This window comes from Acanthochromis polyacanthus, chromosome 10 (genome assembly GCF_021347895.1).
Source record: "Acanthochromis polyacanthus isolate Apoly-LR-REF ecotype Palm Island chromosome 10, KAUST_Apoly_ChrSc, whole genome shotgun sequence".
Lineage (NCBI taxonomy): Eukaryota > Metazoa > Chordata > Actinopteri > Pomacentridae > Acanthochromis > Acanthochromis polyacanthus.
The window spans coordinates 38,218,594-38,362,772 of record NC_067122.1 but is presented as its reverse complement, the minus strand read 5'-3'; the positions used below and the strand labels follow the sequence as shown (position 1 = coordinate 38,362,772).

General features: G+C 39.8%; 5 protein-coding genes and 1 long non-coding RNA gene across 7 annotated transcripts; all 6 read right to left on the bottom strand.

The window, feature by feature from the left end:
* Positions 1 to 22,953: 22,953 nt before the first annotated feature.
* Positions 22,954 to 24,032, bottom strand: LOC127535941 (uncharacterized). The gene is made up of 2 exons (XR_007944873.1): positions 23,827 to 24,032; positions 22,954 to 23,724 (listed from the first exon to the last, which is right to left on the bottom strand). It is a non-coding gene; the product is annotated as an uncharacterized LOC127535941 (long non-coding RNA).
* Positions 24,033 to 50,700: 26,668 nt separating this feature from the next.
* irf2b (interferon regulatory factor 2b) lies at positions 50,701 to 59,867 on the bottom strand. The gene is made up of 9 exons (XM_022212804.2): positions 59,622 to 59,867; positions 57,909 to 58,001; positions 57,736 to 57,835; positions 56,691 to 56,867; positions 56,514 to 56,560; positions 55,187 to 55,307; positions 54,702 to 54,854; positions 53,030 to 53,067; positions 50,701 to 51,323 (listed from the first exon to the last, which is right to left on the bottom strand). The coding sequence occupies exons 2-9, from the start codon at positions 57,993 to 57,995 to the stop codon at positions 51,054 to 51,056; spliced, it is 993 nt and encodes a 330-aa protein (XP_022068496.1). The 5' UTR covers positions 57,996 to 58,001; positions 59,622 to 59,867; the 3' UTR covers positions 50,701 to 51,053.
* A 7,962-nt stretch (positions 59,868 to 67,829) lies between these two features.
* casp3b (caspase 3, apoptosis-related cysteine peptidase b) lies at positions 67,830 to 77,524 on the bottom strand. The gene is made up of 7 exons (XM_022212802.2): positions 77,412 to 77,524; positions 75,949 to 76,032; positions 74,052 to 74,215; positions 71,812 to 71,940; positions 69,799 to 69,974; positions 69,371 to 69,491; positions 67,830 to 68,574 (listed from the first exon to the last, which is right to left on the bottom strand). The coding sequence occupies exons 2-7, from the start codon at positions 76,026 to 76,028 to the stop codon at positions 68,336 to 68,338; spliced, it is 909 nt and encodes a 302-aa protein (XP_022068494.1). The 5' UTR covers positions 76,029 to 76,032; positions 77,412 to 77,524; the 3' UTR covers positions 67,830 to 68,335.
* Positions 77,525 to 78,091: 567 nt separating this feature from the next.
* cenpu (centromere protein U) lies at positions 78,092 to 87,568 on the bottom strand. The gene is made up of 12 exons (XM_022212803.2): positions 87,456 to 87,568; positions 86,067 to 86,154; positions 85,648 to 85,879; positions 83,824 to 83,905; positions 83,615 to 83,698; positions 83,440 to 83,530; positions 81,683 to 81,803; positions 81,481 to 81,559; positions 81,016 to 81,063; positions 79,555 to 79,616; positions 78,641 to 78,797; positions 78,092 to 78,428 (listed from the first exon to the last, which is right to left on the bottom strand). The coding sequence occupies exons 2-12, from the start codon at positions 86,149 to 86,151 to the stop codon at positions 78,306 to 78,308; spliced, it is 1,164 nt and encodes a 387-aa protein (XP_022068495.1). The 5' UTR covers positions 86,152 to 86,154; positions 87,456 to 87,568; the 3' UTR covers positions 78,092 to 78,305.
* A 443-nt stretch (positions 87,569 to 88,011) lies between these two features.
* LOC110964167 (long-chain-fatty-acid--CoA ligase 1-like) lies at positions 88,012 to 115,489 on the bottom strand. Of its 2 annotated transcripts, none has more exons than XM_022212801.2 (21): positions 115,417 to 115,489; positions 101,660 to 102,014; positions 101,234 to 101,348; positions 100,664 to 100,728; positions 100,170 to 100,271; positions 99,926 to 100,025; positions 99,647 to 99,822; positions 99,307 to 99,339; positions 99,161 to 99,212; positions 99,000 to 99,073; positions 98,409 to 98,486; positions 98,151 to 98,285; positions 97,879 to 98,013; positions 91,711 to 91,806; positions 91,457 to 91,529; positions 91,259 to 91,347; positions 91,062 to 91,178; positions 90,760 to 90,903; positions 90,484 to 90,588; positions 89,386 to 89,457; positions 88,012 to 89,139 (listed from the first exon to the last, which is right to left on the bottom strand). In XM_022212801.2, exons 2-21 carry the CDS (start codon positions 101,852 to 101,854, stop codon positions 88,999 to 89,001), a joined length of 2,097 nt encoding a protein of 698 aa, XP_022068493.1. In that variant the 5' UTR covers positions 101,855 to 102,014; positions 115,417 to 115,489; the 3' UTR covers positions 88,012 to 88,998. The 2 variants fall into 2 exon arrangements, with proteins under 2 accessions (XP_022068493.1, XP_022068492.1); XM_022212800.2 differs by lacking the exon at positions 115,417 to 115,489 and adding an exon at positions 106,152 to 106,279.
* A 6,661-nt stretch (positions 115,490 to 122,150) lies between these two features.
* On the bottom strand, positions 122,151 to 143,910 carry st3gal5 (ST3 beta-galactoside alpha-2,3-sialyltransferase 5). Its single transcript, XM_051954967.1, has 8 exons — positions 143,730 to 143,910; positions 140,713 to 140,829; positions 129,889 to 130,009; positions 127,618 to 127,827; positions 126,421 to 126,545; positions 125,985 to 126,171; positions 125,024 to 125,182; positions 122,151 to 123,925 (listed from the first exon to the last, which is right to left on the bottom strand). The coding sequence occupies exons 1-8, from the start codon at positions 143,735 to 143,737 to the stop codon at positions 123,668 to 123,670; spliced, it is 1,185 nt and encodes a 394-aa protein (XP_051810927.1). The 5' UTR covers positions 143,738 to 143,910; the 3' UTR covers positions 122,151 to 123,667.
* Between the last annotated feature and the right edge of the window lie 269 nt (positions 143,911 to 144,179).

Below are 144,179 nucleotides of genomic sequence, written 5' to 3'. Positions count from 1 at the left end.
ACACTAGTTGCATTTGCTGAAGTGATTTCTGATCAAGAACATATAAACATACAAAATAACTGTATAAAAATATTAAATGAAAATAGGGGCGTGGGGTCCATAATTCTGCATACCATTGCCGCTAGTCCTACATCTGTCTCATTTGAATGACAAAGTTTTTTCCTTCTTGTATTTGAAAATTGTGTTGTTTTCAGTCCATTCATCTCCATATCTAGCAGCCCGGTCTCACGGGGATTCGTGAAACTGTCACGTCAGTTTTTGTTTCGGTTTTGTGCGCACCAACACGATGTCGTCATGTTTTTCGTGCCGCTCACCACGAGCGAAACCCGCTGTGGTAATCACATCTGAAAGTGGTTTATACCGGCGGATTCATGATGATCTAAGCTGTCCATCGGCGTTTGCGGCCGCCGCCGCGGCCGCCGCTTCGGCCACCGGACATTCTTTAAGTTCCTATGCAAATTCGGCGGATTCATGACGATTTAAGCTGTCCATCGGCGTTTGCGGCTGCCGCCGCAGCAGCCATTGCAGGTAGACAATTAAGCAGAATTGTCATTAAATAACTTCACCTGGACTTCATTAATCACTTCCTCATTGAGTGATACATACCCAGTTAGCTGTGGCGCAGCGTAGAAGCAATGCAGGCGGAGGAGATCCAATGACAGCAGCAGCAAATAAACTGCAGCAACCACACAAAATCAGGGACCAGTTAACACATCAGATCACATAATGCGGACCGCATAGCTTACCCCGTCGTCACAGAAGCACCCACGGCACGCTGAACGGAGCGACCCGTCTCCCAGCATCACTAAACAAAGTAAAGCAGGGTGTCACTAAATGCGCTGCACATCACATAAAAGGGAAGGGGGAAAAGCCCATTACCTGTACCAATGATATTATGTGCGTCCCGATTGATCACGCCGGATCCAGCCCGCTCGGCTGCAGTTACCACCAATAAGCAAAGTTTGATAAGATACTAGATGATGATTTGTTCTCACTACAGCTAAAAAGTAGAAACACTATGACAGAAAAAGTAGGTACTGTGGATCTAAAATGCCATGTTTTCTAAGTCTGGTCATCTTAAAATACTGAAACTGAGCAAAGAGCACCCCATTCTTTCAGGGGATTCTTTCAATCAGATGCAGAAAGTTTGTGTTCATGTGGACACACCTGTAGATCTATATGTTTGGCAGATTACAAAGAAATGCTGTAATAGAAAGTATAGTAAGCCAATGCAAGACAAAAAATAATCAGTTGCTTTAGATCTAATTGGCTTTTTTTTCTAATCAAAATGTACTGTGAAAGTTGATAGAAGAGTTCATGGGGGGGTTTTAGAATGTGAGCAGCCTAAAGTCATATGCATCACGCTGAGTTTAATTAGAGTGAATTATATGTTTACCTTTACAAGCTGCTATCAAATCCAAATAACATTATGCTAAGTATGAAAATATCACAAATCAAATCAGCTCTGAGGAGAAACTTTCCATCTTGATCTACTGAAGGTCATCACAGACCTAAACTAAAGTTTCCTCAGTCTGCTGAAGGTGCGTCCCTTCTGTTAAACATCTCCTCAGCTAAACAGCTGATGCAGACAGGTTCAGCTGTGAGTCATTACAATTACTAACCATCAGCCGGCTGCAGGCTGCCTCACTTGCGAGATAAAGCTGAGGTGCTTCTGTTTGCTAAAGTGTCTTTTAACATCATCTAGTATCATCATCTAGATAAAGCCACAGAAACAGTTGCTCACACACAGGTGGTCTTCCTCCCTGTAATCCGCTGCCTCGTGTCAGATGAACGCTTCCCTCCATCTCTTCTTGCTCTGTCTTAGTCAATATTTGACACGCTTCAAATCCCTGTTTGGTGTTTCAACAAAAGTGATGTTTCTGTCAACAATGAGAAAGAGAATTCGATGGTTTACAAATGTAGAGCCAAGATGCTTTTTGGAGCGACACCGACTTGAACCGCTGAGAGAGCAGCCGGTGACACACAACTGAGCCAAGAGTCTGCTGCTGCTGTGGGTTTGAGTTTGTGGGTTTTTGTGTGTATGTACACCATCATTTAAAAGTTAGGACACACCTTCACAGTCAATGGCTTTTCTTCATTGTAAATTCTTACTAAAGGCATTCAATTCAATTCAATTCAATTCAATTTTATTTATATAGCGTCAATTACAGTCAAATCATCTCAAGACGCTTTACAGAACCCATATGCCTGACCCCCAGAGCAAGCCCAAAGGCGACAGTGGCAAGGAAAACACCCTTTTAACAGGGAAGAAACCTCGAGCAGAACCCGGCTCTATATAGGGGCGACCCATCTGCCTGCTGGCCGGGCGGGTTGAGAGGGACAGAGGAGGGCAAGGGGGAGGGATGGGAGAAGAGGGAGGGGTGGGAAAGCAAGGAAAACACAACACACATTTGGATACATGCATGACAGGATATGTGACACAGACAAAGTATAAGCTAACATTGAAAACTGACTCATAGTTTACTCTTATGATGTACGGCTCTGACATTAAACATACTCCATATATAACTAGCAGTAAAATTCAAACAGTATGTAAGTTAGCATAACAAGTATAGTGAAGGCAATGCAGAGTTGACTGGTGGAAAAGGGGAGTTGGAAGCAGAGGGGTGGAGGAAGGTCAGCAGCAGCATCCCACAGTGGACATGATGGAGACTGGACCAGTTGGTGGAACATCGACCGCAGATCTGAAGCATCCAGCTCTGGGACCAGGGACACTCGGAGAAATAGCACAGGGGGAAACAGAGTGAATGTACTGCAATAACGGTATACATATTAAATGTAAAGGTAGATAGAGAAGGGCTCAGTGCATCAAGAGAAGTCCCCCAGCAGCCTAGGCCTATAGCAGCATGACTAGAGGCAGAACGAAGGGACGACCAAGAGGGAGTCAGCTGTGCAAATGAAGACACAAGCCGAACCCCTGTGGGTCACCCAGTCAGCCCCAACTATAAGATTTGTCAAAAAGGAACGTTTTAAGCCTGTTCTTAAAAATAGAGAGGGTGTCTGCCTCCCAAACCCAAACTGGGAGCAGGTTCCACAGGAGAGGCGCTGATAACTGAAGGCTCTGCCTCCCATTCTACTTTTAGAAATTCTAGGAACAACAAGTAAGCCTGCAGTTTGAGAGCGAAGAGTTCTACTAGGATAATATGGTACTATCAGATCTTTAAGATATGATGGAGATTGGTTATTAAGAGCTTTATATGTCAGAAGAAGGATTTTAAATTCTATTCTGGATTTAACAGGAAGCCAGTGAAGAGAAGCAAATATAGGGGAAATATGATCTCTTTTGCTAACTCCTGTCAGTACTCTCGCAGCAGCGTTTTGGATCAACTGTAGATGTTTGAGAGAGCTATTTGGACAACCCGATAATAAGGAATTGCAATAGTCAAGCCTGGAAGTAACAAAAGCATGAACTAATTTTTCTGCATCACTCTGAGACAGAATGTTCCTGATTTTTACAATATTACGCAGGTGAAAAAAGGAAGTCCTACAGACTTGCTTTATGTGCGAGTTAAAGGACATGTCCTGGTCAAAAATAACTCCAAGATTCCTCACAGTAGTACTGGAGGCCAATGTGATGCCATCCAGAGTAACTATTTGCTTTGAAAGCGAGTTTCTAAGATGTTTGGGGCCAAATACAATGACTTCAGTTTTGTCTTAATTTAGCAGTAGGAAGTTAAAAGTCATCCAGGTTTTAATGTCCTTAAGACAATCTTGCAGTCTAGCTAACTGATCAGTTTCATCTGGCTTCATAGATAAATACAATTGTGTGTCATCTGCATAACAATGGAAGTTAATACAATGCTTCCTAATAATATTGCCTAAAGGAAGCATGTATAACGTGAAAAGTATCGGTCCTAAGACAGAACCCTGAGGAACTCCATGATTAACTTTAGTATGCTCAGAAGAGTTATTGTTGACATGCACAAACTGGAACCTATCTGATAAGTAGGATTTAAACCAGTCCAGTGCTGTCCCTTTAATGCCAATTGAATGTTCTAGATGCTGTAATAAAATTATGTGGTCGATTGTGTCAAACGCTGCACTAAGATCTAACAAAACAAGTATAGAGACTAGTCCATTATCTGATGCTATGAGAAGGTCATTAGTAACTTTCACCAGAGCTGTTTCTGTGCTATGATGCACTCTGAAGCCTGACTGAAACATTTCAAACAAATTATTCCTTTGTAAGTGTTCACATAATTGATTTACAACTGTTCTTTCCAGAATTTTAGAGAGAAATGGTAGGTTGGATATTGGTCTATAGTTAGCTAACACATCTGGATCTAAAGTGGACTTTTTAAGCAAAGGTTTGATGACAGCAACCTTAAAAGCCTGTGGTACATAGTCTGTTACGAGAGAGAGATTAATCAGATCTAACATTGAAGAATTAATTAAAGGTAAAATCTCCTTGAAGAGTCTAGTTGGGATAGGATCTAAAAGACATGTTGATGGTTTGGATGTAGAAACTGTTGAAATTAGTTCAGAGAGACATATAGGAGTGAAGAATTCTAAATATTCATCAGGTCTAACAGCCAATTCAAAAGCATCTGTGACATTTGTAGGAAGGGCCAGATTAATTTTATCTCTAATCATAACTATTTTATGTGTAAAGAAGCTCATGAAGTCGTTACTGGTTAAAGCTAAAGGAATACAAGGTTCAACAGAGCTCTGACTCTTTGTCAGCCTGGCTACAGTGCTAAAGAGAAACCTGAGGTTGTTCTTGTTCTCCTCTATTAAAGATGAATAATAAGTTGTCCTGGCATTACGAAGAGCTTTTTTATAGATTACTAGACTATTTTTCCAAGCCACATACACTTCCTCAGAATTAGTGGAATACCACTTTCTTTCCAGCTTTCGGGATGGCTGCTTTAAAGTCCGCAGCTGGGAATTATACCAAGGAGCAAGTCTTCTCTGAGATATAACTTTCTTTATCAAAACTGTGAGTGAAAATATATGGAATTATGTAGTAAAGTGTGAAATAAGTAAAAGCATGTTTTATATTTTAGATTCTTCAAAATAGCCACTCTTTGCTTTGATTACTGCTTTGCACACTCTTGGCATTCCCTGGATGAGCTTCATGAAGTAGTCACCTGAAATGGTTCTCCAACAGTCTTGAAGGAGTTCCCAGAGATGCTGAGCACTTGTTGGCCCTTTCGCCTTCACTCTGTGGTCCATCTCATCCCAAACCAGCTGGACTGGGTTTAGGTCAGGTGACTGTGGAGGCCAGGTCATCTGAGGCAGCAGGTGGAGGTGTGTTTGGGGTCATTGTCCTGTTGAAAAATAAATGATGGTCCAACTAAACACGAACGTTTTGAAGTTGTTATTTACGGGTTGTTATGCTATGATTTTACATTCTGGCTCACTAGAGATTAAATTGGACTGTGTGTGGCCCCTAAATTAAAATGAGTTTGACACCCCTGATGAAATGATTGCAGTGTTCAGTGCTGCAGTAGAAGTACAATCTGAAATCAGTAACTCTCAGTTTGAGGTGTACCTTCACATTAATGTCCTCCTAATGGGTTTACAGTCTCAGTCCAGAGTTTGAAGACTTCAGATTCAGCATGATGTTCATTTTGAAAATGATGGCGCCATTTGAAGTGAAGGAGCATATCTTTTAGAGCGAGCCTGCCTTGTGATTGCCTTCATGTTGTTGGGTTTCCACTGCAGTAAGATCCAGAACTGAACAGAGACAAGTGGCCACAGGTCCACCCACAGGAAGAGAACCACAAACATCACACAAGTATCCCCTGTTCTGAGAGGAAAATATAATATCCTCTAGGAATCAATTAATAACACAAATACTGAATATTTGGGGCCAATATGCATCAACTGATGTGAACAGCATGTGGTTGCAGTGAACATATTTATCATAACTATGTTACTTAATGAGTAAGGATAACTATAACTGAATGTATACAATAGAAATAGAGTGAGTGTCACATGATGTTTTGATGCTCTCCTGTGTTTACTGTGAGACTGACTGAGTTTGATCAGTTTGAACCAGATCCTGTTGTGGGTCGTGCTGACCCTCAACAGGATGATGTCTTCATCCAAGGTTAACCTGACAGGGAGAGGAGTGGAAAGACTTTCCAGGAAAATTTCACAGCTGCAGTTGTTTTGATCCAGTTAGGTGAAGCACATTCAACTAACTGCATAAAAAATACTTCTACGACTGCTACTACAATAAATGAATGCAAATACTGAGCATTAATCAAATTAATTAAACATGTAAAACACATATGTGGGGAGGCTTCCGGATGGCGGAACGGAGAGCGGACGCATAATTCACCAGCTCCAAGCGGGTCAGCTTCCCCTAATGGTTTATTAGTATTTTCGTGATTAGAAAGTTGCAGAAAGGAATGCCAGGGGCAAATATAAGAAGAACGAGAAGAACAACATCAGTGAGCAACACTAAAGAAGACGTGGAATCACAGAGTGAAAGTGAGGATAACACATGTGATAGCAAGTTGCTAACTGACACCGATAGCATGGAGGCCATGAAGATTAGCATCATCGCCGAAATACAAAAAGTACGCGCTGATATTACAAAGGAGCTAACAGAAGCCACCTGCCAACTTAAACAAGAGCTCAGTGATTTTAGAGGAGAAATGAACAATCGACTCGGGATGATTGAATCCGACATCAAAAACGTGACTAGCAGGGTAGAAGAAGCCGAACTCAGAGTCACCGAAGTCGAGGCTTTCAGTGCGGATGCGAGAGAGGTGCTATCTCACACACTTGAGCTGCAGGAACATTTCCAAACACAGCTCGAAGACTTGGAGGCACGCTCAAGAAGAAACAATCTGAGGATACACGGCATTGAGGAGGGGGCCGAAAAAGACGATATATTTGGATTTGTGGAGAATTTTCTTAAAACCGAACTCGCTCTTCCCGACACCCCCCTCGGAATACAAAGATGCCACCGCTCGCTCGCCACCAAACCTCCCCAAAGCGCAAACCCAAGATCAATTGTTCTATGTTTTCTCGAATTTAAGACCAAACAGCTTGTGCTTACTTCTGCATGGAGCAAAAGGAACATTCTGTTTCGAGGACGAAGGGTTTTCTTCGAACAAGATTATACCAGTGACACCCTGGCAAAGAGAAAGGCTTACGCCCCAATCAGAAAGATACTGAAAGAGAAAACAATAAGTTTCCAGACGCTTCACCCTTCGCGGCTCCGCGTCCATTACCAAACAGGCCCGGTGGTTTACAAAGACGCCCCAGACGCTGCTGCGGATCTGAAAAGAAGAGGAATGATTGACGCCGACATTTTTGCTCAAACAACCAAGCCTCAAGAGTCTTCTGGACTGAGAATGACACAATCTGCGTGGCAAAATGAGGGCACCTTACGACGCAAAAAGGAAAGAGTCAAGCGCATTCAGGAAAAGTTAAAAGAATTCCGACGCAACGAAAATGGCAACTAATAAGGTTTGCTCATTATTGTCTTATAAATGGCTACCATAACGTGCTCAACTCGTTAACAATATGAGTAATCCCGACCCCTGCTGGGAAATGCATGTCTATATTTTCGCCCATGCACGTTGTTCTGTTTTACATAAAGCAGAGTTCACAGCTTGTACTGAGAGGAACACCTTTGTTTTCAGAGGATCACCCTCTCAACCCGGAAGTGAATAATTCACTTCACATTTGGAAGTCTCTTGTGTTATGGTTTGTTTTTCATGTTACCTGTTTTCAATGTTCATTTGATAGACCGACATTTTCCTTCTTTTTATTTTCTGGAGGTATAATTCAGATGATTATGTTATTATTTCTGGTAAAATAAATGTCAAGACAGAGATATAACTTCATTACCATAAATGTAAATGGACTACACAATCCCGTAAAAAGAAGTAAAGTTATTGCAAAGATGAGGCGCGAAAAGCAGGATGTTATATTTATTCAAGAAACACATCTCCCAAACATTGAACATGAAAATTTAAAAGATGGTATAAACATGCATTTTATTCCTCTTGCAAAACAGGAAACTCAAGAGGAGTTATAATACTAATCTCAAATCACGTGAGTTTCCAGTTAACCTCACAAATAGCTGATGCCGAAGGACGATACATTTTAGTAAAGGGCTTCATTGATCATAGGGAAGTTACATTGCTAAATGTGTATCGCCCACCTAAAAGTGATAAACAACTGACTAAAAAGATTCTTGACTTATTATGTGTTGAAATGGCAGGAGTTGTAATATGTGGGGGAGACTGGAATATTCACTTAAATCCTTCTTTAGACGCCTCAACTAATAAAAAAAGATGCAACCAGAAGCAATACATGCTAAAAAACTACTGAAAGAATTAGGTATGATAGATATATGGAGGGATTTAAATCCACATGAAAAAACATTTACCTTTTTTTCCCACTCCCACTCAATGTTTTCCAGATTAGATTACTTTTTCTTACCAAATTCTGAAAGACATAGGATAATTGATTGCAAAATAGGGGTCAGAGATATCTCAGATCATGCTGGAGTTTACCTAACAATACATTTGGATACTAAACAAAAAGAAAGGGTTTGGAGGCTCAACTGCAGTCTTCTTAATGAGACAGAATTCCATAAATATACTCAAAAGGAATTCGAAGATTATATATATCATAATGATAATGAAAACGTTTCCCCAAGTGTGCTATGGGACGCTGCAAAAGCCGTTCTGAGAGGCAAATTGATAATGTGGTCTTCAAACAGGAAAAAACAAAAAGATAAACAAATATTTGATAAAGTAATGGAACTAAAACTTTTAGAAGCAGAACATATGAAAAATAATAATCCAGAGATTTTACAACACTTAACTTCAATTAAACGAACTTTAGATGAACTATATGAAAACCAGGTCGTCAAGAAAGCTACATTCATAAAACAAAATTATTACGAGAACGGACCCAAAGCCAAGAAATTACTTGCTTGGAGGACACGTAAACAAGAAGCAAACCGTTGTATTCATAAAATAAAAAATCCACAAACTAACAAAATGCAATATAACCTGGATGATATACAAAAATCTTTTGTTTCTTACTATACCAACTTATACTCACAATCACCAGTACAAGATCACAATATCATAGAACATTTCTTAAACTCATTAGACTTACCCTCTATAGGTACAGAGCAAAATAAAACACTCACTCGACAAATAACAGAACAAGAAATTAACAAGACAATATTAAGCTTAAAAGGGAACAAAATGCCAGGTCCTGATGGTTTCCCATCAGAATGGTACAAATGTTTCATACAAATAATATCACCAATATTACAACGTTGTTTTAACTATATTCTTGAAGGTGGGGAAATACCGTCATCATGGAATCAGGCTCTAATCTCCGTAATACCCAAATCAGGGAAAGATGCAACTGAATGTAGCTCCTACAGACCCATATCAGTTTTGAATATAGACTATAGAATATTTACAACAATATTGGCCAAACGATTAGAAGATATAATTCCAGAATTAATAGACACAGATCAGACAGGTTTTGTTAAAAGTAGACAGACACATGATAACATACGTAGAACGCTTAATCTTATTCATCACATGAAAAACACAGAATCTGTTGTGCTCAGCCTTGACGCCGAAAAGGCATTTGATTCCGTCAGCTGGGATTTTCTATATCTGTGTTTAAAACGATTTGGCTTCAATAACCAAGTTATCACATGCCTAAAATCTCTTTATAGTTCACCTACGGCCAGGATAAAAATTAACGGAGATCTGTCAGACTCTGTCACATTGCGAAGAGGCTGTAGACAGGGATGTGCAATGAGCGCAACCCTGTTTGTTTTATTCATTGAACCGTTGGCGCAAGCCATCAGAGAATCACAAAATGTAATGGGGGTCACAATTCATAACGCAGAATACAAAATATGTTTATACGCTGACGATATTTTAATGACTCTGACCAAACCTGAAATTAGCCTAACATCATTATTATCTTTACTTAAAACATACGGGGAATATTCTGGTTACAAAGTAAACCTCACTAAAACCCAGATTTTGACACTCAATTATACCCCAAGTAGAAAAATACAAAAAAATTTAAAATGTAATTGGAATAAAAACATAATCAAATATTTAGGAGTTAATATCCCAAAAGATTTAACAGAAATTAGTAAACATAACTATGATCCGTTAACAAACAGCATAAAATCTGAAATGGAACGGTGGTCATTACTTCCAATGGATATGTACAACAGAATAGAACTGATAAAAATGACCATATTGCCCAAACTGCTTTACCTATTTTTGGCATTGCCAGTTGAAGTCTCCTCCAAGCAATTTAATGAATGGAACAAAATAATTTCAAAATTCATCTGGAACAAACGCAGACCAAGAATAAAATTTGAGACTTTGCAATTAACAAAAAAGAAGGTGGTAGAGCTCTTCCATGTCTTGAAAATTACTATAAATCTGCGCAGATCAGAATCTTGATTTTATGGTGTGACCCTTCATGTGATGCCAGATGGAAAGAAATTGATCAGGCTGAGGTTAAATTACCTCTCCCAGCTATTCTTGGAGATAAACGATTATTACATTCATTAATACCTAAAGTATCTCCATGGATAAGGACATCACTCAAAATTTGGTTTAAAGAAATTAAAGACAAAACAGTAGAGAGTCATGCAAAGCTTCTGAGTTGGCCAGCATATGATGAAACATTCACACCAGCAAAATTAGATAGCAGATTTAAATGCTGGTGCACTAAAGGTATTACAGCATACTGGAAAATATCTAATGACAAAGGACTTATGTCCTTCCAACAACTATCAGAAATGTATAATTTGGAGAGGGAAGACTTTTACAGATATCTTCAATTAAGACATCACTTTAATGCAGACATCATGAGGAAAAATCAGGAAAAATCTCCCTTAATTCTGTTACTCATAGATGTCTGTAGAGGGAAGCTTTCCAAAAAACAAGTTTCTTCTGTATACTCTATTTTACAATCTGAAAAGAAACTCTCTACAACTTACATTAAACAAAGATGGGAAAAAGAAGCTGGAATTAAATTAACTGAAGAGGAGTGGTTAAACATATGTAAAACTATCACAACTACTTCTTGCTCTGAGCTATGGAGGGAATTCACATGGAAGAATACATTAAGGTTTTTTAATACCCCAAAGATTAAGGCTCAACAGACAAAATTGCCAGTAAACGGTACCTGTTGGAGGAAATGTGGTCAAATGACAGCTGGGCACTTTCACATTTTTTGGGAATGTCCCAATATCGCCACCTTTTGGACAGAAGTGCATAGAAATATACAACTGATACTTGGACTACAATTGGAAGAGACATTTTCAGTATTTTATTTAGGAAATTTACCAACTGGATTAAGAAAAGGAGACCGATACCTTCTACAAATTTTACAAGCTGCAAGTAAGAAGGCCATTACACGAAAATGGTTGAATGAAGATCCACCCAATATCTCGGATTGGATCGAAATAACAAACGAAATACACACAATGGAGAGAATGACTTTTTCTTTAAGGCAAGCATCAGAAAAAGGAGAACTCTACTGGAGGAAATGGAGAAATTTTATCTCTAAATAAATGACTTTCTGCCCTCTGGAACAGCACGGGCTACAATCAGAACTGTTACACACTGATAGCTTTGAAATCTGCCTGACTGTTTTTTATTTTTTTTATTGTATGCATGTACTTATTTAGTTTTTGTCGGCCTATCAGTTCACGATAAGTTCAAGTTTAAATGTTTGCCATTACCTGTTAAAATTGCAAAAATACAAATAAAAATAAAATTTCAAAAAAAAAAAACACATATGTGGGTCACTTTTTTGACAACAATCTTTTGCATTTATGTTCTTCTCTGTTTTATGAATTTTGCCACTTTTAAAGCTCACAAAGTCCAGATCTTAAAGCAATATTTCATGTTGTTTTCCAGATTTCTTGATTTATGGTAATCTGTGGCTACCTCCTAACGTAGCCGATAGCCTGTCGCGTTGCTTTATCTACTGTCAAACTTGTTAATTTCCTGATTATTGGAAATGGCTGTTCTTGTTCAGTTTTTGCAAGAGAGATATCTGCAATGCTTTGCTTAGCTTGCTTCCACCACAGCCTGACTCTGGATAAGGAGCAGAAAAATGATGAATGGATGATTCACGTATCTCATCCAAAATGAGTTAATTCCAAAGACTATATAAAACAGATTAGCACAGCCTCCAGGTCTGAAAAGTGAAGACATGGAAGTATCTTAAACCTGCATTCTTTCTAAGAGCCAGCAGGGGGCGACTCCTCTGGTTGCAAAAAGAAGTCAGAATGTATAGAAGTCCATAACAAAAAGACTTGAGTTTTCGATGTATTACCTCAGTAAACCTTTTTCCTATTGAGATTATGGTCCCAGTCAAGAGTTTCAAGACTTTTTCAAATAGAGTATGGTGTTCATTTTGAAAATTCTAGTCGCAGCGCAGAATATGTATGATCAGGATGCCCATTCATGCTTTCCATTTTTACATATTTTTTTTACATAATATAAAGGTGTGGATGACCAACAATCTACCTTTTACAGTCTCTCCTCTAAACAAGCAGTTGTTTGGACATGTAGAGTTGGTGCGGTTGCAGTGCAGACAGTTTGCAGGATGTCTGCAGAGGGATCCACACAAAATGTGAGTCAATCTCGATGTAAAACACAGTCTAGTCTTATTCTGTGGGATATTCATTCACTTCATCTTCATCAGTTATTGTCTATGAAAGATTTCCTACAGTAAAAAGGCAATTCAGTCTCAACAAATTTGTTTCAATCCCTCTGCTGAGATTTCTCCTGTCAGTACGATGTATTTGATCTGCACATTATCATCATGAAATGACGCCATCTGGGAAGAAAACGTGGCGTAAAGGGAAAGCAAATGGCTAAGCACAAACAACAAATACTTGAGAGAAAAAAACGAACAAAATTATTTGTATTTTTATTATTTTATCTCTGTGTTGAATATCAGTTTTTTGACACATACTTTAAATTGAAAAGGCCTGTAAAAGGACAAAAATCTTCACACCTGGCCTTTTCTTTACACTGATTGCTATCATGAAAGGTGTTAACATAAAGTTGAAGATAAATTTGGGTCTTCATGTCCAGCCTAAGGCATTTAACCAAGTGTGAACTGGAGGAACCAAAAATCCAACCGTCAGCAACCCAATTAAAGCACAGCACTGTCTACTCTCTAAACCGCAGCACAACAGCAACCACAGTTTAGTCTGTAAAAAGTAGTGAAAAAGCCAGAGTAAGATAACATCTTGAAGTTGCTTGTATTGTCTCATTATAAACTAACAACATTTAGTTTGTAATGATGTAAAACTGAGGAAAAACTGTACACTTGACCAGGAAATGTTGGTATTTTAGCTAACTTGGATCCTGAAACAGATTATTTGATATAAAACTGTTTCTGTTTTTTGTCTGTTGCTAAAGTGTGTCAGAGGGATTGGAGTCACCTTTTTAAACCCACCTAAGTTTGTAGACTCACTGTGATGAGTTACTAAAACCATGTCTGAAGTCTCCAAGTTTATCTGACTTCAGTCACGAATCTCTGATATAAATACTAGATCCGACCTTGGTGCACCATTTCATAAAACATGTCCAGCTGTCTGATGTTCTGTTGCTTCTTAGATTATGTATTTTACAGCCACCAGTGAAGGTGCAGGCAGCTAGGTGGGTGCATAACACCTCCTTTATTTAGGACAGGTGCAGGACAAAAGAAGGGAGCAGGACTATTCTTTGTCGCAGCCTGGATTCATGAAACAGGTTAGATAGAGCAAGATAAAAATTAATTAAATGAGAATGGAACCTATTTACATTTGCTAAACTGCTGCAGAATCTTGGCTGAGGATGAAGGAGCAGATTATGTTTTTCCCCAGTTGTGCTTATCACCTGAATGAGTTCTTTCAAGCAGCTCTGCCAGATACCTCGGCTAAGGAGCTCACAGTGGAATATGGTGTTATCCATAATAGTGATAAGAGCTTATTAGTGTAAGGACACACAGGGCAAAGCATGCTGGGAGGGAGATGGAGGAGACAGAGGCGAAGCAGCGAGACGGAGGAAGACGACTGAGGAGACGGACATTTCCTCTCTGGTTGAATCAGTGTGTGTGTGTGTGTGTGTGTGTGTGTGTGTGTGTGTGTGTGTGTGTGTGTGTGTGTGTGATCAGGTGCTGGCTATTGTTGTGGGGACCTAATGTCCCCACAACAATAGGAAAACCAAAAGAAATGTCATTTGTGGGGACCTCATTTGGGTCCCCATGAGTCTAAACAGTGTTTTCTTGGCCATGTTGTTGTTACTGAAAAAAGTAAAAGTGCAAAAAAGTTTCTTTAGGGTTAGGTATTGTTTTGGTCTGGGTTAAGGTAAGGGTTAGGAGTTAGATATGAATGGGAGTCAATGGTAGATCCCCACAAGGATAGGAAAACACAGTGTGTGTGTGTGTGTGTGTGTGTGTGTGTGTGTGTGTGTGTGTGTGTGTGTGTGTGTGTGTGTGTGTGTGTGTGTGTGTGTGTTTTGTGCCCATGTTGCCACAGTGACATCAACAGTCAATACTTCCATTACTCAGTGAGTGGAATCACTAAACTGGTTATCCACCAATCCACCCGGTCAGAAGACTCCTAATCGGCTTCTGGCAGGAAGTGTTTCTGCTGTTGCGCAGTTCTGAGAGCTTCCTGTGTGAGTTTCTTCTGGAAACAGCGACCAGAGAATAAACTTTGAGAGCAGGTTCTTTAATGAGCAGGTGAGTCGATGACTCGAGGTGCTGTGACTCACCGCTTCTTATCGCACATCTCTGAGAGCCTTCAGACCTGATATGAAGATTTCAGCTTCATCCAGCATTTCAGCGTCTTTTTTTTCTTTTTTCTTCTTTTTCATTATTTCCCACAAGAAAAAGGGCCTGTCTTACAAAACAAACAAACGATTGTGATGAATAATGAATCATAATGAATAAACATGAGACACAGAGAAACATTAGGACACTGAAAGCTAAAAGCAAAAGGACTGCTGCAGGTAAGAGGCATGTGGAGTGAACGCTGAGTACAGCTGACGTCTCTTCATGCACACAACATTGATGTTTTTTCTTTTTAATTTCTGCGTGGTTCCATTAACAGGGTGCAAGCTGTTATCATTCACACTGATAACAGTAGTCAGCTAATGTATTCTACAGTAGCAGGTGGAATACATTATATGTTCTACCAGAAATCAATAACAGTCTGCAATGGACCAATAATGTAGACTGTTGTGAGTATTCTGGGTTCAATCCCTAGTAGCAAGTCTGATCCAGTGGTCATATGCACATTTTATAGGTATATATGTGCCAGTGTCTGAAATAGCATCTGTAGCCATCTAAATGTGACAAAAATGGAAGAATGCGACTTCTGACACTGACAAACGAATACATCTCACTCAACAGACTCTATATAAAAATGGGGGAAATCTTTGTGATGTCACCCATAGGTTTACCGTTTCAAAGCTCAGTGTGGTGGCTGCGACTTTCATCATCTTGACAGTGCCTGACTCTTCTTAACTCCCAGCTAATCCAACAGCGAGGAAAAGAAGTGGAGCAGCAGTGGAGCTGTTACTGAAAACACCTACGCCTTTAATTATATGGAACTTTAAGCTTCAATCCAATTTAAACTGGTGAGGTAGATAAAAAAAATCACCCTTCTGAAGCTGTCATGAACAAAGGAATTAGCTACAGAGACCAAAGCTGGTGTTTTAATATGCTGTTAACATGTTTATTCCTGTTGTAGAGGTGCTCATTCTTGCATTGACATTTATGGGAACTGATTAATTTTGGAGGCAACTTCAAGAGGCCATTTGAGGAACTGCAGTTTTTGGCATAAATGTTCTACTGTGGCGTTTGCTGCTTGGAGGTTTGCAGTGACTCTATTCTCTGAGTCTCATCATCTCATCATAAATTTGATTTAGCTTCTTATCTGTGTACTTCAATTATAATAAATACAGCCAACAATCAAAGTGAAAGTAGTAGGGCACTCTGAGAACACAGACCTCTGCCAAGGCTGCCTATAAATTCTCAAGAGATCCACCTCTTGATCCAAAATGTAATGGTTTGTTACTTTGCCAATGCTCCATTTCTCCACCAAGTTTCATGAAAATCAGCCTTATAGTGTTTCCATAATCCTGCTGACAAACAGAAATAATTACTTGTGACCATCTTCATAATGGTCTGTCATCGTATTTAGCTGCTGAGCTAACAGATAAATGTGCAGGTGATTAGGTTAGCAAGCAACTATTCCTTTATAGAGATCCTTGATACAGTCAGCAAAGTGGCCATTGCAGTTTACCAGCCAGACAGGACCAGGTTACCATTACCCATAGAGTCACAGCAGCTGCATTCACAGGAAATACATCAGGAAATACATTAAGGTAAATCTTATAGGACAGTACACACAATAGCTTAAATCAAGAACTGATGGAAACTGACCATAATGACAGACACAATAGGTCAAATTGTACTTCCTAGGATTCCTATTTTCACATTTTGGCAGGTTTATAAGATTTATGCAGGCAGATGTATTGGCATCCAAACATGAGACTGTGACATTTATTTATACTTAAGTTAACTATAAGTGAGGACATTGGTTCATATTTAAAAACAAAGCCATGCTGGTCAATCACGTGACAAAACAAATTCATATCAGTGATAATACATACACTCATCAGCCATTATGCACCACATCTGTCTTCAGTGTAGATTCAACAAGATGATGGAAACATTCCTCAGAGATGATGTGACAGCATCACACAATTGCCGCAGATTTGTCGGCTGCATATCCATGAAGGCAATCTTGCGTTACACAACATCCTAAAGGTTCTATTGGATTGAAATCTGGTGACTGAAGGCCGTTGGAGTTCAGTGAACTCATTGTCATGTTCAAGAAACCAGTTTGAGATGATTTGAGCTTTGTGACAAGGAGCATTATCCTGTTGGAAGCAGCATCAGAAGATGGTCCACTGTGGTCATAAAGGGATGGACATGGTTAGCAACAATATTCAGGTAGACTGTGGCGTTAAAGCAATGCTCAACTGGTATTAAGGGGCCCAAAGTGTGCCAAGAAAATACCCATACACCATCACACCACCACCAGCAGCCTGAATCACTGATACAAGGCAGGTTAGATCCTTGCTTTCATGTTGTTTACACCAAATTCTCGACCTATCATTTGAATGTTGCAGCTGAAATAGAGACTCATCAGACCAGACAATGTTTTTCCAATCTTGTATTGTCCAGTTTTGGTGAGCCTGTGCTAATTGTAGCCTCAGTTTCCTGTTCTTAGCTGGTAGAAGTGACACCCGGTGTGGTATATTGCTGCTGTAGAACATCTTCTTCAAGGCTGGATGTGTTGTGAGTTCAGAGATGGCATTCTGCTGCACCAAAATACATGAATATGCAAAACAGCAGTGTCAGCCAATTTAAAAAATGCATGCAAATGTGATAGAAAGCCAGCATCATTCAGCGGTGCTCTTTCAAAAGCAGTCATTGTCCATCAGTAGAGCTTAGCAAAGACCTGTGGTGTGGACACATGAAAATACCCTTCTGCTGTTATGAAGCTAGTTTATGATGCAGGACTGGACAATGAAATAAAATTTATTTGTGTGTAAAAGTCATAACATATACAGTTTATGACGCTACAAAACCAGTCATGATCTGTATTCACATCAGTGTCACATCCACACACACACACCTTAGTCGTTACATGCTGAGCCAATAAGACGGTATGCGAGTTAATGAGGCAACTAGGTTTACTGCCTAAGCATACAGGCTGTCTGAGTGCACACACACACACACACACACACACACACACACACACACACACACACACACACACACACACACACACACACACATACACACAGCTGGGTGTGTAATGTGCCAGATGCCATTGGCTGAACACACAGTGGGCTGAATAGGAAGGGAACCAACTTTAGCTCAGTGGCATTAGTGTAATTGATGGCACCCGTCCTGTCCAAAACTATATTTGAACAAAGGGTTTTCTGATGGCCCAGCAGGCCTGCATACACCGCAGTCCCTGGAATCACTCTGCACAGAATGTGACAAATCAATACTAAAGATCACACTGGAAAGAAAACACAGGCTGATTGTTAAAGATGAATACTGTGAGTGGGATAATCATGTTACAGGATACTTGGAAATCAAAGCACCTTCATTTCAAGTGTCTATTGTGCATTTTACTGTGATTTCAGTTAAGTGCAACTCAAAATGCTCCCAGTTTGACTTCATGATATAAAGTGTTTGTTCATTGTTACAGTCAGAAACATCATTTGCCATTTATTATAGCAATAGCTCTACAAGTAGCGAAAGCTCCCTGCAGGTATTTTCTGGGGACATCCAACTAGAAGAAGACCCCAGGAAGACCCTGATCTCACTGAGGGAAATACAAATCTCATCTGGCCTGGGAGCGCCCCAGAAGGAACTGGAAAGTGTTGCTTTTGAGAGTAACGTCTGGAGTGAATCACCTGCTGCCACCAAGAACCAACCCTGGATCAATAAAGTATTTCTGATTCTGATAAGGGCAAGAAAATGGATAAATAGTTTGATTAAAGACAATTCCTCCTTTCCCCATCTGCAAGGGTGCACGAAATGTAAATTTTGTCAACCACCTGTGGGAAGTTTGCATTAAAACCATGCTGAACGTACATGTACCAGGAAAACAAGTTGTGTAAAAAAAAGTGTTTGAGATCCTCAACCTTCTACACCATTACAATTCATCATTTTATAAGTTTTTGCTGCCAGATTCTGGAGATGCTTTCATTTTCAAATGCTTTTCATCAACAGAGCCCAAAAACAACAGGAATTTCTAAATTCTGTGCTGTGTCAGACCGCTATGCTCTGCACACCTCAGGAATATTCAGTGACAGCACTACAGCTCAATCAAGTAGCTGCTATATTCTGTAAAAATTGCTCTGTGTGTTTTTCTATGTTCGATTTGAGGGGTAATGTGACTGTCACTGGACTTAATGTAGTATAAACGGAATGATCTGCATGTGTGTGATCCACTATCAAAGCCCAGAAAGCAATAATATGCATGTATGGCCAAACTGACTGCCAAAACATAGGACAGAAAAGCTCTGTTTACAACACAAAACAGATTTTTACTTAACTTAACTTTACTTAACCTAGATCAGGCTGATCCTGGAACATCCCACAGATGCTCGATAAGATTCGGATCTGTTGAGTGTAGAACCAGGGTGAACACCTTAGCTCTGTCGTGTTCCCTAGACCACACCTGAGCAGTTTTTGTGGTGTAGACCAGGTAGACTGTAATGATTTCACCAGAACTTTAAACTCAGTCAGTGGAACAAGGGCTTGAAGTTGAAGTTGAGATTGTAGTGTATTCCAAACATCAGGTGCAGAAAACCTAAATGCTTTCTTGCCCACTACAAATCGTATTTTGGGGACGACAAATTGCTGAGCATCCATAGATTGGAGATTGTGACTTTAATGTTTCCTTGTTAAAAGACAAGACAAATAGAAAGGAACGGTCCCCAAAAATGTTCTGTAAATAAACACCAATGACTGAGACGTCGGGCACTTAAAGACGTCCAGTTAACTGTAGAATAGAGCTCACAATGGTGAGTAAGAGGGCCACATTTGATAATGAATCTCAGTGCCCCATGGTAAACAATATCCAGCATGCTAAGACAATTAGCAGAAGCCTTCATATACAACACATCTCCATAGTCAATAACAGTCAAGAAGGTTGTTTCCACCAATTTCTGTTTTACACAGTTTTCAAAATTCCCTTCTCTGTGGGAAACAAAAACAACCTGAAGGCAGCAACCTACCACACCAAAAAACGTTACCTTTTACAGACTAGAAAAGCACTCAGAGAGTGCAGACCTCTGCCAAGGATAGAGATGAAAACAGGAAACCCATGCAGTAAAGGATCATGAGCTGGAATCAAACCTGCATCTCTGACACAGTTCTGTTTACAAATCACCTTCTTAACCAGTTGAGCTATCTGGACACCTTGCTCAAATTTGTTGGACGACATACTAACCTATGATGTTTTTGTCATATTTTGGACCACATACTAAAAATAAAACATACTAAAAAATTCAAAGTGATCCAGAATCCAGGATCCTTTCCGGATTGCCACCAAAATTAAATCAGATCTTCCTCTTACCATAGTCTACATCCCCTCAAAATTTCATGTGAATCTGCCCAGGCGTTTTTGAGTTATCTTGCTAACAGACAGACAGACAGACAGACAGACACACAAACGCCGGGTGTCACATAACCTCCTTGGCGGAGGTAATAATTCATACAATGCACTAAAGGCAGCACCAGTAAGCAATTTGGTTATTTAATGATGGTTCAGCTGTTCTACCAAAACAAATTACTCATCACTATTTTCAGGAAACATCATGTTCTTTCTTAACTCCACCCAAAAATGTTCCAACAAGGCAAGTCATTTCCCCCTCTAACAGAAAGATAGCAGCTATGCAGGGACACTATATTTATACTCAAACCTTGCATATTGCAGCTTTAGGGTATTTTTCCTTTTCTAACTGAAGTGTTGTACAAGCCAGAATTCTGAACTGCATATTCATGCACTGATAAAAAGTCAGGAGATCACTACAATCATTAAGTCAGATGACCTGAGGCCCTTAAATATTTGTACTAAATTTCACAGCAAGATCTGTGATATTTGTCAAGACATTCACAGTTTGATCGTAATTGCTGAGCGTAGCTAACCGAGATCAGTCATACAAATTAATGGATATGAGCCAGTCGAAATTAAAAACCTATAAACTATCAGCTCTCAAAAATGTTGTGAAGTTAAAGAGTTTAAAATTATTTCTCTATCAGGTTTACTGGGTTTATACACATGGAAGTCTGGGAAAAGTAGTTCTTAAGGAAACACTGATAGCCCATAAACTCAAGGTCATTAAACTTCATGAAGGTTTCATCATATTGCTCGAATTAAGCAGTGAGGTCAAACTGATCTACAAGAGCAAAGAAGAATTTCATTGAAGGAACTTAGAATTCTCCTGTAATGGATATTTTCTGCATGCTTTTGTTGTTTGGAGCATTTCAGCAACTTTAGAGGTTCGTGATTTACTATTCCAGGGACTCAAAGAGGAGCTTAAAAGCAGATCACAATCAGAGAGGGGATGTCTCTTTTTGTAAGCTGCGGGATAAAAGCAAGAGCATCTAAGATGTCAGTTCGAAGCAGAGGAGCGCAAATACAGGGACAAAATGGAGGAGAGGAAAAATAAGGCTGGAGACTTGGAGGAGGAGAGGGAAAATGGAGGACATAAAGCAAAAAAAGTTTGAGAAACTGATGAGAGAAGAAGTCGGGGGCTGTAAACTGCAGGTGTGGAGGGAAACGGAGAAGACACAAGGGTATAAAGAGAGAGCAGGGCAGAAGGCTGCACGATAAAAGGAACGAAGATAAAAAGTGAATAGAAGGGATGCATAAAGGGAAAGACAGATAAGATGGATGGCTGAGCAGATAGATGGATGGATGGTAAACAACAGCCTGGGTCATAATGACACGATGCAGCTGTGGTCTCTGTCCTCCTGACCTGCCATTACCACACAAACACACACCCTCCCTCATTACAAACCAAAAAAAATGCAAACCGGCAACACCAACTGATACATCACAAACACATCACAGTCACCTATGGACCTCTGATGGGATTTCACTGACTTCTTCAAGCAGCATACTGCAGAAATACACAACAACTAATGCTTTACTATGTGGACACACAAACATAAGCATCACCAGTTTTATTGCTTTTCAGAAACTTCAAGTCATTTTCATACTAACAGAAATACATGTGTTCCTAAATTAGATTTATGCCAAGTTGTGTTATCTATAGATAGCTTCAGGACTGCAGTCAGACATTATATGTTTCATTTGGTTTCTTCTATTTGCTACTTTGTTCTCTTCAAAGACAGCCACATCCACAGAGAAACATCCAACTGTTAGAGTTGTGTGACATTTTTCTCTGTTTGAATACCAACAGTATCGTCCAGGGTTGAGGATGAGTGAAGGCTGCAAAGCTGCAGTTCCTCACTTGGCCACTTGAGGCTGCCTATCAAAATGAGTCACTCCCCATAGACCTGCATGTTAAAAACAGCCAACTTTACCACTAAAATAAAGATGTTTACAAGCTGACACAATAAAATGATTTTGATCACTCTGGCTAATTTTCCTGTTCCTGTTCAAATGTACTGAGGGTGAATTTTTATATAACGTACCTATTTAGACTATATTGACGCTTAAAGTTATGTAAAATTAAAAATCTGGAGACAGTGAGCAACACGTGAGTGGAATAAAAATTGTGTAACTTTGTTTTTTACAGTGGAGAAATGGCAGGAAATGAGGGGAGAGTGAATGAAGTCCACTGGAATTTGGTGACAAGCAGTGTAATCACAATATTCTACTATATGTGACCCACAAAAATGACCATAACATGATTCTGAAATACTTCACATACTGCAAAACAATGATCTATAATCCATCACAGTATTCCTAAAATGAAGAAGAAAAGAAGGCAGGACTTGTGTTTATTTGCCGTACTGTGGTGCCATTGTTTGTGGATTATCACCATTACTCAGTTTTAATGATGTGTCATTTAAGTTAATTAGCTCCCTGATTTGCTTTTCCCCGCAGTCCACCATTCTCTACCTTTCGTTCAGTTTACCTTCAGTCATTTGATGAAAATCACCAGGTCCTAAGAATCAATTAGTGTCTGCATTCTTTAATAAAAAAATGATGGTTGGTCGTATATCGCAAGAAGAAGATGATAATGTATAAATACAGTTTAGTAGAAATCTGTTTGTCTACATGTTTACTGCATTCATTCAGCTCTGTTAATTGTTAACCCATGTGGATATAACAATATGGATATATGAGACTCAGCTGACAATAAATATACATATTTAGAATCAGAATCAGAATCAGAATTACTTTATTCATCCCCGAAGGGAAATTCAGTTGTCAGGGTTCTTATCTGTTTAATTTTGAATTGAATAGCCTGACTGCTGATGGCAAGAAAGATTTCCTAAATCTTTCGGTCTTGCAGCACAGGGATAGGAGCCGTCCACTGATGTTTTGTTGCTCATTGAGGCAGATGTGAAGTGGATGATCCATGTTGGTCAGAATGGCCTCCATCTTGCTCAGTGCCCGTCTCTCCACCTCATCCTCCAATGTGTTCAATCTGATTCCAACCACAGAGCCAGCTTTTTTAATCAGTTTGTTCAGACGCCTTGCATCCTTCTGTTTTATGCTGCCTCCCCAGCAGACTGCAGCATAAAACAGGACACTTGCTACCACAGACTGATAAAACATCTGCAGCATCTTACTGCAGATGTCTAGTGATCATCTTACTGACATGTAAGTGTATTTTTTGCTGCAGAAATGCAAGATTCGTCACTGAGAAGCGGAGTCATGATTAAGTCACTGTTTCCTGATTCCTCAGTGTGTCCTGTCACATATCTGCAACCAACTGTAAACTTGCAAACACAATCACAAAATTGCTTCCTCTGTGCACAAAAGTTAACATTTTCAGATCTACCACGCTGAAGCGGAAGAGTGTTTTGTAAAAGTTTCTTTCTTGGTTAAGAAAATCAGTGTGCCTCACGCAGATGTAGAGCTGGAAAAGAGGAGGAGAAGTCTTTTCTGGTTTCCATCTCAGCTCAGAGATGGAAAGAGAAGAGCACCACCTGCAGACGGCAGAAGAAGACTGTTGGACTCATAAACAGCAGCAGAGATGGAGGAAAACACAAATGAAGCTTGATGAATCAACACACAGCACAGAAACTTACCGTTCATCTTTACTTTAGTGTTTTAAAAGTCTGCACCATTGTTCTCTTTGTCCATCTCTTCACTCTCCTTCCTTTTCTCATTCTTTGCTGTCTTTGCGTCTCATTTCACAGGCTGTGGTTGCCAAGGTAACTGACATTAATTCATACAGCCATGGATTCGATGCTCTACTTATTACTATTTACCTCTGCAAGCCTCTGAGTGTCTGTGTGTCCAGATCTGAGCTTTTTAGATTGCACTGAGAGAGAGAGAGAGAGAGAGAGAGAGAGAGAGAGAGTGTGCTTCCAACTTTTTGTCGACTGTTGTTAGAGTCCAGCTTCATATTTGTATCTGCAGTTGGGATTTTCCCCTTTTGTTTCGTGCGGATCGACTCAGCCGGTGAAGGTACAGTACTCAAGTTGTCGAGTTTCTGCAGACGATGAAAGAAACAGGGAGAAAGCAAGAGATGAAAAGAGGAACAGAGTGGCAGAAAATACTCGAATTGGCACACATATGCAAATGTAGATGAAGATGCGTGCACAAGCGCTTTGTGCCCTGAAGGTCACGCTATTTTCAAAGCGCGACACACACATGCGGGGTGACGTGTTGCAGCACACACACACACACGCACACACCTGACTTCATTATCTGCGCTCTGCGATCAGGATGTCAGCAGCAGCAGCAGCAGCAGCAGCCATGGTAACAAGTGGAGAGAGGGAGACTGCTGAGATTCACAGCCACTTCACACCAACGCATCATTAATGTCATTTAACTCGCCCCTTGGTGACACGTCCTTTCCCTCCGTCTGTTTTCGTCTCTCCCACTTTTCTTCTCACCCCTCCTCCCCTCTCTGTCTTCCCCTCCTCCTTCACTTCCCTCTCACCAATCCATCTCTCTCTCTGAGTCAGGTTTTTTATGTGGGGCTTTGCTGATGACTCACAATACCTGGTTACTTCCCAAAATGTGTGACCTGCTGCCTCATTACAACCCAGCTGCACTGGAGCTGCTACAGGAGCTAATCACTGACATTTATACATTTATTTGACTTTGTGCAGGAGCAACACAGGATATATGCAGTGCAACACCTCACTGCATCAGATTAGTGTTAGAAATATGCAGTGGAAGCAGCAGAGGATCCTCTCATTAGAAATGAATGAGCTCCCATTCAGCAAAGGACAAAAATCTCCGTATTAAAATATTTTATGCAGTCAGCTGTATTCCTGCTGAGCCTCTGCACATCTGACTGAATGTTTTCATACGTTCTGTCGTATTTCATTGACGTGTGGGAGAAGAAGGTGGCTGACAGAAACCGACCATCATACACACTGATGGAGGATTAAATGATGCCCTACATGTGAATTCATCCGTCAATTCTTTCCCAAACTGATCATCATGTCAAAAAAAACCACAAAACGATGAATTTTTAAACAAATACAAGAGAACTTAACGTGGTTCATTTTTGTAAAGTCAGCTGGTACACGTTTCCAAAGCACACGACAAAACTCTATCTAGTTGGAGAAAAAGAGGAGACAGAAAAAGAGAACAGATGGATGTAGCTAATAAATGGAGTAATAGTGCCATCTGCTGGTCACAAAGGTGACACTCAGCTATTCTTTATAGTTTTATCCATCCATTCTCTATACACCACTTTATCCTCATTAGGGTCGCTGGAGTCTATTCCAGCTGACTCGGGTGAAGACAGGGGACACCCTGGACAGGTCACCAGTCTGTCACAGGGCTACATATACAGACAAACAATCACACTCACATTCACACCTACGGACAATTTAGAGTAATCAATTAACCTCAGCATATTTTTGGACTGTGGGAGGAAGCCGGAGTACCCACGTATGCACAGGGAAAACATGCAAACTCCATGCAGAAAGATCCCGGGCTCAGGCCGGGACTCGAACCGGGGATCTTCTTGCTGCAAGGCGAAAGTGCTAACCACTACCACACTGTGCAGCCCATATTTTTATTCATATCCAACTAAAACAATCTGAGGCCCTGAAATTATGGAGTCCTATTTGTGTGAGAAATGTTGGTGTTTATGATTTGAAATTGTCTCACCTTACAGTAACTGCATCACCTTTAAGTTCAGCAGCAGGTACACTACCGTAGAAATGTCCATATTTTTGAAAGAAAAGCTTGTTTTTCCCAGTGAAGATTACATTAACCTCTGTGTCGTCCTGCGGGTCAACTATATTTTCACAGTGAAACTTCTGATGTCCACATTTTCAACATTTTTGAGAAATTTTTGAACATTTTCATGGAAAATAAGAAATGTAAAAAAAAATATTTCTCTAACAACATTCACAAAAAAGTCAAGCAAAATCCAACATTAGAAGTTTTACTGATATATGTGTAATCACTAGATATTTCTAGGATTTTTGGAAGATATTTACTCATTTTTTGAAAATATTTATAAGAATTTTTCAAATTTGGGGGATGTTTTGAATAAAACTTTTAAGGGAAACGTTTAAGGAATTATTGGAATTTTGTTCCTGAAGGTTTTGAAAATTTTCATAAATTTGGGGATTTTTTATTGAATTCTTGGATTTTTTTTCAGACAAAGAAACAATATTTTTTGGTGCTTGTAAGTGAAGACAATAGGAGGGTTCAGTGAATCAGAAATACAGTGTAGACATTGTTAATGTGGTAAATGACTATTCTAACTGGAAACCGCTGATTTTTAATGGAATATCTCCATAGGGGTACAGAGGAACATTTCCAGCAACCATCACTCCTGTGTTCTAATGCTACATTGTGTTAGCTAATGCTGTTGAAAGGCTAACTGATGGTTAGAAAACCCTTGTGCAGTTATGTCAGCACATGAATAAAAGTGGGAGTTTAAATGGAAAACATGAAATTATCCGGGCAACTCCAACCTTTTGAACCGAAAAATAAAAACGTAAAATTAAAAACTAGCAGTTTAATTTTACTATTTCAAAAATTCAGGCCCCACAGCAGGAAGTCAAAGCAACAAACGTCATCCAGCCTTTATTACTAAGATTGAAGTCTTTCTCTTTTTTTAAAGACAGATTCAATCACTGAGTTTATCAAGTTTCTAGTTATGTTAGAAGTTTTTCCACTCTTCAGGAATGTTTTTTTTTTGCTGTGTGGTTCGTGTTGCTCTTTCTCTTTAAAACACTCCACAGGTGTTCTTTTGGATTCAAGTCAAGCAACACACTTGTCCACACTGTAGTTTTCACTTTCTTCTTGAGAAATTCTTGTGTGATTTTGTCAGTGTGCTTTAGATTGTTATCCTGCTGGAATATTTCTCTTCTGTCGAATTTCTGCAGACTAGAGGTGTCGAGTCTGAAGCGCTTTCAAGTCTGTTTTTCAGAGCTGGAATGTGAAAGCAACACACTGTCAGTAGCACCATTTTAGAAGGACAGCACCTCTTATTAGTGGTACTATGGCTCATTTTATGTCTCCTGATTACTGCCATTGTGTCTACATTGATTTCTAGTAGGTCACCAATCTCCCGATGTCCTTTCACATCTTCGTAAAGCTTCACAAGCCTATTTTTTGGTAGACAATGCAGACATACACAGACAGACGGAGCTCAGGGATCCAAATTAAGAAATTTCTGCTCATTTTATAGCCAAGTTCATGGAGTTATTCTGATTCTAAATCACAGGAACTCTGTTTTGTTTCACTGATCCCATGTGTTTTCGCTTTTGTTGCATTAAATTTCACACTGGGGGCTGTATCTTCAATATAGTCTGTTTAAGGTTTTAGTTTTTGACTGTTAATAAGAGAAAAGCCATCTTACAAATTATGTAACTACTGAGAGTCGATGCAAATTGGAATTTAGGTGATATTGCACAGAGATGTATTCACTTCTTTTGTATACTGTACCTCACCATGTTGCATTTGGCTTTTATTTTGTCTGCATAGCCCAAAAATGTACATTTGCTGCCATCAAGATGAACACAGGAGAAGCACCAAATGTGTGCACATCCAACAAAATTTTGTAGGCGTAAGACAAAAACATTTCCAACAGGTAAGAAAGCAGTCGACACACTTTCAGGCTGCTTTCTCAGAGGCAACGTTTTTGATCTAAAAGATCTTCCTCAGGCAAGTGTCAGAGAGAAAAAAGGCTTCTCTTGTATAGACACTAATCCGCTCAAATCATTATCGCCCACCGGTCAGCCGGTAACATGGAAAAAACAAAGAATACGTCAAACTGCAAGATGCACCAGACAAACACCAGAGGAGTTTTTGAATACAATGTGACAGTAATACTATCTGATGATATATAATGATAATTTCTTTTTTTTAAAAAACAGTAGGAAAATGACAGCAGTTGAGTTTCAGACAGTTTCCACAAAAGATATGAAGTTCCCTTCTTAAATCAGGTCTATTTAGACATAACTCAATGATCTGTGTCAAAAAAAAGTACATACAGTTCATACGCACACATTCCATGTCAGTGATAGACCAAGACCTGTAAATTACAATCAGGGGGGAACATTATGGTAAATAAAGCCACAAAATATGGATATGGGTTCATGCATACATTTACTTTTAGATTGTTCTCTTTCAGCTAGATAATTAAGATGTCTGAATATCTCTGAAAGGTTCAATCTTTGTACCTTTTTGTGGTCATTTTCTCTTCATGATATATCACTGCCAGGTCAAGAGACAATTCTGACTGGAACATAAAACATAAAGCATCAAACTGGCACAACAAAAGCCACAGGAGAAAGTCCAACCTCAAAATTACAAAATTAGAAGACCCAGGTGCCGTGTTCTTTGTGCTCTTTGTTTCTTACGGGGTTGATCTGGAACCCCTGGGGGGTAGGTCAGAGGAGAAGGACAAAAGGAAGGAAGAGGGGTCAGCCGAGGTCTTTGCATCTTAAGGGGGTGGCGGGGGTTGATCTCGACCTCGCCCGGACTGGGTCGGTCCAGAGCAGAGGTGGGTAAAGTAGCCAAAAATTGTACTTAAGTAAGAGTAACGTTATTTCAAAATAGTATCACTCAAGTAGAAGTAAAAAGTAGTTATCCAAAAAATTACTCGAGTAGAAAAGTATCTGGTAAAATACTACTCAAGTACTGAGTAACTTTTTGATGGTAATGTCTGATTTATTTTTTAGAAATGATGTGATCAGACAGGAAAAAATGTAAAATAAGGTGTAAATTCTGGTATTTCCAAATAATAAAATTTAAAAAACTGAAATGACAAGTTAAGGCACAAAAAACACAAACTTCCAAATCTCAGTTTTTCACACATAAAGCTTTGAAACAAATACCTGTAGTAAGGTAGTGTTTGTATGTTTGAACAGTGGAAACTACTTCCAGTGAAAAGATATACTGCATGCTCATAGAGTCTATGACTTAGACTGTATGCGAATGCTGTATCCCCCTCCTAAATTTACTTCACTAAGCCAGCCCTCTGGACTTCCAGTAAGCTGTGTTCCTATTGGCTGTCCAGGTGGCTGCTTGGTGTTATCAGGAACACCTGAGCAGCTCAGTAGTGATGGTGAAATCGAAGCTTCATGAAGCAATGAACCACTTTGACACATCTGCTTCAACAATGACACATTGCTTCGAAGCATTTGGCACAACCAGAAGAGTGACATCTGCTGGTCCTGTGTCAGAACTGCATCTAAGTAAAAAAAAACTGAAAAAGCCTCAGGACTGCTTGTCTCACACTGCTTTGTACTTGCAATAAATGTTTTAAAATGTTACATATGTATGTTTGTGTGCATATATGTGTAGTGTGTTTCTATGAATGCATGTGTTGTGTATGTGTGAATCTATGCTTATGTATCTATGTGTGTTTAATGTATTTAATGCAACTAGATATACACACGTGGACAAAATTGTTGGTACCCCTCAGTTAAAGAAGGAAAAACTCACAATTCTCACTGAAATCATTTGAAACTCACAAAAGTAACAATAAATAAAAATTTATTGAAAATTAAATAATCAAAATCAGCCATCACTTTTGAATTGTTGATTAACATAATTATTAAAAAAACAAACTAATGAAATAGGGCTGGACAAAAATGATGGTACCCATAACTTAATATTTTGTTGCACAACCTTTTGAGGCAATCACTGCAATTAAACGATTTCTGTATTTGTCAATGAGCGTTCTGCAGCTGTCAACAGGTATTTTGGCCCACTCCTCATGAGCAAACAGCTCCAGTTGTCTCAGGTTTGATGGGTGTCTTCTCCAAATGGCATGTTTCAGCTCCTTCCACATATGTTCAATGGGATTCAGATCTGGGCTCATAGAAGGCCACTTTAGAATAGTCCAACGCTTTTCTCTCAGCCATTCTTGGGTGTTTTTGGCTGTGTGTTTTGGATCGTTGTCCTGTTGGAAGACCCATGACCTGCGACTGAGACCAAGCTTTCTGACACTAGGCAGCACATTTCTCTCCAGAATGCCTTGATAGTCTTCAGATTTCATCGTACCTTGCACACTTTCAAGACACCCTGTGCCAGATGCAGCAAAGCAGCCCCAAAACATTACTGAGCCTCCTCCATGTTTCACCGTAGGGACAGTGTTCTTTTCTTCGTATGCTTGCTTTTTGAGTCTATGAACATAGAGTTGATGTGCCTTACCAAAAAGCTCCAGTTTGGTCTCATCTGTCCAAAGGACATTCTCCCAGAAGCTTTGTGGCTTGTCAACATGCATTTTTGCAAATTCCAGTCTGGCTTTTTTATGAGTTTTTTTCAGCAGTGGTGTCCTCCTTGGTCGTCTCCCATGAAGTCCACTTTGGCTCAAACAACGACGAATGGTGCGATCTGACACTGATGTACCTTGGCCTTGGAGTTCACCTTTAATTTCTTTGGAGGTTGCTCTGGGCTCTTTGGATACAATTCCAACGATCCGTCTCTTCAATTTGTCATCAATTTTCCTCTTGCGGCCACGTCCAGGGAGGTTGGCTACTGTCCCGTGGGTCTTGAACTTCTGAATAATATGAGCCACTGTTGTCACAGGAACTTCAAGCTGTTTAGAGATGGTCTTATAGCCTTTACCTTTAAGATGTTTGTCTATCATTTTTTTTCGGATGTCCTGGGACAATTCTCTCCTTCGCTTTCTGTTGTCCATGTTCAGTGTGGTACACACCTTTTCACCAAACAGCAGGGTGACTACTTGTCTCCCTTTAAATAGGCAGACTGACTGATTATGAGTTTGGAAACACCTGTGATGTCAATTAAATGACACACCTGAGTTAATCATGTCACTCTGGTCAAATAGTTTTCAGTCTTTTATAGAGGTACCATCATTTTTGTCCAGGCCTGTTTCATTAGTTTGTTTTTTTAAATAATTATGTTAATCAGCAATTCAAAAGTAATGGCTGATTTTGATTATTTAATTTTCAATAAATTTTTATTTATTGTTACTTTTGTGAGTTTCAAGTGATTTCAGTGAGAATTGTGGGTTTTTCCTTCTTTAACTGAGGGGTACCAACAATTTTGTCCACGTGTGTATCTAAACTAAATTCTAACTAAATGTATACTCTCCTTAACTTCTCTCAAAATGACAAATGGCAAATGTGCTAGCGTAATCTCCTCCTCTTAAAAACCCACAGTTTGAGGAGTGAATCAGACCCCTATGCGTTTTAAGACTTGGACAGATTGAAATGTCCCACCCCTTCAAAGTTTGTGTGAAGCAGCGCGACACGTGATGTGATGTAACGAGGCCTCGCTCTCGATAGTCACGTGATTGTGGGCGTGCTGAAGCAGGGATTGAAACACCGTCTCGGAACACTTTCGCTTCAAAAGCTCGGCACTGTGGCGAGCAAACTGGCTCGAGCGTAACATCACTACAGCTCAGTGTTTTCCTGCTTTATGGCTGCAGTCAAACATTTTCTCTGCTTCTCTTCACTGAACCGGGTTTGGCTTCATAGCTTTAGTTTGTTCTTTAGGCGTTGGCTTGCAGCTTCCAGCAGTAAAATCCTCTTTAATGTGTTTCTTGGTGTGTTTTAGGGCTTTGTACTGGATAGTTGTCTTGGTAAATGTGGTTCTTTAGCCACAGTTACCACATGGTGCTAATGTGTGCAGTGATTAGTGGATTTGGTGCAGCTGAGTTGTGTCTTTATCTTGGCTGTAGTGAGTCTTTAGAGGTTTTTGGTCAGACACATTCTGTGTTCTTGTTTGTGAACCAGCGTTGGTTGTCCAGAAGGTAAGAGTTCCTGTCCTGATTCTCTGTTTAAAGAGCTTCTCTGGTAGGCTACAGGAGACTTTAGCTTTTGGGTTGTGCTAGTTTGGTTTTTGTACGGTTTCATTTGGACGACTATCTTGAGGCCCCTCCATGTGGTTTAGTGAGGTTTTCTGGAACAGTTCTACAAAGCAACTTGCATCAGAAGAGACTTTGAGAGTTTTTAGGAAGTTCTGGAGACTAGACTTTAGAGCAGCAGAAACACTTGTTAGCAGTTTGAGCAGGACAAGGTGAGCTTCAGAGTAGAAATGAGAAGGAAACCTTCTTGACCCATGTAGTGAGCAGTGGCGGCCCGTGACCAAAATTACCAAGGAAGCCAGTGTAAACAATGTTGTGTTTGTGTTCTTGGAGTGAAGGAAGAGGCTTGCTGTTGGTAAAGATAACCATTTTTTATTTTGCAGCTAGCTCATGCTGTTAGTGTGCCTCACATGCTGAGTTTCTCATTCTACTGCTGCAGCATACAAACACAGTGCTCAGCTAAACAGCAGCGACGCCTCGTGGTCAACACTGATCATGACAAACAACAAATTAGATTCGGTGTTTTAACTGTTATTTTCATGTAAACAAATCAGTCTACTGTTACAGTATCTTTATTCTACCAACTTCTCATTCATTTTAGTGAAAAAAAGAGATTAACGAGAGGACAGCTTGTGTGAGAGACAGTCAGCGAGTGTCACATCAGGTGTCAATATGACGCGCCGCAGTGCTGTGCCTGTGATTCAGCCAAAGCGCGAGGGAAGGCTGTGGATGCGTGCTTCAGGCTGGGCGCCTGCTTACGGCTCTGGCACACAGTATTATGTGATAAGTTAAAGCCCATGCAAAGCTTGTGAACGTCTCGTAGCTTTATTACAGTCGAACATTAAACGCATAATGGCGAACAGACAGCAATTACGACAATATCAAGATATTACAAAAGAGATTTTATCCATTGCCAGACAGCATTGATGAATTTTTGCTTCGTGAAAAATGATTTGATTTCTCTCCCTAAAGAACCTATTGTACAGAAACACACGCAAACCTCTTTCACCACTAACAATGTCATGTGTGTGACAGCCTCGCAACTGAAATGAACAAATCACAAGGATGCCCAATTTTCATACATCCAAAAATCACTCAATATGAATGCACAACCCGTGCACAACGTCTGAATTACATCAGCTAAACATAAAACACATAGTTAACAATTGTATGCCGCCCATTGATCACTCGTGAGACTTGTTCCTTGCACAGATGTTTACTTCATAACACCGTAGAACTGCAGTACAGTAAAGCAATTCACAAAAGAATACATTACTTTCACATTACTGCACCTTCTTAAATACACTGCTCTAATATGTCAACAAATAAACGTTAACTAACCACTTTGCCTGCTGTAACCAATGGGAGGGTTAGCTTGAACAGCTGCAAACTCTGGAAACCACTCTGGAAAACTCCTACACTGCCTTTGAAATACAATATTCCATCCTTAACATACAGCAATATTCAATTTCACAATTTCATGCAAACAACAAAAAACACTGACCACTCTGTCCACTTGTAGAAACAGGGAGGAAAGCTCAACTTCAGCACAAGTCATATCGTGATCGCCTGTGAATCAAAAACAACAGAAAAGCAAAAGGCAAGAGGAACCAGAGATCGGCGGAAAATAATTACAGAGCCACCAAGTGGTCAAAAATTGCAAGTGCACCAAAAACTTCATAGTTTTAACTGTGCTTTCTCAGCTCCTTGGAATTCAAAAGAAACGTCTTAATCATATATTTAAAACATGTAAACTTATTAGCCATCAACTTATTGCCTGCATTTACACTCCCACCAATCATGCAGGGCGTGATTCACATAGAAACAACCAAATTTCTTAGTATCTTGTCAACCCAATACATAAGTCTAGTTCAGTGTTGTCCATTATCTTCACTAGCAGATTAAGCCTTTACTCAGCTTCAAGCAAAAGTACCGTTTTATGTATGGACCTATCGAAATAAACAGGTTTTGTAGTGCGTACACCCTTACTGTCTAATGTTGTGTCACTAATCAGTAGTTTGAGTCTTCTAACCTTTCCATCAGCTCCGGGAAAGACCTCGACCACTTTAGCCATCTTCCACTGATTTCTTGGTGTGGTCTCATCCAGCAGCAGCACAATGTCATTCACTTTAGCATTTCTTCGATCCTTATTCCATTTGCTTCTTTGTTGCAAATTCATCAGATACTCCTTCCGCCACCTGGTCCAGAACTCATTTGACAAGAACTGAACTCTCTTCCATCTCTTCTGGACATAGAGATCTTCTCTCACAAATTCTCCAGGAGGTGGTGCAATGATTGACGATTTCATTGTCAGTATATGGTTTGGCGTTAGAGGTTCTGGTCCTACTGGATCATTGAGATGTTCTGTGGTAAATGGTCGACTATTCACTGTAGCCATAACTTCACATAAGAAGGTTCTTAATGATGAACTATCTAATCTTGTTGCAGACTGGTCTAAGATGGATGTGAGGACACTTCTCACTGTACGAATCTGCCTCTCCCAGACACCGCCCATGTGACTAGAATGAGGTGGATTCATGACAAAACTGCATCCTAGTTCTTTCACATGTTCTTGCTGCATTCCTTTCATCAATTCTTGGAATTCGTTTCGTGCACCTATGAAGTTGGTGCCTTGATCACTTTGCAGTTGACTTACGTTGCCTCTTATGGCGATGAAGCACCGCAGCGCATTGAGAAAGGCATCAGTGGTAAGGTCATCTAATACCTCAATGTGTATGGCTCTTGAGCACATGCATGTAAATAGGAGGTCATATCTTTTCTGCTCTTTCCTCCCATCCTTCACATAAAATGGTCCAAAGCAGTCCATGCCACTGTATGTGAATGGAGGGGTGGATTCCATTCTCTCTGGTGGAAGGTCGGCCATTTTTTGTTCCTGATTGCTCTTTCTGAACGTCCTGCATTTAATGCATTTGAAAATCAGAGATGACACTTCACTACTACATCCAATAATCCAAATTCCATTGGAGCGTATTTCATTAATGGTCATCCCACGACCCTGACGTTGTGCCCTTTTATGGTAGTACTTAATTAGTAGACGAGACACATGATCACCCTTTGGGAGGATAGCAGGGTGCTTGACATGGGGATGAAGTGCAGCTTGTTTCAACCTTCCTCCCACCCTCAGGGTACCATGGCTATCAATAAATGGGTTTAACTTGTACAGCTTGTTTGATTTCTTCTGCAGACCTTTTCCTACCATTAGAGACTTGATTTCCTCACTGAATGCCTTTTGCTGAGTTACATGGATTATAAACTGTTCAGCATTCTTTCTTTCATCAATCGTTGTGGCTTCATTTGATCTTGGTTCGAGACCTTTTGCTTCTCTTGCACAGCGCTTTAGTCTTGCTATGGCCCTTACAAGTCTCTTCCAATCTGAAAACTTCTGAAAGTGATCTGATAGAGTCTTCTCCTCTTTTGCTCTGGCTGTGAGGACTTGTGCTCCTTTAAGTTCAGGGTCTGCATCATCAAGCTTTCCCACCATAATATCTTCCCCTTTAGGGAGTTCTCTTTGCCATAGAAAACTAGGGCATGTAAACCAATTTGATATTACAAGCTCCTTTGCAGTGAGTCCACGAGAGGCATGGTCAGCTGGGTTATCTTCTGAGGTGACATACTGCCACTGACTTGGCTCTGTGCTTGATTTGATCTGCTGAATACGGTTGGCTACAAAAACATGGAAACGCCTTGCATCGTTGTTGATATAACCAAGGACAACCTTGGAGTCGGTCCAAAAGTATTCACGCAGACATTGCAGCTCGAGTTCTCTTTTGAGCAGGTCACTTGTTCTTGTGGCAACTACCGCTGCTGAGAGTTCCAGTCGGGGAATGGTTGTTACCTTTGTTGGAGCAACTCGTGCTTTCCCCATAACGAGAGTGCAGTGGACTTCTCCAGACTTGGAAACAACTCGCAGGTAGGAACACGCTCCGTAACCAGACGTGCTGGCATCAGCAAAATGGTGTAACTCATATAGCTGTACTTCGATGAATGATGACGGCACATAGCATCGGGCTATCTCTACTGAGGACAAATTATGGAGGTCTTTTAACCAAGCCTCCCAGTGCAGCTGGAGGTCATCAGTAAGTGGCTCATCCCAACCCATCTTATCCTGACACATCCTTTGCAGGATCTTCTTGCCTGTCAGAATAAAGGGAGCTACAAATCCAAGTGGATCAAAAATGGAGGCCACTGTTGATAATACTCCTCTTCTAGTGAAAGGTTTTTCCTTTACCATTACTCTGAATTGGAAGGTGTCTGAACTAATGCACCACTGGACCCCAAGTGCTCTTTCTATCTTAGGTTTGCCTAGGTCCATGTCCAGATCTGTTGCACCTTCAGCACATTCTTCCCTTGGGATGGTAGTGATTACTTTCTTACTGTTGCTTATGAACCTGTGTAAGTGGAGCATACCAGTGCGGCAGAGCTCTCTCGCTTCTTTAACAAGCTGGATAGCTTCAGTTTCATTGTCCACACTTGTCAGTCCATCATCAACGTAGAAATTACGTTGTATGAATTTCACTGCAGCGTCACTAAACTTGCCTGATCCTTCTGCTGCCAGGTGCTTAAGCCCAAAATTTGCGCATCCAGGTGATGATGCAGCACCAAACAAGTGGACTTTCATGCGAAACACTGATGGTGACATCTCCATATTGCCTTCTTCCCACCACAAGAATCTGAGGTAGTCTTGGTCTCTTGGTGCAACAAGAAATTGGTGGAACATTCGCTCCACGTCACACATGATAGCTACTTGCCCCTTTCTGAAATGACACAAGACCCCTACAAGGGTGTTTGTAAGATCTGGACCGGTAAGCAGATGTTCATTCAGGGATGTGTTCTGGAATTTTGCTGAGCAATCAAAGACAACACAAATTTTACCTGGTTTTTGAGGGTGGTATACCCCATGGTGAGGGATATACCATGCTGTCTGATTGTTCGTCTCCATCTTTGGAACCTTTTCAGCATCACCTCTTGCTATGATGTCTGCCATGAAAGCAATGTAATCCTTACATTACTGTTCATCCCTTTTTAGACGCTTTTCCAAACATTTCAGTCGATGTTCTGCACATGCTTTGTTGTTTGGTAAGCATGGTCTTTCTTCCTTAAAAGGCAATGGCATCTCGTAGTGCCCATTTGGCTTTAGCTTAATGCCTTCTTTCATTTTTGTCAAGAATTTGATGTCTTCTTGTGACATTTGGATGTCTTCACTCATCTTCCCAGTGAAATCTGACTCAAAGACCTGGATTATGTCTGCTGGAGTAATTGTTTCTTTCACTTGTGTTCTGCAAACAAAGTGGACTTCAGACTTGAGCTTAAAAGAGGATTTAGTATGTGGCATGACTTGCCTTGTGATGATTCGGTGGCTTACACCAAGCTCATCTTCGTAGTCAATGTAAGACTTGTTGTAGCCAACTATGCTCCAGCCCAACACAGTCCTTTGCGCAAATGGCTGGTCTGCATCACCACTGACCACATCTCTGGGAAGCAAGGCTTGTGGGCAGTTATAGCCAATTAACAATCCTACTTCACAGTCAAGCTCTGGAGACATTTCATCTGCCAGATGTTTTAAGTGAGGCCAGGATTTTGCAGTTTCGCTTGTGGGTATGTGGGATTTATTTGATGGTATGTAGTCCCTCGTGTAGGTTATTGGGAGTTTGATTTCAGCGTCGCAGTTGATGCCTCTTACTTGTAGACCATCCATCCTTTGGCTTGACACAACCTTTGTTTTTGATGTTATTGTAGACACTCTGAGCTTTACTGGCTCCTTCTTGATATCCAGTTCCTCAGCTACATCCTTTAAGAGGAAGGTGGTGTCGCTCTGAGAGTCAAGCAAAGCATAGACAAGAACTTCCTTGTCTGGTTCAGCTATCGTAGAGACATAGACTGGAACAATTGATGAGGCGTGAGTTCTATTCCTTTCTTGCACAACTCTATTAGATGTAGCCATCTCTATTGGTTCAGACTCTGTGTCTTTTACTCTCTTGGTTACATTTGGTTGTGCTTGTTTGGGCTTCACTCTTTGTTCCTGTACTTTCTTATCACGATTTTGATGCAGGCACGTTGGGTGAGGCTTCCCACACGTGTCGCATGTACTTCTGGATGGACAGGCTTTGGAGTTGTGACCAGTTTTAAGGCAGCCGAAACATAGCTTCTCCACTTGCACAAACTTAACTCTTTCTTCAATTGGCCTTTCCATTATCTTGCAACATTTATGGAGCGTATGGCCATGCTTCTTACAAAATGAGCAAATGATAGACATCTTCTCACTTGAGGAGGTATTGAATGTCTTAGCACTAATGTTGCGATTTCGTTGAAACCTTGAATTCACCCTTTCAGGGAGCTTAGAATTTTCTTGCTCAGCTGGCTTTATTGCCTGTAGTGATGTGATAGGGTTGCATGCGATTCGAGCCTCCTGACTGAGGAATTCAATGAAGAATTTGAAATCAGGGAACGTTTGCCTTTCATCTTGAAACTGTGTGACTGTTCGATTCCAACGAGAGCTCACCCAATCTGGTAATTTAGCAGCAATTCTTTGGTTTTCCACACAGTCATTGAGAGCTTGCAAACCTTGAACATAAGGCATGGCTGATTCGACACTACTCAAGAAGTCTACAAACTTATGTAAACCTTCACTGTCTTTAGTGCCAATTCTTGGCCATGAGTGGATTTTATCTCGATATGCCTTGCCAATTATAAATGGATTGCCGAATCTGTCCTCAAGCATGTTCCAAGCAGCATGGTAGGCTGCTTCTGTTCCTGCTAAGAAATGTCCTTCAATAGCTCCCTTGGCTGGGCCGTCAACATACTTGCGCAGAAAGAATAATTTTTCTTGAGTTGGCAGATTTTTGCGATTGATCAAGGTCAAGAAGGAAAGCTTCCAATCATTATATTTCAGAGGATCACCCATGAAGACAGAGGGTTCTGGTATTGGAATCCGATTGGCTGTGATTGCTTCAGCAAGTGTTCTCACAAGATCATTGGAAGTTTCATGAGAGGAGGAGGATGAAAAGGTGGACTTAAGGGGTTTAATGGTGGTGACTGGTGGAAGACTGGGGTCTTTGGTTGGAAGAAATTAACATCCTTGCTTTGCTGAGGAAGAGGAGCTAACGGTTGCTCTTCTTCATAATAGCGATCTCCCTCTGAGTACACTTGCAACCTTGCTTGTGCTGCATTGTGCTTTTTTAGTTCTTCCAGCCGTTGCACTTCTTTCCTTTTCTCTTCCAACTTCATTCTTAAAGCAGCCCTCTCTGACATAAACTGAGCTGTTTTTCTAATGCTTTCAGCTTCCAGCATTTGATCTTCAAGCTCGAGTTTCCGTATTTCCTCATCACATTGATGCTGTGTTTTCATTATCTTTATCACCTCATGTGTAGCTGCTACTTCAGCTGCTGCTTGTTGCTTCTGCTGTGCCATGTAGGAAGATTGTTTGTTTGTCTTGTTGCCGGAACTGCTGGCTGATTCACTGTGGCCCCAGAATGCCTGCTCCTGGCCTCCAAGATACAGTACAGCAGCAATCAGTCTCTTCAAAATGGCACAGTTTTTGTCCACCTGTTGGTTATGCCATGTTACACTTATTGCTGCGGCTTGATCCAGTGCTTCATTGAGCCTCACTCGTCCGAAAAGTTTGAGTTTGAGTTCAGATGTTATATGGCCTCGGGACTTTGAATGCCTCTCCATGGCCCGTGCGAGGTTGGCAAGATCCACGAATCCTGTGGTGCTCCAGGGGTTGTTCAGGGAGCCGGTAGACCGGTCAAATAGGAGACATGGCCAGCAGAAAAGCCAGTTAAGTTTGGCACTTCCCGTTAGCCACTCATTTCTGGCATAGTTAGCTTCACAAAAAGAGCGAGCTTTTCCATTAGCTCTCCACTTAGTTAGATTGAGCTTTGGAGTTGGCCTACTGTGTCACGATTGAGGGTGGTTGTAGAACCCAGGAGCAGTCACCAACAGACAGACAGCAGGTTTAAAAGACAAAAAAGGGGTTTATTGTACCAAAGAAAACCTGAATCACATCCGTCAGATAACAAGGAGCCGAAACAAAAGCTAGACCTCTCAAACCATGCTACTCAAAACCTCTGCAGAACTAAGAGTTACTCACACACGGGTAGCTGTCTCCCGTGAGTGCAGGTAACTGAGACGAGTCCATAAAAAATAACAAGAAACACAATGTAGTCCAAGAGAGAGAAATCCTCAAAAGTCCAGAGTTGATGGGAATGAGGGGAAACCGCATATGGGTCAGTCTAAGCTGTTATGCTCCCACAAACAATGAGGGGAGCAGAGGGTTTTTAAACAGAAGGGGAAAGGCAGGTGAATGGAGTTGGCTGATTACTCCTCAGCTGAGTCTCATGCCGCAATTAGCTGTCCTCCAGCGGGCGATCAGCTGGGAGAGAGAGAGGGAGATAGGGACAAAAAAAAAAAACGGACAGAAGCCAGAACGTCATCCTGACATACCGTCCCTTTTGACTTGTAGTTGAACTTCAAAAGGAAGTTTTGTGAAGTCATTTTTTACAAGAAACTGAAGGTCCCTGTCACCATCCATTCTCTGGCTAGCTTGATGGCTATACTTGCTGTGTGGGCTTGCTGGCGCCTGGTGGGACAGCTGCATTAGTGTGGGTATTGTTCATCACAGTTTGTGATTGGTTGGAAGCCAGATTTGATCTGGCCTCCATTATGTTTTCTTAATGATGCATCGACCATTAAGCGATGAGCCTTGCTTCAATCTGATTGGCTAATACGAGCTGTTTTTTTTCTCTAAGGGAGGCAAGGCGAAGCTGGCCTCTGAACAGACAGACAGCGCAGAGGACATGAGAGACGTAGTGTAATGCACAAAAAGAGCGACAAGAGGGGCGCTGTTTTGCTCCTCACAAAGCAGAAATGCCTGATGCAGTGTTTTGACAACAAGGAATGACAAAAATATAAAACATAAAATACATAGTGGTGAAGATTATTTATATTTTTTCTTTCTTGCATATTTTTGGGGAAGCCAGGCTTCCCTTGGCCTCCGTGAAAAAACGCCACTGAATGAGACTCTAATTGTTGTGAAATAGCGTGACTCTTTGTTCTCAGTGCAGAGGTTTGGAGGAAAAACGGGCTCTGCAGGCTCAAAGGGTGGAGTTCAGTAACCTCCTGGGTGTGACTAACAGGTTGTAGTGCAGAGTTAACAGGTGATCTCTGGTGTTTAAAGGTGTGATTGTAAACTTAAAACTGTGTCTGATACTCCAGAGCAGCTGATTATAATGAGGTAGGTACTTTAGAGTCGTACCTCCTTGTTACAGTTAATATTATTTTATGTAGGAATCTAACGAAGGCCTCTGGAATTCCTGAGCAGATCAAACTCAGATAAGCTCTCCTCTCCAGCACTGAACTCTCTCCCTACAGAAAGATTGGGACATATGTATGTCTGTGTGTTTTCATTCACAGAAAGATGGATCTCCCTGCTGAACCTGCACCTGGAAGAACTTTTTCTTTTGAAAGAAAATGACTTTCACTTTTATGCTATGGATGTTTTGTTTAATTCTTTTTCATGCTAAAACCCCTCCTCTCTCAGGAATGCACCCCCACAGGAGACATCTCGGCCTTCCACCAGCTCAAATAACAAGTCGTAAACTTTACGATCTGCTGGAGCACAGAGAGGCACCCTTTCTCTTTGACTGAAACAAAGAACATTTTCAAAATTAATATTTCTGAGATGTATTCTGTGTTTACAGGTTTACCCAAGCTATTGAAAGGATTTCCTCTGTAACATTTCCAAATTTGACAATTCTACCCCTTTCAGAAATCCAGATATCAAAATGCCTGTTAATTCAATTTCTTACACAGTCTCACATCCATCCATCCATTCTCTATACACCGCTTTATCCTCATTAGGGTCACGGGGGGTGCTGGAGCCTATCTCAGCTGACTCGGGTGAAGGCAGGGGACACCCAGGACAGGTCACCAGTCTGTCCAACACGGTCTCACGGGGATTCGTGAAACTGTCACGTCAGTTTTTGTTTCGGTTTCGTGTGCACCAACACGATGTCGTCATGTTTTTCGTGCTGCTCACCACGAGCGAAACCCGCTGTGGTAATCACATCTGAAAGTGGTTTATATCGGCGCCATTGCGGCCGCCGGACATCCGGTCGCAACAGCGGCCGGATCACATCTGAAAGTGGTTTATACCGGCGGATTCATGACGATTTAAGCTGTCCATTGGCGTTTGCGGCCGCCGCCGCGGCCGCTGCTGCGGCCGGATGTCTGGCAGCCGCAATGGCGGCCACAGCGGCGGCCACAAACGCCGATGGACAGCTTAGATCGTCATGAATCCGCCGGTATAAACCACTTTCAGATGTGATTACCACAGCGGGTTTCGCTCGTGGTGAGCGGCACGAAAAACATGACGACATCGTGTTGGTGCGCACGAAACCGAAACTGACGTGACAGTTTCACGAATCCCCGTGAGACCGGGCTGGTCTGTCACAGGGCTACATACACAGACGAACAATCACACTCACAGGCAATTTAGAGTACCCAGTTAACCTCAGCATATTTTTGGACTGGGAGGAAGCCAGAGTACCCGGAGAAAACCCATGCATGCTCAGGGAGAACATGCAAACTCCATGCAGAAAGATCCCAGGCCCACCCCGGGATTCGAACCAGGGATCTTCTTGCAGTAAAGCGAAAGTGCTAACCACTACACCACCACAGTCTCACAGTATTCCATTATTAATCTCTGAATTTATTTTCTGTTCAGGTTGACAGGATGAATTCTTGTGTTTGTTCATTATCAGATGTATGACATGTTATCAGATCTTCAATGTGACATATATTTTTAATGTTTAGAACCATAGACTGTATATATAATGGACGTAGCATCTGGCTCCAGAATTGAAGCCAACCCGGAAGTGTCAAAAACTTTCAATATCACGCCGTCCGCTAGGGTTGGCTCCAAAAAGCTTTTGCTCCATAGACCCCAATTCATTTTTGGAGAAAATAAAATTTGATAGACTGATTTTCTACAGCTCAGGATTTTTTTCCCGTTAGTTTTCATGGTCAAAATGAGAGATCAGGTGGCCGATCTTAAAATAAATCAATACTGAATTTTAAATAAATCGTTAAAGTTGGCGGAGCCAGGGGGCGTGGGTATACTAGATGGACAGCAAAAGAAGCCTCTGTGGTAAAACGTGGGCGGGATAAGAGAGTTCTCAGCCAATCCTGCCCCTAGTTGCTCTCCGGTCCAGTCTGTTTGATGACGCTTTTTACGTCACTGGCTCCAAAAAATCCAAAACGGCGACCAGGAAGTAGCAAAATCCGGGCTTCATTTTCTCGGCATTGAAACCAACGGGTGACGTCACGGTTAGTTTACGCCTGTTTAGAACACATTAATACATATTTCTTTGTTGAATTAAATAATTTAATATACTTGTTAACCTGCACATTTAGGAACATGTGGTCACGTCTACTTAAATGGATTATGGGGAAGGAATAGACAGATAGCGTTTTGAGCGTTTAATATCGTATTTTTAATCCATTTTGGATCATCTCCCCTCTCTGCTTCTCTGGACTCTTGGAACAAAGGAATTTTTGTTGCTAGGTAGATTTCACCTTCCTCCGCCTATAGGCACACCCCCGGGGCCTCTGACCTTTAAAAGGCCAGCCACCCCTCCTCACACTCTCTTCTCTTCTTCACTGCACGTCAGGGTCTCCCATTATTTTCTTCTAAAGCCCGTTTTTTTTTTTTTATCTTCTGAAGTTCTTCGTTTCAAAGTTTGTTGACTAGTTACCTTTTAATATTTTTGTAACTTAAGTAGACATTTTTGCTAATTTTTAAGCCAAATTTTATTTGTTTTAATCCCAAGAACTGCTTAAGAACCACTTTACCTTTTTTTTTATAATTTTTCCGGGTTTCATCAAACATCCGTTCTTTATTCTTGGCTAAAGCCTGAGAGCCATCATTTTAAATCAAGTGGCATTGACCCGAAACCGGCTCCATTTAGCTGACCACACCGGAAATCTGCTGGATCAGGTCTCCTTCAACTGAATCGATCACAACATGCAGGACGACCACCTCTCCACCGTGACACACAGCGCCTGGGAAGCAAAGCCATCCCTTCACGCTGTGAGGAGTCATCTGTCTGCGAATGCTGCGTCCCAGCATATGACGGTTGACTACAGTAAGAACCAGCTGAGTGCTCTGCCTGATCAGGGGTTTGATGTGACAAACTACTTGATTCATTTAGTCGTTTACAAATCATTACCTTTTTAATCCAAATTACCGTATACCTAGTCAAGTTAGTTATCTGGCTTCCCTCACCATATTTCTGTCTTAATATGCTAATTTGAACACACACACACACACACACACACACACACACACACACATCAGTCTCTCATACACACACACGCACACACACATACCCGTAGGCACGCATGCACACACACACACCATATATGCACTGTGCATAGGATTTCACTTGTCATTATTTTAATAGTCAATAAATGCTTCATTTTAGACCAAATTAAAGCCTTGTGTGTTTCATTGTGAAGAACGTGGGTCAATTTAACCAAGAATTCTAGACTTTAAGATATGAGACTGATCAACCGATCAAAATTTAAATTAATTAATAATTAATTAATATTAATTAATTAATTTCCTTACGAAGTAAGGTGGTGCCCCCTTTAAACGAGTGCAAATTACGTAGGTCTCCTACATTTAAGTAAACCACAGTTTATATAGTTTATGTCCTATGGCATTATTTTATATGAATACTGTTGTATTTACCTTTCAAAGTGCTCATTTTTAATCTGATTTGCTCCCTGTCCTCTCCCTCTGTGACATACCGTCTGGATCGTCCTGATCAGTTCTAGGGTTTAAGATCCAAGATTGAAAAACGTTATTGTCATAAGCACAGCAGAGACACAGTGGTTACCCTGAGTAATGATATTCTTATTTTACGAGTTCCCTTCACACAACTGAAATAACAAATGAAATAGAATAAAATAAAACAAAATAAATTAATTCTGTGTGCAAATGTTGGCATCTTGTGCAATACTGTCATATGCAAACAGGCAAAGGATATGTGCAAAATATTTCTATATATATAGAGAGAGATTTTGCAGGTGAGTCGGTTATTTAGTAGCCTTCACCTGCATCTCTTTACCATCAGTCCATGTCTGCATAGTCTCTTCTTATCTGTCCCCCGTTCAGTTGTGTCTTTACACAGCTCAAACTGACTAAAACTAAAAGTGACAAATACAGAAATACTGAAATAACTGGTGCAGAACAGACAAAGTGAGCCGGAGCAGTAAAATCACAGCATATTAACCTTTAAATAACAACAGGTCCACATTTTTCCTTTGTATTAGTGCAAAAATGTTCACATTTAAGGAATTATCTTTTTACAAAACATTATCAACAACCTGAAGTTTCTAAAGACAAATAAGCTCAATTTCAACAACATTCAGCCTCAGTTTATCATTTAAACATTACAACTTCCAGATCACAGAGTGTCTACAAAAAAACACAACATTTAGTATCAGGCATCTGGAACTGAACGATACGGTATTTTATTTTATGATCGAAATGACAAAAATCTGACAGAAAAAAGACAAAAGAAGACAAGACAAAATACTAGAAAACTGAGACACAGAAACAATGAATAAAGCAAAACACAAAATGAGAAAAATAAGACGAAAAACACAAGCGAGAATAAAGGAAACACAAAACGACAAAAACGAGAAAGAAAACAACAAAAAAGAAAAAGCAACAAAAACAAGACAAAATATTACAAAAATGAGACACAAAATGACTAAAGAGCAATAAACAATCTAGTATTTTACCTTAACATCAAAACAACTTGTTAAGATCTAGAAATTGTGAAAACTTTATAGGTTTACTAATTTACAGTCTGAGTTAATGTCCTCTCTGGAATTTTCACACTTTGAGGGCCGGATTGGACCCTCTGGAGGACCAGTTTTGGCCTGTTTGACACCCCTGCTATAGGATATACTGCCCACTGTAATGAGTTATATTAGATATATTTCATTTCTATCTCTGGTATTCAGACTGATTGTGACTTTAAAGGTGCCGTGTTTCTCTTCTGATGAATACATTTGTATGTTTCCTACTTTCTAAATGACCTGACTGTAAGCAGAGAAATAAAACTGCAATCCTGCCTTTGAACAGTAGATGGCGTCAGTGAGTCATGACTGCAGAACTGCCTGAATGATCAATTTGCAGATTTTCTTTGCTGCCTCAGTGTGAGCCAAAATACTTTAGTTTTTTTTTGTTTGACAAAAATGGAACAAATTTAAACCAGGACTGCAGCTGGACTTCACATTTTTTGTTCATTTGTTGTTTTTTTTTCTCTCTAGAACTGACGGGAGATTTGCAAAAAACAGAGGATCGATCTAAGCAGTGGTCAGTGTGGGAAGTAATTTTTGTGTTTTTTGCAATATTTGAAGAAGTGTTATGGGGAATAGAAAGTCGAGGGGGACTTCTGGAGGTCTGAGCAGCAGACAGAGCAGAGGACAGCAGACGTGTGGATACAAAAGGAGCTTGTGAAATTAAAGCAAAACACTGGGGAAAAAAATGCCCCTCTGAAAACACGAAAAGAACTTATTTCAAGGAACTTTTACCTTGAAATAAGTGAAAAAAATCTGCCAATAGAACAAGTGAAAATATCTTGGTAAGATTTCTTGAAATAAGATAAGATATTTAGAATATTGAGATCTTAAAATTAGCTGGGAAAACTTATTTTAAGCTATATTTTACCAGGATTGTTAAGCTTTCACTTGCTTTCATGTAACCTCCTAATTTGAGATGTTTTAACTCTCCTGTTGTTCTCATTTACAGGCACCAAAAATATTCTTTCCTTGTTTGGAAAAAAATCCAAAAATTCAGCAAAAAAAATTCCTCAAATTTCTGAAAATGAGCAAGAACTTCAGGAAGAAAATTCAAATGATTCCTTGAAAGTTTCCCTTAAAAATTTTATTTTTAAAAATCCCCCAAATTTGGCAAGAAAATTCTCGTAAATATTTTCAAAAAATGAGTAAAAATCTTCCAAAAAAAATCTTAAAAATATCTCAAGTGATTACATATACATCAGTAAAAGTTCTATTTTCTTTAAGAACATTCACATAAAAATCTACCAAAATCCAGCGGATTTCGCTGGATTTTGGTAGATTTTTATGTGAATGTTCTTAAAGAAACATTTTTAACATTTCTTTTTTTCAGCAAAAAATGTTCAAAGACTTACCAAAAATGAAGTTTTACTGTGAATTTTTTTTCTACATTTTCAAACTTTAAAACGGGTCAATTTGACCCGCAGGACAACATGAGGGATACATTTATTTAGAGTTTTCTTGAAGAATTCAACTCAAAACAAGATAATTTCCAGACTGTTTGATTTAACAAGATATTTAAGATGTATTGTCTTAAAACAAGTCCCGCCATCTTGCTGAAATGTCACTTGTTAAGTGAATTTATCTTACATCAAATGGGATGAGACATTTTGACTAAAAATAAGACAAACAGACTTTTTGCAGTGAATATGCTGCGTTCAAAGACGGGCTGTTTACTATTACGAATGGTGTGCGGTTAGCGGTTGTCAGAGCAACCGGTCGCCGTCCACAGAGGCCTCGGACACAAACAGGAAGCAGAGTGAGAACCGAGAACAGCAACTGAAACCGAAACAGCAGCTCTGGTTTAACTGAATGAGCTGAGGCGACATCTGCTGCTCTGACAGAAAGAAAAAACACACAAACTGTTCTCCTTTCGTTACATGCAGCAGCTCACGCGCCTCAGCAGCAAACCTTTAACTCTTATATCACACCTGACCTCTAAACCCAAACTCCAGTCCTCCAGGAGGGAAAGTGTCCTTGCTGTGGAGGACTTTGTTTTATTATCTTAATAACAGATATGAGAGCTCTTAGAAGCCATAAATCCGGACTCTGATCTCTCCGAGTGCTAAGATAAACCGGGAACAATCGAAACTTATCCTCATAAATCACCCAAAACAGCCGAGGATAAATACAAAACAGAAAAAAGAACGGTCTTTATTCAGATTTACATGTTGATTCACATGTAGGTTAATGTACAGAGAATGAACAGTGGCATGTAGCAGAAACATGATCCGTCCTGTTTGCTTTTGAGCTGAATGTTGTATTTCATGGTGAGTGCAAAGAGTGAGACACACCTCTGTTTTACCAGAATCAAATAAAACAGAAGCAACCAACTTGTATAGACATCCCTTTTATGTACAAGCAGAAATTAATGATGTAAAAGTGCACTTCAGTTATTAGTCTTTGTCATAATAACCCAGCTAGGCTTGTTTGTTTTGTCTCTTTAAGGCAATGAAACTTAGGGTTGGGTCTTGCTTATTTATGTCAACTGATGCTTCAACACTGAAAACAATTCAGTCTAAATGATTTAAAAAACCAGCTTGTATTTCTCTAATTTGGCACATTTAAACATCAACACGGTCTGTTATTGACTGTTACTTTTCATTATTACACTCAGAGAGGATGTGACCGCTGGAACAAAATGACTGAAGGATAAAAAAGGCAGGTGTTGTGTGTTATGGCTATTGGTAAAGTTATTAGAATACATTGCTTTAAATATCCCCTGCACACTGCAGTCGTTTCTACAGAGAACTATCATGAACTGTAACCACAGAGACTTTGTGAAGCAACAACAAAAGGCACGTAGAAGAAATGTTTACAGTTGAAGCAAGCCCAGACCCCTCGGATTCAGAGAGAATCACCATGAAAGTTACGTGCATCCAGTGTTAAATTCTCCAGAAGTTTGGTTTCAAAGACAATGCAGATTCCTATTTGCTCTTCCTGAAGTCTGTGCTTCAGCCTGCTAGCTGCTAACAAACCTCTTACTGATCATAAGCTGAGAGGACAGTGACTCTGGCCAGGACTGAATGAATGTGCATGGTTTCACATATTGAAGCTCAAAATTCTGTTTTTTTCTGAGGATATAATGGTATTAGGATGCATACTAGCTGTGGTTATTGTGAGATACTGCAGAGCTACAGCTATTGTGGCCATGATGGCACCAGAATGAGCTGGAAAATACACCAGTAAACTGCAAAAACAAGTGTGGGTGTGGTTAAAGCCCAGATAATTCCCTAGTGTTACTTCATGCTTCATCTTTTAAATGCACAGGATTGAGATTAAGATGTTTGGATGAACTTGGGAAGTCTGAATTCAGTCCTGCTGTCACTTCCTCTAACAACCTAAATAGGAAGCCTTGAGGTCAACGTCCTCAAAAATCGACCACTTCTTTATTTCTCTCTGCGCCTCCTACAGCGCAGTCGGACACCTCTAGCTCCGTGTGATCGACTCAAACTTCTGTTAGCTTGGTGCTAGCAGACTAAAACGCAGACAGTTTGAATCCAGTCACGCTATCAAAGGCACACATCTTCCATAAGGCTTTTCTTTCCGTCTTTCACACACAAAAACACACACACAAACACACACGAGTGCTGTCCATAAGGTGCTGTAGCGGCTTGCAGGCAAACATGAGCTATGTACATTGTTAACACCGGGAAGGCAGAAGAGACACGAGGAGATTGTTCACAGTCTGTCAGTTCTTCGATCTGCTCCACTACATTGTCCTGAGGTCTCCAGACAGGCAGACAGAAAAGAATAAAATCTGCTTTCCTCCGTGGGCCACAGCAGGGCCTAATGATTGTCATTCTTTACACTGATTAAACACACCTTTGATTCTTTTTGCAGCTTCCTAAAAACAACATAAAGTTTTGCATTCATCGCTTAAGAAGGCAGGAATCGTTTTCCATCCATGCGTCACCAGTGAAGCCCTTTATGCCAACACTTGAGCTTCCCCTGCTTTAAGATGTCACACAAATGGGTCTAAAACTGACAGGAGTGGATGAACTTTTAAAGTAGAAGTCATAAAATACTGGCTCAAAGATAACGGATTCAATGAAAATGTATTCATCTGCAGGCTCAGCAATAAAAACACAAAGAACTTCTCACAACTAAAAGCAAAAGTTGTTTTTTCCCCACTGGTAAAAGTGGAGAACAGTGTGTTTCATTTGCCTTTGTTTTTTACTGTTTACTTTTACTATCATAATTAATAATTGCAGCTTTGTCTTGCCCCTATATTCTTTTATTCTACTTGTTCTTTTTCCTTAACTTGGTGCTTTTGTTGTAGTTTATCTTTTACTATATTTAACTCTCCACTTTAGACTCTGATCTGATCAAGGATCTTCCTGAGTATCTAGTTTTTCCCTTCACTTTGAAAAGGCGTTTTATAAATAAAGTTTTTATACTAAAGTGTTGCCACAAAGCAGCAAAAAGAAATTATTTCCAGTGACAAATGGATGAGGAAAGTGTATGAAGGATGAAAACGGACATGAAGGGAAAACGGAGGAGCACACCATTCTGTTTAAGCCAAATCTTTGCATACATGCTTGTCCATTTCAGTGTTTCCCCTCCTATATGACCAGTGATGTGGGCTGCCTCGCTGGTATAGGCCACCGCCTCACTACAATTTTGCCGAAATTGCTGCCTCACAAATGACGGGAGCTGTCATTTTTCATTTTTAACTCTGCGGGTCCGCCGGCTGCTCTCCCCCGGTCTCCCCCGCGAGCTGGTCAGCTAACACCTGCCGCCGCTCGTCTGCCCGGGACAAACCACGCACCCCTCCCCCCCCCATCCCCCCCCCCCCCCCCCGTTGGCCCTTGCCTACACTCCACCGCCTCACAGCCATTTCAACCCAGGGGAAACACTGCATTTGTTTCTAAACTTCATCCTGCATGCACACAAACCTAGACATTGGAAGGAGATGGCGTTCACATCACACACCCCTGCAGAAAGTAGATTTACCTGAAGTGCTCCTCACCTGCAAGCTAAGTTAACTGACATGAGTTTCGCCAAATGAAAGCGAAAACTGAGAGAACTGACAGACGCTACAATAAATCAAAGGTTTGGAGGTTTGCCTCTTTTTAGGCCCCACGTGGCCCTGATGGAGAAAACAAACATTCTCTGTCATTCCTGGAGGCAGCGATGATGCTCGCTGGTCTGAGGTCAGGACGAGGTGACGTCAGAGGTTTTCATGATGACGCTGGCTCGCATCTCGTGGGTGTGACCGGTGGCGGGGGACATGAGCGAGTTCTGGCTGTAGGATGGCGTCCAGCCGTCAGTGTGGTAGCTGATGAGAGGCGTCGGGTCTCGTGTGCTGGTCACCCTGAAGTTGGGCTTGCTCGGACTGACGAAGGTGGCCATGCCAGGGAGAGAACATCTGGGGATCCTGAGGACTGATGTGCTGTAATCCCGCCTCCACACTGCACCGATACCCTGCCGGATCAGAGCAGAACATTTTATCAGTCGCACGACCACGGCTGCTGGAATTTGTTTTATAGTAAAGTATGTTTAAAGTTAGGGGTGTAACGGTACACGTATTCGTACCGAACCGTTTGGTACAGGCCCGTTCGGTTCGGTACAGAGGTGTACCGCAGTACGAACATTTTAAGACTATTAAGATTGTACAGAATCGTTTTAATTGCGAAACCTAAAACTTCGTAGTGCCCAGTTGCGGTGGACGTTCTCCGGCTCACAGTCGCGCAGTATTGCGGAACTAAAAGCAAGTAGGAGTTTAAAGTGAAACCCAGGATGTGACAGATCGTTATTCTCCTGCTGGCACATCATTGCTAATGCTAGCAACAATGAGAAGAAGCTAGAGCTGGAAGACGCGCCGGTATCATTAAAATCACCTGTTTGGGATCACTTAGGTTTCCCAGTGAAGTACGAAAAGTAGAAAAACAAGTGGACAAGACAAAAGCCGTGTGCAGACACTGTTTTCATAGCAGCAGATCTACAGCCATACTCTGTTGTTGAGAACCGAGGTTTTAAACTTATGATGGAGGTCAGCTTACAGTAACTTTACATTATTGCTGTGCTCTTTGCTATAGATAAATGACTATATTGTGTATTTTTTGCCTACTTGTTTATTTATGCTGGTAAACAAGAGCCTAACTAAATGGTGTTGTTTGTTTTTAAAAACGCAATTACATTAAAATATATTTCCTATTTTAAGTGATAGAACCCCGTTATGAAATTCCTTCCTATCCATAGTTCAGTCAGAACGTCATAGCAGCTCTTATATCAGCAGGTTTTTTTTCTCCATTTTTCCCCTTAACTGAGAACCGAACCAAACCGTGATTTTTGTGTACCGTTACACCCCTATTCAAAGTGAAAACATCAAAGAGGAAGACGGCTAAACTGTGGAAGCAAAAGTAAACAAAACAAAGACTGTGGCTATTTTCTGACGTATGCTGAGGTGAAGCTGTGCTGGAATGTACTGTAAACACAACACCAAACAAATCACAGCAAATATTAACACACAGCTGGATCAACAACTCCAGGACTCTGTCTTGATGTTTGAACATTAAACGCTTCTTAAGTCCAAAAGCTGCATTTCTCATATTATTCACAGTAAAGACTCACATTAAGATTTACAGCTGAATTCTGCAGTAAACACTGATGTTATCTTTGTGTTTGTAGCTAGTGTGTGTACACGGTGTGGCATAATGAACAACCTCAAATCAAACTGTTAATGTTTGACAGCAACAGTTCCTGACAAGGCCCTCCCTTTTCTCACTCTTGCAATATTACAGGAAGAGACACACACACACACACACACACACACACACACACACACACACACACACACACACACACACACACACACACACACACACACACACACACACACACACACACACACACACACACACACAGAGGTATCCTTAGCCCTGTAACAAACTCTTAACCCTCAAACAAACATCTCTTTCACGTTCACAAAGTCTACAACTCACACAGGAGCTCACAAACGCAGAAAAACATGAGCAAACACACAAACACTGTTTCTCACAGATAGTGGAACAAGTACACACACACATGGACGCTCACACACACCCTTTTTCAGCAGTACAGCTGAAACGGGTAAAAACCTGTTTAAGTGAAAATCAGACCAGTTAGTGATTCATTCATCTCCGTCTCACCTCTTTGATCTCTTCTGTATCACTGTCTGTGTCGCTGCCTGCACGAAGAAACAACACACAAGTCTGCCATTAAATCACACCTCAGACCAAGGAGAAACAATGAGAAAGAGAAAGCAGCACGTTCTACGATTCAGAGTTCAAACCATCTGCACACATTAGCACAAATACATGTCTGTCAAATCACTGAAACAAACAAAAAGAAGAAGGAGGGATGCATGGATGAGTTTTACCCTGCCTCCTTTTAGTGTGACTCAAGACAGATTAAAATGAGTAACAGAGAGGAAGTGAGACAAAGTGATAGAGCCAGCTCTGCCTGAATGACTGGTTAGGAAAGAGAAAAATGAATAATCACAAAGAGATAAGACAAACACAACTAAAGGTGGTAAATGATATGAAAAGCATCAAACAACTATGAGGTCTGAGTGTAATATTTGAGCATCAGCACTTCCACTAAGCATGTATGGTTCCAGCTCTATTGAACAGGAACAACACTTTTATTTTGCACTCACATCTGTGACTTTTATTCACCTTCTTTCCCAGGTAAACTTAGTCATGTTTATCTTTATTTTTATGCTGTAGCAGTTCAGATACAATCTGTAGAACAGACGGTGCAAACACGTCATTGGATGATGAAGTGACTGATATTAAAAGTTCATCAGGTCACCATCTGAAGCACATTTGTTTCTTTTATGCTGTCTGTTAGATTACACATTACATTCAACCTCGCTGTCATTGCACAGAGCACTAAGACAATAAAATGCAGCATCTAACTAAAAGTGCAAAAGCAGCAGTAAAGTGCATTATTTACAGGATAACCTGTATGGACAGAGCACTATGAACACATTAATATGTAGATGTGAAAACAGTATAGAATGGATAACAGAGTTAAATAGTGGTAGTAGTATAAACAGCAAACAGAAGCAAAGATAAACTGTATCAACGGGGGAGACAGCAGCATGTATACAGGTTAAACAGTAAGAACACAGAATGTTCAGAAGGAATACAGTTTAACTTCAATAAAAAAAAAAAAAACTTGACTTGAGCATGACAGTCATATGAAGCTGCTTTAACGTTCGTGTCATCTTGCAGGTCAAATTAACCCGTTTTAAAGTTTGAAAATGTGGGAAAAAAAACTATTTTCACAGTGAAACTGCTGATGTCCACATTTACAACATTTCTTTGAACATTTTTTGGTGGAAAAACTTTTTTAAAAAATGTTTCTTTAAGAACATTCACATAAAAATCAACCAAAATCCAGCGAAATTCGCTGGATTTTGGTTGATTTTTATGTGAATGTTTTTAAAGAAAATATTAGAAGTTTTACTGATACGTATGAGATTATTTTTAAATAAAACTTTTAAGGAATTATTGGAATTTCTTCCTGAAGATTTGGCAAATTTTCAGAAATTTCTTTGCTGAATTTTTGGATTTTTTAATATTTTTTGGTGACCGTAAATGAAGACAACAGGAGGGTTAATACACACAAAACATGAACTGTCCCAGAGATGAGCTCCTTTGTTTGTATTGCAACCACACTGATCTAAAAAAAGGATTTCTGCGGTCAAAAACGTTGTGAAAAGCTGAAAAGCGACTGCTCCCCTGTAGCTGCCCTAATTATGCTTCCTCTTATCACCTGACGTGTGAAGTGAGTGTGATGTGTGCGTCGTCTCACCGCAGCATGAAGACACAGGAGAGATCTGCAGCGGGTACGAGTGGGACGAGCTGACGGTCTGCTCTTCATTCTCAGTGGTCACTTCGACCGTCTGACAGACAAACGGCAGCTGCTCGCTGGTGATCACGTGGTCGTCTGCCGAACTGTGAATCACTGAACACGGACACACAGGATTCTTTATGAACAAATCAGTGCAAAAATAAAAAAAATAAACTGGACGATGGTGCATTTAGAAGTTAATCATATTACACCAAATTCTCTTCCTAATGTATTTCTGTTCAAAAAGTACACAGGTATGATCTCTTTTGCTAATTTTTCTACTTCCCCCCCTCCAATATACCTGCACACACACAACAGAAGTGATTAGAAGAAGTTCACGAAAGAAGGGAGGTTCAGTTATTGTGTTTATAAATGCTGCATTTCTTCCTCTAATGTAAATCTCTAAGTGCTGCTGTGCTACAAAAGTGAAACCTCTGGCATCGTACCTGAAGCACTGTCAGACACGGTGAGCTCCACTCCTTCCTGCTTGATCAGTTCTTGATTGGTGTAGTCAACAGGTCCAGCATGAGCGTCAAAAGGAGTTCTGTCTGGAGATGGAGAGGATCCCTGAGTGGAAAACGAGACAGAGACTTAGAATTATAAAGACTGCATATATTTATGTGAGCACGCAGGGTTTGGGTCCAATAAGGTGACTTTTATGTTGGAGGAAGAGCTCTGTTTGTTACATGGATGCTATTAAGCACAAGGTGGTTTAAATGTTGTATCACAAACACAAAAACTTTAAGAACATTTTAGTGCAATAATCAGGAATGCCAGGATGTAGTGACCCAGCTCAAGAACAATAGTGCACTGTATGTACACCCCCTGTCAAAAGTTTTGAGACACTTTCAATTTCAAATAAATTAGAAACCGTCTCAAAATTTTTTGACAGGGGGTGTATATGGAATACAGACATTTACCTCTAAGAACAAAGGTTTGTGAAAAGCTAGATAAGAAGCTACCAGCATTAAGTACTACAACACCAGCATACAACCTGATATGTGAAGCATTGCAGGCATGTAAACACACAAATGAACCTTGCCCATTTACACTAAACAAACCTGGTAAATATTAAACAAGCCTTCTTGTTTGTTTCCAATCAAATCATAAATAGATGTCTGTGAATTTACACTAAGCAGACTGAATAGCTTAAGAGACTGTTGAGATGTCTTATTTCCAGGTTCTGTTTCTAATTTGATTCTATATTACATGAAGCGCTCTTAGAAAGTTAGGGCACAATGTGTGTTATCATGTACACTATTTTTCTGCTCTTGTCTTGTAGATTTAGCTCCCAGTTCCATGTAAGCAGAACCACTGGTTTAACTTGTAAATCCCTTTGAGCGAAAGCACCACATGACAGAGAAAGGCTTGGTTAGTGTTCAGACTCTCTGCTAAATACCGTCATGTGGGGACAGGAGCCAGAGTTGATTGTTCAAGTAAGATAGTCTGGCAGTTTGCCAGCTGAAAGCTGAGTAAGATTTTCAGAAATGTTTTTCCCCGTCTTGGCAGGAACAAAGGTGGAAACATTTCTCAGTAACCTCTTTCTGTAATCCCAAACATGTAACCGAACTAGACCTGGGGGAGAAGCTGTTTATTGGCTGCCAGTTAACCATACAAGCTAACTGCAAGGCCTGAGTGAGAAATTACAAATGCAGTTTTGTGGCGTCAGTATTTCTCATCATGCTACTGTTTTTAGCAGAGTATCTGATCAGACTCAGTGTGCCAAGTGTCGTCGTCTACATGTGTGAGTGGGGCTTTTCCAAGTTTACCCACCTCTTTATTTGCTTTGGACTTTCCCTCCTTGTCCATCTTCTTCTTTCCTGAAGGGAAACACAAAAACATCCTTTAGAAAATGACTACAGCAAGTTTCAAGTACTTAAATATAAGACTGAATATGGAATGTGAGAGAATCATCACCACAGCAGCAGCAGCAGCAGCAGCAGCACTGACCTTTTTTCAAGCTCCTCTCCATGGACGACAGCATCTTATAAACTCTGAAGGCATTCGTTCCCTTTTTGATGCTTTTGTCCTTCACCTCCTCAATGTCTGGCAGACTGTTCATTGCACAGCGGAAATTAGCCTTCCATGTCTTTGGATCTGGACGGTCCACACCTGGCTGGTATTTACCTGTGCAAACACAGAAAAAATAAAATCACACAAAAATGATGATAATACAGTGATATATTAGTAGAGACTTCAACTTTTAACTGCATGAATACTACATTTCAGGCACAGCTATTATTATCCAGCTGAGGATTAGATCTGGTCACAACAGCAACAAAAGACAAGAAAATGAGACTGTGGTTCTTGATTTGTGATAGTTTTTAATGTTCAAAATGTATTTTACCTTCTGTACAGCTGTCTGAAAGGTTCTAAACAGATAAAAGTTTTAGTTATTAAATTTGACTGTAGCTTGAATTATCCAAGTTCTCCTTTCTTTAAAACTATTTAAATCAAAATTACTTTAAAAATGTGTGTAAATTTAGCTCTGTGGGCTTGATTACTACATAAAATAAGGTGTTTTTAACATACATTTAAAGGTCATTAAATTAAGCATTGCACGTGAGTATCACAGATAAAAGTGGGCTGATTTCAGCTGCTTTTCAGTGACCTAAAGAGTAAAACCGAAGCCCCACTAAAAGTTTCCACACTGAAAATGAATTGAAAACATTAAACATGTGCTATCATTTCTCTATTTCTAATCTGGAACCTTTACATGAACCTGGGGACATCCACCTGGCTAGAAATAGGCAGAATTTTCATACATTTTTCCATTTACCGAAGTGGAACAGCTGTGGGAATTCCTGCTCTTAAAGAACCTTTTGGTAATGAAAGCTGGTCTGGAGCTGATTCACTCCCACAACTAAAATCTACTAAACAAGGTGGAAATCTCAACTTTCTTTGATTGGAGACTGAAAATTGTTGTGGTAGAGTGTTATGCATGAAAATGGAAACCACTGAAAAGGAGAAGCAGCGAGATAACAGATTTTATTACCGGTATGAATGGCCCATCTCATGAAGAGTGGAGCATCTTTCTCCAGGTCCCAGCCGTGACGGGCAGCGTGCATCCACGGGATCTGGAAGATTCTCTTTTCCTGCAGACATCGTACATTTTGTCAGCTGTAGAAGAGCTACAGTGTGAGGGTGTTTGCGCAGGTGGACACTCACTTTGTTAACCCATTTCAGTCCTGGAATCTGACAGGAATTAATCTGTTCCTCCAACCATGGCCGCATCCTCATTCTTTCTACTGGCATCGCAATCTGTGAACACAGAAATTCAGACACCAACATTCAGACATGGACGTAGCACAGAGAAAGAAAGATACAGAAAATTGGATCCATATTATGACACAATACTGACAAAAATTACAAGCAGCACAGGCAAAAATGCAAATACTGAAACACGTGGCACACAGTGGAGTCTGCCACTTGCTTTTTTTTATCTGGTATTTTTCATGCAAATAATAATCTTTTGGGAGCAAAACAAAAAGAGACTGCTGAGTCCATTTTGTGTGTGGCTGTAAAGATAAAACTCTTGCCCAACTTTGCCGTTTAACGAGCGTCGTAAAGAGCAGATGTCATAAAACATTGTTCAGAAATAAAATGGTCAAGTGCCTGTGACTGCAGCCTGGTGTTGTCCATATTGGTTTGAGGAAATCAGATCTAAAATAAAACACTTTAGAACAAAGGTACACCCGGCCCAGCACACTTAGCTGGATTTAAGAGCACAGCTATGAACTCTGCAGCCTGATGTGAACAAAGTCCGGTGGGCCTGACACTCCCAGTGCAGCATGCCAACAAACTGCCTCCGGACGCGAGAATAAACCCCCCCCATAGGTCGAACTGGGTGAGATGGCACAGCGCCAAATGCAAAATATCGTCCTTTTCTGTTACAGCCTGCAGCACTGCATGCATACAGGCAGTACAAGATCTATACTAGTGTGGTTGGATGGCATAATTTTAAAAAGGCGATCAGTATATGACATTTCAATATTTCAACTTGGATGTTTGCAAAGGTGCAACAGAGAGTGCTTTGTAGGTGGTTTGGGGGATAAAAGTCAAGTCCTTCAGCCATTAACCCAATCTAAACTAATTTATTCCCAGCACTGCTATCATAATAGTATGTGGCAATGAGTTTTTTTTCTCCCCAGATTACACAACCAGAAACATTTACTGTCCTAGGTTGGAGGGAAAATGTAGATAAACTGCACTGAAAAGCAGATTCAGAAAACTTATGAGTGATTGCAACGTAGTCACGACAGCAAAAGATCTAAAGTTGCAAAAAGCTTTTTTAAATTTTACGAGTGATATAATTTTGTAGAACTAATTCTGGAGAGTTTTGTGTGTTTAGACATGATTTTTGCCCCATTTCCTCACAACCGCACACACATAGATATTTGTTCTTCAGTGTCGAGTACACATATACATCTGAAATACAACTTACAGCGCTCTCATACACGATAAATGCAGGAATACTCGTTTAAAACGTACGTGATCTCTATTCATGTGCTAAAATACAGTTAAAAACGACGAAAAGCTAGCATTACCATTATATCTGACGGTAGTTACACGTTATCAAACGTGGATAAACTCCAGGCAATAGCCGGGTTCCCTGTGACTTTGGCTGGTTAGCAACATGCTCGTTTAGCACTAAAGTTTGATTTAACGGACGAGCGTCGAGTCAAAGTCTGTTGGTCTTCCGTCTGCCGGCGAACTCACCGACAAAACATCGAAGACAAAAGTGAAAATAAACCCGCTCGGCTCGTCAACAAACGCGGAGTAAAACCCTGCAGCGCTACTTTCACTTGCGGGGACAGCAGCGGATCCGTCATGTCGTCCTGCGGGAAGTCTGAGCGTTAACATGCGGAAATAAAGTGTTACCTGCTCGGTGCGGACGGCCCGACGCCTCTCGGTGCTGCAGTCCAGAACAACGGGCTGGACGAGTTACCGTGTTCGAGCTCTGAGTGGAGAGAAGAAGTAAGAAAGAAAAAAACGGAAAACGAGTCCGTCGTTTATTTCTGTTTCTGCCTCCAACCGAAAGCAAAACAACGGCCGCTCCGGGAAGTGAGGGCTCGCGCTGGAAATCCCCCTTGTGCTCTCGCGCTCTCGCTCCGGCTCGGTCTCGAGCTCGGAAGTCCCTTGGCCGCGTGCGCGCTCCGCAGAGATAACGCGCGGAGAAGAGGTCTCACTCCGCTCTGAAATCTGGGGACCAAAGTCAACACAGGCCTCCAGCACAGTCCAACGACACATTACCCACAGGTTCTGATAATTCTTTAAAGAAATATATGAAGAGTTCATTTGCAAAAACAGATAACTCCGTTTTGATAAATTTTCAGAAAACCTTTTTTTTTTATTATTGTTTACTTGAGATAATATCAATCAAACTGAAGTTGGGTGGACTTGATTCAGTAGAAAAATATATGACAAAACAGAGAAAAAATAAATTATTATTATCCATCCATCCTCTATACACCGCTTTATCCTCATTAGGGTCGCAGGGGGTGCTGGAGCCTATCCCAGCTGACTTGAGCGAAGGCAGGGGACACCCTGGACAGGTCGCTGGTCTGTCACAGGGCTACACACGTGGACAAAATTGTTGGTACCCCTCAGTTAAAGAAGGAAAAACCCACAATTCTCACTGAAATCACTTGAAACTCACAAAAGTAACAATAAATAAAAATTTATTGAAAATTAAATAATCAAAAACAGCCATTACTTTTGAATTGTTGATTAACATAATTATTTAAAAAAACAAACTAATGAAACAGGCCTGGACAAAAATGATGGTACCTCTATAAAAGATTGAAAACTATTTGACCAGAGTGACATGATTAACTCAGGTGTGTCATTTAATTGACATCACAGGTGTTTCCAAACTCATAATCAGTCAGTCTGCCTATTTAAAGGGAGACAAGTAGTCACCCTGCTGTTTGGTGAAAAGGTGTGTACCACACTGAACATGGACAACAGAAAGCGAAGGAGAGAATTGTCCCAGGACATCCGAAAAAAAATTATAGACAAACATCTTAAAGGTAAAGGCTATAAGACCATCTCTAAACAGCTTGAAGTTCCTGTGACAACAGTGGCTCATATTATTCAGAAGTTCAAGACCCACGGGACAGTAGCCAACCTCCCTGGACGTGGCCGCAAGAGGAAAATTGATGACAAATTGAAGAGACGGATCGTTGGAATTGTATCCAAAGAGCCCAGAGCAACCTCCAAAGAAATTAAAGGTGAACTCCAAGGCCAAGGTACATCAGTGTCAGATCGCACCATTCGTCGTCGTTTGAGCCAAAGTGGACTTCATGGGAGACGACCAAGGAGGACACCACTGCTGAAAAAAACTCATAAAAAGCGAGACTGGAATTTGCAAAAATGCATGTTGACAAGCCACAAAGCTTCTGGGAGAATGTCCTTTGGACAGATGAGACCAAACTGGAGCTTTTTGGTAAGGCACATCAACTCTATGTTCATAGACTCAAAAACCAAGCATACGAAGAAAAGAACACTGTCCCTACGGTGAAACATGGAGGAGGCTCAGTAATGTTTTGGGGCTGCTTTGCTGCATCTGGCACAGGGTGTCTTGAAAGTGTGCAAGGTACGATGAAATCTGAAGACTATCAAGGCATTCTGGAGAGAAATGTGCTGCCTAGTGTCAGAAAGCTTGGTCTCAGTCGCAGGTCATGGGTCTTCCAACAGGACAACGATCCAAAACACACAGCCAAAAACACCCAAGAATGGCTGAGAGAAAAGCGTTGGACTATTCTAAAGTGGCCTTCTATGAGCCCAGATCTGAATCCCATTGAACATATGTGGAAGGAGCTGAAACATGCCATTTGGAGAAGACACCCATCAAACCTGAGACAACTGGAGCTGTTTGCTCATGAGGAGTGGGCCAAAATACCTGTTGAGAGCTGGAGAACGCTCATTGACAAATACAGAAATCGTTTAATTGCAGTGATTGCCTCAAAAGGTTGTGCAACAAAATATTAAGTTATGGGTACCATCATTTTTGTCCAGCCCTATTTCATTAGTTTGTTTTTTTAAATAATTATGTTAATCAACAATTCAAAAGTGATGGCTGATTTTGATTATTTAATTTTCAATAAATTTTTATTTATTGTTACTTTTGTGAGTTTCAAGTGATTTCAGTGAGAATTGTGGGTTTTTCCTTCTTTAACTGAGGGGTACCAACAATTTTGTCCACGTGTGTACATATACAGACAAACAATCACACTCACATTCACACCTACGGGCAATTTAGAGTAACCAATTAACCTCAGCATATTTTTGGACTGTAGGAGGAAGCCGAAGTACCCAGAGAAAACCCAGGCATGCACAGGGAGAACATGCAAACTCCATGCAGAAAGATCCCAGGCCCACCCCGGGATTCGAACCAGAATCTTCTTGCTGCAAGGCGAAAGTGCTAACCACTACTCCGCTGTGCAGCCCCTTATTATTATTATTATTATTATTATTATTATCTCAAGTAAACAATAAAAAAATGAGTTTTCTGAAAATGGAGTTACCTGTTTTTGCTAATGAACTCTTCATATCAATAAAATGCTTAAATAACATTTTAATCATATTTAAATATCCAGCAATGTCCCTGTAAAGTTCATATAATGTTTTGATGCCAACATTTAGAGGATGTTATCAGGGACACATGATGTTCTGTGATAACAAAACAGGAACAAGCCAGCATTCAAAAAATGTTTTCTCAATGTTATCAGGCACTCTGATAACAGAACGTTCTTAATAAGGTGTTCCTGTACTGTGAGATAAACAAAGGTTTATTGTATTTTGTGCTATACTAGTACTCTATTTTACTGCAAATACTAGCAATTCCGCAGCTTTTTAAAAATCTATCTATCGATCTATTTATCCATAGAACTAAAAAAAACGTGTAGGAACATTAGCAGAAAATACAAAAAAACCCTCATAATATACATAAGTACTGCTGAGAAAGTACAGATTTTTCCATATGTGGTAGTCCAGATATTACACAGATTCATTATATAACATAAAGATACTGCACATATCTATTAATTAAAAATGATGATATTCTACAGATTTTCAACTATTTATACATCACAGTGAAAGCAACAGTCCTAGTGCCACAGTTTTCCATGAATTTTATTATTCAAACTAACAAATTTAAATACTGAGGCCAGTATCCCATGAACACTTTCCTGAATATTTAAATACTGAAAAAACAGAACCTTACAAAAATGGCCAACTTTGCCGGACTGTACTGACAGTACAGCACTAACAACAGGGACTAACCGAATTTAAAAATATACATCAGCACCAAAGAAATGTGAAGATTCCTTGGATCCCCCATGAACAAACCTTGTTCGTATCTATTTTTATTTTTTAGCATTAATCACATCTGTTTTGTGTTTTATACATATATATTGTTGTTTTAGTTATGTACTGGGGCCATCCCCCAGGGTATTTTGAGCATGAAACCCATGCATCATTAGTGTCTTTTCTGCATCAATTTATGCTTTAAATGCTTTTATGTGATGGAAAACACAAAAATCAAGCACAAGGGTCTATTTGGGGCCATCAAATGATGTAAATGTTGAGAGGGGCACATCCCATGCAGATTTGGTTCAACAATACAATAAGCTACTTAATAACAAATTACATTATCAAACTGTATTTATCCTCAAGGTGAAATTTACAGCTGACCTACCAGATAAACTATACAAAGTAGTTAAATCAAGTTTCCCAGCTCTAATAATAAAGTGACAACACTTGAATGATTATAATGATGAAATCTGTCATTCTGTATAAGAAGTATCACTTTTATTTGTGGTATTTTAAGTGTGTTTTGATGCTTTTGCACTTCTATTTAACTTTCAATTAATTACTTATAACAGTGTATTTGTACACTGTGGTATTAGTACAGTCTCATCTGCAGCCAGAGGACAAATTTTATGCCTCTTATCCATCCTCTATATACCGCTTTATCCTCACCAGGGTCGCAGGGGGGTGCTGGAGCCTATCCCAGCTGACTCGGGCGAAGGCAGGGGACACCCTGGACAGGTCACCAGTCTGTCACAGGGCTACATATACAGACGAACAATCACACTTGCATTCACACCTACGGGCAATTTAGAGTCCTCAATTAACCTCAGCATATTTTTGGACTGTAGGAGGAAGCCGGAGTACCCGGAGAAAACCCAGGCATGCACAGGGAGAACATGTAAACTCCATGCAGAAAGATCCCAGGCCCACGCCGGGATTCCAACCAGGGATCTTCTTGCTGCAAGGGGAAAGTGCTAACCACTACTCCACTGACAGCCCTTTTTATGCCTCTTAGTCTTCCTAAATAATAATATTCAGTTAGAATGAATCGGCATTCTGTATTCATCTATTTCCACTGAAATATTCTGTCCTGCCAACACAAAACACTGATGCATTATCAGTCCTGTTGTATTTGAATTTGAAGAGTATGATCTAATATTTTCAGTTCTGTGTTTACCTGAAAATCCTTTGGCTGTTTGCTTTATCATTTCTGTTACTAAATTGTGGCAACACCAGCTCCCATTGTGATTTAAAAATAAAATAAAAGCACAGCTGTTTATGTGTTTGACTTGAACTTCCAGCTCTAGGAAGCTAAAAATACCAGAGCCAAACTATTGCAAACTCTGTACTTTCCCGTCAAATATAGTTCATGCAAACAACTCAGGCAAAGTTCAGGCTAAGAGGAAAAACACTGTGAAAACAAACGCCCACTTTGGAGTGTTTTTGTTGTTTGTTTTTTTTCCCCTTCATCAGATGCATAGACGATCTTTGAGCTGGATTTCATTTTCACTTCCTCTATCTCCCCCCTCCTCCTCCCTCCTCCTCCATCCTCCTCTCTCATCCTCCCCTTTTCTGCTCTGCTGCAGCTGGAAACGAAACCAGAAACTTCACACAAAGCTCGTACGAGAATCAACACAACACCTGCACTTGTGTGGAAAATGCACGTTTTCAGTTTTATTTCCCCACATACTGAAGCGATGCAGTGGCAGTTGTGGGTTCCAACATGAACCAAAGCGCATTTTACAGCGAGGAACCTCATTTAGAAAGTCTTGAGGTTTAAGTTTTATATGAAAACAAGAAATGCAACTGCACTACTATACTGCAAACACATGTATATATATATAAGCTTATGGAAAATGTCCACTTTGAAATTGATTTTAATGCATAATTAGCAGCTTTTCAAACTCTACTATGCACCAAACAAACCAACATTCTTGTAATTTCTGCTACACACTCCCACTTTCAGTTTACACTAAATAGAAAACATATTTTGGAAGATTCAGGAATAGACAACATGATGTTTGAAAAGTTGCCTGTGAGTTACATTCTGCTCACAATTTCCCCTGAAGTCAGGTAAAAACGGTGTCAGCCCTGCATGAAGTCAGTCTTATCTGTTTGTGACACACTGGAGCTCCCTGCAGCAGATAGCAGGGAGGGGTCTGATTAACTAATATGGAAAGTTTCTAAATGAACAGCAAAGACTCCTGCACCAAAAGATGCCAGAGACACATAAGAATAAATAAAGGAAATGCATATAAAGCACTGAATGAATCCAATGTGCAGTGTAGAGATTTTTTAAGATAATTTCAGCTGCCAGCAGTAGTGACAGCCATGGAGGAACCTTATTAGTGTGTGTTTTAGCTGCACAGGATGAGATTGGTGCATCGAGGGTTAAACTGAGCCACAGTTTCAGTTCCTGGAAACCTTTGAAGGACTGCTGATTCATTAAAGGCCCTCAGAGCCACTCTTACCGTTTATCTGGCTTCCTCTAGCGGCAACACACAGCCAGTAAAAGAGCAAACTGTCTGCCCAAACAGTTAATCATTCACACAAACTGTTCTTTTAAATGATATTTCCAACCAAAGTGCACAACAGGGTCAATCATTACCTCTATCAGTCTTTATAAAGGTAATGAATAACGACGAGAACACATTAACATGTTGATGTTTTAGAACCTGGTACAGAAATACAGACTGTTGGGTCTGATCTGGAATTAGATCATCTATTTTAATATTCCAAAATAAAAGATGTATGTTGAAATAACCCACTAGAGACTAAAGCCCAGGTCTCTCAGGAGAAGACTGTGCAACTAAAAACACTTTTTATCACTAGACGAGACAGTTTCTGGCCACTTAATCAGCTATTTCAGTACAGATTGGTATATTCATACAACACACATCCCTTTTAGATTTAGTTTAAATATTGTTCTAAACCTCTGCAGGTTTTAAAGGGTTTAAAGCTTTTGGGAAATGATGATGACATTTAGTGTAAATGTGTAAATTCTGAATCTTTTCCCTGCATTAGTCATATCTGCCTCGTCACCACATTCCACACAATAAACTCAAGACATTTTATCTGCTCCCTGGAAGTGAAATAATGAGGGAATAACACACACCTGGCCATGGAACAGCTGATCAGTGAAATGTCCATATACTTGGTCACTTTGGAGGCCACTTTAATAGGTACACCTGTTCAATTGCATGTGAACAGAAGCAGTGAATCAGCCAGTCACATGGTGGCAACTCTGCATTTATGTGGTCAAGACAACTTGTTGAAGTTCAAACCGAGGATCAGAATGGGGAAGAAAATGGATTTAAGTGACTTTGAACGTGACATGGTGGTTGGTGCCAACAGGCTGGTCTGAGTATTTCAGAAGCTGCTGAGCTACAGGGATTTTCACACACAACCATCTCCAGGGTTTACAGAGAATGGCCTGAAAAAGAGAAAATATCCAGTGAGCTGTGTGGACGAAAATGCTGTAAATGTTGATGTGAGAGGTCACAGGAGAATGGGCAGACTGGTTGGAGATGACAGAAAAGCAATAGTAACTCAAATAACCACTGGTTACAACCAAGGAACGCAGAATACCATCTCTGAACCACAACACATCCAACCTTGAAGATGTTCTACAACAGCAGAAGAAGACCACACCAGGTGTCACTTCTATCAGCTAAGAACAGGAAACTGAGGCTACAATTCACACAGACTCACTAAAATTGGACAACAGAAGACTGGAAAAACATTACCTGGTCTGATGAGTTTCTATTTCAGCTGCAACATTCAGATGATAGGGTGAGAATTTGGTGTAAACATGAAAGCATGGATCCATCCTGCCATGTATCTATGATTCAGGCTGCTGCTGGTGGTGTGATGGTGTGGGACATATTTTATTGTCACACTTTGGGCCTCTTAGTACCAACTGAGCATCTTTTAAATGTCACAGCCTACCTGAGCATTGCTGCTAACCATGTCCATCCCTTTATGACCACAGTGGACCACCTTCTGATGCTACTTCCAACAGGATAATGCTCCATGTCACAAAGCTCAAATCATCTCAAACTGGTTTGTTGAACATGACAATAAGTTCTCTGTACTCCAACAGTCTCCACAGTCACCAGATCTCAATCCAATAGAACCTTTACAATGTGGTGAAACAGGAGATTGGCATCCTGGATCTGTAGCCGACAAATCTGCATCAACCGTGTGATGCCGTCATGTCAATATGGACCAAAATCTCTGAGGAATGTTTCCAACACCTTGTTAAAAGCGTGCTATGAAGAACTGAGGCAGTTCTGAAGGCAAAATGAAGTCCAACCTTTTACTAGCAAGGTGTACCGAATAAAGTGACCAGTGAGTGTATAAAATGTGTCATATTTCCTACACCGGCCTTCACTTAAAGCACATCTTCACTGTTTCATTTAAAATCCACTGTGATGGTGTACAGTGATGGAATGGTGAAAATTGTGTCAGTGTTCAAATATTTATAGACCTGCCTCTGTGTGTGTGTGTTTAGATGCATTCAATCACACACTCCAGTTGACTTTTTAATTAATACACCAATCAAACTCAGGATTTTGAACACAATTAAATGTGCAAATGGCAAACTGTAGTTCACTTAGATCATAGATTGTATAATAAAATCTTTATTATACAGTCTATGACTTAGATCTAATCTGACTGCTAACAAATCAATAGGCTAATCATAAACCACCAGAGCAGGAGAAGCACACCCAGCACACACACATCACAGAATATACACTTATACAGATAAAATGGTTTTAATGAATTATTTATTTCTTATACCTCCAGTATACTTTGTGCATTTATTGCATTCAAAAACTAGTAAACACTAGACCAGTGTTGAGTGTTATAATCATTGTTTGATCCGTAAATGTACAGTACATATTTACCTACTAAAACCTAGAAGTTACATTATTATGAGTGAAGCAGTGTAAAAAGGCATCCCTGAAAATGTCCCAACAACTCTTTGTGTGTTTTCTGTAACACATCATGAAAAGTCAGACCAAAAGTTTCCCTGAAAAACCCACCATTGAAATCATAAAATAACAGACAGTACGCTCACTGATCTGTTCCCTTTTATCCTAATACTGACGGAATTAGTGCTCCTTATGGTCATGTTAAAATGAGCGCTATCCTGCTGTGTATCAAGCATGCAGTTTAAGACTTTAGCATGTGACCAGAGAACAGAAATCAGGAAAAACTGGCATCACCAGCACACCAACTTCTGACTCAGCTTCCCACACGTAGATAAAAGTGGACTAATCTTTATCTAACATGAAGTAAAACTCTTTGGTCAACATTGAGACAATGCAGGGGATTTGCTTCTTGCCACTGAATCCAGGTATGTTGGAAGCAGACTCAAAGTTCAGCGCCACCTTGCGGTTGACTCGGGTCATGAGCTGCATCAGCTCCAGCTTTCCACTGAACTCCTGCAAAACTTCACACAGCGACTGAATGAACCAGGAGCCGTTGCTGGTGTTTCTCCATGAGTAGTAGCCTGTAGGACAATTGAAAGTTAAAAATGACTCTTAGAATCTGAGAAAAGACACAACAAGTTGGAAAAAAAGCCACTGATATTATTCCTCTCAACCTTAAACCCATTTGCAGGCTTGAAAAACATTGTATTGTTTAAAATAAATAAATAAAAACAAAAAAATCACCATAATGAGACCATTAATCACAGCATAACACTATATAAACAGAAAAAATGTACAAATGTTTTACTTTGTGATGGTCCTAATCCTAATCATGTGTGACTTTTGGTTTCATCAATAAAAACAACCAAATCTAGGCCAAAAACAGAGAAAATATGATTATTATTCTCTTTATTCTGCACATCTCATTTAAAAATTTGCCATTTTTAAATTCATTAAAAACGGCAACTCTTTAAACAAATTCAAAGAAATAAAACATTTATTTCTGGCAAATAAATGCCAGAAATAAATGCATTTTATTGCAAAAATGCTTATTTTTTCTGGGACTTTGTGACTGAACTGCAGGTTGTGTTTGCACAAAAGAAAAACTACACAAGTATGGAAACAAATGTTAAACATCTATAATATGTATTTTTCGGTACTGGTAACAGGTTGGGCACTTTCCGGAAAATAAGTAATCACAGACTTAAATTTTTAAAATTACGTTTGGCATTATAACTTTGCTGTACTCCCATAAAACATTTTTGTGTTGTCTCTAGTTGAAATGCTGCAACGAAAATCAGCCCACAGTGACTAAAAAACATAACAGAGGGTTAACTGGACAGAAACTGTTTTACTAAGACTGTTATTACTGGTTACCTGGAGCGGCAGAGTAGGCATACAAGCAGTCTGCCTCCACAGGAATCTTCTCTGATGTTTGCTCTGGGACGCTGTCGGTCTCAAGAAACGCTCCATCATCCAGGGTGCTACCACGACACGCCTTAAGAGCAGGACATGCAGATTTACATATACGAACTGTGAGAGGATAGTCGTGTAGTAGTACATAGTTTAAAGCTTGTACTTTTATCACTAAGATTTCATTCATTGGTTTGAAAAGAAAAAAAATGCAACGCATGTCACAAGCTTGAAAATACACGTTGTTTGTTTTAATCGAGGTTAAAAAATGTGCAACAAAATATTGGCAAGAATTATTCAGAGAACTTAAAGCAAAATAGAAACCGTACAATAAAGTATTTTCACTGAAGCACCCATGGTGAGGAATGCCATGTTGGTGTGTATTAACTGACCTGTATAAAGAAGAGCTTTGGTTTCCCCACCAGAGTCCTACAGCGATTTCCTTTAAAGTACTTTATCATAGTGTCCAACTTTTCACAGCCGTCGGTGCCATAAATCACTCCCTCATCTCCATGGCTGAGCAGCACGCAGACAAATGATGCCTTCTGACTGTGGTCCTCCTCAGACACTGGAGACACAAGAACACAGAGTGAACAAGATGAAGTTAAGTTATATTTTTAACTCCCTGTTTCAGCTGTTGGGCAGAATAGTGTCTTAAATACGGTGCTTAATATGTTAGCAGAAGCATTAGAGACACAAATCTCTCACATCGTAACATTTAATAGCTTTCCTAGCACAAATGACATCACTTATCATTCATGTGTGTGGGAGCTCCCATGACAGATATCAAGAATACAGCTGTAGATATCCATAAAGTGAACAATAAAAGCACTCAGAGAGTAGTACTCCTCCAAGGCTGCTCAGTCGTATCATTTGACGGCTGAAATCTTAAAAAAAACATAAAAAATTGTGGCACAAAACATGGCACCATAGAATGTGTCCATTTAATATAGATGAACCCACAAACAAAATGACCTCATGCTGAGCACAGGCGTGTGTTATGTGAACCGTATGACCTAAATATGTAGCGGGCGGCGGGAATTGATGGGACTCAGAAACACCCCCACAATTTAATTATTCCTTGTATCATTTCCAATGGATAAGTCCTGATAAGTCCACAGTGGATTTCTAGCAGGATCACAGTCATGTGATCATGAGCACGCAGCTGATGTAGTGTTCACTGGTTGTCATGGTTACAGTGATGTTGTGCTGCTATCTCACAATGATACAGAAATCTGTAACAAATCTGTGGATCCAGACTATAAGCTGCATCACTGCCAAAATCTAATAAAAGGTGTCATTTTTGACTTTCCCTGAAAATTTCATCCAAATCTGTTTTTGAGTAATGTTGCGAACAGACAGACAACAAACGTATGCTGATCGTCACATAACTCAGCTGTTCCTTGGTGGAGTATTTACAGCTGAATTCTTAGTTCAAATTCACAGTTTCAGGTCTCTACAGTTTAGTCCTAACAGTCAGAATTCTAGTTCATGATAGCTTTATTTCCCATCCATTCAGGATATCAGCATCATCCTTTTTAGACAGCTTGAATTAAGTCTGAACTGGTCAAAATAATGTTGTGAATATCTTGAGCTAGAATTCTGCCAAGTCAAAATGGAGCGACTTTGAAATATGACATGATGATGCAGATATCTGTGGTAACATCAGAAGCTATGACCAGTGGGAGGCGGAGGTAGAATACTTTTCAAACCTCCTATGTCACTGCAGCTGTAACTGCACTAGAAAAGCTGCTTTAGCTCCATGTCTGAGCCACCTGAGGTTGAAGTTCTAGATGGTCTGTGATGAACAAAGCTCTCGTTCTCCATAGACTACTCACTGATGAGCTTTTTTTTAAATTTTATGGTAGCTTCTTTACCACAGCAGCTGCCATCACTTATGCTGTCAGGTGCTTTATCCGGCTTATTATTTAATGGGAAGTGTTCTACACAACAGCTCTGACCAGTCATAGTGACGCTTAGCTTTTTCTAGGTTTCTGCACCTCTTGTTTTGACGACTCCACACTGAAAGACAGAGATCTCTGTTGTTTTCACGTTATAGATATCTGTACTGTTAATTCTGGACAGCCAAACTCAGCTAATAAATATTAAAAGGATTTGCCATGGGTGTGGTATAGATAACTATTTAACAGAGTCCTGAAAACATCTGTAAAATGTATTAAACTGTTTGTTGACCAGTTTGTGCTGCTGCATTAATGCAGTCTAAATAAATGCAACAAACATAACATGATGACTGATAAAAAAGCATCAGTACTGGGCAGTTTAATTAAATGTTAACCCAAGTGTTAATATTCAGTGTAACCAGGTCATTCATGACAGAGTAGCAGGATGGAGATACTTTTCCTTTCACACAGCAGCAACACTGAATGAGTGAAAATCTCTCTTACCAAGTGACATCAGCTTTTTCATCTGAGACACAGTCTGGTCATTGGTCACTCTGACCTGATAACCCAGAGAAGTAAAGGTCTTGGCAACACAAGCAGCGTCAACATCTGTCCCACTACGATCATTCATGCCTGGAGAGACACACAAACACACAGGATGCAGCACAAAAAGAAATGTCAGCATTTACAATACAGTTGACGGAACAGACAGTGAATGCTCTAAACCAGTGGTTCCCAACCTGTCTGACTTGGAGCACACATACCACAAATAAAACAACTCTGTCCTGTCCTTCAATAAAACCAAATTTAAGGTAACTCTTGATTTATTTGTGTTACTCTGATTTTATCCAGAATGCGGACATCTAATTCTTATAGCCTCACGGCCTCAGAGCAGACAAAGCTGTGCGTCCTAACTCTGATCTCTGGCTCCCAGGTTGGGAACCACTGCTCTAAACTACTGCTTCTAACATTTTGTAATACTGGGCTTTTATTTTTGTAGTCGCAGGAAACACTGTTAACAAGCCTTTAGGGTTTATGTGTTTATGTAACTGTATTAACATGACTTCACCCCACTGCTGCAAAAGGGAAAATCAAGTTTTTGTACATTGGACTTGAGCAATTAATTAAATGTTTCTGCCCATGCAAGTTTGATTGAAAAATCTGGAAAGCATTTATACATCTGATAGACCTCTTTCACAGCATTTTGACTTGTAGGAGAAAAACAGCTGCTAATATAATTACTGGTGGCTCTGTTCTACTTAAGTGTCCTAGTAATAGTCAGACAATGAACCATGAACAGCTGTCCATTTCCACCAGTCTACTCTGCATCGCCCTCACTATAGTTGCTCATCTACACACTGTTTGAATTTTACTACCAGCTATATATGGAGTGTATTTAATACCAGAGCCATACACCATAACAGTAAACTATGAACCAGTTTACATGTTGGCTTGTACTCGTATGTATCATTATGTTACTCTGATCATGCATGTATCCCAGCATGTTTTCTGCATAGCCAGCTCTCCTCCCCTCCACCCCCTCTACCCCCTCTACCTCTTCTGTCCCTCTCAACTCACCGGCCAGCAGCAGATGGGGTATAAACTGGGTTCTACTTAAGGTTTCTTTCTCTTTTTCTTGCCACTGTTGCCTTAGAGCTTGCTCTGGTGGGTCAGGCATATGGGTTCTGTAAAGCGTCTTGAGACAATTTGACCTGTAATTGGCGCTATATAAATAAAATTCAATTCAATTCATTGAACCATATCTGATAAATGGAATTCAAACATTATCCAAATCATTACTTGTCAGTATGTCTTACATCTCAGTCTTTCCACAAAATCGTCAGTCACGCTGACATGAACACACCCGCTCTCCAGCTGGGTGTCACTTAACATGCAAAACAGTAAAAGTAGGACTTTAACACACCTGTGCACACATTAACAACTGCAGTGGAAATTGGTCCGTTTTGTAGCCTAGCCACGCTACACCCATGTTTCTGACGGCACAAGGGTCTAGGGAAGCTCGACAGGGAGGGAGGCGGGCTAAAAGGTTGTCTATCAAATCCCTCTGCAGCAATTGGGTAGGTATACAACCAATCAACGCAACGAATAGGCTGACGTGGTTCCGAGAGCACCGGCGGATTGTGGCTAAGTCCCATTAGCTTCCCAACCAGTGGAGCCGCGGAGCCAACTGGTATATTAAGGATTTGCCATATCCCGTCGGCATAAGTCCAAATACGTCTTTCTTCTCAATGAAACACTTCAGTGCCGTCCTTTGTTTATCTTTCAAGTTGAATTTTAGCTTCAAATCTTTAAGGGCTGTGGCCAAAGCCAAGTCGAAAGATAACTGTTTATTGTGCGCTGGTTGTTTCTATCAGAATCGTCGCGCCTCTGTCGTCACTTCGTTACGCCCTCCTTCTGACTCTACACTTCATGGTGATTGGTCCGGCCAGTTTTAGGAGAATCCAGCCTCGAGCCTTATGGAGGGTAACTAGACCCTCCCTGGCAGAGAATTAAATTCATTGCCGTGGGTTGTCTAGCGCGGCTAGGCTATCAGTTTTGCAAAGTTTGCTGAAACTGCAAAAATGCCCAAGTGCCAGTAGGTGGCTCTGTAAGTGCTTTGTGACTGACTGAACTTATCTGGGAATATACTGTGTGACAACAGCACAATCTGTTCAGCTGCCCATGAGACCAAGCCAACAGGTGTGAGCATGAACTCAGACGAATCACCGGACGGGTGCACTTACCGGTGCTTTTGTGGAAGTTCTTGTTGTTGATGATCAAACAGATTCCGATGCTGGGGTAGTTCATGTTGTAGCGGTACGGGTCAGAACCAGCTGTGCTGCTGCTGCTCTTGGTGGGAGGGGCTGAGTCCGTTTCCTCCGGAGTTCTACCATTTGCTGCATCGCGCCTGGAAAGTGGCACACACAAAAACATGTGAACAGATTGTAATGAAAACCTGACAAACCTGTTCAGCACCAACACACTTAAAGAGAGACTTCTAAAGCTTCATGGTGACTGAAGCTGAAGGTCTGTTTCTGACTGCTCATCTCCCACAGATGTTGTAATGATTGTTGCATCATCTCGTATGGATACTGAGTCACAGAAGGTGGTAGATTTTCCCTTGTGTTGTTTGGAGGTGTCCTGTGGTAACCAACATGTTAGCAGCAGATCCTCTAAGTGCTGGGAGCTGCGAGGCTTTCTAGAACATCACACAGACATCCAATTGGACTGAGATCTGGGGAATTTGGAGGAATTTCATTGTGTTCCTGAACGTTTGTTGCAGTGCAGCAGGAAGAATTATCCTGCTTTAAGAGACCACCAAGGAATACTGCTGCCATGAAGGGAGTTCACGGTCTGCAACAGTGTTTAGATCATTGCTGCGTGGGTCATTCCACCTCAATTCAACAAATTAAAAAATACATTCACACCTGACCATCTCATATTTGTCTGATTTGTTTTTTTTTTGGTGCATATCTATATTAGTAAGTAAAACGAGTGACATTTTTGGTCACAGGTGTCTTAAGGTGGGTTGGGATCATGTTGATTTCTGCATCATATTTTTCGTGGGAATTTGTGTAGGAGTGTTTGAAGTACCATAGTTTGAGAAATAATGTAGCCAGAGTGTTGAACCTGGCAGGCTCATTCTTATGTACATATGGCCTCCAACCCTGGCTACAACCCTGCTTTGATAGAAGAATGAAAAACGGTTTTATGATGGTGTAAATTTGGTTAAATAAATAAATACACTTCAATGTTTCTGTCTACTCTGATCATCCACCAACTATAAAACCTTTATTTTTCACCCTAAGAGGCTGAGTTTTTGAGTTTTTATCCCTTAGATTGAAAAAAATATAGAGCATGGTGACAGAGCCCTACTTTATGGGGAAAAAAAGGTATTAAAACTAGATTTTTTGCATTCATGTCCAATAGTAGGACAATCATTGAGCAGGGATGAAAGGTGAGACCACTATGAAAGTATTCCCACACGGAAAAGTTACATAAAATTGCTACTGGGATGCAAGAAAAATCATGGTTTTCCAACTCTTAGTGCTTCAGATTTCAACAGAAATGCTTTGACCAAATCCACATCATCACATAACTGGTTTGTATTGCTCTATATGGTTGTACCACTGAAGAGTACATGTACTTATCAAGGAGCCTGCAGAATTTTAGGAGTCTAGTTGCATTATTTCTCAAGTGGTGACACTTCAAGCATTGCTCCACTGCTGCCATCTTTCCCCAGAAAAACAACAAACACACACCAGGCCATCCATATGAAGTGGAAACAACAGGATTTGATGCACTGTGTTTTCCAACATCTTTCTATCACAGCAGCATTTTCTGCTATTTGTCTTAAAGTAGCTCTTGTGAGAATCGTCTCCAGTTCCTTCCTCAGACTTCTGGTTGCTACTAACCACTGCATACTAGTAACACCAAATCCTTAGGTTTTCTATTACATTACCTGTAAAAACTGGATGTTAACTTGTTGCCTTGTATCCCCCCCCATCCCATGTGTCATTATGATAAGATAATCCCTGTTATTTCCTCCACCTGACAACTGTTTTCATGCTGTGGCTGACCATGGAGGTTTAAGTTCATAAGATATGGACAGCCAGATAGTGAGCAGTGCACTGTAGTTACTTTTTGGAGAAGAATCGTCTGGCGTCCACGGAGTCCTCGCCACTCTGCACGTCATTATTATCACCACCGGCATCAGCCATTCTCCTGCAGACATGAATGGAAAAGAGATGAAGTAGAAATCAGACAAAAATAAGAAAAGTAAATACAAGGAAAAGGAGGAAAAAGGGGGGACCCTGTTAGCTTTCTCCTTTACAAAACCCAATGACGTTATTTTTACTATTACTATATATCTATCCATACAGATACCTGTTTTTTTCACCCTATTTGTCCTTGCATGTATTTCCAAACACAAAAATATAGTCTCCACTACCCCAAAGATTAAAAAAAAAAATTGTACCTAATTCAGATCATAATCATTTAAAACAATTACTCAGACTGAAAATTTTATTATCAGAATAGTTGATTGTTAATTTAATAGCTGATATGTAACCAATGAAGCAGGTCTAACTGGGTAATCTGACACAGAGATGCCAAGTTACGGAAGTATTTAAACTCAACTTCACCGCCAAAACCACTTTGCCACACTGTCTGTGTACCAAATAAAAGACCACAACAACTACACCTGCACGTCCTGTGGTTTTTTGCACCTGATCACTACTCAGATTTATTGAGTTTTGCATGATTAAGGCCATAGATGGATTAAGGTTGATTTCAGCAGATTTACAAGTCATACATCCCCCTCAATATTTAACACACATGCTGTTCTCCCCCTAATTAAAACACAAAAGATGCAGAGGATGCAGGAATACAGCTGCTAGCACAGAAAGCAGAAACTCACCAGCCACCAGGAAATGTATTACCTGGCATTCAAAAACACCAATTTGATGTGTTCAAACAAAAGCTACACCCATGATATCTTTTATGTTCTGTGTCATATCAAATATCTAAATATGTGCAAAGAAAACTAACAAGTCCTTTGTGGCTGATACTTCGGAACACGCAGTACTTTAACCCATGTTAGATCATAATGAAAACGAAAATGATTCCAACAATTTCCTGATAATGACTCTCTATTTATGTGTCAACTGGAAAATCGGTTAACAACGTATTACTTATTAGGATCTAACCCTCATAAATGCTATTTTCTGTGGAAAACTGTTGTGAAAACTCCAGGAAGCAGCATGAGCTAACCGCATTAAAGGGCTAGCTAAAGTTACACAGGAATATTTTAGCTAGAAGTCACCAGAATACGAGTATATAACATCTTTAATTAATCATATCTGTCGTAAAAAAAAAACAAGACAAGACGTTCTGACAACCTTCAGTAAGTTTTAAACACCGATTAAAGTCATATTTAAACCAGAAGTTGTATTTATCCAGCTCTGTAAGCTAACGTACAAGAGTAGCGAATTAAAACCAACTTTACCTGCCCGGTGTAAACTAACAAACACAAAAGGCTACACTGAACTCACAAGTGTAATTAGCACCATTTTACATATTTCTGCGAACCACAGCAGACCTACCTTTCGATAAGACGGTCGCAGAAACAGGTGTCAACAGGTCTCCTGCCTGAATATTACAAGGAAATGTCACAACGTTCAAAGAACAAGCCTGGAACTTTCAGCCAATCAGGAACGCTATTCCCGAGTGGGCGGGACAAAGTTCCAACTGCCAAAAGCACCTTCAGAGAAGGCTGACGTTGATTGGTTTAGATAACTGTCTGTTAGAATTAAATGCATAATATGAACACATATTAGTGAAAATGACCACTTTATAGACAAATGAGCCACATTTAAGCTACTTGCAGTGAACTGAATTGATTATCCGAATGTTCTAGTAGGAGATTATGGGTCCTTGCATTCATGTGGATGTTACTTTGACACATCACCCACCGAAAATGGCACTCGTAGCTGAGAAAAAGCTTGAGGAACACAACCAAAAGTCCAAAGTGATGACTGAGTTTTCTCAAGCATACATGATGGGATGCACCTCACAACCCACAGGATCCAAAAGAACTACTGCAAGGACACCACTTATCCTGTGTCCTTCATATCAGGTGTGTTTTTGCGACTCACACCGCATCCAGCAGGTGGTTTTAATGTCGTGGCTCAAGCGTGGAAGCTGCACAAAAGTCTTGCTCTTGACTGAAAATATTGATATTCATTCTCCCTGACCCACTTACAAAACATACAAAAAGAAAACATGCTGGTATATTTAGTTTATTTTTATATACATATTATGTTGCATTAACCTAAAAATGATGTGTATCTTACAGTTATGGTGTACAAAACCCAATCCCCAACAAGCAAAGCTTCCAGCTTATTTTTCACAGCAGCTTTAATGCTGTTGATAATATTTATTCTAGAAGAGGTTTAAAGTTTATACATGTTTGTGTGTGGGATACACATCATCCCACATTATTTCTCAGTTGTGTTTCGCTTCTGTCTTGAATTCGGTCCGTTGTTGACTCCTCTGTCTCCCTCTGCTGCATGCATAAGTTTCGCCTCCAACAGCAGAGCCGGTAAGCTGGACGCACCGTACTGGAAAAAAGACAAAGGTATGTTAGCACGAGGGTTTAAGTTAAATTTAACATGCAAAGAAGGATTCATTTTCACTAAAACACTAGGAAGACAAAGGCAGTGTGTACTTCTGAAACTGTAACCTGAGACCAAAATGCACAAATAGTCAAAGAGTATTCAATCCGTCATGTATTTCTGAAGTGGACAGTCACATCAGTTCAGTGTGTTTGTACCGTCTCTTTCTGTCTGGGGTGTTTGCGTCGGTGTTCTAGATACTGTCTGTTGAGTTCTCTGATGTCATGGAGGAAGGCACGGCCTCGTCTCAGATCAGCCAGTCTGAGTTCAAGTTCAGCTTTCTCCTTCTGCAGCAAAAACACCTGCCTCTCTGCCCTGTTGACCAAACACACACACACAATGTAGAAGGTGTCTATTATCATATGTACAATGTCAAAAAAGAGAAAGTTTTACTCTTATTTATGCTGTGATAGTCTGAACAGTTTAACAGACAGACTGTTGTGTAAATAGTACATTTAGCTGAGAGCATCAGGGATGTTTTGATTATTTACAATGCATTCTTTTAATTTATAGACAGTAAACACTACTAATAATCTGTGTTTGTTAGGGATGTCTGATATTGTTTTTTTTGCCGATAACTGATATTCCAATATTGTCCAACTCTCAATTTCTGATTCCAGTATCAAATGATACCAATACTAATGCTGATATAAGCGGGCTATTTAACTACTTTTAGGTAACATCACATATCTCCTGTTGTGGAATTAACACATCATGCCTGATTTTTTTGTGCTGCATTCTCAAATGCAACAAGGCTTTCCAAATGTAAACATTGTCTGTGCAAAATAAGAAAACTACTTCAACTTAAGTTATGAAAAAAATGCCATATCTATGCCTTTTTTAAAAAAAAATTGTCTCAAACAACAGCTCACACTCTCTCTCTCCCTCCCTCTATGAGTCCAATAAATGTCGGCAAAATCCAGGCATTCTTTTATCGGTTTTCATGATACGCAAAAACCCATGACGACACTGACCGATATTACATTTTTATGCCAATATCGGAGGGCCAATACTATCAGACATCCCTTGTTTTTCAAGATAGAAGATAACTTGTGTCTGTGTTGCTTCTCACCTCATCAGCTCATGCTTGGCGTGCAGTAGTTTCTGTGTTTTTGTACGAATCGCAGAACCCACCTGATTCACACAGACACACAAAACAATGAACACAACAAATCATCAGCGCTGACATCAACAATATTTAAAACAAGACTAAGAATCTACAGCTAAACCAGCTGCTCTGTGAGGCTTTCCAGGAACTGGAGGTTTCTGCATTTAGCTAAATGCTAGCATGGTGATGTTTACCAGCTACTGTATGCTTCCATGTTACATGTTGTAGATCGAGCTAATGCTAATGACACTACTTAAGGAACAAAAACAATCCGATATCAGCTGATCAAACTGACTTATAATGTTAGTTATACTGAAAAGGGTAAATCATAGGGTCAATGCTGAAATGTAGTAAACAACTTTCCAGGATTGTATTTCACAAACAAGGCAATGACTCACTATGAAGACACCACTTTACTCCGCACCACTGTCTGCTCAGCTATGATACATGCTCTGCTACATGTGCTGCTCTGTTGGGCAAATTATACAACACCACTTCTAAGTCACTCCAAGCATCTTTTTCTGCAATACCTTCTGTTAAAAAAAGCTTTCACATTGGCGCATATTGGACAGCACACACTGATCCTCATATATCTGTGCTCTAGTCGTAGTTTAGCCTTTTAGCTCACTTTTATTTGTTAATTAACTTTAATCACTAAGTACAGCTGTGGCTAGTGGTGAAGTCAGAAGAAATTCATACTTTTTTGCGCTAAACCTTAACCCTTTAAGCTGCAGTCAATTCCAGCCGTTTTCAGTACAAAAAAATCGCTAATATTCTATTTTTAAATTAAAAAAATTACGAAAAATACGGGGAATATTGGACGGGCATCGCGAGGTGCATTTCCTTGAAAACGACCGATTCGGGGATTTTATACCGACTTCAGGACATGTTTTGGACAAAATAGTTTACTGGCTTGTGTCATCTGGATGTAAAAGGTTGGATTATGGCCGTTTTTTGTGGAATCTTTTTTTCTGTGTGTAATAATGAACCCGGAAATGTGAGTCACGCTGTGTGCGTTGAAGCCGTGTATAGAGAACGGATGGATGAATATTCGTTTTTGTCGGACAAATGTGTTTTTCTCACCCGCTGTGGTAATCGCATCTGAAAGTGGTTTATACCGGCGGATTCATGAGAATCTAAGCTTTCCATCGGCGTATAGTGTTTGTATAAGCGCGTCTGCAGCCGTCGGACATTCTTGAAATTCCTATGCAAATTAGTAGGTGTACCGCCGGCGGTACACTGAAGCTTGTCTTTCCAAGAGCTGTTGAGACATTTATTACTGTGGCACAAGAATGAAAATCAAGGGATCACCAGGATTCATCAATAGCATCTGTGCTGTGGTTTGTTTGAATGTTTCACTCTTGTCCAAAGCCAATCAGAACTCCCATCCTTAGAGCCACATGACTTGCTGGCATCCATGGTTACCTTTGCATTTTCTCTTTTGAGGACCCGTAACTCCTTACAAGAAGAGATCTAGAAAAAAAATACATGTGATGAGAATTCTGACATTAATATCTCTGTTTAGTTTGATAACACTAAACATGTAATTTTACATTTTTGGTCTGACAGCTTGGTTATAGATTATCAATCAAATCCTGTCATTCTGAACTATAAAAGACATTGCTCACAGAAATGCACATTTTCCTCAAGGTAACCACACTTATTTCAGAGCTATTGTAATTTTTTTGTATGTGTCAGTCAAATGTTTACGGTTGAACAACTGGTTCAAATTTCAGATAGACACTAACATGCAGACACACTGCATGACAAGGTGGCAGGCGACTTAACCAGCTTCTTTGGTTAACAAAAATAAATGTAAACCTGTAAATGTCAGCTTGAAACATCCTGATTACAACACAGAGTCTGTTCTTTTGCTTGGCAATCTCTGACCTTTTCCAATAGTTGGTCCTTGACACTGTTAGAGAAAGAATCAATGGACTTTTTGACTGCTTTAGACTCCACAGTGTCTCTGAAAACAAACACACACGAACACAAAGAGTGCATCTCTGCAAATACAATGATAAAAACTGAGAGTATGAGAAAATACTATTAAATTAAAGAATTCTTAGAGATATTATGTGTTTAGATTTACCTGTACTGGTCACAAAAATCCAGGAAGTTATCCAGCACCACGTCCAGATCTGTACCTCCCTGATGCCTCTTCCTCTTCTGTTTATCTCTGTCGGCTTTTTCAGCTTCCCCTGATGCACTGCCTTCAGGTGAAAAGAGTAGATTTACATGGCTCACACATCAGTAGGACTAGAAGACAACATTTTTAGACCTCGTGAATGCCAAATTGTAATAAGAAATGACTGCTGACCTATATAATATTCTCAAAATTTCCAGAAACCAGCTAACACTTAAAAACCTTCCACTGTACTCAGAATGACAGGTTTGATTCATAGATGGTATTTTGTGCTTTAAAATGAAACAGTAAAGACAAGACAACCTGAGGAGGCCCGCTTTGCAAAGAAGCTATGAACACTCCCACTCATAATGAGGAAATGTGAACTCAACCTTTAAAGAAATGAGCTTTGTGGCAAAGCAATACATGAAAAGATCAATATTACACACAAGTCTGTCTGTGCTACAGCCAGGAGACAGGTCACTTCTCAGCATAGAGACTGGAGATGTGGGAAAAATCTGAGGTAGTATTCATTATTTTGAGATTCAAGGGCAAAATATCAGAAGTTCCAAATTATTTTAAGGTGGGTCTGTCTTGTTTCTGTCTCTACCCGACGGAGAAGGTCTTCTGCTTTACTGCACTGGAAAAAATGTCCACAACAAGAAAAAAAAACTTATTTACAGCACCAAAAAATATTGTTTCCTTGTCTGAAAAAAACAAACAAAATTTCAGCAAAAAATTCCCCAAATTTATAAAAAAATGTGCAAAATCGTCAGGAAGAAAATTCCTTAAAAGCTTCCCTTAAAAGTTTTGTTTAAAAAAATCCATAAATTTGGCAAAAACAAAAATTAAAAAATCTAAAAAATTATAAATATTTTCAAAAAGTTAATGAAATCTTCCAAAAAAATCCTAAAAATATCTAAAGTAATTTCATATTTATCAGTAAAATTTCTAATATTTTCTTTAAGAACATTCAGAAAAAAATCAAACAAAATCCATTGAAATTGGATTTTGGTGGATTTTTCTCTGAATGTTCTTAAAGAAACATTTTTTTTCCACCAAAAAATGTTCAAAAATTTCCCCAAAAAATGTTGAAAATGTGGTAGCTTTACTGTGAAAATACATATTTTTTTCCACATTTTTAAACTTTAAAATGGGTCTATTTGACCCGCAGGACGACACGAAGTTTAAAACAAGATAATTTCAAGATTGTTTGACTAAACAAGATATTTAAGATGCATTGTCTTGAAACAAGTAATAATAATAATTAAACTATAACAGTTTCTTACTGTTTTTTGAGAGCATTTCTCCTCTTTTCAGATACCATTTCAAAATATTGAGTTTCTTATTATTTCATGGTAATAAAACATTATTTTAAAATGCTCTGGCAATATTTAGAGAAAGTGTTTCATTAATGCGAGGTGTCTCATTATAATGGTGTTTATATGAGGTCATTATCAGGATTTATTTAAATCACAGTGGTGGAAACAGGTTGAAATAAGCTGACAACCTTATGGAGATAAGAGTCACGATAGCTGGCTGTTTGAAGTCTTTGTGATAAGCTAACGGTCTCCAGCTTTATAATGACATTAAATCTGCATCAATTTACTCATCTAACCATGACCTTCAAATCTGAGCTTGTATTTTGTAATGTAATAAACAGTGATGCTTAATATTTTACCTTCTCCAGAGGTCACAAGTGACACCGGCCTCTTTCCTCTTACCTGATGAAGACTTTCTGGGTTTGGAGCTGCTCAGTGAAGGCTTTCTAGTTGTGCCCAAACTATACATCCTGGGCTTCTTAGGACTTGGGTTCTGAATAAAGGTGAGGGAAAGATGACACATCAGACTGTAGACTATATTCTGCTTTGGCTGCTGACTATTTAAGTTCGTCCATACCCAGCTGGTGTCGCTGTCCAACTCCTCATCAGAGGACAGGAGTCTCCTACGGCCCTGCTGGACGCTGCCAGAGTCTGATTCCTCCTGGAAGAAAACACATTTCTCTGCATATGTAACTAACACTTTTTCCAGTGCTATAATCAGGACCTTATTACCAAAATGATGTTGTCCTATAGACACAACCATTGCTGATGTATTCACTTCCTCACCTGTAATTGGTTGTCGCTGTGCTGTCCACTTCCTGATTCACTCTTTCTCTTCTGGTCCTTCATCTGTTGATTTTTCACTGGTCTGGTGAGACACAGAGACACATTATTAAACTGACGGATTTAAGAACAGATAGATCGATGCAGACGACTGACACAGAGCATAATGTTTTACCCTTTTTCTGTGATCAGACACGCAATTTTGTCAAAATTATACCTGACAAAATTGCGTGTCTGATCACAGAAAAAAAGATTAAAACATTGTAGTAACTTTAGACACTATGAACTTCATTGGATTGACACAGAGTATAGAAGTGTTTCATCTGGATATTAACAAACAGAAATGATAAATGCAAGGTAATACTACCACGTCAGTCACATTATTATGTGTCAGATTCACATCATAAAACAGCAGCATCAGTAGGGAAAGTAACCGTAAAAATTCATTCCTTAGTCATTACCTGGGTCAGTATATAATTGGATGACTTTTTGTATCAGAGTTGACATTATTGCTGTTTTCAGGCCTAAAATCAACATGGCCGCCTGTAACCAAACACCACATGACATTTTTACAGAAAGATTCTTCTAAATATTATCTATACAACTGAGTAAACTTGAAAGTTATTTGTAAAGATATTGTGGTAAACCTGTTGACATGATAAATCCACACTTGACTCACACTATTTTTTAGTAAATAACTCAGAAAGCCTTGGAGTCTTGCCAGTCTCTTTTTCAGGAGGAAATGACATCATGTAGAGCAGGTCATGTGATCTGGAACACACTTCCTTCAGAGATGCTTTTGTAATGGATAACTTGGTTGAAAGTGATTTCTCAGACAGATATAATTTGTAGTTTTCCATGTAAAATTTGATATACTGCCAAAAAAGAAATATCTGTCATGATTATCTCAACTTAATAAAAAGAACACAATCAAAACTATCTTTGAATAAACTCATTTTATTATTTTTAGCTAATTAGAAGGTGGTTGTTATTAAATTCATACTGTTACTTAGGGGCCGTTTACACGAGGACGCTTGCAGGTAAAAATGTCAAAATATTTCAACGAAACACCCTATTGTTTATACGAGGACGGTGTTTTGGGGGCTTGAAAACGCAAAAATTTGAAACCGGCCTCCAGAGTGGAAAAGTAGAAAACGCTCCGCCGTTACGTTTCCGTCTAAACAGCAAAACGCAAAACTTTGCCGAGATCTGACCACGTCGCGTACGTGATTACGTCACATACGTGCGCCGATGCTTTGGTTTACCGGCCGGTACAAGGACGTAAACAAAGATGTGTCATTATTTCCATCCTTCGTACCTTCAAGCAACTCTGGCAGCTCTATGTACACTACAGGAGTCGTACCAACAAACGTACGGAATCTGTACAGATTCCATTCATGAACATTTACCGCGGCAGAGATCCAAAAAGGGAGATAGTACGCATGTGCGTAGACATGGCGGAGTTTTATCACAGCGCCACCCAGCTGCCTGGCATGCATATCCAATCGAATTCCACACACTATAGAGTCACCGTATATACGCAGATTTCCTTCAAAACCGCTCGTCTAAACGTGAAATGACAAGACGCCACTTTTGTGTTTTCTGTTAAGATGGTCCTCATGTAAACGGCCCCTCAGTTGACATTTCAGTGATATCCAGTCATTTTTTATTAATAATTGACTGTTTCTATAATAAATTATTATGGAATTTGTAAAGAAATGATCATAATGGACATAAAAACATATATATCCTTTTTACTTTTAATAAAAATGTATGCAAGATATATCCCATGGACTTCAAAGGTCCGTCAATTACATATTGACCCACCTGGTTTTGACCATCTCTCCAGCACTTTTCCTCTTTTTCTTTTTCTGCTCCTCGTCTTTCTCATTCTCTCCACCCTCCTCTGTCCTCTTCTTCTTCACAGCAGCCCGTTGTTGTTTGTTCGTAGTCTTCAGTGTCTTTGGAATGTCTTCTCTTCCTGCTCCTCCTTTGTCTGTCTCTTCTTTCTCTACATCATTCAAATCTTCTTCCACGGCGGTGCTGTGCAGAGGGTTACCTGGACAAAATAAAAATAAAAAGTTCTCTGGTCAGAAAAAATTGACAATCTGCTCAACTCTGGAAGCAGAAGCAGAATAAGCAAATACACAATAGGCATATTTAAAATACATATTTAAACTACAGTACATTTTAAAAACTCGTGAAGACAGGAAGACACTGACATGGACAATAATATAAAGACTTACCATCATGTAGCTGCAGTCCCTGCAGGAAGCTCGCTTTGTCTATAGTAGACAGGTCAGGAGAATCCATTGGATCAACAGATGACATTTTCTTGATTTGAACACAACAGAGAGGAATAAAATTATTAACTTAAAGTCAGTCAATGCTGCTTTGCAACAAGGCATAGAAAACATGTCCATGTCGCAATTATAAAAACAAAACACACAGTTGACAACAAGATGGCCTATTTATCTAATCATACATCTCTGACAAATTCACTGGAGTCTCCTCTGCTGGTGCTGTGAGTTAATTGACTCTTCTGTCCTTTTAGACTCTACACGAATAAAAGGACAGACATTTTTCAATATTTGCCACCACCTTCACCACCAAAAGTTAAAATTAAAAATAAAAGCCCCTGTCCAGTTGTTCATTTAACCCCTAAAATCTCACCTTTGTGTATCAAAGTTACTTTTTTGGTTGTTTTCTCAATGAAAATAATCCCATCCTGCCTTGAAATGGCTCAAACGTAACTCTACAGTGTTGATTCCTCTAAAATGTGCAGGTCTATGTAGTCGCTACCTCTCTCTCCACCCATCCCTCTTCACTTAATGCAGCTCGAGCACACCAGCTCACCTACACCTCTGCTCAAACACTGTAATACTACACTACGCAACACAATGGCAAGGGGTAATATTGGAGTACTTTTGGTAAGCATGTTCAAACTAGAAACTTATTCCAAACAATAATGATGCAGGAAGTCAGACCTTGCAAGTTCTCATAACTGATTAATTTATTTGGTTATATATGAAAAGTCTGAATTCATGTTTTTGTCACTGGTGCACTGCAGTTTCAAAGTGGAAATGCTGTCATAGCACTGACTGCTTATTTCACTCATGATGCGTTTTCTTGCATGTAAAAACACAATATGGACATGTTTAGGAGGTTAAAAAAAACTTGATTTCCACCGGAGAGGATCTTAAACCCCTCTGGATCCTGGACTCTTGAGGATTCCCTCTCATTGAGGAGACACTGCTGTAAATCTGTGTTGTACCTTTAAGCTTCCTTGGCTAACAGTCACTCCAAACTCCATTCAATAAAACAACATTTCTGGGTGTCGGTCTTCAAAGTAAGATGAACCGCATAACTAACTTTAAAAAAAAACCTTTTTTGTGCTATTTGGTGAGCATGTATTACTATCAGACGACACTTAGGACAAATAACGTGTTTACTTATTATCATGTGAGACTGCTTCTCTCACATATTTTGTAAACAGCAACACAAGCAGGAAACGTTAGCTCGGCAAATGTTTTAAAAATGTGTAAGTTTACCAAGATAAGACAAAACGCCCTGTCTACATATTGATATGGTTTCGATTTTTGAAAAGTTTACAGAGTATAATTGATATTTCTTGCCTTATTAGAAGCAACGGAGGCTTAAATAACAGCTCTTTCGCTTTTATCTGTCCAAACAGCTTCCCGCAAAATAGTTCAACTCCCGGACTGTACCATTCCACAAACACGGGGGTGACAAGGGATAACAAAAAATAAGCTATTGCTCAAAAGTGAAAGTTAATGTTATCAAAATTACAGTAAATGACACTTATTGTACGATGATATAGTTTGGACACACATCCCGGAAAATAAAAACGTCTGCAGTGAACGTTTAAGAAAATATCCCCCTCCAACGGATTAGCTTAAATTTCTGTCCTACGGAGAGCGGAACAGTTCAAAGTTTGTGATTGTCAAAGCAGGTTTGTTTCGGCAAGACAAAGTAAAAAGATTGTATTTTTTTATGTGAGCGCTGTAGTAGAAAAAATAAAACTTGATGATTGATTTCAGGCTTAATTAAAAGAAAATCTTCAATTACCACGGTGGATAGAATACTGTAATGTAATAGAACTCAGTAAAATTCAACTTCATACTTCAATGATTCTCTGCCCACAATCCTGATGAAACAAAAGACATGACACAGTTTTCTTGATGTTTTTAATTAATATCTTTACAAAACAACATGAGAAGACATTAAAACATTCATAACAAGACCACAGTCAAAAGTACCTTCACGGTATTAAAACAATTAACATTCAAGAGGGTTTATTTCAAGTTGTGAACAACTTAATTACAAAAATTATGACAATTTTAGAAATTTAGTTCCATAAACAACTCACTTCCCTTCCTGTTACTATCATAAATAAATTAAAAGCATTAAAATAGTTTCCCTATGTCCTGACCATACTTTAATATCTGAATTCCCTGATAGCATTGTCTGGATTATCTTGGAAATCACTCTGTTGATTCTCATGGCTATTAATATTAATTCAGCTTATTCATAAAAATGATCCAACAGAGACTATCCAGCTATCCCCTTTAACAAATTAAAAATGCACTGGAAAATAAAATCATGACATCAGATGAAAGAATCTCATCAAAGACGCTGAGTTTACTCTGTGCGAGACTGTTTGGGTTATAAAGCGAATCAGTATGGCTCTTAATCCCCATGTGAGCCTCAGTAAAGCTGCTTCAGTGGCCGCTGTGTTCCCTTTTTATCCTTTAAGTTAGAAAGTTTGTGCATATGTGTGTGGTCCTTGAAGTCCTGATGCTACAGAGCACTATTTCCCTTTAAAACGTCCACAAAGTAGCTTACTACAGTTCACAAATGCTCCTAAACTGTGCTGTAGACAGCACAGGAATCAATGTAGATGTTTTGTATTCTCTACCACAGATCCTGCTGGTTTTGTTTTAAACTCTTTGAATCTATTAAAAGCTACATCATCTCCTATTCCTGCTATGGCTGGTCATGAAAACTGCAGTTTGATGCTCTGAGATGACCTCCTTCATTTGCTTCCTATTGTGTGCTTTAGCTTGTACTCCCCTCTCTGCTGTTTTTTTTCTTTGCCTAAGAACACCTTTGGTAGAGCTTTTGTCTGTTCTTTCACTTTGCTCCCCCCCCTGCTTTCTACATTTTGATCCCAGCGTACAGCTCGTCTATCTGGGATCTGAAGTACTGGCGCATTTCATTCCTCTTGGCCTTCATAGTTGGAGTGAGCAGACCGTTCTCGATGGAGAACTGCTCGGTGTGGATGCAGATGGCCTTCACCTAAAGAACACACGTGTTGGCAGGTTGTTAAGGAGGATAATAATATTTTATGTATATGTTATATGTAGAATAGCGACATCTCATTTCTGCATGAAGTTTGTAAAAAACACAACACAGCCTGCACAGCTATCCACAGGTATACAACATACTCATTTTACTTGATTTCTGGACATCATCTCATGAGAACCACTGGAATAAAGGAAAAGATATTTTGAGTCTGAACTAGATGATGAGTGTGTGCTGTACCTGCTCAAAGGACTTGAGACCTCCTTCTCTGCCCAGCCGCAGCATGTCCTCCAAGATGGCTGCCTTGACTTCCTATATGCAGTGGTAATTTTTTTTTAAAAAAAGAAAAAAACAAGAGCATGATTTCCAGCCTGTTCACTGAGGCTGTACTGTGTCCATGAGAAGTCACTTTGGCTAAACATGTTCATGGCTTATGTCAAGTTTTCTGAAGGATAATGTCTTGTATTTTCTTCTTCTCTGGCTTTAAAAAGATGTATTTATTGCATTTTTATTTTTGTTGTGTGCTGCTGAGGCCATGACCATAGTTCTGCAGATGAAGCTGCACTGAATACTGCTCTGTGGGTAATTAGTATTAGTATTAATGTGAGTAGGAGACCATCTAAAGCCTTTTGTGATAACCACAGATATCAGAAATACAGATTGTCACCAGAGGGAGCTATAGTCTTCCTTATTTTATTCTGTTGTTTAGTGTGCAAGCAATTTCAAAGAAGCTTTATTTTTCTACAGGCCTTTGTACAGCAATATAACCTGAAAACAGAGACTGAATAAAGCACTAAAGTCTTGTACTTGCTGACCTCATAAGATCTGCAGAAAGTCTTTTTATCTGTTTGAATTATGTTTTGTATTGGTTCTTTACTTACTATAAAGACGGTTTAACACCACCGGGGCTACAGTAATCATAGCTATAGTAGCTGTGCTGCTTTTAGCCAGTATACCTGTGAACTTTTTCTATTGTATGATGGTTTTTAGTTTTTTTTCTTCTCATGAGAAATACTGTGTGCAGGTCTGAACCGACTCATGTCTGTGACTGGTTATCTGGTGACAACACTGCCCCATGTATGTGAATGCACTCACAGATACAATCAGAAACTCAGCATGATAACCAGCTCTGTGTGACTGGTTAGCATGACGGCAGTTGTCAGTTTTAGGGAAGCCAGATAACAAAAACATATCCTGGGTATGTTCAATTTGCTTCTTGGTACAGAACCCTGATGTTACAAGTGACTTATGCTGGTGAAAGGTGTGTCGTGTTGTGTGAGATTGTTAGTTATTCCTTGACAATAAATACACTAAGATCATATTGTCTTGTGGATTTACCGCTCTGCTACAGAGTTCCTGGTAGCTGCCCTGCACTCCCAGCGTCCTCTTGGTCCAGTCAGACAGGAAGTCAGGGTCAGGAACCACCACCGCTACCAGACACGCCTGGAGACAAACAATATGTACAAGTTACACCAATGTGATACAGAGAGGAGTCACAATACAGCGAAAGAAAATAGATGATTTACATTCACGATCAGGGTTCAGCATCACAATAAAATACAGTTAAACAACTAATTCCACTCAGTGACTCCCATCCTGACTTCCTCCGCCTACCTGTAGACTGTCTCCATGCACAAAGACTTGTGCCACTGCATCACTCCTCATGTAGACGTTCTCTATCTTCTCAGGAGCAATGTACTCCCCCTGAGCTAGCTTAAAGATATGCTTCTTCCTGTCCACAATCTTCAGGGTGCCATTCTGTGAACACACATTCACAATGAATCCTGTCTGTCCCCGTACTAAAAGTCCACATTATGTCACAGAAACAGAATTTTATTAATCTAGTTTAATGTAATGAACTTCAGATGGAATAAATGTTTGTGACGTTGAGTTGAACTGAAGCTACATGAACCTACTGGAAGCCATTTCCCAATGTCTCCAGTGTGAACCCATCCATCTGCATCAATTGCCTCTGCTGTCTTTTCTGGGTCCTTTAAGTAGCCCTGGAACACGTTTGTGCCCTTCACACACACCTGGAAACAACAGGTAGACGTGCATATGAAAGACAGACTGTACTGCAAATTCTATGTGACAGCGTCTGTTTGTTTTTTACCTCTCCCTCCCCATTTACAGCCAGATAGTTCATCTCAGGCACATCCACCAGTTTAACTGAGTTACAGGGCAAAGGAGGTCCAACGTGACCTGTTGACATGAGGTCAAGTGTAGCTCATGTCATGTTGAGTTAATTTATCACTGTTAAATGTTGTGGTTTATGAAAAAAACAACAACAAGCAGCTCTGTTATTTATTACCTGCACTCCAGTCTCCAGGCATGGTCATTGTGCATCCAGCAGTGCACTCTGTTTGTCCATAGCCTTCATAGAACTGACACAGAGAATAAGCTAGGTCATTATTATTGTTTAAGTTTGATTGTTTTTGCTAGTACAAAGAATAATGTAATGTGGAACTGACTGGGACCAGGAGGAGTGTGGATGAAGGTAAATACCGATCAGATGGCAGGTTATGCAGTGGAACAAGACCTAAACTGGACTTTTGTATGTGTTACCTGACAGCCTACTGCAGCTCTGAGGAAGGTGAGAACAGTTGGAGAGATGGGAGCAGCTCCAGTTAGCATGAGACGTACGCGACCTCCAAGGCTGGCCTGTAGAGGGCAGCACACTGTTATTTACTTCAAAACTGGCTCCGTTGCATTCTCAATGAATAATGTTTAAAAAATAGTCATTCAATCACATTTTCAACGCTAAGATTCTTCTTAACATTTTATGGCTTCTTTGAGGAACATATTTTAAATATTGTAAATTACTCTCTTCAGACGGGTGTCTTCCCCGCCGCCTTTAAAACATCAGTGGTGAAGCCCCTTCTGAAGAAGAATAATTTAGACCCCAACATTTTTAATAACTACAGACCTGTGTCCAACTTACCATTTTTAAGCAAAATATTAGAAAAGCTGGTTTTTAATCAAGTGAATGATTTTTTAAATAGTATCAATATTTTAGAGAAATACCAATCTGGTTTTAGGATGAACCACAGTACAGAGACAGCCCTTTTAAAGATTTTAAATGACATTAGGTCTGACACAGATTCACAAAAACTTACAGTCTTGGTACTACTGGATCTAAGTGCTGCCTTTGACACAGTAGATCACCACATTTTATTAAACAGACTGAGAAACCTTGTCGGCCTCTCTGGTACTGTTTTTAACTGGTTCAGCTCCTATCTCACAGATCGATATTTCCGTGTAAGCTTGGACACACGTTCCTCCAGAACACATAAAATAAATTGTGGGGTGCCCCAAGGGTCAATTTTAGGTCCAATTCTTTTTAATCTATATATGCTTCCCCTTGGGGACGTCATCAGGAGACACGGCATCAGCTTCCACAGTTATGTAGATGATACACAGCTGTACATCGCCGTGTCTCCTGAAGACACAGGGCCAATTGATGCTCTTTTTAACTGTATTTTAGATATTAATTCATGGATGGCAGAGAATTTCCTACAGCTCAATCAGGACAAAACAGAGGTCTTAGTCATTGGTCCTGAAGGCAAGAGAGAGAAACTTTTACCAAAACTACAAGATTTTAAACCAACACAATGTGTAAAGAACCTGGGCGTCATTTTTGACTCTGAGCTGAATTTTATTCCACATATTAAAAATGTAACAAAAATAGGTTTTTATCATCTTAGGAATATAGCCATAGTCCGCCCATTTCTCTCTCAAGCTAACACGGAGGTGCTGATGCATGCTTTTATCTCCTGTCGTTTAGACTATTGTAATGCCCTGCTCTCTGGTCTCCCCAAAAAGACCATCTCTAATCTGCAGTTATTACAGAACTCAGCTGCACGTGTGCTGACGAAGACCAGAGGGTGGGCTCACATTACACCGATTTTAAAATCGCTGCATTGGCTCCCCATGTGCTTCAGGATCGATTTTAAGGTTCTTTTACTAGTTTTTAAATGTCTTAATGGTCTTGGGCCCTCTTATGTATCTGACCTGCTTTTATCATATCAATCCTCGCGGGTCCTGAGGTCCTCCGGCACTGGACTTTTAATTATTCCTAGAGTTAATACAAAAACCCACGGGGAGGCTGCTTTCAGCCATTATGGCCCTCGACTATGGAATAGCCTGCCGGACAGCATCAGGACTGCAGAGACTGTTGATGTTTTTAAAAGGAGGCTCAAGACTCACCTTTTTGGTTTGGCTTTTAACTAATTTCTTTTAAACTTTTAATTCTTCTATTATGTTATTTTTACTTCTTATATTTCTTATGACTTGTCCTTACTTCTGCATTTTATCAGTATTATATCTTAAAACCTTATTATTATTATTTATTATTTACTATTTATTATTTATTTATTTGTCTATTTTATCGCTACATTTTTAACTTTCTTAAAGCTTTTAATTTTTATGCATTATACCTGCTTTTTTTTTTTTTTTTCTTTTCTCGTTAGTCTTTTAGTTTTGAGCTTCAGTGTTTCCTCATGGGAGGCCTCCACACTGGTATGTATGCCTGGTCCGCCTGCGGGGGGCGTTGCCCTGGAGGCCTCCTGGGCCCGAGGGGCTGGGGCGGCTCTGCATTTAGTGCAGGGTCTGCCCCTGCCCATCGGCGTCTGGGTGGTCTCTGTGGCGGCGCTCTCTGTGGGCTGTGGCGCATGTACACACGTGGACAAAATTGTTGGTACCCCTCAGTTAAAGAAGGAAAAACACACAATTCTCACTGAAATCACTTGAATCTCACAAAAGTAACAATAAATAAAAATTTATTGAAAATTAAATAATCAAAAACAGCCATTACTTTTGAATTGTTGATTAACATAATTATTTTAAAAAACAGACTAATGAAACAGGCCTGGACAAAAATGATGGTACCTCTATAAAAGATTGAAAACTATTTGACCAGAGTGACATGATTAACTCAGGTGTGTCATTTAATTGACATCACAGGTGTTTCCAAACTCATAATCAGTCAGTCTGCCTATTTAAAGGGAGACAAGTAGTCACCCTGCTGTTTGGTGAAAAGGTGTGTACCACACTGAACATGGACAACAGAAAGCGAAGGAGAGAATTGTCCCAGGACATCCGAAAAAAAATGATAGACAAACATCTTAAAGGTAAAGGCTATAAGACCATCTCTAAACAGCTTGAAGTTCCTGTGACAACAGTGGCTCATATTATTCAGAAGTTCAAGACCCACGGGACAGTAGCCAACCTCCCTGGACGTGGCCGCAAGAGGAAAATTGATGACAAATTGAAGAGACGGATCGTTGGAATTGTATCCAAAGAGCCCAGAGCAACCTCCAAAGAAATTAAAGGTGAACTCCAAGGCCAAGGTACATCAGTGTCAGATCGCACCATTCGTCGTTGTTTGAGCCAAAGTGGACTTCATGGGAGACGACCAAGGAGGACACCACTGCTGAAAAAAACTCATAAAAAAGCCAGACTGGAATTTGCAAAAATGCATGTTGACAAGCCACAAAGCTTCTGGGAGAATGTCCTTTGGACAGATGAGACCAAACTGGAGCTTTTTGGTAAGGCACATCAACTCTATGTTCATAGACTCAAAAAGCAAGCATACGAAGAAAAGAACACTGTCCCTACGGTGAAACATGGAGGAGGCTCAGTAATGTTTTGGGGCTGCTTTGCTGCATCTGGCACAGGGTGTCTTGAAAGTGTGCAAGGTACGATGAAATCTGAAGACTATCAAGGCATTCTGGAGAGAAATGTGCTGCCTAGTGTCAGAAAGCTTGGTCTCAGTCGCAGGTCATGGGTCTTCCAACAGGACAACGATCCAAAACACACAGCCAAAAACACCCAAGAATGGCTGAGAGAAAAGCGTTGGACTATTCTAAAGTGGCCTTCTATGAGCCCAGATCTGAATCCCATTGAACATATGTGGAAGGAGCTGAAACATGCCATTTGGAGAAGACACCCATCAAACCTGAGACAACTGGAGCTGTTTGCTCATGAGGAGTGGGCCAAAATACCTGTTCACAGCTGCAGAACGCTCATTGACAAATACAGAAATTGTTTAATTGCAGTGATTGCCTCAAAAGGTTGTGCAACAAAATATTAAGTTATGGGTGCCATCATTTTTGTCCAGCCCTATTTCATTAGTTTGTTTTTTTAATAATTATGTTAATCAACAATTCAAAAGTGATGGCTGATTTTGATTATTTAATTTTCAATAAATTTTTATTTATTGTTACTTTTGTGAGTTTCAAGTGATTTCAGTGAGAATTGTGGGGTTTTCCTTCTTTAACTGAGGGGTACCAACAATTTTGTCCACGTGTGCAGGTGTGGAGGGCTCCCATAGGTGTTTCCCCACATGGTTCCTCAGTGCCCTGCCGTGTCTCAGCACTGTGTTGTGTGTGTGTGTGTGTGTGTTTTGTGAGTGTGTGTGTGAGCTCATGTGTATATATATCTGGAAGCGGGATATTGTTGGTTTTACTATGTTTTTTATTCTCTCTGTTGTTTTATTCTTTTATCTTGTGAAGCACTTTGTGTTGCATTTTAAATGGATGAAACGTGCTATATAAATAAAGTTTGATTTGATTAACATCTACATATAACCTTCTGAGTCATTTTCAGCAAAGTCTATCTGAGGATGATAACAATGCTGTATAGATTTTACTATGTGCTCTTAAATCGGTGCGTTCTATGACAGCCACTAGAAACCTTTAGACCAGGGATGTCAAAGTCATTTTGGTTCAGGGGTCACATTCAGCTCAATTTGGTCTGAAGTGGTCCGGATGAGATAAACAACACAAAATGAAACAAAAAAGCGAAAAAAAAGTGGACAAAAAAAAGACAAAAAAAATCACACAAATCACACAAACAAGACAAAAATGACAAAAAAAGAAACAAAACTACAAAGACTTGAGACAAACAACTAAAAAAACACAAAAAAACAAGACAAACTATTACAAAAATAAGGCACAACACGACAAAATCGAGAAATAAATCAACAAAACAGGACAAAAATTACAAAAATGACAGAAATGAGACAAAAATGACAACAAAAGAAACAAAATGACAAAAATAGTCAAACCACACAAGCGAGACAAAAAGCACCAAACAACAAAAACGACACACAAAACAAAAAAAGCAAAACACAAAATGACAAAAAACAACAAAAAACACAAACGAGACAAAAAGGAAACACAAAACCACAAAAACATGAGACAAATGACAAAAGTCAGATAAAAAAACAACAATAACTAGACAAAATATTACAAAAATGAGACAAAATAAAAATGAACAATCTAGTATTCAACTTTATGATCAAAATAACTTGTCATGGTTTAGAAATTATTTTAAATTTACAGTTTTACTAATTCACAATCTGCAGTTCATGTCTCCTCTGTAATTTTTACACTTTACAAAGTTGTTCTGTGGGCTGCATTGGACCCTGTGGCAGGCCGCTTTTGGCCCAGGAGCCGTATGTTTGACACCTCTGCTTCAGACAGTGTTTTAAACCGCTTAGGAGGACAGCACTGCACAGCAAAAAATGGGTTCAGGACAAACAAGATTCACAGCTTCTGTAGAATTTTACCGTTGCAAAATGAAGGAAAAATAAAGCTTCTTTGAAACAGTGTGTATCTGTCATCATTATGCATCATCACAAAAATATTATCACATTTTCTTTCAAGCTAATCTGGTGGCAGATGTCTGGGTTTGGTGCAGTTTTAAGTCACTTGATGCAGAGCTCATTTGCAGGCTGTGAGGAGAAGATGCCAAGGCAGCACCACATATCTTATCTTGGCTTGTTTTCATCAAACTCGCTCTGACCCATGCTCTCTCACAGAGTGGCAACCATTTTGGCTGCTCCTGCCTGCTGACAACGTCCCTTTGAAATTTAAAATGAACTGAGAGTTCTCAGACTGATTGAATTCTGGTCACTTGTTTCAGGATGTTAGGCCGTGCCTGCTCCAAATGTCATTAAAATCACTCTTACGATCACTATTTTTAAATACTCTGAATGTTATACTTTATTTTAGCAAACATAACAGAGCCAAAAGTCTAGAAACATAAATATAAGTAAATAAGTAAATTCCATACTTTTCCATATTGTGCAGGAAATTTTTGCAGCATTCTGTTTCATCACTAAAGCTCTAGGACCACTGTTTTGTACTGATGGCTAAATATTTTACCATTTTCTTTCACAACTTGTCAGTTTCTTTCTGAGACAAAATATATGCAGTGTAAAGAAGCCTTAAGCAGAGAAGAGACTTTAACAAATAGCTTAAGCTTACACAGAACCCTGGTTCATCTGCTCCTGCTGTTTGTCTTTTTTTGTAGAATATTTGTTGTGTCTGGGGATAACTGTAGTCAGTTTTTGACTATACGTAGCCTTTTAACACACATGGGAATGACCAAGTTTAAACCATTCCTGGATATCTAGCACTATCTATATCCACAGTATGTTGGTATATAAATGGTAAATGGTCTGTATTTATATAGTGCGTTTCTACACCTGAAACGATACCCAAAGCACTTTACATTGTACATCACATTCAAACACTGATGGTGGAAGCTGCAAGGCGCTAACCACAACCCATCAGGAGCAGTTAGGGGTTCAGTCTTGCTCAGGGACACTTCGACATGAGGTCTCCACGCCAGGATCAAACCAGTAACCCTCTGGTTACAAGACGGCCATTCTACCCACTGAGCCATGCCGCCTCATGAGAGAAGTATTAAATGTGCTGGTTCTCATACCTGGACCTTATTAAAGATGAGTCGATCCCAGATACTGTCTCTTCTTATAATGCCTTTCATCACCTCTGCTTGCTTCCTCCTGTAGGCAAATCCCAGCAGCCAGCGCTTCACAGAGGTGTTAGCCTGCCCAAAGATCTACAGCGGCAGCACACAAGAAAGCTCTCAATGAACAGGATTCAGAGGAATAAAGACAGCAAACTGAACAGGGTCGGTAATCCAGTTGCAGAACAGACATTTATTTGTATATGACTATAACCAACATGGCCACTTACCTTATCATACATTTTGTTCAGGAGTCGTGGAACCACAGGGAACATAGTAGGTTTCAATGTCCTGAGGTCATCTGACAGTCGACGAATATCTCCCTGGAAAAAGCCGATCCTGGCTCCCTGAACTAACATCACTCCCTGTCAGCAACATAAGAGGATGCAGACAGGGAAAGTGAAGAGTTTGTAATCACGGAGAGGCCAACACAAACAGTTTGAAGGAATAGAAATCTGTTTTGATAAAAGGGAACTATGGGAACATACCTGCATTACTCTCTCAAACATATGAGCCAGAGGCAGGTAGGAAATATGGATGTCACTGGGACCTAGTGGACAGAAAATCTACAACATGTACACACAGAGGTACACAGATACAAGGACACAATGACACAAAGACACATGACCCAGACAAACAAACATGCACACAGACAGGGAGGGAAGGCAGTCAGTGGTAATGTTTGCACCTCCATCACCCTCTCAAGCATGTGGGCCAGAGGCAGAAAAGACAGCATGACATCTTCTGAAGAGATCTGAAGGTATGACTGGAGAGAAGAAGGAGTTTGTTACACAAGCTATCAGACTACTAAGACTTTCATCCATCCTTCTGTTGCTTCTCCTTCTTTCTTTCTGCTGCTCCATCATCTATTGCTTAATTTTCACTTTTTAAAGCAAATAAAGCTGTCAAGATCGCCTAACTTCACTTCATAAATATTCTCTTTCTTTCCTGTGCATCCTGTACCTTCACAGAATCTCACTGTTTCTCTGACAGCCATTCTGAGGGAAATAAAAAACACATTTAAAGGAAACGGTTGTTCTAAAAGACACTCAAACTCAACCATCACATCAGCTCCTCACCTCTGTTATTTTGATGCAGGCTGAACAGTTGGACACAATATTCCCATGTGTCAACATAGCTCCCTTTGGGTTTCCTGTAAACGCACACAGAGATAATACACGTTAGATTCTAATAGACATCACTTTTATTGCCGTTGACTGTGACTCTGTGCAAACGTCACCTGTTGTTCCACTTGTGAAGCAGATGACTGCCATGTCCTCAGGTCGTGGAGGCTGAATGGGTGGGAGTGACGGCGGTCAAACAGTGCCACATAACACATAAAGCACGTACATTTTAGGGACTCATCAGTTAGAAGCGTGTACTTACCATCGGCTGGCGATGGTTGGCCTTCCCAATGGCCTGTCCAACAAGAAAAGCAGATTAATAAAGTCCCATGGGTGAAATGAAGCGACAAAAGAAAATGATGAAGAAATGTAAACAGAAAACAAGGCACCTGTTATAAAGACAGAAACTTTACATAAAGAAAAAATAAGTAAAGGAGAAATTCAACTAAGCAAGAAAAAATGGAAATAACCAAATAGAAATGAAAGTAAAAATTGTTTATAGTAAAAAATGAAGAATGAAACAAACAAAAAAAACCTAAACATGCAAAAAAAGACACAACAGTAATTACAAAGCGAGCTGGTCATAAAATGTGCCTGCTGACCTCCATCTCCTCCAGGCTGAGGATGTGGATTCCAGTCTGTTGCCCCCTTTCTACCAGGTCAGCACTGGGGCTCTCCATCAGAACAACGGTTTTCACTGAGTGTTTGATGTCCTTAACGCAGTCCAGCACCAGATTGACTTTGTCCGTCACATCGCACACGATTGTTGAAATGGAAGCTGTAGAAACAAAACATAAATACACGCAGACGAACACATGATCAGAAGGACGACGTAACACTGGTTGAGTGTGTGTATTTATGTGGTTGTTGTTGTGGTTTACCTTTGTCTATGATGTAAGCAATGGCCTCAGTTCCCAGTGTGTCATACAGCGGAACTGATACCAGAGAGTAGGTGTAACATGCCAGCTCAGTGATGGTCCACTAAGCACACACAAGCATTAAAAGAAGATCAGTTTACTCAGCAACAATTCTGTCAGTACTGATGTATGTTTTTAGGTCCAATTTCTCTTGAAATTGTTGACAAAAGTCTAAAGATCACTTATAAACACCAAGGAGCGTCCGTACCTCAGGTCTGTTCTGAGAGAAAATGCCAATATGAGGGTCGGTGGTCTTGGAGTGTCCTTTGTGAAGAAATGCAGAACCCAGATTCTCTGCTCGCTCCCTCACCTAAAACACACAGACACAACCTGTTAATGCCACACAGGCAGACAGCTACAAAAACTGAGCTTTCTTCAACCTCAATTTAACTCAAAGATGCAGGAAAATGGGGTATAACGTGTTATGAGGTAATGATTTTCAGTGTTGCAGGGGTAGACTATTAATGCAGGGTATGTTATTACCTACTGGCTCCATGGAAGAAAAAAATCATGTGCGGTCAAAAGTACGGTGTTTTCTGGTGCTGCACTTAGGACTTAATAATACCACTAATAATACTTAATTAATAATACCACTACTAAACATAAACAACTGTTTGTACTGCCTGCAATTCTGAGCTGTACTACTGTCCAGCTGAAAGCTAGAATGTTTTTACAAGGTGAGCTGCTCGTGGTGAGTCTTACTTCTCTGTAGGATATCCATTCATAGGGCTGCTTTGGTTTCCTGGAGCCCAGACAGGGACCATTATCTGGAGGACAAATGGAGGAAAGGAGGCTTGCAAGTGGGAAAACCAAAGGAAAGGATTTGCAGTACATAGTGCTCTGAATGTCTTCATCCATCCCACTATCACAACAAGATGCTGTGCTACATATACATACTGTGCTAACCTATCATGTCTAACATACTGTGCTGCTGAAATGCAAAACATCTGTTTTAGGAAAAACAAGTTCAAACTACAGTGTTTATAGCAGTGGAAAAACGCTGTGATGTAACTACTGCAGGTTTGCTGACTCAGAAACTGTTATATGGTAACAAGATATGACTGAAACTGCCCTCTGTGAGGCTAAATGTAAGGCAAAGGAAACATGTCGCTAAACAGCAGGTGCTTTCGTTTACTGTGATTATAAAGCATGATGTTCAAATCCCATATAGGAAATAAAGCTGTGTTTATTATGATCATTTACAAAGGTAACAGGCTCTGAAGTAACCCTGCAGCTACAAATATATGCACTCATATATCGTTTGTGACTTACTGGAGACTCGGGCGCCTCTGAGGAAGAGCTCATACGTTGTTCTGGCGTCATCATAGATGTGTGTCAAGTGGCCCTCTCCATTCTGTAGAGTTGACTGACGAGCCAAATCTCCTCCCTGACAAAACAAACAGAAGAATGACAGGTACAGCCATTTCAAGTATTTCAAGAACGGGCACTAAACGGAAAATATTTGATCCTTTATTTCACATGTGAGCAACAGTAGTACCGCAGGAATGTTTAAACCACATGAATCAACATAACAATCCTGAATTAACTTAAATCCACACATCCACACTTTTGTATAGTTAATGTTTATTAGTTATAGTTATGTACGTCTGGATGTACACAATGTCACATCTGCCTAGTGTTGCTTTAGTGTAGGAGTCTAACAACTTGACTTTGACTAGCACTTGCACCTAAACTTACCGGAACCTCCACTGACTGCATGTGGAGGTCGCAGACTGGTGGTAGGGCCTTGGGTCGTGTTGCCAGATAGTAGGTCGTTGCAGCAGCCACTGCCCCCATGCTGACCAACACAGGGGTGGACATACTCTTGACGTACTCGCTGACATTCTCCATGTCTGGCAGCCTCAGCTTCTGAAGGAACTCCTGGCTGAGCATGATGCTGCAAGTGAGGTAAAGGTGTCTGGTGGAATGGTAGCAGGAGGGTGTGTTTGATAACACTGAGGTTGCCCTGAGTTGAACGAAAGTCCTGACGTGAGGTTACAGTGTGAGTGTTAAATCAAAGGAGTGTATGAAGGGACGCCGGCCAGGAGGGGACCTAGAGAGAGCAAAACAAAACATGGTATTATTTTGTTCACTTATTTTTTACAATGTTTGTGCTTTAAATCTTTTAAATATACAATTTCAGGATAGAGCTGCACAGTGGGTCGATGGTTAGCACTGTCGCCTGTCAGCTAGAAGACCTCTGGTTTGCTTCTTGGCCTGGGATCTTTCTATATTGAGTTTCCATGTTCTCACTGTGCATGTGTGGGTTTTCTCCAGCTTCCTCCCACAGTCCAAAAACATGCTGAGGTTAACTGATGAATCTAAATTGTCTATAGGTGTGAATGTGAGTGTGCTTGTTTGTCTCTCTGTGTAGTCTTGTGATAGACTGGTGATAGACTCTAGACCTCCTGTGACTCTACTGAGGCTTAATCTATGTATAGATAATGAATGGATGGAATTTCAGGGTACAAGTGTGTAACTTCTAACCATGAAATACACTTGTCACACTTGTTCTTTTGTTGGTTTGAACCAGCATTAGTTAAAACTCTACACAAACATAATAATTAATTAAAAGTGCACGCATATTTTTCGACCTTGATCTTGCTCATTGCTGCAATACTATCATGCCGAGCAGGTAATACCAGGTTTACCAGTTTAGTTAAACCCACTGCTTTCCGCACAATTTCATGATTAGCCGTAAACACAGAGCACAATGGAGGCAGAAGGGAAAGGCAGCAGCAGGTATTTGGTAATAAACCTAAGTAGTAAAAGTAGAATTTTAACTTACTGGCAGTGCATCACCAGGTAAGTAGTATTTATCCTCTAAGGATCATTAATATTAGCAGGAACTACAAACCATCCAACGGTTGTCAAAATATTTCAACAACCCAGCAGTGGGTTTGAAAATCATGTTACTGTATTACAGCCCGATCTCACGGGGATTCGTGAAACTGTCACGTAAGTTTTAGTTTCGGTTTCGTGTGCACCAACACGATTTCGTCATGTTTTTCGTGCCGCTCACCACGAAATGCGCACCAATGTATTTTAAATGGCGGACTTTTCGTGCCACTCAGAACGTATTTCAAAAGAATGTGTATATTATATTTTTAATGTAAAACCGTGGCGAATCCAACGCTATATTTTGCATGACATCGTCCCTAAACATAACCCTAACCATAACCAAACCATAAGCCGGTGGTACACTTACCAATTTGCATAGGAATTTCAAGAATGTCCGGCGGCCGGCGGCCACAAACGCGATCACACAAGCAGTATACGCCGATGGACAGCTTAGATCGTCATGAATCCGCCGGTATAAACCACTTTCAGATGTGATTACCAGAGCGAAAAACATTTCGTGGTGAGGGGCACGAAAAACATGACGAAATCGTGTTGGTGCGCACGAAACCGAAACTAAAACTTACGTGACAGTTTCACGAATCCCCGTGAGACCGGGTTGTGTATTAAAACAAAACAAACAAAAAATAGAAAAAAAAAGCTAAATTTCATGATTTATCTGTTTATCAGAGCCAGATAGTGTAAAAGCTGACGTACTCACCTGTGACGTACCATTATAATCAAATCTAAGCTTAAACTGTAATATTTCATCAAAACTACTCTACATTTAAAGTCTCATGTAGACAGTGGCCAAAAATGTACCATGTGTACTAACCACATATTGCAAAAAAAAAAAAAAATCTGTATTTCTCAGTTTCTTAGAAGGTCAGAGTCACTAATGCTCCGCTGTCCTTTTGATCATCAGTCCAAAACCTTAACCACTAAGCAACCACTACCCTAGTCCAACCAGCAGAGGACGGTTTCTGCTGCACCACTCTGCTTTATTTCTACAGACTTGTCAGTGGTGGGATTCAACCTCATGTTAGAGCCTTAAAGCTGCTGTCCGGAGTTTGAATCGCAGCGTCTCCCAGAACACTGGTGGTCCCACCCTCCCTCCCTCTGATTTCGCCCCTTTATTTGTGCACGCGCGCAGTACCTGAGAGGAGTGCCCGGAGTGCTGCAGCATCTCGCCTGTTTTGCTGTTTTCCCCTCTTCTACATTTAGTACATTTAGTAAATAATAAAGGAATTACGTTAGAATGCTGTATTGAGTCTAACTTGTCCTAATACCAAAATAACATGAATCTGCTAGGACGAACGAGTAAAGTTTCAATATGTGATTACACTCGTGTATCCCTCTCGATGACGTTGTTTATCAAACTTAGTGCATTTACGCGTGTATATGTGTTAGATTGTTTATTTATTTCTATCTAGAGTTCAGAATTGCATGACTCCTCTGACGAAGAGTATGTCCCAGACGCCCCAACATCTTCCTCCAGAGGTCGGGCATCTAAACGAAGCCGTCAGGCGGGCTATGGAGGCCGTGGTCGGGGAGCGACGCGAGCACCCCGAGCCAAAAAACGTCCTGCAGTCTCTTGGCCTGATAAGCCGTGGGATTGGTAACTTTTCTGGAAGTTGCTGATCCCTGATGCTCTCTCCTCCACAAGCAAAACAAATGTGCGCGCGGTTGCGTAGTGCGTAGCTCGCCCACCTCTGCATGGGCTTGCTTGCTGTGCGCGTAACCGTTGATTGACAGCATGACAAAGCTGAAGCTCGAACTTGATTGGTCGGCAGCAACCGGCGCTTTTTGGAATAACATGGGGGTCTATGAGAGGAAGGCGGAGCTCAGGAATAAATTTTCATATCGCATTATACTAACTTTATATTATAGTATCGAACTAGACTAACACATTTAAGCTTTGTTAAAAAATGATACATAAATTGAAAACAAACGGAAACTCCGGACAGCAGCTTTAATCCAACCTTAGACCACTCGGCCACACTACCTCTTTTTCCTTTGATTTACAATTTTCTTCATCAAATGGTCAAAAACAACAAGAAAATGCATTTTCTGTCAAATAATGCAAAAAAGACCTCCTGCTTTAGTGTATGTGGGCTGATCCTGTTTAATGCTTAAAAACCCTGTCATGTTCTGTCACTTCTACTAGAATACATGTGAACCTGTTAAGCTGTGGCTCATATTGCTGTATAATTAGATCATATATCACATATTTAAGAGATTTTCTCAGGACAAGTTTAACAGGTGTTGGATATATGATCAGAGACTGTGTGTGTTTGTGTTTACAGGATGAGGAATATGAGACGAGGTGGCAGACAAGAAGCGCTGTTTAAGACCAAACAGATTAGAACCAGCGTCTGACGTCTACAGGTGAGAACAGAGGGAAGGGTTTACCTCAGAGTGAACCCTGAGGATGAAGCCCACGTCCTTAAGCCCAGGTCAACAATACTACAAGAGGGACAACACTGATCACATCAAGACCAAGTCAGACTGATGAGTTTGATCTCACACAGAATTTCAGAAAATCAAACACACCCGTCATCTATTTGCAAACAGAGCAGACTGGGAGTAAGAGGTTGAATGAAGATGACTGAAATATAATCACTTAGAGTCACATGAACCTTAAAACGCTAATTGTTAGCAATTATATAGCTTTGTTGAATGGTTACACAGTATCTAATAGTAGAAATATAGTTTTTACTATTGTATTTCGATATTTTTGCATATATAAAAAAGAATCTATGTGCTTTCTGAAGACTTGCAGTCATTGTAGAAATTATGGGATAATGGTAAATGCTAAAATGAAGCCTATCAGTAGCACAGATAATCATATCAATAAATTAACTGAGAAACTGCAATTTAAAGCCACAAAGCGACAAACATCACCGGTCAGACTAGACCAAGTCTGGCTGTAGCAGCACAACTTGGCAAAGATCTTTTTTTTTAGCTTATGAATTAAACTTTTTCTCACTTTAACTTCCTCGATTTCTTTCATGTTGTGATTTTGTGACAGAGAATTCCCTTAAAATTCTCCCTCCCAGTTTTCAATCTCTCAAATATAGAGCGACTGTTTGCAATTAACTTTTCAAAGTTCAAAACAACAGCTGAAGTTGTATTCCCACCTGACACAGGATTCAACACAGTGCGTGACATCTGCATAGTGCCAGCCTCGTAAACTAGAAAAACCTGTAGAAGACGTTGCCGGTAGACCAGCTGCACACAGAGGGATAACAGAATAACAACACTGCCTGTCTCTTCCTACAAGAAACACCTAGAGGTATGTCTGCATTCCTGTTAATCTGAAGATGCTGTTTTAAATTTCTTCCCCACTAACCTGTAACAGAAAGCAGCCAGGTGAGACAACGGTTTTCTATTTTCAGCTCCGATGACAACAAAGCAGGACTGCTGCCACACGCTCTGCCCTCACAATGAGGATACACTCATATACTACTGGCACAAAACACTCCCACACATTCTGCTACACGCTGATGTGTAACCTCTGCTAATCTACCAATCAAAGGTCAGACTGGCTCCAGAGAGCGCTCTGATTGGCTGGTTGAAGTAAGACGGTTCAAATGATTGACTGAAATGCTTCATGCAAACAATCAATGAAGTCAGATGACACCAGTGAGATAGTAGAGGTTGGGGATTTGTGTGTCTGGATACAATAAAATACACAACATCATTAAAACCACAACAATTCAGTGTGTATCAACACCCTGCTTACCTGATTAGTACACACCAGTTCAATGTCTTAAAGTCTAACAGAAATGAATGGAAATACAACTTTTTAAACCAAATGCCTGTAAAAGACAGCAGGTTCAAGCAGTGGGTTGGTGCGTTCACCTTTGCCTCAGTGACCTAAGCCCCCTGTGTGGTCAGCTGAGATGATTAGACGGGGTGAGATAACAGCTGATCAAAGGAGAAACTGTAGAACAGAACAGAGTAAGCTGCTGAATATGTTGTTTCTTTCATAGTCTGTTTCAGAAGCCATTCATTAACTTGATGTCATTAGTTAATGGAAAATCGCCTTTTCTTCAATTCTGTTTTAGTGTATTCAACTAGCTTGCCTGACCAATAATCCAAAAATCTGAAATTTTCAATGTATAGGTAATTGTATCTAGAAAGCAGCTCTGAAATCATCCCATAAACACTCAGTGAACTATAAAAAAAACACACTCCAGAATCCACTTCTGTCAAACAAACTCACAATCTGATCTTTTGTTTAACCTGAATACATTTACATGACAAAGGCTACGTAAACACTGCAGGGCTTAATGCTCAATTCCGTTTTTTTTTTGTGAAATCTGACTTTTTTGCAAGTTTGTTCACATTTCCAGTTAAATGCGACTTGTATGTGATCTCCTGTGTGAACCTCACACGACCCAAAAGGTTCCCACATGCGCAGAAGACGACACAACAACAACACGCAGAGAGCGTGTTCAGTGTTTATGGAAGTAAACATGGACGCTAACAGTAGCGCATGTCTGGCCATTTTAAAGTTGTTGTCCAGCCAGAGCCAGCATATTTATAACTTAATCGTTTTAAGGAGGTCAAGAAGGAAGAGAGCCAGGATTTTGGCCCTGGCGTTTTGTGGGGCAGTGGCAGCAACGTCTGTCCAGAGAACTGTGTGAGTGCGGAGTGACAGCCAGGAGTGGTGGGATAGTGATGTGAGAGGCTTCACAGATGCGGACTTCATTCAGAATTTTCGAATGACAAGGGCGCCTCTTTTTAATACTCTCACGGCAAGACACACATCTTCAGCAGCCCGAAGACGTTTTTTGCTTGAACGCAGAATAGTGACGGTTGTCGTGTACCAATGACGTATAGGTCGGATAAATGTGGCCTGGCCGTTCAGACTGAAGTCGCATTACAAAAGATCCGATACGTATCGGAATTAGGACCACATATCCAAGTGGCCTGGGTTGCATTTGAAAAAATCGGATCTGTGTCGTTCAGACTGTCATGAAAAGATCAGATACAGGTCGCATAGGGGCAAAAAAAAATCGGATTTGGGTCACTTGAGCCTGCAGTCTGAACGTAGCCTAAGATTTCATCAGGGACCAATGGAAAATTTTGGACGTGTGTAAACAGATGTGGATGGAAACACAGCCGCTGATAGATTACCATTAAAACACAGTCAGCTCTCTCGAGGAAGAGAGTGATAGAAAAAGGGAGAATATTTAATCATTGCTTTTTTTCACTTGTATTGTTCAAGGCTGGATCATGAACGAGACTAAAGGGGAAACTAACCCAGGACCCCCAACCCTTCAGGGACTCTAATGGCTCAGGGCTGCATCTCAAAAATGTTGCAGCAGTTTAACTAGTTTGAACATTTTCAAATAATATAGTCTTTTTTTTTATTTTTATTCAAAAAAACACAAATTAGCTGACAGCAAATCTCAGCTACCGTAGCATTTCAGCATAGAGACAATGTTTGATTTTAAGTGTGTGATCTTACATGGAGCATTTTGCTTTTTTCTTTTATATCCTGATTGGTAAATATTTTATATATTCGTCTTTATCATTCGAACAATGTTTTAAACAAACTTCAGGCTTATGTCAATATTCACTCAGGGCTTAAGTGGCATCGCTGTGTCTCAGTATATTAATGCCAATGAAGAACTTTGAACTTCCTCTTTTTCCTGCAACACAAGAGGCAACTACATAACAGCGGAGAGTTACAAAGTACTTATTGCTGTGTATTCTGCTGTTACGGTTGCTCCTTCAGACAAATCAATCATTGCATGTTGTAAAATGCAAACCAGTGCCAAAAAAGTCAGTATTTTGCAAAATGCTGGGAGAATTAGCTGGTGCTAATAGGCCCAATCAGCATGGTGTGATCATTTTAGATTTATGCTGGAGTCCTGCAATCTGGCTTCAAGAAAAAATCTTAGGGGAATTAATGAAAAATACAATAAAATAAAGGATACAAAGATAGTCAGGGTGATCAAGAACCAATCCTGTGAATGTGCAGAGTGAAGCTTACTGTGTGACTCTTCTGTTTCTAGTCTGAACACATCTGGAAGAACGACACCAACTTTACAACCTACCATTATGTAGAGTAAAGTACAGCTGAACAATGAATCAGAATTGAAATTGTGATTTTAAATGATGCAATAAGCAAATACACAAACAGTGTGTTACAGTTGAATTTGTAAATACATTTATCATAATCGAGCCTTAGAGCATTAACTGTGTGTGCTGTGATGACCCTGGGTCATTTTGTGCAGTGTTCATGTTGAGAAACTTGGTCTCCTCTCCTCCTCCTGTGTGTGTGTGTGTGTGTGTGCATGTGAGTGGGTGTGGCTGTCCAGCAGAGTCAGTAGCAGTGATTAGATCCTGGTGCTGAGGCTGATTGGACTGCTGGGAGGATTGCTGCCACCTGAGAGCCTGCCTGGAGGCTACAAAAACCAGCTGCTGCAACCTGCTCACTCTCTCCTGATCCAGCCACCCTCGATGAAGCAGCCTGTTGTCAGCTCTGTGTGTTCATGTGATAGTTGGAGACTGATCCTGTGGTAGGGGCAGGAAGCCCAAAGACCTGTTAGTGACTAAGTTTGTTAATTGTTTATTCTGGAAACCCCAGTTTATAGTTTGCTTTATAAAATTAGAATTTTATGTTCCTGGGAGTTTTAAGTTACTTTTGTTTGCTTTATTTGAAGAATAAACCTTTTGTGCACTTTTTGAGATTTTTCCAGGCTGGCTTCATTGGGGGTGGCTGAGTCCAGAGCATTATCATGTTGCGTTCATGGTTCCCCTAGACTAGGGACGTAACAGTGCATAGTGTTTTACATGACTATTTTTATAGAATACCACTCACTCACTTCTACCTGCACATATCTCTCCCCCTCTCTCTCTCCCTAGTCTCCACATCCAGTATATTTCCACTCTTTCAGCTTAGCACACCCCCTTGTGTAACTCGAGCTATTTCTTATCTTATGCCATGTCTTCATTTCTGCTCGTGTATAAAATAAACCTTGTATGGGAGCAGTCTTTGTAGCTCGCACTAATGTGTCTTGTTACACTGTGCTGTGTTGCCCTTGCAAGTAAAATTACAGTCTCCATGTTTTTCTGATTTGGTGAATATCTTCTTCTGTTATGTGGGAGCTCTCAGAGGAGCTTCTCTCTGACACAGTGCAGTTCAGAATATATGATATGTCTGAGCCAGATTTTAAACTGATGTCAGTGGTTTTATAAATTATCATCCTTTTTTTGTCACGCCTTTGATGTTTTGAATGTCTTACAGTGAAAATTGAACAGAAGCTTGACTTTAAAGCATCACATCTCGCATATTTTTTGTCTTCACAGCCTTTCAGGTGCAACAATCTTCATCATGTGACACTGTTTTCATTTTATAGCTCTTCTAATGCAACTTCATTGTCAACTTTGTGTCTGTATCCTGCAGCTCTTCTGAGTCAACAACATCGCTTAACCACTTTTCATGATTTAACACTGTTTTCTTCCCTCTATAGCTGTTTCCATTACCACATCATCCCATAACACACTTTTTTCGTCTGCTCATAGCTCTTTCTCTCTACAGCTCTTTGTAAATAATCAGAGTTTGCCCCCAGACAGTCCAACAATATGTAAAACCATGTTCTCTCTTTCCAGCTTCACAACAAGATATAACACTGTTCTCTTACAGCTCTTCCTGTGTAAAAACATCACTTTTAACACTGGCTTTTCCCCCAGTAAAGTTTCTTACTGCAACAACAACTCCTCCATGCAAAACATGTACAAATGCGAATCCATCCAGTCATATGGACAGATATCCATTTGTAAACTCACCAGCTGCTGTAATGTCAATTTCACCAGTGAGTGATCAGTAGTTTATCTTATCTTGTCTTACTTCTGTTGACTAAGACATGAGAAGAAGTGTTGTGTGTTGTGTGCCAATATTCGTACGCTAATACTATAAAATATGCCAGAAAAAGATTCTGTAATACATAGCAAGTCAAAAACACCAAGCTGTCCTACTACAAATGGCAGTATGTGAACCAGCAGCTTTCCTGACCTTCTAACCCACAGTGCTCAGTGCAGTTACAGCACATGTATCAGCGTTGCATGTGAGTATAAACAAACTTGACACAGACAGATGACAGCTCAATCTGCACAACAGATCGCGACGGTCAAAGTTTAAGGTGCATTACTGTGACGAAATTGTGTGTCCCAATCATATGCATGCTGCATGAAACGGTATGTACTGTGTGAGGGCAGCTGTACACTGAAGGTAAAAATAAACATTACACAATTCAGAATGCAGCTGGTGAAAGCACATGAATCCTGAATGAATTAATCAACTAAAACAAGAGCAGCTGAAAGTACAATTCTGGTAGCAATGCTTCTGTAAATGTACTCACACATGATTTTAAAGGTGACATTTTATTTCATATGTAGTACTTTTAATGTGTCTGTACTTTCTATTTCAATAATATGAACACCAGATGTAACCTTGCCAGCAAGTTGATTTCTCGCGATATTTGTGAGTTCACAAATCTCTCAAGAAACCATCTTGTACCGCTCCCGCCTTCACTGTTCGGACAGAGCCAAGTTGGCACGGGCCAATCACGCAGCAGTATTCGTGTGTGGGGCGGGATATCCGGGTGTGAAGATGACACCAAGCGCCAGTAGATCAAAACAAACATGGCAACGGAGGACAACGATCGTGTAAATGCTGCTATTAAGTCAGTTTTAGCCGAATCTCGTATCGCTTCTTTGAAGGAAGAACAACGAGAGGCTCTTTGCGTATTTCTGGATGGTAAAGATGTTTGTGCTTTTTTACCAACGGGTTTTGGTAAGAGTTTAATCTACCAATTGGCTCCGCTCGTTGTGAAGATCCTGCGATTGGCTAAAAACAAACCTGTCAGAGGCGGGACATACTGTTGCATTGTCCAATCCGTGCCTCTTTCCGCCGAACGGATTTACATGGAGCGGTCCCAGATTGATATTGTGGAGTACTATCAAGTACTACACAATTATTAATCTGGCTATTGCCAGGTTACACCAGATGCACATTTTAGGATAAACCGGAGAAAGTATCGGGTAGTTAAATCATGTCAGACTACAGTTTTGGTATTCTAAAACTAAAAGTGTCAAAACAAACTTCTTACTTATGCATACAATTGATTTAATCACTATCAACATGTCAAATTTGGACTGGACTATTTGACTGAACTCTGCACCCACAAAATGACTACTGCTGCTGTCAGTTTGGTCTGCTTATTTATTTGGACTGATTTAGTTTTTATACATTTTAATACATTTTGTCTTTTGGTTAACGAGGATCAGCAAAATAAGAATTTCTTTGTACAGCAAAACTGCCTAGAGTCTGTGTACATGACGGTAAACCTCTTGAATCTTGAAATTTTGATGTTGCTCTGACTTTAACGGCAAGATGAGCGATTTTTGCTAATTAATTTTCAATTGCATAGGACAAAAGTTATAAGTGTCCTTTATAACGATTGTATTTGAACAAAAATAATGTCAACTCAGCAAGGATGTTCAGCCAATAGTAGAAAAGAATCCCAAGTTATTACACAACATATTATTAGCATAACATTATTAGCTAGATCTCAGCTAGTTTGCCTTAAAAAATGATAACACACATTTTTTCTGCTGGCTGGCTGTTTTGTTTCTGTTTACCAGAAATTTAGCTTTAGCAAGACTAGAGGTTTGAAAATCATTGATGTGCATGGGGGGGCGTCTTCTCTCAGGGATCCTACTGTGACATTTTCACATGTTTTTGGTCAAACTAATCCATAACCTTCCACATCTCTCTCATGTTAACAGCAACAAAAGTTTGTTTATATATTTTCTTATTTGAAAAATTCACACAGGGGCTGAGCAGTAAGAACATTACATCAAAGCACCTCGGACACTGCAAAAACTCAAAATTTTAACAAGTCTGTTTGTCTTATTTTTAGTCAAAATGTCTCATTCCACTTGATTTAAGATAAATTCACTTAACAAGTGAAATTTCAGCAAGATGGAGGGACTTGTTTTAAGATAACGCATCTTAAATATCTTGTTAAGTCAAACAATCTTGAAATTATCTTGTTTTAACCTTTGTGTTGTCCTGTGGGTCAAATTGACCCGTTTTGAAGTTTAAAAATGTGGAAAAAATATATTTTCACAGTGAAACTTTTTATGTTCACATTTTTTGGGAAATTTTTGAACATTTTTTTGTGGAAAAAAGAAATGTTAAAAATGTTTCATTAAGAACAGCGAAATTCGCTGAATTTTGGTTGATTTTTATGTGAATGTTCTGAAAGTTTTACAGATATATGAGTGAAAAACTGATATATGAGCAATGAAAAAACGTTTCTTGGACGTTTGTTCATTCCATTAAAGTTTCCACCTCTAAAGAAGGGAGCAGAAAGCAGTCCTCTCCAGAAGTTGTAGAAAGGTGGGACTGCTGCATTACTTGGTCACTTTTTGACGGAAAAAAGTGAACTTTTTTTCCGTCAAAAGTAACATACATAAGCGTAATTTTGGAAACTTGTCAAAAACGTGCCTAGTTTACTATCTTTTCATATGTTTCTATTGTTAAGGCAATGATCAAAGTGTAATAAAATGTCCTTCGATTAATCAATAAAAGAATTTGAATGTCTAGATAATTTGTTACACATTATTACTCCTTAGTTGATTTTTACTCATATATGTAATCACTTTAGATATTTTTAGGATTTTTTTGAAAGATTTTTATTCATTTTTTTGGAAAATATTTATACTTTTTAATTATTTAAATTTTTTACATTTTTATATCTTGCCAAATTTTAAAAATAAAACTTTTAAGGGAAATTTTAGAGAATTTTCTTCCTGAAGGTTTTGCAAATTTGGGGAATTTTTTGCTGATTTTTTTGGATTTTTTTCAGACAAGGAAACAATACTTTTTGGTGCCGTAAATGAGGACCACAGGAGGGTTGACAATCCTGGTAAAATATAGCTTAAAATTAGTTTTCCCAGCTAATTTTAAGATCTCAATATTTTAAATACAATATCTTATTTCAAGAAATCTTACCAAGCCATTTTTCACTTGTTCTATTGGCAGATTTTTTCACGTATTTCAAGGAAAAAGTTCCTTGAAATATTTTTGGTCTTGTTTTGAGAGGGGCAGTTTTTCCAGTGAAACTATTCTTTTTTTATTTCCTCAGTTCCTCTGAAATTTGAATAAATGTTGATCAGGAGAGAATATTTGTCGGAGAGATAAATGCTGCACTTAAAGGGGAACTTCGTGGAGGAACTAATGTGGAGGTTTTCGTTCACTTCTCATCTCTAGTATGTTGTGGGACACTCGTTGAGACTATTCGAGCCGGTCAGTGTGGGGGAAAAAGCACGTTAGGGTGGACTTTGACGCGGCGGGGGGGGGGGGGGTTGGCGGCAAGTTGCCCCATACTTTTCGCTAGCTGAGCTGCTAGCTGAGCTGCTAAGCTGCCTGTCTGGCTAAATACTGGAGCTATGTTGAAAATTAATTTCTCCATCACTCACATGTATAAAATTACATATGAAAACAGACCCCAGGTTGAAAAAAAACGAAGTTCCCCTTTAAGTGCGTTTACTATTTTATTGAGGCATTTTCTGCATGTCTGTGGTTGTTGCTCCACCTCATGATGGCTGAAGCTCCACCCTGGCTTATCGACCCTCAGCCCGCTTAGAACATAACAAGCACCGCCATGCAGGCAGAAGGTGGAGCCGGAGGTGGGGCAGAGCTGCACGGTCTGTAGTCGGAGGGGGATTTCGGCTAAAGAACCAATGAAAACAGCGTGGGTTCATCCGTGACATCCAATCAGAGACGAGTCACCTTTCACCTCAAAACCTGTACTGATCCCACCAGGAGCACATGTGTCCAGGGATGAGAGCATCTTACCTCCCTGGTACACATAATTAATCAGGTTTACCAACTTTAACCATAACCAAATCTCACAAACCAGATAAAAACACCAGGGTTCACATAACTTAATCTTCATCATCTGTCATTAACTGACAGCGGTGACTGTAATTTAAAGGTCAAAAGGAAAAGCGACCACAACACGCTTCGAAAAGTTCGCTTTCGCTTCCCAAAACGTTAAAAGCATGTACAATTCCTTTAAACTCACCTGAAATTGCTTTGACGGTCAACTCTCAACTACCAACAAGTACAAAAAAAGTCGTCCAGAACACAGAAAACCTCCAGGAAACGTTTCTTAACCGTTAAGTTCGCAGAAATTTACATTAAAATAGTTGGAAACCAACTGTACTACTTTAATTCAGGCAAAACATTAACTGAATTATAAAAATTAACACAATTTAAGAGCCATTTTCAAGATATATTGAGTAATGTTACCGTTGTGATTAAAAACGTGCGTAAAGAAAGCTATAAAATGTCGGACGATATTCTGTCACGTGAACCAGTTTTTAGTGTTTGTTTTTTTTACATTGTGACCGTTAAAATGTCAGATATTTGAACAGAGTTCAGTCTTACCTTTTTCTCTGCACCCGCTTTTTTTTATCTTAAACGTATGCTGGCATATTTTATGTAACGTGTAGTGTAATTTTTTTAAGCACCACAAAAATTATTACTCAGCTCTATGAATGGATAAAGCAGTAACGGTAATTGGCACCTGTTAGCAGCGGCTCTCCCGGCTTCTCTCTCCGAACCAGCAGCACCAGCAGCGGGCGTCAAGTTAATGCAACTTCCGAGGGATAAAACACAGGGGTGGCTCCACATGGCTCCCATAAGGGGGCCAGATGGAGGGAACAACACATCTTGTCTTAAGAACAATATCAGTATTCTCTTAAAATGTATACATTTTGAATATCAATGTAGCATGTATATAAAAAATGTGCTTAAGTGAACAAATGTATGGGGTAATTGTGCCAAAAAGACTAGTTTTGGTATTATAAAACTAAATGTGAAGGAGATAATTAACTCAATGAGTCACTGATTAATACAGAATTAACTTTATTCTCAAGCTATTCAGACTTTGATATGATTGATATTTAAATTCATGATATTAAAGTAATGCTAAATCAACAGAGATAATTAGCTGATACTAGCACAGAATTCAAGCTACCTAGGTAGTGCTACAGCATGCTAATGTAGAATAACTTTATTAGCTTATCATAAAGTCTGCTAGTTAGCCTGTTAGATAATAATACATATTTTTACTGCTGGTTAGCTGTTACATTGCTGCACATGATAATGCAAGTAACTTATCAGAAATCTCATTAGGAAAGCTATAGTTTTGAGACTCAGTCCATGGGGAAACAGTCTACTAAAGTTTAAACCTTATCATGACTGATATTTAAATTCATAACATAAAAGTAATGTCAAATCAACAAAGATGCTTAGCTGATACTAGCTAAAAATTCTAGCTAGCTAGCTAGCTAGCTAGTGTTACACCAAGCTAATGTAGCATAGCGTATTAGCTTGACCAGGGACGACTGGTATAAATGGGCTAACAGGGCTAAGCCCTCCCAAGCAAACACAAAAAGATGAGAAAATTATTTTCAAATAACTTACAACAGATTGTTTTAAGTTTAGGTGAAACCAAAGGTAGCAACGGCACCAATCAGTCAAAAGAAAAACATAGAATATCTCAAAATGGGCATATTTTTTTACAGCCCCAGCAGATACCGTCCGCTTTCATTCATTTCGTTCTTGTGATTGACAGGTGTCATGTCCCACCCCTGTAATTTACTGATCATTTGGGCAAACTTCAGTCAGCCCACAGGCCACTGATTTTGGACCAATAAAAGCAAGTAAACACAGCGGTGCTGCTATTTGTGCCAGAGTTAGGAAGGAGGGAGAAAAAGTTAAGCTATGATGGGTGTTAGCATGAACGAGGTGGATTATTTGCTTTCATGTCCATTTTCCTCAATGTTTTTGGAGGAAAAGCTGGAAGTTAAGAGACTGGGATCACATCGGCCAAACGATGTTCAAATTACTCAACGGGACAAACGACAAAATCATAAGTTTTGCATTTCTTGGTTTGACAGAAAGGACTGGCTAACGGCAAGTGTAGCTAAGAATTCACTTTTCTGTTTTCCATGCTGACTTTTTGGAGGAGATACCGCATGGACTCAACAAGGAATTGTGGATTTGAAACATTTGTCGGAAAAAATTAGAAAACATGAATGCAGCACAAGTCACATCGGAAACAGCGTTAAGCTGCCCATGTTAGGAAAAGTTAACATCGCCTGTCAGCTGGATGAGGGCCACCGCATCGCTGTACAGATGCACAACGAGCTGGTGAAAAAAATAGACATTCACTATCAAGGATTGTGGACTGTATTAAATTTTATGGAGCACACGAGCTAGCTTTACGGGGGTCTGACGAATCCCCCACTTCAACCCAATGCAGCGTATTTCTGGATCTGGTTGACCAATTTTCTTTTTTTAGACAGCCAGTTAGCAGATCACCTGTCAAACACACAAGTTGCAAAGTACACGTCCAAGACTAGCCAAAACGAGTTGCTAAATTGTATGTTAGCTGTTTATGAACAAAAAGTGACTGATGAAATATCACAGACGGCATTTGTGGCTGTGCAAGCCGATGAGACAACCGATGTGGCATGTGTATCTATACGTGTGTGTGTGTGTGTGTGTGTGTGTGTGTGTGTGTGTGTGTGTGTGTGTGTGTGTGTGTGTGTGTGTGTGTGAGAGAGAGAGAGAGAACTAAAGTATAGTGTACCTGTAATTGATGTAACTGTATATATCATAGGTGATGTTAACTATTTAATCGGTATTATGCATTTGTTAGCCCACCCAACAAATTTTACCACCAGCCGCCACTGAGCTTGACGTAAAATGAGCTATTTAGCCTTTTACACAGATAATGCATTTTTTTTAATGCTGAATAACCTTAATGTTACCAAAGCAGATTACAGTGTACATTATTTATCAGAAATGCAATATTAGCAAGGCTGATGACTCCAATGTTTACAGTAAAGAAAAGGTTTTCTATGCATTTCCTGGTGAAATGTGACATCAAAATATCTCAAAACCACTCCTAAAAGGATTTCAATTCTAATTAAAGATTAGCAGGGTGATTATAATGAAAGATAAGAGGCATTGTACTTTGGTTTACCCTATTCTTTTGTTATTATTACTTTGCCAAGGAACGCAGCAGAGTTCTGTGACAAGCGGTATACATTTGTCCATCTGTTCGTCTGTCTGTCTGTTTCTCTGTCTGTCAGCAACATTACTCAAAAACGGACTAATGGATTTGGATGAAATTTTCAGGGAAGGTCAGAAATGACACAAGGACCAAATGATTCAATTTTGACAGTGATATAGCTTATAGTCTGGATCCACGGATTTGTTAAAGATTTCTGTATCATCGTGAGATAGCGGCACAGCGTCACTGTAACCATGACAACAAGTGAACACTATGTCGGCTGCCTGCTGACAATCACATGATTACGATCCTAGTGAGAATCCACTACATAACATATTTAATTTTAGCACCTTTTAACCTTAATTTAAGGTTTTTTTAAAAAATTAATTTTGCTGGCAAAATTGTCACATTTCTGGTGAGTATAGTTAATAAATGGCAGGGGAAGGTAAAAGACCATAGAGCTAATCTGATGATGGTAGAGATTTTGCTTTGTTCCACTTTGAGCAGTCCTAACTCTGATTTATGAAGGTCTGTTTTTATTGCTGTTATCTTAAATCTGAAAATAAATTTCAACCTTTATTTTATTAATGATTGCATGACAGGATTGTGCAATCACACAGCCTAACCTTGGCCCAAGTTGTCCGCTGGTCTGCTATTTTACTGGTCAGGCAACAGTGGAAGAATCATTCAGATCCTTTACTGAAGTAAAAAATACCAACACACCACAGTGAAGTAACAATACTCCATTACAAGGTATAATCCTGCATCAAAAATCCTACTTAAGTGAAATTATGTAAATATTAATAGCAAAGTAGTAAACATACTGGTTTGGCCCCTCTGGCTGATAAATTATTAATGTGGCATCATTAGATTATTATGAATAGAGATGTCATTGTTGTAGCTGCTGCAGGTGGAGCTACTTTGACCTACTTTATATCTAGTTATATATCCAGACACAGCAAATCAATCTGAGGGCTTTGAACATAATAAGAGAGAAAAGAAGAAAAAGCAAAGTTCAGATACACACATTTATTTTTAGTATTTCTTCGAATTTTAGATTTTTAATTTGAACATTCATTGAAATTAAACAATGTGACGAGCTCAGAGGATAAAACACTGGCGGGAGGAGCTGTTAAAAATTCACAAGTGTTTAAACTGTGACTACAGACTGCTATTTGTAAGATGTCAGAAGCCAAGAGGGTTGTAAACTAAGCCTCTGGTTTAATCTTCAACACTGTGTCATGTTTTAAAAGCAAGTTATACACTGATCAGCCACTACATTATTATTTCAATTTCCTTGAAATAAGTTTTTTTTTTCTTGTTTTGAGAGGTTTTTTCCAGTGCAGTTAGCTGGAATAGACTCCAACCCCCCGTGACCCTCATGAGGATTAAGTGGTGTATAGGTAATGGATAGATGGGCATTAAATTTTATATAAATTTGATAATTAATCAAATATATATCTAATATAATCTGTTTAAACACTTGTGCGTCCTTTTTTTTATATGTATTGTTTATTTGTTTTCTTTCTTCCTGCTCGAGCCTCTTGCCAGGTCATCCTTGTAAATGAGAAATTGTTCTAAACTGATCTTACCTCGTAAAATAAAGAATGAAAATAAATAAATAATCCGTTGAGGCAAAAACATTATAGTTAATGAAATTTACTATGTGTCCAGACTTTAGGGACACTCTGTATTATGTTTTCTTCATGTTTGCAAAAACCTTTCATATGCATATGTCATGTTTTATTTTATGTTTTATGTGCATAAACTGTAGTTTTCTAACTAGGTCTAACTATCCTCAGAGTGCAGTCAGGCTGGCTGTGCAGCATATGAACTGCCTCTCCAGGCAGTCCTTGAGAAACAGATAAAAGCTAATATTTAACCTGCAGTGACCTGGATCAAGTGTACTTTGCAACACTTTAAATTCTTGTGCACTGTCAATCTCGTGCAGCACGTCTGACTAAAACTGTACAGAATATAATGACTTGTTCCTGTATTTACTGTAAAAATGATTTCCACTTGTAGGGTGGTGAAGCACTTGTTATCAGAAGGCTTCACTGTGAAGCTTCACGGCTGCAGCTGCTTAACAAAAGCTGCTGCATTCCTACTCTGTTCTTGTGCTAATTTATTATGTTCCAATCCATTTTTTAAAATAATTTTATCGTCTTTTCACACTGTTTAATTTTATCTAGTGTTTACATTTATTTTTCTCTTCGTATTCTTTAATAATCTAGCTTTATTTCACTCTTTACTTTCTGTCTTATCAGCTTATCAGTCATCTGTGAAGAACTCTGAACCTGAAGTTATTTGAAAGCTGCTACTTGTGCCAATACGAGATGCACACTGTGCTTTATTAATACACACGTGGACAAAATTGTTGGTACCCCTCAGTTAAAGAACGAAAAACCCACAATTCTCACTGAAATCACTTGAAACTCACAAAAGTAACAATAAATAAAAATGTATTGAAAATTAAATAATCAAAATCAGCCATCACTTTTGAATTGTTGATTAACATAATTATTGAAAAAATCAAACTAATGAAATAGGGCTGGACAAAAATGATGGTACCCATAACTTAATATTTTGTTGCACAACCTTTTGAGGCAATCACTGCAATTAAACGATTTCTGTATTTGTCAATGAGCGTTCTGCAGCTGTCAACAGGTATTTTGGCCCACTCCTCATGAGCAAACAGCTCCAGTTGTCTCAGGTTTGATGGGTGTCTTCTCCAAATGGCATGTTTCAGCTCCTTCCACATATGTTCAATGGGATTCAGATCTGGGCTCATAGAAGGCCACTTTAGAATAGTCCAACGCTTTTCTCTCAGCCATTCTTGGGTGTTTTTGGCTGTGTGTTTTGGATCGTTGTCCTGTTGGAAGACCCATGACCTGCGACTGAGACCAAGCTTTCTGACACTAGGCAGCACATTTCTCTCCAGAATGCCTTGATAGTCTTCAGATTTCATCTTACCTTGCACACTTTCAAGACACCCTGTGCCAGATGCAGCAAAGCAGCCCCAAAACATTACTGAGCCTCCTCCATGTTTCACCGTAGGGACAGTGTTCTTTTCTTCGTATGCTTGCTTTTTGAGTCTATGAACATAGAGTTGATGTGCCTTACCAAAAAGCTCCAGTTTGGTCTCATCTGTCCAAAGGACATTCTCCCAGAAGCTTTGTGGCTTGTCAACATGCATTTTTGCAAATTCCAGTCTCGCTTTTTAATGAGTTTTTTTCAGCAGTGGTGTCCTCCTTGGTCGTCTCCCATGAAGTCCACTTTGGCTCAAACAACGACGAATGGTGCGATCTGACACTGATGTACCTTGGCCTTGGAGTTCACCTTTAATTTCTTTGGAGGTTGCTCTGGGCTCTTTGGATACAATTCCAACGATCCGTCTCTTCAATTTGTCATCAATTTTCCTCTTGCGGCCACGTCCAGGGAGGTTGGCTACTGTCCCGTGGGTCTTGAACTTCTGAATAATATGAGCCACTGTTGTCACAGGAACTTCAAGCTGTTTAGAGATGGTCTTATAGCCTTTACCTTTAAGATGTTTGTCTATAATTTTTTTTCGGATGTCCTGGGACAATTCTCTCCTTCGCTTTCTGTTGTCCATGTTCAGTGTGGTACACACCTTTTCACCAAACAGCAGGGTGACTACTTGTCTCCCTTTAAATAGGCAGACTGACTGATTATGAGTTTGGAAACACCTGTGATGTCAATTAAATGACACACCTGAGTTAATCATGTCACTCTGGTCAAATAGTTTTCAGTCTTTTATAGAGGTACCATCATTTTTGTCCAGGCCTGTTTCATTAGTTTGTTTTTTTAAATAATTATGTTAATCAACAATTCAAAAGTAATGGCTGTTTTTGATTATTTAATTTTCAATAAATTTTTATTTATTGTTACTTTTGTGAGTTTCAAGTGATTTCAGTGAGAATTGTGGGTTTTTCCTTCTTTAACTGAGGGGTACCAACAATTTTGTCCACGTGTGTATGTAGTGGACGGTACTTCAGTGGTTATAAGCTGGAGAATTGAGGTCAAACGTCATCATTATCATCATAACTAGTGTCTTACTAACTTATCCCTCTAAAATATGAATAGTAATTTAAGTGAAAACAAGCTGCTCACTTCCTCAGTGTATGAAAACATATTCATCTGCATCAGATACACACTTCAATAAACAGAACATTAGAATAAATTAAGACCAAAAAAGACAAAAGCTGACAACTTCAAAGTTTCTCTGAGTTTTTATTCTATACAAACAGATGCATTAATCTCCTGGAAGTCACATATACGGATTTGCTGTTTTTAATAAGGAGTAACTTTCTTTTAAACTCCTTGGTGTCAAATGCACATCTGACTAAATGAATTCATAATCTGTACATCTGCTCTATTGTTCAATATACTTGTCTTGCTATCAGCTGTGTTGGCTATTAAACATTTTAATGAAAAAAAAACCCCATAAGATTCACTGCTCCTTCAAAATAAAGGTCACTGGAAGAACATTATGTAACAGATAAAGAGCTTCAGTTCAAGAAACGAAGCCCAAACCCACTGCTATTAACTTTATTACAAACAATGACAATTATATTAATGACCTAGAAACAATACAAAAAATATAAATAACAAGTTTCATTTGACAATCATTTTGGAAACCTGCAACAAAATGCAGTGGCACAAAAATGTTTTTTAAAAAACACAACAATAGAAGGCAACGAAAGAATTTGCAAAACTGTTGTGTTTGATTGACAGCAACAGTGAGGCAGCTGGATTCTAGCTAGATTCGCCAAATCTAAGCTTTAAGCTCTGCACATCTGGCACATCAGGTGATATTTAAACGGAATGATCTAGATGTGCTGATAAATATTAAAGTAGTTTGCCACACTGTCCTCCATATAATAAACAAACAAAAAATTGAAGTGGAAGAAACATGTCTTGGACTACTTAAACTATTTGAAGCCTGCTTCAAACATCGTGGAATCGTGCATTAATAATTAATACACTGTTTAGTGCATTTCACATCCTATGTGACTTTGAATACAGACCCATTCTGTTGTTGTCACTGGTAACAAACAAAGAACATGCATATTGAAGATCTGCTTAAGTGACAAACTGATCCAGCACTTGGTCATTCATTTTGAAAACATCTTTAGAACCAGTGGAAACATACTTTGGCTCAGTGTAATCTGCTCAGTAGTATTATTTTCATTCTACACTTTCAACTCACAGCTGTAGTAAAACTCTCCTCATAGTGTTTAGTCGGCATGTTGTTACTACTGAGCGCCTTCTCTGAGTTTTACCATCAACACGAAGTACTGGTTGGGCTCATAACTTTTCAAACACTTGTACTATATTGACAAATACACATCTACAACGCTGATATGGATCAAATTTAAGGAGATGATAATTCTGCATTTTAATATGAGATCTTCCTGTCTCATGTGTTTGTAAAGACACTTAAATATTTGGTTGGTCCAGTTTGTGGGTTGGAAAAATGAAACTTCTGCTTGAAAGTCATTTTCTAAAATAAAAGAACATTTAAATACTGACAGACATGTAAAGCTGAGGGTTCTATGTCCTTTGTTCTTCAAGAAGCACTTTGGGACAAATATTACTAGATTCCTTTCAACCTTTGTGCTTACGTGTTCGTGAGGTCTCCCATCCTGCTGTTTTTTCTGCATTACAGAGTTCATTCTGTCCTGAACACATCAAAAAACGAGTCAGCGCTTCCAGTGAAATGTGTCGGAGGTCAGCTCTTGCAGAAAGCGCAGTGGATGCCCCCCGTCAGGTCAGTGATGGTTCCTGCTTTGACGAGGCTTCGCAGCAGTTCAGTCTCTCTGTCCACGTTGTGCATCTTCTCCTGCAGCATGGCGCTCATAGGCAGGTGGTCGTAGTAGTGCAGTGGCGCCTCCTGCTGGGACAGGTTGTATCCAAACCCTGCCAGGCTGACCTCGTCACACAGCAGACTGGCTAAATTCAGTGCAGAGACACCCAGAGTGGGCACGTTCTGCACACACAACATATAAAAACATCATTAGAAGTACTTTTTATTAGCTCTTATGGCTTTCCCTTCTTCACTCCCATCCTGCTCCAACAAAAAACATCTGGAATCATGTTTCTTTTCTATCTTCTATGTAAAATAATTATGAATACATCATGTAAGTACAATTTAATATTTTTATCGATAATTAGTCAACTTTCTTTTATCATAATTTAAAAGCATAAAACATTATTGTTTTTTTAAAGGAATCATCAGGAAAATGATCCAGAAGTAAATCCATAATTAAGATCATCATTAGTTGCAGTTTGGTACAAAAGAGTTAAAAATGTGCTCAAAGTACAAGATTAAAATCCTGCTTTTACATTAATGCATGAGTGATAACGATGTAATGAAGTAATAATAGAATTTACAACACTAGAACAGTTACAGGAGTACTTTTATTTCTTTTACTTTACTACTAATACCACTTTTACTGTGTGGCATTAATAGTTTTTCAACAGGACAGGATGTGCTTACTTCCTCCACCTCTGCTAATGTCAGGTATAAATGTGTTGTCATTCACAGCAAATATAGTTATTCTCACTGAACAGCTTCATTCAAAAGTATAAATATTCTATCAGTGACAGAAGAGTGATTTTCACGTAAGTTGTATCTAAAAACAGCTCCACTGAGTCCAAATCTTCAATATTAATGCAGAAGCTGTAAAGTAAGCACCGTTATAAAGAACAGTTTAGTATTTGGATGGACCGAGACGCTCCGATTTGAATATTATCAGTTCCAAAACTGAACACAAGGGGGAGCTGCTTAAACACAAACTGTGGGTTTGTTCAGTCCAGGTGGTGGGAAAGCTCACGTTTGTCACAGCAGAAGGTAGATGACGTGATTTTTTTCTTTGCAGAAACTAAAAAAGAATACTGACCTCAGACTGTACAATACATGTAACAACTTCAAATAAAAAACTTCAAACATGACAATAAAGTGTAAGAAGTATGTGCAAAATATACAATATTGAAGATTTGACACAGTTTGCCATGTGATAATTCAGCACTTCATCACAGATTAAAACACAGACAGATTTAACACCTGGTGTGTGAAGGGTATTACCTGGTCCCAGCCCCACAGGCGTGATCTGGGTGGAGGGTATTTCAGGAGGCCTAAGGCCGTCTGTCTGATGACATGCGGGTTTAGAAGTCTGAACCTGGAGGGCTCAAGAGGGATTTGATTTGGAACCTTCTGCCAGAAGAAGAGCCAGTCCCACAGAGGCTGCAACACAAAGCATTGTTTGGAAAATGCACCTCTTTGTTTGTTGAAACAGTTCTTTCTCCAGAGCACAGATTAGCTCATGACTCCCACTGTCATGATGGCTACATCAAAAATGATGTCATGCTTTCATCTAATTCTGGAGATAATGTGATGCTGATGTTATGGATATGAAATCAACCACATCCTAAAGTAACTCTAGCCTGTGACCGAGGGGAGATTGAGACATTTTGGCTCTGCTTGGAGAGCTGTCATGCCTCTGTGCACACACTCCTGGACAAACAGCCTGCACAAAAAAAAAAAAAAAAATCCTGGATATTCCAACTGCAGTCCAGAATAGACGAGTGACACACAACCAGGAGCAGACAGGCAAAACAAAAATCAAATGTCTGGAGCTAGATCCTCGAAAAGAATCATCATCTGTTGCTTGGAAGATTTTGCATTTAGGGCAGCTGATGTCACACAAAAATAATCACATGGAGAGACCGTATGAGCTCATGACTGCTCGGTATGAATACAGTGCTGCCTTTGGTGGGCCGTAGTAGTGGGGGGATCTACTTGTTCTGGAAGTAAGTTTAGGCAGGTGGTGCATGTCAAAGCAACATCCACATGGATACCAGAGCACGGCGTTGCAAGAATCAATGCTATTCACTTCATCTGTCAGTGTTTTAATGCGGTGGCTGACTGTATATTTGATACTGGCTCCAAATGCTGCAAAGAAACATCCCTGAGACACAGATTGTATCTTTAATAAAGCCTAGTTTTGTCCCATTGACACATCAACACAGACGGCAGCACTACTCACCACAGTGAGCCTGGTGATCATAGCAGAGATCCAGCTGATGTCTACACGTTTATACACAACAGCGACAAACAGAGCGTGTGGGTCTGTGTCGGCCCAGTGCAGCGGTGTGCCCTCTGGGTAGCTCATCCTGATGCTGGTCCGATTTCCAACGTCAACACTGAATTCTCCCAGGGGGCCTCTGTTTAGCCTGGAGGAGAGGAGCACACAATCAAACACTCACCATCTCATTTTGAATGCAAATCACACTTCTGTCAAACCTGAAACTCAAGTATTAGCTCACAATGTGCAGTGTTTGGTTAGGAAGGGTTTTATTTGCTGTGTTTTGTCTGCACTGATCTGACCCTAGATCCTCACTACGACTACAAGCATCAGTGACATTGATTATAACATGTAAACAAAGGAAATAAAGCTGAATCACTACACTTGTGATTCTAACCTGATAAGGATGTCAAAACGGTCAAACTGTGAGCCCAGCTGCAGGCCTTTGAGAATGCCTCCATTTCCAAGGACCAAACAGCGCTGACATCTACCTGGTGCCTTCTCTGGCTGTGGTGCTGAAAACTGAAAGGGAAATCAATTCAGACATGCAACCATTAGAGTCATGACCTTTGTTTGACTGGGTTACACAATAGATTAATTAGTACTGAAATCTACAAAATTTTTTAAAACTTTTAGGTACCTAAATGTAAAGAAGTGTAAAGAAGTGTAAACTACAGTTAAATGCTTCACTTGTTTCTTAATTTTTCCAGGCAGCGCCTTTGCCAAACTGTTCCTCAGAACACAGCATGTTTGGCAAACTGGACAATCCAAAAACTCCTCATCCAGGAAAACAGATGGTGGTATATAAAAAAAGTTTGCTTTGAGGAGAGGCTGTGGGAGGAGATTTGTCATTCGTTTACCATTCATCAAGAGTGCTAATTAGTGACTGCTGGACTTGCTTTGATTTGTCCAAACACACTGGTGAAAAGTCTAGAAGTCCTGTGCTATGTCTGCTCACTGTGGCACACCTCAGGAATAATCCCAACACGGTGCTACAATCTGTAACGAACTGCATGTTCACAAAAACATCAGATCAGCACGGAGGAATAAACAGACCATCACCTTCCTTTAAATGAATTTATGAAGCAAAGATGTCAAACTTCCATCATGTTTTTTTTGTACATAGTTTTCCATTGTTTAAGGTTTGACTGATGTTGTTTTTATTATATCACCATTGCTCCCTTTCATTCTTGTAAAAATCCTGATTGTTACTGAGGTATCTCTGTGAAGTTGTGCCTGATTCTATCCGCTGTGGTTTAATAATAATAATATATTACATTTCAGAACATGGTACAAAGTAAACAAGAGTTAAAACACATTCAAATAAACAACATAAAACTTAAAGATGTAAAAAACTAAAAGAAGGAAATTGAGCAATAACAGTTTGCCACTATTCTGTACAATATTAGCAGCACAGGCAGCTTTAACAAACCTGAGGCTGTTTGAACGACATGCTGACATCTGGGCATAGTTTGACATATGCATTTGTCACAGAAATACAAGATTCCAATAAATAATACAGCTCCGCCACGAATAATTATCACATACAATTGAGATCATAACGGAATAAAAGACGGAAAGAAGTTGCAATCACCAGCTTTAGCAGGTTCTCTACTTTGCTTTCGAGACCATTAAATCCAAACGGGGGTGGATAGAGGAAAAGGTCGTCAGGGAGCGGCTTGTCCTTCCACAGGAAGGGCTGGATCACATGACCGGAAGCAGGGAGTTGAGCTAACAAGCTCTGCCTGGCACCACTGGGGCGACACGGACCCTCCAGGACTTTGTGGACGTATTCATGCACCAGCTGCAGGGGATGTGCAAAAACAGTGATATTATACCTGCAATGTGAGAACAAAGTCCAGAACATGCTGCACTCCAGCAGACCTTTTAAACTTTAATATGTTTACATCTGACATCTAAAGAGAGTTTCAGTTTGTAGACTGGTTTGTAGGCTCATTAGTAACACAGTTCACTACTTGATATATGATCCATGGCGTCCTGTTTACAAACAGATGGTTAGCATGTAAATACGTCAACTGTGGGTCTTACGATGTAAGTCAGCATTACAAAGAGCTGTCAGCAGCACTCAGCTCAGAGGAGAAGGCCACGGGAATAAATGGATGCTTCTCTCCTAGCGACTAAAAAACTGTGATGCAGCTCTAAACAGTGCATGAAATGGGAAACTTTTTAGAAGCGCACAGTTTGAACTTGGTCATTGTGATTAAAACTTCAAATTTATTTATGTAGCGGTGTTTTCTCAGATAGACAACCCTGAACAACACTCAGTGTCTATTTGTAGATTACACCAAAATGGCTTTTTACATTAAAGAAAGTTTAATCAGCAGACCTGCAGATTAATTTTTACAACCACAAACAAACCATGAACATCTAATATTCACTAGTTAACACTTGCTTTCATCTGTTAAAACGATCAGCTGAACAAGAAGTATTAAATAATAAACATGTAAAAACCTACATGATCTAAATTATTAATGATAAGAAAACAAAAGCACCTAAAATTCATCCTCTTCAGTTCATTCCTTTGCTGCCTCTTGATCAGGTTGTTATTGTAACAGTTGTAACTAGAGCAAAGCATTATATCATAAAATACGTTAAAGCCCAAATGAAGTCAGACAGAAATTGTGTCAAAATGCTTTTCAAATTTTTGGTAATGCTATTTTTGTTTTTGATCACAGCAATATTTTACATTTACTTCAAAACACATGAGAAATGCTACTTTATGCAACTCTGCATTTTGAGGCCATTAAAACAAAACTGTCAACTTCTCGCTGGTGCTAAAGCAAAACTCTGAACATTGCCAAACTCAGGGTGGATTCACCTGTAGAGGATCATGAATGCTAGCCTAAACATGGCCCCGTGTTAAATAGTTACTGCAGTGTGAACCAATCAGCAACACTTCAGCTGCTAAGAGGGATTAAGATGCATTAAATTCAGGCAACAGGGCCAACACTGGGAAAAATGCCCATCTCTCAAAACAAGAAAAAAAAACTTATTTCAAGGAACTTTTACCTTGAAATAAGAGAAAAAAATCTGCAAATAGAACAGGTGAAAAATGGCTTGGTAAGATTTCTTGAAATAAGATATGATATTTAGAATATTGAGATCTTAAAATTAGCTGGGAAAACTTATTTTAATCTATATTTGACCAGGATTGTCAAGCTTAGGTGTCTTAACCCTCCTGTGGTCCTCATTTACAGCACCAAAAAATATTGTTTCCAAAAAAATCAGCAAAAAATTCCCCAAATTTATAAAAATTTGCTAAACCTTCGGGAAGAAAATTCCCTAAAAGTTTTTTTTTTTTTTTTAAACTCCCCAAATTTTAAAAATACAAAAATGAAAAATTGTAAATATTTTCCAAAAAAAATTATTAAAAATTTTCCAAAAAAATCCTAAAAATATCTAAAGTGATTAAATATGTATTAGTCAAACTTTTAATATTTTCTAATATTTTCTTTAAGAACATTCACAAAAAAAAAATCAACCAAAATCCAGCGAAATCCGCTGAAATATAAACAATTCCCATCATTTTCAGGCTCTTTAACAGACACTTGAGAGAGAACATTTATCTAAATGTATGAATGAATTCAAGGTACTAAATAAGTAATTTCAGGGTATGAATTACTAATTTCAAAAGGGTAATTATGCAAAAAATCTGACATCACTTGAACTCTGTACCAGCCCTACCTAAAGAGGAAAGTACTTGAGCAGAAGATGAAGACATTAGGATCATTTGTGTACAAGCACCAGCTCAGAAAGCATTTTCTGATCTATCAAGTTCACCTCTGAACACTGATAACTTTCAGCACACAGTGAACCTGAACACTCCGCTGCTCTTACATCTCACCTTTTTATGGTTGGGCTCAACGACCCACTCCACAGGTTTGCTTGTCTTTGTTTCAATCAGCGGCAGGGAGATCATCACCAAACTCAGCAAGCCTAGAAACACACCCAGCATCAACACACGCCTGAACACACACACACACACACACACAGAGAAAGGTTTCTGTGATGACATGAAACACTGAAATGACAGCCATAATACCTACAGAAGGACACAAGCTGCCAAACCGACAGCAACTGATAGCATCACAATGGCTAAAATCATCAGTCAGAAATATTAAATATAATTTCATGTCCATGTTTTTGCTACCGTTTGAACAGAAAGACGCTAAAACTGCGTGAAAAACAAAGCTGTCCAAATATAACTGATCAAAGTGTTGCATGAGAAAACGGTTACAGAACACCAAATATGCAACAGCAAAGCAGAATTGTTGAGCAGCTAGCTTCATCACTGTCCATGTTACTGACTGTTCACAGCAGCCTTCTGACTACCAGCTGCTCCCAGTAATGCTCCTGAGCACGTGCCTGAACTTTTAAAGAGTTAAAGCTGCATAACTCATGATTTTCACAGGATTAGCTGCATTTGACAAACATTAGTCCCCACTAAAGACCATTAGATATTTCCAAGTCATTCCAAAAGTTGCTGCTAGAAGACTGAGAAACACCAAGTACAAACAACTGATGCTCAGATCATTGCACTCACTTCTAGTTAAATACAGAATTACATTTAAGACTCTGCTTATGGTCTTCATATCTCTCAATAGTCTTGACCAAAATCTTTCAGAGATTCATTTGCTTCATACAGGTCTGGTAGGTCTCATTAGCAGTCCAAGAGTTCAGACAAAACATGGATAAATGTCTTTTAGCCACTATGCTGCCACTGGTGGAACCGTCTCTCCCTCTCCCTTTGATATGCCTCACAAGTAGCTGTTAACTCAGCTACACTGGAAAAAATGCCCCTCTCAAAACAAGAAAAAAAAGTATTTCAAGGAACCCAAATTTGGCAAGGAATAAAAATTAAAAGAAAGAAAAAAATATATAGAAAAATTGTAAATATTTTCAAAACATGAACAAAAATCTTCAAAAAAATCCCCCAAAATATCTAGTGATTACATATATGTCAGTAAAAGTTCTAATATTTTCTTTAACTTGAAAAAAATCAACCATGTTGTTAAAGAAACATTTTTTGAACATTTCTTTTTTACCATCAAAAAATGTTAAAAAAAATAATAATTCCCCAAAATTTTGAAAATGTGGAAGTTTCACTGTGAAAATATTATTTTCCCCACATTTTCAAACTTTTAAACGGGTCAATTTGACCTGCAGGACGACACAAAGGATAAAACAAGATAATTTGAAGATTGTTTGACTTAACAAGATATTTAAGATGCATTGTCTTAAAACAAGCCCCTCCATTTGCTGAAATGTCACTTGTAAAGTGAATTTCTCTTAAATCCAGTGGGATGACACATTTTGACTAAAAATAAGACAAACAGACTTGTTAAGATTTTGAGTTTTTGCAGTGAAACAGCTGCTATTCTTACCACTGCTTTTAATTAGTCAGATTTTATATCATTTTGTTCTATACATTATGATTTAAATTTGTTTTTTTGTGACCAAGTTTATAATCTGTTTTGTTTCCATCAGAAAAAATGTACAAAGCCACTTATTTATTCAACAGGAATAAATAACATATAGGTGACATACCTATGGAAAAAGAAAATAAGATGTAAAATGAAATAAAATAAAATGAAATTACATTAAACCACCCATCCCCTGGATCCACTACAGGCAAACAAACAAAGACAGCAAGACATTTGAACGCAGAATCTGCATCTCACGCAGACTGTTTAGTAAAGATGATCAAGCTTTAATAGCAGAGTCTTTGGCTCCATGAACTTTGGCTGTCGACAACTCCAAGTAAGCAATGACCAAGTCAGGAAAAATCCAAGCTTGGAAGGAGAGAGAATGATTTAAATGTGTTTATTGTATTTTACACTTCATCCTTCATGTATTTTCTTAACTTTTGCCTGTAAATCGCTTTGTGTCTGATAAGCCACTACAGAGATAAACCTGCACTTGCACTGATATCTATTGAAAGCCCCTATCTTTACATTGTCATCTCATGCCGAGTCATGGTACCGCCCATGGTACCACCCTCTGTGTTACATGCCTGTCTGAAGCAAATAAAAAGATGCAGGGGAGACACAGGCTCTTTGGAGTTGGGTGGCTGATGCTACGGTGTGTACAGCCAGTCTCTCTCCCCTTGCAGCAAGTAAAATAGCCTGAGCTCGAGTGCCGTCTCTCCTTCCTTGTGCTGTCTCTGTGTTTTCCAGGTTTTAAACCCAACAGTAAAACAATGAAGCAACTACAAAGTGTGAGGCAAAATATCTTATGAACACACTAACCCTGACTCTGACTAACAGCCTTCCATTACCTTAGCTTGTCTTTTTATAGTGCCGTAGGTGTGTCCCTATGTGTCACTACAGTGTTTTAATCCTCATCACTGCTGACAGATCACTGGCTGTATCTATGCTTCCGTTACTAACCATAATCTGTGGCAGGAAGTTCAACTGCTTCTGAAAAAAAATCTTAAGTTCCCACTTCAAACTACAGGAGATCAGCAAGGAACCAAAATTAGACAGTTACGACACTTTAAATCCAGACATTAGTGTGTTCGGGAATTACCTAATGTAGCAGGATGAGTCCTGTTTAAGGACATTTTGTGTCCTCTCAGGTAGCGCTGGGCTGTGGGCCAATCGGAACACGCCCACCCACTATAAAAGCTGAGAGGGGCCCCTGTACTCTGTCTCTCCTGCTGAGGCTGAAGACACGCCCCTTCCGACTGCTCGCTCTGCTGCTGTCATCGGCTTTTAAAACATTCGGCGCGTTACTCTGATTGGTGTTGTGTAGCCATGTATGTGTTGCCAAAGGTAGGGTCTTTACCTCTTTCGTCTGGTTTATTACAGTTAGGAGTAGTCTGGGAATACCCAGACTGCCTGTGCACTCATTGTCATTTCGTTTACTAGGCAGTCTGGCGACCTGGGGTTGAATTTGTCCCTGAGTCAGGGATCCAATCACAGGACGGGGAGGGACAGTTAGACGATGACGCACACTAAGCGACTACGCGCAATGCATGATGGGTTGTTTGAGAAGAAGCGTTACCTTTGTTGTCGTGTTTCCGAAGGAACAAGCTAGTGGACTCGGTGGGTTTGGGCAGGTCTTTTTCAAAGTCCTCGGTGTCTTGGACGGGGTGGGTTCACGTTGTCTTTTCGATACGCTGCTTAACCGGACGTTCTCTTCCCATTGCCTGAATAAAGGAAAGTCTTTTTCAAGCCGACCGAGTGTGGAGGTGCAGCGCTGGCAGCATCTGTTTGACTGCTCCGGCTCCGGGGTGACTATCAGGTCCATCATCGCTAACCTATCTGATATGGTCGGCGTTGTTTTTGACACAAACATATCTGTGGAGTGTGCATAAACACGGGGTCCACTTTCCCTCATGTTTACTTTACATAAACGGCAAGAATCGTCCGGCGACATGGCGAAAGAAGCAAACACAGCAATGATTCTTTTTCGTGGTGCTGCCGTCGCTCTGCATTTACGTCAGCGGCTAGCAGTGACACGATTGGCTGTGAGCTTCAACTGCCCCAGACTGACTGACATATGCAGCGCCCAATCAACGGCTGTGGAAAATTTTAAACTGCTCCACCCCTACAAGAAAATGAATAGCAGGTACCCAGCCTGTATCTCACTTGAGATTCAGGCTGGTGGTAGCCAGCCTAAGTTAGGAGCCTGCCTGTATGGTAAATGTTTTTACAATTGTAGGAAGCTGGAGCGGCTTCTGACGTGCTCTCCCTGTCCTGTGTGTATGCGCCACGCTGCTGTACGGAGGTAGGTTCGGTTCCTTTTGTGTTGAGCATAACAAACTGCCATGTTTGTAACCCAGCCCTTCTGTTTTTCCCATGCTGTCTAGTGGCAGCACCAAGGACCCGCTGCTGCTTTGCTTGGCTGCTGCTTTGCTTGGCTGCTGCTTTGCTTGCTGCTTTGTGTACTGCATGTGTACCGCTGTGCTTCGCTTCGCCCGGCCGTGTATCTGTGGCCTGCTACACGGCTAACCGGGGCTAGCTGCTGCTATCTCTCTGCCTCACTCTCCTGGCCTACATCTATCCGGTGTCAGCCGGGTTCGAACCAAGCGAGTTACGAACTGGGTTATTTTTAACTGTGTTTAGTTATGTGATTTTTAATTGTTGCTTTGTCTGTCTTTTTATCTGCACCCACAGTGGGGACACAGTGTTATTCGTTGGACATTATTTGGGTTTTGTTGTTTTTCTGTTTTGCCTTATGCCCCTTATTGGTTTAATGTCCAACTAGTATTGATTTGGTTTTTTTTCTGTTCTTATTCTGGGCTTTATTTGTTTTTTGATATTTGTTTTCTAGGTTAAAATATTCCTTCTGATTTGGCTATTAGTTTAGTTCTTTTTGTTTCTGTGTTCTCCACTGCTTCCCTTCTGTTTCAGAGGCTGTGTACCTGTGGTCGGGACGTGGTGTTGTCGGTGGTGGTATCCTCCCCGTGTGATGTGTGAACCGTGGTTTTTTTGGTTTAGTTTTGCACGTGTGTGTGATTTTTTTTTTTTTTTTTTTTTTTTCTTTATTCACTTGGTGACCTCTCCCTGAGCCGCGTTCCTCCCCTCCGTTGACACACCGCCACATGGTAAGCAGACCTCTGACCCTTTGCACCCCTTCTCCCCTTGGTTTATCATGTTTTAACTGATTTTAATTAGTTGTTTAAATAAAGTTGGATTGTTGTACGGGAACAACACGTCTCTTGCTTCTTTTATTTTGTGAAGCACTTTGTGTTGCATTTTAAATGGATGAAAGGTGCTATATAAATAAAGTTTGATTTGATTTGATATACGAACCTGTGTGCCTCAACGTGCTTTTAAGAGGCAAAAACTTTCCTTGGGGGCTCTCTCCCCAAGGTGGCGTTGTCGAGCTCAACTTAGAAGTTACTGGGTAATTGGAGCCTTTGCTCTAAGCTGTTCCCATATTTTGCAGCTTTCCTAGCTGCTACTGCACTCGCCACACTAAGTTATTTTAGCAGTTGCAAAGATTCAAAGCAGACCAACTTCAAAGCTAACTTAAGAGCGTGTCTTCTACTGTAAGTCTGTACTGGTCTGAGACTTCTTGCATATCCTTTAAAACGAGATGTTTTTTTCATTGGAGAAAGTCTTCCATAATGACAAGCATTCAACAATTTATGATTCATGTCTTTATTAAGCTATTCCTCACAATGACACTTAATTATTTCTAGCTGCACCTGTCACAGCACCATATGAGTTTAAAGACAATTATTTTTTTAATCCATTTCATTTACTCAGAACATTGATGCTCTGACAACAAAAGCATTGTTCCAGCCATACTTTGGTTGCCACTCTTATTCTGCTGCAGAAACTGCAGTACATAATGTTGCCTATTTTATTTAATGTCACCAGTTTCCCACAGCCTGGGAACTTATTTGAGGTTAAAGCTGCTGTCCGGAGTTTGAATCGCAGCGTCTCCAAAAATACTGTTGGTCCCACCCTCCCTCCCTCTGATTTCGCCCCTTTATTTGTGCACGTGCGCAGTACATGAGAGAAGTGCCCGGAGTGCTGCAGCATCTCGCCTGTTTTGCTGTTTTCCACTCTTCTACATTTAGTACATTTAGTAAATAATAAAGGAATTACGTTAGAATGCTGTATTGAGTCTAACTTGTCCTAATACCAAAATAACATGAATCTGCTAGGACGAACGAGTAAAGTTTAAATATGTGATTACACTCGTGTATCCCTCTCGATGACGTTGTTTATCAAACTTAGTGCATTTACGCGTGTATATGTGTTACATTGTTTATTTATTTCTATCTAGAGTTCAGAATTGCATGACTCCTCTGACGAAGAGTATGTCCCAGACGCCCCAACATCTTCCTCCAGAGGTCGGGCATCTAAACGAAGCCGTCAGGCGGGCTATGGAGGCCGTGGTCGGGGAGCGACGCGAGCACCCCGAGCCAAAAAACGTCCTGCAGTCTCTTGGCCTGACAAGCCGTGGGATTGGTAACTTTTCTGGAAGTTGCTGATCCCTGATGCTCTCTCCTCCACAAGCAAAACAAATGTGCGCGCGGTTGCGTAGTGCGTAGCTCGCCCACCTCTGCATGGGCTTGCTTGCTGTGCGCGTAACCGTTGATTGACAGCATGACAAAGCTGAAGCTCGAACTTGATTGGTCGGCAGCAACCGGCGCTTTTTGGAATAACATGGGGGTCTATGAGAGGAAGGCGGAGCTCAGGAATAAATTTTCATATCGCGTTATACTAACTTTATATTATAGTATCGAACTAGACTAACACATTTAAGCTTTGTTAAAAAATGATACATAAATTGAAAACAAACGGAAACTCCGGACAGCAGCTTGAATGTCATGCATTTGGTCCTAATCTGGATCAGCTACACTGTATATTCAACCTCACTAAAACTCACTGAACAACACTTCAAAACAGAGAACCAGTTTATAATGTCCTCTGGTCAGAACACCAGGTACAGACAGGGTCTTCATTGACTTTCTGTTCGTTCTGGGCCAGACTTTGAACAATCTTGCGATGACAAATGAACATTTGACACTAACAGAAAACAGAAACTACACTTCAAATGCAACACAAAGTGGCCTGTGAATTTAACTGACAACACTGCCAGTCTGCTAATAGTTAAATCATGTGACAATATAACCAACGTGTTTCACAGACTACTGCACTGTGAGCGCACCATCAGTAACAGCTGCAGTCCCACACTACATGAACTGAACATTGTCAAGTCATTAGAATGCATAAAATCACTGTTAACTGAGTTTATAACAAGACAACCGCACCTGTAGGCAGCTGTAAGGTGTTTAGGAGCTAAAATACACATTTGAAACTAAAGACACCTGAATAAAAACAGGAAAAAAAATCACCTGAGACTTGTAATTTAGAGTTCACTGTGTGTAGAGTCATCACAGGGGACGCAGTTTGTTGCATCATCAGCACTTCCACTGCTCTAAACAAGCAGACACCTGCAGGTGGTTTGCGTGTAAAACACCGAGCAGCACACCATTTTGAATGATAAAGCAATGATAATTTTGTTATCAACCGAATGAAATGCTCAAAACAAGGAAGCATGTTAAGTATGCAGACAGGCAACTTGCTTGACATTAAGTCTACGCTGGATTATGTTTCAGTAAAAGCAGTCTTTGAAATATTACAAAGCCAAATTTGGTATATAATATCATAAGTGGATAACAATTTTAGCTTGTATTGTGTTAATCTCATGCATTTTTATTTTATTTTTACAGCGAGCTAAGATGATAAATCCTTTCCAGCTCTCACTATTTTTCAAACCCTTTCTACAAACCATTCATGTTACCCCCATTCAGTGTTTTCTATGTACACATGTAAACAAAATAGAGGCAATTCCACCTCAGTGAACACAGTTATTGAGATGAAACAGGGCAGATGTAACATTGCCCCATGTAACCTGCTGTTACGGCCACCAGTATTGGCGTGCCATCTTGTTCTGAGGTGGTGTCCTATTGGGTCTTTGTTTGGGAGTAATTTGTGTGTGGGTTCAGCTGGGGCTTTTTGCAGAGCCTTTGGAACCCCAGCTGTCAGCCGTTTCAGCTGACGACAGAGCTGATGACGACCTGCACTCCAGTCTGGTTCTCCCCGCCCTCCGGCCTGTCCTGATTGGGTGACCCTCCAGCTCCTCCTCCTCCGACCAACCAGAGGCAGCCAGGCACCACACCTGCTACCTATAAAGTCCCACCATGCCATTAGTCATGGTGGCTGATACTTTGACCAGTCCACCCTGGTGCCTCTTCGTGGTCTTTCGGTCTGGAAGCACTTGTGGTGGGTGCTGCAGACAACTTCGACCTTCTGTTGGCTTTAGTTTAGTGTGGAGCCCGATGTGTCAGTGGATACTGAGGCTCCAATTTGTAGTCTGCCAACTGTGTGTAGAAGCCACTTCGTATTTTGAACTTTTGTGAACTGTGCTCAGTATGTACACTTATTTAGAGGCACCAGTTTTGTTTAGTTCATTTTGTACACCTTTTGTATTAGTTTTTGTTCCTGATGGTGGGTGTTGCTTCTGTAGTTCGGTTTGGCTAGGGAGTTTAGTTGTTTTCTTTGTGTTTAGCTCAGTTACAAACTCTGTTAGCCTTCGTTATGTTTTATTCCATTCTTTGTTTTGGCAACACTCGCCAGTCTTGTGTTTTATTGTCACTTTTTCGTTCCTTTTACTACTAAGCAATAAATCCCTTAACCTAAACCAGTGCCATCTGGTTATTTTGTTGCATCCAGCCAACCCCTAGAGGTTGGATCGTAACACCTGCGTTGTCTGAGGGAAATACCAAAAGACTAGCAGTCTATTTACACACTTTGGATACCTATTGCAGTCAGTTTCCACAATTAATTCTGTCCTAAGCCTCAGTTGCATCAATGAATCATCATTTAGCAATGCACTTTTTTTTTCTTCTTCTTCTTAGAACTTAATCCTCTAAATCCTGAAAAGCTTGTTATCTTTAGAAAAACATGTTTGTACTCAATTCTCTGCAAAACTGAGAAACTGTGACTAACAGACTGTCATGATCCTCCTGCTCTGGCTCAATCAGCCAAATGAGGAATGGCTGTGCAGAGAGCACAGCTGGCAAGAATCGACAATCACTGCAGTATATAAGCCAGCCTTTCTACAGAGTTCACTGCTGGCTCATTGTTCCATGTTCTCACTTCCGAGCCCATGACGCACTTCGCTGGACCCTGCACATTGCTCCTCGCTTTCTGGACTCAATCACCTTTGGACTTTTTATCTGTTTCCCTGCCCTCGCCATGTCTCCCTATTTGCTCCATCTGTTTGCCCGCTTCCACCATTTCACCCTGGACATTTTGTAAGTCTCCCTTTTCCGGTAACTTAGTTCTGTTTTATATTTAGTTTAAATTGGCATATATGTGTGTATATATATGTTTATACACACATAAACGATGTCTTCAATGGGTTTTGAAAAGCTTTATTTTTTATTTCATCAAGATTGATCTCCTCAGGGTGAGGAAAAAAGTCATCAACCACTGCAGTTGTGGGTTATCCCTAATCAGTGTCAAAAACTTGCCCTCTGAAAATTAAATTTTCCGACGTGTGCGTGTGTACGCTCAGACTAAGTGCTTCATTAAAAAGAAAATAAACACTTATGCATTTAAACGGTTGGCAATGCTTTGCCAGGCAGCGTCTCGAGCTTTATTTATCGCAACCGTGTTGCCTTTTCTTGTGATAATCTCCCTGTAGTCCTCGTACAATTCTGTGAGAAGAGAAAGTCTCCGCTCTGTTTTTAGACGTAATATCATTTCGACGATCGACACGTCGGGGCTTTTTATCTCCCCGGACGCGCGCTCAGCCGCAGCTTGGATCAGCCTGGCTTGAATAAGCGTTTCTGAAAAACAGCTGAGCCTCGTTCGTGGAACTACTTGCAGCTGAGATTAAAGTTGCCGCTTATTCAAGCCACGCTTACCGGCGTAAGCCCAGCCTGTTTTAGCCAGCTTCGTGGAATACCCCCCTGCTCTTCCCTCACCTGTGTTATTTAAGAGATGTTTCTGTTTGTCTACATTCTTTAATTTAATTAAATCATCATTAATTTCACCCTTTTGTCTGTGCCTGCTGCTTGGGTTCAACTCTGATACGTGACAAATTCAGTGACTTTTTAGTTGAACTGCAGGCTGTGTTTACACAAAGCAGATAGCAGAAAAGTTTGGAAATAAAAACGTCAGTAGTAATAAATGCATATAGGGTATGCAGCATAACATTTTTTCCATATTATCAACACTTGGGGGCACTTGGAAAAATGTTGGACATGTTGATTCCAGATTTTTTCAATACTTGTAAAATAAATTACCAATGAAATTCAACTTTTGTTTTTTTATTTTATACCTTTGCCATTAAACATTATTGCAGTGCACTAAATACATTTTAAGTTCTCTCTACTTTCAGTTATGGCTGTGCTGTTTCTATAGAGGCTTATATTGCAGTGAAAATGAACCTACAGTGAGTGCAAATGAGATGGGAACAAAAAAAACACCCAGAAACTGCTTTGGGCTCATAGGGTTAAATACACATATCAGTGCTGTGATTTCTGTTAAACCAAACTATCAGTGGCAAGAGCAAACACTTCAGCCTTGTTAAAAGGAGCCTGTGATTATCCATGCCATTTAGTTGAGCAGGCTTGTCCTCATGGACAGATGCTGATAATACAGAGGTCATAAAATCTGGATGGATATGATGACTTCTGAAACCAGTAAAACCGATGGCAAGCAGAGACAAAGCCAACTTATAGTTCATAAGACAAGATCCAGAGCACCAGCCCTGTTGTTATCGAGCATCATCATGGCAACATAAACATCATCTGACTGAGATGTTGTTCAAGAGGTCAACATTTTGAACTACTTTATATAGACTTGAATAAAGCGCAATAGAGATGACACCACATTTTCATAATTTTGCTGGGGCCACACACAGCCTTCCTGTTGGATGGTAAGAAAGCTTTACAGTTACACATAATTCTGACCTCTTTCCAGAAAAAATATTTCCAAACATGTTTTAAAATGTTAAAGTGCTTATTAAAAGACACAAGCACAGAAATCAAATGAGACATCAACTATGAATGACTCTGGTGTCCCTTTTAAGGCCTTGATAGCTTTAGAGAATCGGTCAACTGTCTCTTCAATGGTTGTTGTTTACTGAAAACAGTAGGAGCCTTCGTTATGATGTTGTGTGAGAACATCACCTGTGTGCTGCCCAGCGTATCGGAAGCCTCATGATGTTATCATTCACACTGGACTCTGGGAACTTTTTTGCTTTCTCTGCTGAAGCCTGAAGCCCTCTGACTCTCAGGGGTCTTGTCCTGGACACACAAAGAAAGTCAGATACCGTCAACAGAAGTCTGCTAATCATTAGCCGCATCAGCAACCACTGCAACAGGGGATACCTAAACAACAACAGTGCAGTAGTGTAAGAACAAATAGTTTTAACTATAAACTGCAGTATTACAAGTGAAACACAGATTCATCATAGCTAATGCTGCAGCTAATCATAAGGGTTAACCTATAGGCAAAGATGAAACTAATATTCAAACAGGTTGAGTTCATCAATATTAGAAAATCACAGTGTAAACATACTACGCTGCAAGTAAATTTAGAAAAAAAAAGTATGGCTTACGAATAAAAAAGTATAAATGTAAAGAAACAGAACTGACATGCACCTTTATTATCTACACTACCGTTCAAAAGTTTGGGGTCACTCAGGCAATTCCATGTTTTCCATCAAAACTCACACTTTTATTCATGTGCTAACATAACTGCACAAGGGTTTTCTAATCATCAATGAGTCTTTCAACACCATTAGCTAACACAGTGTAGCATTAGAACACAGGAGTGATGGTTGCTGGAAATGTTCCTCTGTACCCCTATGGAGATATTCCATTAAAAATCATCTGTTTCCAGCTAGAATAGTCATTTACCACATAAACAATGTCTAGACTGTATTTCTGATTAATTTAAAGTGATCTTCAATGAAATAAATTGCATTTCTGTCAAAAACAATGACATTTCTAATTGACACCAAACTGTTGATTGGTAGTGTATAATAGTATATATATATATATATATATATATATATATATATATAGTATATATATATAGTATATAATATTAGTAGCACTTATTTTTATTTTACAGTATTGGATGAAAGCATTATTAAATGTAGCAGATCAAGTTGGAGCTCATTTTTACACACCAAGTGGCCTATAGAACTGCACTGCCATATTTTCATGACTCCTAAGTCTCGACTTTTTAAAAACATTGCCATAGAAGCGTTAAGGACATAATTCAGAAGTGTTTTAACATTTTATCACGGTATTAAAACCAGAAAGACGTCCAAATATAATGTAGCATATTAACAAACACAGAAATAATTTATACATTTCCAAGAAGTCAGAGAAAACATTACAGGAACTTTACAAAATGTTTAGGTGTACACTTTTAGGCTGACCTTTAAACTACTGAACTGCTACTGATTGTGCAGGTGAACCCGTAATAGGTATTCTAAGAATGTGGATCCCAAAGTTAAAACAACACTAAGATGAAACTTTTCTAATTAACAAGAAAAGCAGCCTGGTGAATATTGGGGGTGCAGACTGCATCCAGCGTATTTGGCATGAACCTGACAAGGACTACCACAGTGAACGCAAAGCCCTGACAGTAAAGCACGGAGTTGGGAGTGTGATGATGAGGGGAAAACATGTTGGGAAGATGATGTTATAGATGCACCACGAATATCTGTGGATATACAAAAACACTGGCTGACAAACAGCATCACTCTCAGTCTGAAAAAGCTTGACAGAATAGGAATATTCCAGCAAGATAACCCCCTAAACTACACTGACAATATTATACAAGAATTTCTAAAGAAGAACAAAGAAAAAACGACAGTGTGGCCAAGTATGACTTGAATACAATACAGCAACCTTTGTGGTATTTTGAAAAGTGAGTCAGTGAAACAACACATTCAGAAAAGAATACCTGCAAAAAATAGCCTCTAAAGAATAGCCTAACATCTCTTGAGTAAACACTGGTGTCCTTTGTGTGAAGAAGAATTGAATCTGTCTTCAGAAATAAAGGTAGACATATAAAGTAATGGGAAAAAAGAAAAGGACTTTTGCTGGTTTGAGTGCAGCCTGTACTTTGATAAATAACTCCAAACTGTTGGCTTTTAAATTTACATAAATGCAAACACTTACTGTTAAGCTTAGAAGTGATACTGTTCCTGTAACGTGATACAGTTTTTAGTGATTTTACATATAAGTGGCACAGAGGTGCACTCATTTCCGTTGTAAACTGTATTTTCCCCGAATCGTTTTGTCTTGATGGTTAGTACTTCCATTTCCGATACAATATCGCTAATCTTAACGTCCTCTGAAGACATGACTTCCAGCTCTTCAAAAAATATCTGGCTAATGGCTGAAGTAAAGCTGCTACAATCCTAAACACACTACAACAGCCCTTAGCTCACATGTTATCAGAGACGAATTAGACCCACTGTTACTGTGCCACACCAGTGAAGATCTTCAGGACACGATTAACTTTAATGCGAATAACGGCTGCTTAACACGTTTTATTCGTTAATATTCACCTTTTTCAGAAAAAAAGCACTAAAATCTTGGAGAGATTTTGTTCATTAAGGTGTAAATAATGTACGCAACACTTCAGACGACTACTTCAGACGAGAGGAAAAGCAAAAAATGAGCATTCAACAGTGTCTGTAGTCATTTAGTATCTCAAAACGGTCTGAATTGTGAGGCTTTTTGGGCGAAACCTCTCTTGACATAGCGGTAAAATATTCAAACACCGCATTAGTGCTAAAAGGTGCGATTTTATAGCATGTTTGTACGTTAGCTTGTTAGCAAACCGTCGTCTAATGCTGTATTTTTAATAAAACGGCCGACATGGTTCGTCGGTATGTGTGGAGCTGCTTCACCGGTCCGTAACAAAACTGGGTAAACAGCAGCGACGTTATGTAAATAAAAGACGACGAATGTTACCTAAAAAGTAGAGATTTTTTTCTTTGTTAAAATTTATTCATCGTTTAACATTAACATGGGGGCACCGACAGTGTCCGTTAGCCGCGTCACTGCCATAGCGGACCAGCTGCGTTTACCAGTTAGCGCTTTTCACGGCGTCCACAAAACACGTTTGTCCGTTAAATTCCCGTTTTTGAGATTTATAATATCATGACTTATTTACTCACCGGTCCATAGATACCTTCGACTTGCCATGACGAGTCCTTTCGATGAAATAAACGGTGAGTCAGCCGTTTACCCCGCAGCTGTTCATCCCACCTTCATGCTTCAGCCGCCACAGTCAACAGCCAATCAGCGGTGCAATGCTGAAAACATGTCCGCTCTGTGGTAACTGGATCCCGGTTCATCCCCGAGCTCACACCCCAGCAGCGTGTCTGCAGCATACTTTGCTGGGACCCTTGTTCAATGACGTATACAGGACTGTCTCAGAAAATTAGAATATTGTGATAAAGTTCTTTATTTTCTGAAATGCAATTAAAAAAACAAAAATGTCATACATTCTGGATTCATTACAAATCAACTGAAATATTTCAAGCCTTTTATTATTTTAATATTGCTGGTTATGGCTTACAGCTTAAGAAAACTCAAAAATCCTATCTCAAAATATTAGAATATTT

Bases quoted from the DNA above. Each gene is read 5' to 3' on its own strand.
- cenpu (XM_022212803.2), bottom strand. From the start codon at position 86,151: ATGTCATCTGTTGATCCAATGGATTCTCCTGACCTGTCTACTATAGAC. The intron at 83,531-83,614 runs GTATGGACGAAC...ACCTTTATTCAG, and splicing joins TGGACAGCGACACCAGCTGG to AACCCAAGTCCTAAGAAGCC. The intron at 78,429-78,640 runs GTACAAACACAC...TCTTTTTTCCAG, and splicing joins ACCCCAGACAGAAAGAGACG to TACGGTGCGTCCAGCTTACC.
- st3gal5 (XM_051954967.1), bottom strand. The intron at 125,183-125,984 runs GTGAGTAGTGCT...TTTGTGTTGCAG, and splicing joins TGATCACCAGGCTCACTGTG to CCTCTGTGGGACTGGCTCTT. The intron at 123,926-125,023 runs GTAATACCCTTC...TTGTGTGTGCAG, and splicing joins GCCTGTGGGGCTGGGACCAG to AACGTGCCCACTCTGGGTGT.
- LOC110964167 (XM_022212801.2), bottom strand. From the start codon at position 101,854: ATGCTCAGCCAGGAGTTCCTTCAGAAGCTGAGGCTGCCAGACATGGAG. The intron at 98,487-98,999 runs GTGAGGAGCTGA...TACATGTTGTAG, and splicing joins CCTGCATCAAAATAACAGAG to ATTTTCTGTCCACTAGGTCC. The intron at 91,348-91,456 runs GTAATAAATAAC...TCATGTCAACAG, and splicing joins GCCTGGAGACTGGAGTGCAG to GTCACGTTGGACCTCCTTTG.
- irf2b (XM_022212804.2), bottom strand. From the start codon at position 57,995: ATGCCAGTAGAAAGAATGAGGATGCGGCCATGGTTGGAGGAACAGATT. The intron at 54,855-55,186 runs GTACGATGCCAG...GTCCGTGTTCAG, and splicing joins CGTGTCTGACAGTGCTTCAG to TGATTCACAGTTCGGCAGAC. The intron at 51,324-53,029 runs GTGAGACGGAGA...CTGATCCGGCAG, and splicing joins ATACAGAAGAGATCAAAGAG to GGTATCGGTGCAGTGTGGAG.
- casp3b (XM_022212802.2), bottom strand. From the start codon at position 76,028: ATGGCTGATGCCGGTGGTGATAATAATGACGTGCAGAGTGGCGAGGAC. The intron at 71,941-74,051 runs GTAAGTGCACCC...GTGTCTCTCCAG, and splicing joins GAACTTCCACAAAAGCACCG to GCATGAATGATCGTAGTGGG. The intron at 68,575-69,370 runs GTAACCAGTAAT...ATTGTCCTACAG, and splicing joins TGCCTACTCTGCCGCTCCAG to GCTACTACTCATGGAGAAAC.